At 46.0% G+C, this 144179-nt stretch overlaps 1 pseudogene; it reads right to left on the bottom strand.

The window, feature by feature from the left end:
• Positions 1-123106: 123106 nt before the first annotated feature.
• Positions 123107-123344, bottom strand: LOC139251873 (U2 spliceosomal RNA; annotated as a pseudogene).
• Between the last annotated feature and the right edge of the window lie 20835 nt (positions 123345-144179).

Below are 144179 nucleotides of genomic sequence, written 5' to 3'. Positions count from 1 at the left end.
GGGGACACTCTGTGGTAAATGTGTGCACCCCATATACCTCTGCCTCCTCGGTCTGAGGCTCTGGTTCGTCGTGATCCACCGTGGATCTGTCCTCCTCTGCAACATGGTGGTTTGCAGGATTAACAGGGTTTGCAGCTTGCCTGCACATATTTTGGAGGTGTCCCATTGTTTCACAGCCCTTGCAAACGTACCCTTTGAAGCGGCATGAATGGAAACGATGATCACCCCCGCAGCGCCAACAAGGTGCTAATGGCATTGCATTCATCACCCTTGATGGTGGACTCTTGTGACATCTGCAGACGTGCAGCTGCAGGCATGTGGGGCCTGCCCTGTACGTTGCAATTTAAAAACAACATCACTTTGTTCACAGTACTTGTAGCAGCACTTGTGTGCTGAGAGATTTGCTTAGTATTGTCACTGGTGGCAATAAACGCCTGGCTAAAACTATGGCTTTATTCAAGTTTGGGGTATCTACTGTCAAAAGTTTGTGAAGGATCACTTCCTGGCCAATGCCAAGTACGAAAAAGTCTCTGAGCATGTGCTCCAAATGTCCTTCAAATTTGCAATGTCCTGCAAGGCGTCTTAGCTCGGCGACATAACTCCCCGCTTCCTGGCCTTCAGACCTTTTGTAGACGTAGAATGGTACCTCGCCATCAGAACACTTTCCTTCGGGTTCAGATGCTTCCGGACCAGTGTGCACAAATCATCATATGATTTCTCTGTGGGTTTCGCTGGAGCAAGCAGATTTTTCATGAGGCCCCGCAGACGGTGAGGAGAATCACCCTTCGTTTGACAGCGTTCACTTCTCCTTCCAGCTGGTTGGCCACGAAGTATTGGTCGAGTCATTCATCAAAGGTTTCCCAATCATCTCCCTCTGAAAATTCCTCCAGGATGTCCACGGTTCTCTGCATCATTGGGTTCGTCATCTGTATCTCTTCGCCAGTTGTTATATATGAATAAAGAGTCTGACTGGATACTGTAAGCTCAAAGTAAAGTGTGACCTTAGTCTTTTATTGCAGGTCTCCAGAGTGCCTTTACAGCCTGTGAGGCCTCCTTAAGTATCTGTGCTCCCAAGGGATTGTGGGATCACTTGGGACTCCAGCAGATGAGCCCTCTGGTGGCTATACAAGGTATATACAGATTTACATATATAACAGGGACCACTGTTTTTCACAATTTATATCAACAACTTTGGAATCAAAAACACAACTTCTAAATTTGCCAACAGCTCCAAATTGGGGTGATAGTTAATACTGAGGAGGACTGAAACAAATTACAAGAGGACGTTAATGAACTTCCAGAATGAGCATGTAATTGACAAATCAATTTCAACATAGATAAGTGTGAGGTATTACATTTTGGTAAGAAAAATAAGGTGGTCACATATTACCTAGAAAATAAGAATTTAAGGGCTGGAAATTCGGTTCCGACCATTTTGCGGCATTATTCTTGGAGGGACTGTAAGTATAGCGCCCTCTTGACGTTTGCGCCTCCTACCAGGAAATTTGTTTGAAACGCAGCAAGAGGGACAGTGGGCGCTAAATTAGGCATTCCACATTTGTGCCCAGGCGCTCCAACCAAAAACCACAGCGGTAAAATGGAAAGCGAAATTTGCATGCTCCGAGGCCCTCGATAGATCCACAGCCCAGCTGATTCTTAAAGGTGCGCCACTATAAGTATGCACATGCGCAGTTCCAACTGGAAAATGGAGGAGCAGGAAGGTTGCCAGCGTGCACGCCGCTTCTCAGCCACAGCCGTTGAGGCGTTGGTAGAGGCTGTTGAAAAAGGTGGCATGTGTTGCAGCTTCCCAGAGGAAGGAGACCCATCCCACGAGTTTATCGTAGGTTCTAGAGGGAGGTGGCCAAGGACGTCTCAGCTTTAGACACGGTGCTGCAAACTGCGACACATTGTCGGAAGAAGTTCATCGACCTCACAAGGAATACAGGGTGAGTATCTTTTATATTAATGCAACAATGCCATGATGTGACCCTCACTGTTTCACACAATGTAAAGTGTTTGCAGTACTATCACTTCTCTATGTATTCCAGGCCATGGTCTTGGTTGGTTTAGCCACCTGAAAAGTTGAGGCTCAGTTGACCAGCCATGCCCTGCGCGTGCAAGCATCGTGCACCACCTTGTTCCCTATTCAGTTTCACCCCTCCTTGCACAACCCTTTCACTCTTGATATGCGTTTGCAAAATGTCAGCCTGATCCATAATCCCAGCTGGCTCTCACCTCATCCCACTGTTCCCACATGCACTGTACGCAGCTACGCAGAATCTAATGGATATCTGCACATTTCCAGACAGTAGGAGCTCCTCTGCTATGGAAGGCACATGTGCCACACGATGAGCTGCACACTCACTCACACCTTCTTTTTCTGATTGCAGGCAAAATTGGCTCATAATCGTCGGGAGCAGCAGCGCACCGGATGTGATGAGCCTGATCTGCAGGACCTCACTGAGGTCGAGGAGTGCATGTTTGCCCTCCTGGGCATCCCAGTTGGCACGGTGGTGGGCGGTGAAGCAGAGTCCCCTATGGACAGTGACGGTATGTGATTGGCGTTTGCGACTTATGCAAGTTCCGTGATCCTTGACATCAATTGGCCTACCCTCTTTAGATATAAATCTCCAATGCCACCCTCCTCTTATCTCCCTGCCCCCTCCCCTGCTGCTAACTACACGTCTGTTGCTTTGAGCTTACAGATGATAGAAATCTACAGCGCAGAAGGAGGCCATTTCGGCCCATCGTGTCCGCACTGGCCAACAAAGAACTGCATGGCCCTCGGTCAGCAGCCCACAATGGCAGGATGGTAAAGAGCATCTGGCCCAACCAGTCCGCCCCACACAACTGCGACACACCCTGCACCGCAACATTTTACACTCCACCCCAACCGGAACCTTGTGACCTCTTGAGAGAGGTAAAAAAACAGCTAAAAACCCAGGCCAGTTGGGAAAAACAATCTGGGAAAATTCCTCTCCGACCCATCCAGGAGATTGAAACTAGTTCAGGAGATCACCCTGGCCGTATTCAATTCCCTGCAGAACTTACTATCGTATCTGCACCAGCCAACAAGAGGTTATCCAGTCTAATCCCACTTACCAGCTCTAGGTCCATAACCTTGCAGGTTACGGCACTTCAAGTGCCCATCCAAGCACCTGTTAAATGTGGTGAGGGTTTCTGCATCCACCACCCTTCCAGGCAATGAGTTCCAGACCCCCACAACCCTCTGCGTGAAGAAGCCTCCCCTCAAATCCCCTCTAAACCTTCCACCAACCACTTTAAAACTATGCCCCCTCCGAATTGACCCCTCCACCAAGAGAAATAAGCCCTTGCTATTCACTGTATCCAGGCCCCTCAAAATTTTATACACCTCAATGAGGTCTCGTTTCATCCTCTTCTGTTCCAATGAGAACAAACCCAACCTATCCAGTCTGTCCTCATAGCTAAGATTCTCCATTCCAGGCAGTATCCTAGTATGATGATGATGATAATACAGTTACCAGACTGCACGTAGTACTCCAGTTGTGGCCTAACCAGAGTATTATACAATTTAAGCATAACCTCTCTGCTCTTGTATTCTATGCCTCGACCAATAAAGGCAAGCATTTCATATGCCTTCTTAACCACCTCATCCACCTGGCCTGTTACTTTCAGGGATCTATGGACAAGCACTCCAAGGTCCCTTTGTTCATCTACACTATTAAGTGGCCTACCGTTTAATGTGTAAACCCTTTCCTTATTAGCCCTCCCCAAGTACACTACCTCACACTTCTCCAAATTAAATTACATTTGCCACTGTTCTGCCCACCTGACCAATAGATCGATATCCTCCCACAGTCCATGACTTTCCTCTTCATTATCAACCATAGAGCCAATTTTAGTGTCATCTGCAAACTTCTTAATCATACTCCCTATATTCAAATCTAGATCATTGATGTATAATACAAAAAGCAAGGGACCCAGTACTGAGCCCTGCGGAACCCCACTGGAAACATCCTTCCAGTCACAAAAACATCCATCAACCATTACCCTTTGCTTCCTACCTCTAAGCCAATTTTGGATCCAACTTGCCACTTTGCCCTGGATCCCATGGGCTTTAACCTTTGTGACCAGTCTACCATGTGGGACCTTATCAAAAGCTTTGCTAAAGTCCATATACACTACATCGTACGCACTACCCTCATCGACTTTCCTGATTACCGCCTCAAAGAATTCAATCAGTTTAGTCAAAGACGATCTTCCCTTAACAAATCCATGCTGACTGACCCTAATTAATCCTTGCCTTTCTAAATGAAGATTTATTCTGTCTTTCAGGATTTTTTCCAATAATTTTCCCACCTCTGAGGTTAGGCTAACAGGCCTGTAATTACTCGGCCTATCCCTTTCTCCCTTCTTAAACAAGTCCTCCGGCATCATGCCCAAATCCAAAGAGGACTGAAAAATGATGGTCAAGGCCTCTGCTATTTCCTCTTTTACTTCGTTCAACAGCCTGGAAGGCATTTCATCCGGGCCTAGGAACTCATCTACTTTCAAAGCTGCTAAACCCTTTAATACCTCCTCTCTCATTATGTTTATTTCATCCATAATTTCACACTCTTCCTCGATAGCAGTATCTGCATTGCCCCTTTCCTTTGTGAAAACAGATACAAAGTTTTCATTAAGAACCATACCAACATCTTCCGCCTCCACACAAAGATTACCCTCATGGTCTCTAATAGACCCTACCTTTTCTTTAGTCATCCTCTTGCTCTTAATATATTTATAGAACATCTTTGGGTTTTCCTTCATTTTATTTGCCAAGATTTTTTCATGCTCTCTCTTAGCATTCCTAATATCCTTTTTAATTTTACCTCTGAACTTTCAATATTTCTCCAAAGGTTATTTAGCCATCGGTATATGACATAAGCGGCAAAATTTTTTCTTTATCCTCCCCTGTCGGTCCCTAGACATCCAGGGGGCTCGAAAATTGTTATTCCCACCCTTTTTCTTTAAGGGCACATGTTTGGCCTGAGCCCTCCGGATCTCCTCCTTGAATGCCTCCCACTGTTCTGACACTGATTTACCTTCAAGTAGCTGTTTCCAGTCCACTATGGCCAAATCACTCCTCAACTTAGCATTCCCCCAATTTGGGACTTTTATTCCTGGTCTATCCTTGTTCTTATCCATAACTAACTTGAATCTGACTGAATTATGGTCACTGGCACCCAAGTGCTCTCCCACTAATACCCCTTCCACCTGCCCAGCTTCATTCTCCAAATCTAAATCCAAAACCGCCCCCTCTCGTGTTGAGCTTGTTACATACTGACTAAAAAAGTTCTCTTGAATGCTTTTTAAGAATTCCGCACCCTCTATACCCTTCACACTATATTTGTCCCAATCAATATTAGCATAGTTAAAATCCCCTACTATTACTGCCCTATGGTTTTTGGACGTCACAGAAATTTGCCTACATATTTACTTTTCTATCTCCCTCCCACTGTTTGGGGGTCTATAATACACACCCAGCAGTGTGATTGGCCCTTTTTTATTTTTCAATTCGACCCATATGGCCTCATTTGATGATCCCTCTAACATATCATCTCTCCTCACCGCTGTAATAATTTCTTTAGTCAATACCGCTACCGCGACCCCACCCCTTTTTTACACCCTTGTCTTGTCTAAAAATCCTGTAAGTAGGAATATTGAGCTGCCAAACTGCCCCTCTTTCAGCCAAGTCTCTGTAATGGCTATAATATCACACCTGTGCTCTTAGCTCATCCGCCTTATTCGCTATACTCCTTGCACTAAAGTATATACCATTTAGCACAGGAAGACCTCCTTGATTACTACTTACTAACACTTGTTTCCTCTGTCTTACAGGTTCACTTTCTAAATTCTTGCTATCCAATTTCTGCTTTACTTCCTTCTCTATTGAATTTGTTCTCATGTTTCCATCCCACTGCCAAGCTAGTTTAAACTCTCCCCAACAGCACTAGCAAAACTCCCCACGAGGATATTGGTCCCGGCGCTGTTGAGGTGCAACCCGTCCGGTTTGTACAGGTTCCATCTCCCCCAGAAGCAGTCCCAGTGCCTCAGGAATTTAAAGCCCTCCCTCCTACACCAACTCTCCAGCCACGTGTTCATCCTCTCTATACTTCTGTTCTTGTACTCATTAGCACGTGGCACCAGTAGTAACCCGGAGGATTACTACCTTTGAGGTCCTACCCTTTAATTTTTCTCCTAGCTCCCTAAACTCTGCCTGCAGGACCTCATCCCTCTTTCTACCTATGTCATTGGTCCCAATATGGACCACGACCTCTAGCTGTTTACCATCTCCCCCCCAGAATGCCCTGCGTCCACTCTGTGACATCCTTGACCCTGGCACCAAGGAGGCACCAGACTATCCTGGAGTCACATCTATGGCCGCAGAAACGCCTCACTGTGATGATCCAGAAATGCAGCCTGCCCTTGATCCTTCTACATTGGCTGATGGGAGAGATGACGAGGGAGGGGATAACAGTTTGGTCACTGAGCGGGACACTCCATCAGTCCCACTGAGTGGGGACCCCACATCGGTCAAAGATCCTGAATTCCTGGGATTGAAGCATCTGAAGCTCCTTGCCCCAGTACCCTACAGAAACGCCCAGCACGAGGGGAAGCTGAGAGGCTTCCAGGAGGGTGAGTCGGCCCAGGAGTCCTGATGAGAGACAGGCAGACGTGGACCTGGACTTGGAGGCTATGTCCAGAGAGTCCATGCAAATGCACCGCGAGCTCATGGGTGCATTGGAGAAGGTCCTGCAGAGCATGGATGCACTTGCTCTGAGGTTGTTGGAGGCTGTCTCAAGCATTGCCGGTGCCTCTCAGTAGTCCACTGAGCCCATCCTTGCCCGCTTACAGAAGGTCTGCAGGACCTTCTCCAACGAGTGATAGTGGGGACCCAGGGGGGATGGTGCATGCCATGGTTGATGTGGCAGTAGCTATCGCATCACTGGCCCAAGTCATGCAAAGACTTTGTGATGTGATGCTGTCAGCGATTTCTGGCATGAACTCGCAGACTGCTGCATTTCAGGCTCAGTGTGCTTGAGTCAGTCGTAGAGTGATGCCATGCAAACACTGACTGCTGCCATCCTCTCTGTGTTCCCCACAGTCCAATGAGGAAGTGACGGTGCCGAAGGAGGCCAGCAATGTGTGCTCACACATATTGCTCCAGATGCTGAGGCTCCACCCCGGGTGAGTGGCAGTGGGCCGCTGGAAATGGAAGGTGCTGTCGTTCCTCAAGATGACAGCATTCCAGCTCCCACCACTGCCACTCTGCCTTTGCACCTGCCACGGTCTACACCCGAGCCATTTGAGACTGGTGCCGCCGATGCTGAGGTGGTGGAGTTCGCAGCCGAGCCTTTTAGGTGCAGAGCTGGTCCAGGGAGTCCTGCTAGGACGTCTGTACTGTCTGCCCCACACACACAGCAGCCTTGCTGTAGGCACTGAGGCAACATATAATCATAGAATCATAGAAATTAACAGCTCAGAAGGAAGCCATTTCAGCCCATCGTGTCCGCACCGGCCTACAAAGAGCTATCCAGCCTAATCCCACTTTCTAGCTCTTGATCCATAGCCTTGTAGGTTACGACACTTCAAGTGCACATTCAAGTATGTTTTAAATGCGGTGAGGGTTTCTGCCTCTACCATCCTTTCAGGCAGTGAGTTCTAGACCCCCACCACCCTCTGGATCAAGAAATTTCCCCTCAAATCCCCTCTAAACCTTCTACCAATTACTTTAAATCTTTGCCCCCTATTGTTGACCCCTCTGCTAAGGGAAAAGGTCCGTCCTATCCACTCTATCTACGCAACTGTAGGACTACAGAATTTTTTCACATTTTTCTGCTAATAGCTGTACTTGCAAACTGCTCCAAAATGGTTGAAAACATAGCTTGACCATTTTTTTAATAACGCAAAATGCTTTCCAATAGTCAAGTGACCTTTTATTTTTTTAATGAACTTTTGAGAGATCTCAAATCTGCAAAGAGACATTTTTCACAGGCAGTCAGAGACATCCTTGAATTGTCTACGAACTATGAAGAAAACTACAACTATGGCGATAAAGAAATGAGAAGATCTGCTCATGGGAAGGATTCCTTTGTTTTTGTTACGTATGGAGAAAGAGTCAGACTGAACACTGTGAGCTCAAAGTAAAGTGTGACCTTAGTCTTTTATTGCAGGTCTCCAGAGTGCCTCTCCAACCTGTGAGGCCTCCTTAAATACCTGTGCTCCCAAGGGACTCCAGGGGATTAGCCCTCTGGTGGCTATACAGAGTAATTACAAGTTTACATATATAACAGTTTTAAACTTAGGAATTGCGTACACACGTTGGGCAGACATCCAGAAAAACAGTACAAAATAGTTGTAACACATGAGATAGACTACGGCTGTCAAGGGAACTGGCAATCTGGTTAGTTGCCAAGAGAATCAGGAGTAAAGTCTTACAATCACTGACCATGGTCTGGTGTGAGTGTCTTTGTTTCTTTTAATCATTCAGGGGATAGGCGATTTTAACCTTTATAAGGGATTTAACGGGATAGGTTAGTGCAAGCTAATAATTAAGAAATGATTGTACATTTGATGCCATCGTAAATTATTTGTATTTTCTTTGATTATTTTAAGTAAAGATAACTCCTGGGTAAGGGTGACTAAAAGAAACGTCCTGTTCGAACTCTGAAAGTATAGAGTCAAGTCGTAAATAACTCTTGACTCTGTTTAGTGAAAAGAACAAGACAACATTTTACAGAATAAAAACCTGTTCTTATAAAAGATGTCTTACACCCCTCATAATTTTATACACCTCAATAAGGTCTCTCCTCAGCCTCTTCTGTTTCAAAGAAAACAAACCCAACCTATCCAATCTTTCCTCATAGCCAAAATTCTCCAGTCCAGGCAACATCCTCATAAATCTCTGTTGTATCCTCTCTAGTGCAGTCACATCTTTCCTGTAATGTGCTGATCAGAACTGCACACAGTACTGTAGCTGTGGCCTAACAAGTGTTTTATACAGTTCAAGCATAACCTCCCTGCACTTGTATTCTATGCCTCGGCTAATAAAGGCAAGTATTCCGCATGCCTTCTTAACCACCTGATCTACCTGGCCTGCTACCTTCAGGGATCTGTGGGCATGCACTCCAAGGTCTCTTTGTTCCTCTACACTTCTCTGTTTCCTACCATTTAATGTGTATTCCCTTTCCTTGTTAGTCCTTCCCAAATGCATTACCTCACACTTCTCCGGATGGAATTCCATTTGCCACTGTTCTGCCCACCTGACCAGTTCATTGATACCTTCCTGCAGTCTACAGCTTTTTTCTTCATTATCAACCACACAGCCAATTTTTGTATCATCTGCAAACTCCCTACATTCAAGTCTAAATCATTGATATAAACCATAAAAAGCAAGAGACTAGTACTGTGCCCTGCGAAAAACCACCGGAAACAGCTTTCCAGTCACAAAACACCCATCAACCATTACCCTCTGCTGCCTGCCTCTGAGACAATTTTGGACCCAACTTGCATTTTGCCCTGGATCCCATGGGCTATTACTTTCGTGACCAGTCTGCCATGTGGGACCATGTCAAAAGCCTTGCTGAAACTCATATATATTACATCAAATGCACTACCCTCATCGACCCTCCTTGTTACCTCCTCAAAAAAATTCAATCAAGTTAGTCAGACATGACCTTCCCTTAACAAATCCATGCTGACTGTCCTTGATTAATCTGTTTCTTTCGAAATGAAGATTTATCCTGTCCCTCAGAATTTTTTCTAATAATTTTCCCACCACCGAGGTTCAGCTGACTGGCCTGTAATTACTCGGTCTAACCCTTTCTCTCTTTTTAAACAAAGGAACCACATTATTAGAAACATAGGAGTAGGCTTCGAGCCTGCACCATGATTCAATAAGATCATGGCTGATCATTCACCTCAGTACCCCTTTCCTGCTTTCTCTCTATACCCCTTGATCCCTTTAGCCATCAGGGCCATAACTAACTCTCTCTTGAATATATCTAACGAACAGGCATCAACAACTCTCTGCGGTAGGGAATTCCACAGGTTAACAACTCTCTGAGTGAAGAAGTTTCTCCTCAACTCGGTCCTAAATGGCTTACCCCTTATCCTTAGACTGTGACCCCTGGTTCTGGACTTCCCTAACATCGGGAACATTCTTCCTGCATCTAACCTGTCCAATCCCGTCAGAATTTTATATGTTTCTATGAGATCCCCTCTCATTCTTCTAAACTCCAGTGAATACAGGCCCAGTCGATCCTGTCTCTCCTAATACGTCAGTCCCGCCATCCCGGGAATCAGTCCGGTGAACCTTCGCTGCACTCCCTCAATAGCAAGAACATCCTTCCTCAGATTAGGAGACCAAACTGAACACAATGTTCCAGGTGATGCCTCACCAAGGCCCTGTACAACTGCAGTAAGACCTCCCTGCTCCTGTACTCAAATCCCCTAGCTATGAAGGCCAACATGCCATTTGCCTTCTTCACCGCCTGCTGTACCTGCATGCCAACTTTCAATGACTGATGTACCATGACACCCAGGTCTCGTTGCACCTCCCCTTTTCCTAATCTGCCGCCATTCAGATAATATTCTGCCTTCACGTTTTTGCCACCAAAGTGGATAATCTCACATTTATCCACATTATACTGCATCTGCCATGCATTTGCCCACTTATCTAACCTGTCTAAGTCACCCTGCAGCCTCTTAGCATCCTCCTCACAGCTCACACTGCCACCCAGCTTAGTGTCGTCTGCAAACTTGGAGATATTACACTCAATTCCTTCATCTAAATCATTGATGTATATTGTAAATAGTTGAGGTGCAGTAGTCCTCCAGCACCACACCTGTAGCCAGAGAGGATTGGAAAATAATGGTCAGAGCCTCTGTTATTTCCTCTTTTGCTTCTCTTAACAGCCTGGAATATATTTCATCTGGGCCTGGAGATTTATCCACTTTCAAAGCTGCTAAACCCCTTAACACTTCGTCCCTCACTATGTTTATTTCATTCAATATTTTATACCCCTTCTCCCTGATTGCAATGTCCGCATTGCCCCTCTCTTTTGTGAAAACAGACGCAAAGTATTCATTAAGAACCATACCCATGTCTTCTGCCTTCTTCACAGATCACCTTTATGTTCTCTAATAGACCCTACTCTTTCTTTATCTATCCTTGAGGAGGAGCACTAGGTATGGGAGGGGGGTAAAGGTATAGGGTGGCAAATCACAGAGGAAGTCTGAGTGAAGACTTTGCCCACCATAGACAGATGTCCTGTGTAAATAATAGCTCTAAATATGTTGTTGCATTGTTTGACACAACTTATTGTTGTGTGTGTGTGTGCCTAATAAGCCACATGGATGTTGCTGAGGGATGTTTACGTTCATTGTGTTTGCTGGTCTTTCAACGTTGTATTTTGTTTTGTTACTTGCTGCGGAGGGCATTGGTTGTGGTGTTTGAAGCGATTACATTGATGTGGTTAATAAAATTTTACTTTGACCGTTTAGCGTTGGCGTCTTGTGTATGATTGTGGACTTTAATGGAGATGTGCCATTATCGTGGCACATAGTCACGATATTAGCTGCATCCCTCAGCTTCCTCCATTCAAGAGAACTGATACATTATGAGCTGCCAACTTGTGGCTTTTGCACCGGTAGCATTGCCACGGTGCCTCCACCGTGGATGATGCTCCTCCTGGTGTGGCTGGCCATTCGGGGCCTCGCCAGTTTCCTGTCCCTCGTCGTCCTCCTCCTGAGGTGGGGCTGCAATCCCCACTGGCATTGCCTGGCCCCTCATGATGGCCAAGTTGTGTAGCAAGCAGCACACCACAATGAATAGCGACACCTGTTATGGGGAGTATTGAAGGCTGCCGCCAGAGCGGTCCAGGCATCGGAAACATTGCTTGAGCACCTCTGTTGTCTGCTCGATGATGTTGCGGGTGGCCGCATGGCTGTTATTGTAGCGATGCTCCGCTTGTGTGGTGGGGTTGCGGAGGGGGTTCATTAGCCAATTGGCTAGGCCATATCCTTTGTTCCCCCAGTAGTAAGCCGCGCCCTTCCCGTGGTGGCCGAAACAATTGTGGCATAGTGCTCTCATGCAGGATGAACGCATCATGTGCGCTTCCTGGATAGTGGGCATTCACTGCAAAGATGCGCTGCGTGTGGTCGCACATCAGCTGCACGTTTAGGGAGCGGTATCCCTTCTGAATACCTCTGCATTGTCGAATGGTGCTCGCAGGGCCACGTGTATGCAGTCAATGGCTCCTTGAACTCTTGGGAAGCCCGCAATCCCGTCAAACTCACATGCCCACTCATTCTGGCTTTCCTTGCTCATTGGGAATGTTATGAAGTGCCATTCTGCAGTTGTAGAGAGTCTTTGTGATGTGGCGAATGCAGCGATGTGCAGTGTATTGAGAGATATTGCATATGTCCCCTGATGCAAACTAGAAGGAGCCGGAGACATAGAAGGTCAGCACCTCAGTGACCTTCACTGTGACAAACAGCGCACTCCTGGTGCCGATCTGAGGCTACAGGTCTGCCTGTAGGAGATGGCATATCTCTGTCAGCACTTCCTTTCAGAAGCGCAGCCTTCTCACACACTGGTCCTGAGAGAGGTGGAGGCATGAGCGTTGCTGCCTGTAAACTAATGGGAGGTATGACCTTCTGTCCAGACATCTGCGGCCTCTCCTCATGCATGGCCCTACATGGCCATTACCCCTTCTATCTTCATGCCGCCTAACCAGAGCATGGAGTAGGCGACACTGGCAAATTAGTAATGCACCCATTAAATTATTTCACTCAAGTTGTAAGTACCCTGTAATGGCAGATCAATCTTCTGATTCAAAGTCAGAGGTTCACGCAGCGTGCTCTGTGGAAATGTTGCGCTCGATGTGTTGTGTATGGAGAAAGAGTCAGACTGAACACTCTGAGCTCAAAGTAAAATGTGACCTTAGTCTTTTATTTGCGATGGAGTACAAAAGCAGGGAGGTCCTGCTGCAACTGTATAGGGTATTGGTGAGGCCGCACCTGGAGTACTGCATACAGTTTTGGTCACCTTACTTAAGGAAGGATATACTAGCTTTGGAGGGGGTACAGAGACGATTCACTAGGCTGATTCCAGAGATGAGGGGGTTACCTTATGATGATAGATTGAGTAGACTGGGTCTTTACTCGTTGGAGTTCAGAAGGATGAGGGGTGATCTTATAGAAACATTTAAAATAATGAAAGGGATAGACAAGATAGAGGCAGAGAGGTTGTTTCCACTGGTAGGGGAGACTAGAACTAGGGGGCACAGCCTCAAAATATGGGGGAGCCAATTTAAAACCGAGTTGAGAAGGAATTTCTTCTCCCAGAGGGTTGTGAATCTGTGGAAATCTCTGCCCAAGGAAGCAGTTGAGGCTAGCTCATTGAATGTATTCAAATTACAGATAGATAGATTTTTAACCAATAAGGGAATTAAGGGTTTCGGGGAACGGGCGGGTCAGTGGAGCTGAGTCCACGGCCAGATCAGCCATGATCTTGTTGAATGGCAGAGCAGGCTCGAGGGGCTAGATGGCCTACTCCTGTTCCTAATTCTTATGTTCTTATGTTCTTATGTATTGCAGGTCTCCACAGTGCCTCTCCAACTTGTGAAGCCTCCTTAAATACCTGTGCTCCCAAGGGATTATGGGATCCCTTGGGACGTGAGGGGATGAGCCCTCTGGTGGCTGTACAGAGTAAATGCAAGTATACATATATAACAACACTCCCCCGCAAAGTCAATAGTGTAACTATTTAAATGTGAGTCGATCTGGGGCCCTTCTTAACCTGGTTGATCGTCTCAGTATGAAAGGTGGTGTTGTTGAATCATTTGTTGGGCCCTCGCTGGGCTGCTGTGCAGCTGGCCTTGCTGGGCTGCCTGGTGTGTTGGGCCCTGCAGTGCTGCTGTGGATGATGGGTTCTGCTTCGTGGTCAACCATGGTGCCGGTTGCCACTGGTGTGTATGTTGGGGAATCAAAAAAGGTAGGGTCCAAAGTGGGTTGCTCAGGATAGTCCTTGAATCTGAGTTTGATTTGGTCCAAATGTTTCCGGTGAATGAGTCCATTTGAAAGTTTGACCCGAAACACCCTGTTCCCCTCTTTGGCCATGACAGTGCCAGGAAGCCACCTGGGACCTTGTCCATAATTTAATACAAATACGGGATCATTGATTTCGATCTCGCGTGACACATTTGCGCTATCATGGTATACACTTTGTTGAAGCCGCCTGCTCCCTACCTGTTCATGTAGATCAGGGTAAACTAATGAGAGCCTTGTCTTAAGTGCTCTTTTCATGAGCAGTTCAGCAGGTGAGATCCCAGTGAGTGGGTCTCGTGCGGTAGCTAAGCAGGACTCGGGATAGGCGAGTCTGCAGTGAGCCTTCAGTTACCCTCTTCAAGCCTTGCTTGATGGTTTGTACTGCTCTCTCTGCCTGACCATTGGACGCTGGCGTAAATGGTGCAGATGTGACATGTTTGATCCCGTTACGGGTCATGAATTCTTTGAACTCAGCGCTGGTAAAACATGGCCCGTTGTCGCTCACTAGGACATCGGGTAGGCCGTGTGTGGCAAACATGGCCCGCGGGCTTTCAGTAGTGGCAGCGGACGTGCTAGCCGACATTATCTCACATTCAATCCACTTGGAGTAGGCGTCTACAACCACAAGGAACATTTAACCCAAGAACGGGCCTGGACGGGTACTCTGGACCACGGTTTGGAGGGCCAAGACCATAAACTTAGCGGCGCCTCCCTGGGTACATTGATTAACTGTGAGCATGTATTACATCTGTGAACGCAGAACTCTAAGTCCGCATCGATACCAGGCCACCACACGTGGGATCTGGCTATCATCATTACGATGCCTGGGTGGGTATTGTGGAGGTCATTGATGAAGGTCTCTCTGCCCTTCTGTGAAACCACTACCCGATTACCCCATAGAAGGCAGTCTGCCTGTATAGACATTTCATCTTTGCGCCGCTGGAACGGCTTTATCTCTTCCTGCATTTCCAATGGGATACTGGACCAGCTCCCGTGAAGCATACAGCTTTTGACTAGAGATAAGGGGTCCTGGCTTGTCCAGGTTTTGATCTGCCGGGCAGTGACTGGTGACTGCTCACTCTAAAATGCTTCCATAACCATGGTTAGATGTGCGGGCTGCGCCATTTCTACGCCCGTGGTGGGCAATGGCAGCCTATTGAGAGCATCGGCGCAGTTTTCTGTGCCTGGCATGTGGAGGATGGCGTAGTTGTATGCGGACAACGTGAGCGCCCATCTCTGGATGCGGGCTGATACGTTGGTATTTGTTCCTTTACTCTTGGAGAACAGGGATATAAGTGGCTTATGTTCAGTTTCAATTCAAATTTTAGCCCAAACAGGTATTGATGCATTTTCTTTACTCCATAGACACATGCTAACGCTTCTTTCTCAATCATGCTGTAGGCTCTCTCAGCCTTAGACAGAATCCTGGATGCATCAGCAACCGGTTTCAGTTTCCTGAAATCATTAGGTTGTTGCAATACACACCCGACGCCATATGACGACACATCACATGCTAGTACCAAACGCTTACATGGATCATACAACACAAGCAATTTGTTTGAGCATAACAATTTTCTTGCTTTTACAAAGGCATTTTCTTGGCTTTTGCCCCAAACCCATTCATCTCCTTTTCGTAGTAACACATGCAGTGGTTCTAACAGTGTGCTGAGACCCAGTAAGAAGTTACCAAAGTAGTTCAGGAGTCCCAGAAACGACCGCAGCTCCAACACGTTTTGTGGCCTCGGTGCATTCTCGATTGCCTCCGTCTTCGCGTTAGTGGGCCTGATGCCATCCGTCGCAATCCTCCTTCCCAGGAACTCCACTTCAGGTGCCAGGAAAACGTACTTTGAGCGTTTTAACCTGAGCCCCACGCGATTGAGTCGACTAAGAACCCCCTCCAGGTTCTGCAGATGCTCGACTGTGTTCCAACCTGTGACCAAGATGTCGTCCTGGAAGACCACGGTGTGCGGGAACGACTTCAGTCAGCTTTCCATGGTTCTCTGGAATAATGCCGCCGCCGATCAGATTCCAAACGGGAATCTGTTATAAACAAAAGGACCTTTATGCGTGTTGATGCAGGTGAGGACGTTCGTTGATTCCTCCAGTTCCTGCGTCATGTAGGCTGAAGTCAGATCCAGCTTCGTGAACGTCTTTCCTCCCGCCAGCATTGCAAAGAAGTCGTCGGCCTTTGGTAGTGGGTATTGGTCCTGCAGGGAGAAACGATTGATAGTTACTTTGTAATCGCCACAGATTCTGACGGTGCCGTCTCCATTGAGGACTGGGACGATAGGACTGGTTGAACTCGATCGGGGAAATGATGCCCTTTCTTTGCAGCCGGTCTAGCTCGATCTCTACCATTTCTCTCATCATGTACGGTACAGCTCTCACCTTGTGGTGGATAGGTCGCACCCCCGGAATTAGGTGGATCTGCACTTTTGCTCCTTGGAATTTCCCGATGCCTGGTTCGAATAGCGAAGGAAATTTGTTTAAGAACTGGGCACACGAAGTGTCATCAGCGGACGATAACGCTCGGACGTCGTCCCAGTTCCAGTGTATCTTTCCCAGCCAGCTCCTGCCGAGCAGCGTGGGACCATCACCCAGAACCACCCAGAGTGGTAGTTTGTGCATCGCTCCATTGTAGGAGACCTTTCCGGTAGCACTGCCGATTACAGGAATCAGTTCTTTCATGTAAGTTCTTAGTTTCGTGCGAACTAGAGTTAAGACTGGCCTTGAGGCCTTGTTGCACCACAACCTTTCGAAAGTCTTTTTCTCATGATAGACTGGCTTGCACCCGTGTCCAGCTCTATTGACACCGGGAGTCCATTTAGTTCAACATTCAGCATTATCAGGGGACAATTTGTGGTGAATGTGTGCACTCCAGGTACCTCTGCCTCCTCGATCTGAGGCTCTGGTTCATCGTGATCCTCCGTGGATCTGTCCTCCTCTGCAATATGGTGGTTTGCAGGTTTAACAGGCTTAGCAGCTCACCTGCACACTCGTTGGAGGTGTCCCATTGTTCCATAGCCCTTGCAAATGTACTCTTTGAATCAGCATGAATGGAAACGATGATCACCCCCGCAGCGCCAACAAGATGTTAATGGCCTTGCATTCATCACCCTTGATGGTGGACCCTGAGTCATCTGCGGACATGTAGCTGCAGGTATATGTGACCTGCCCTGTATGTGACAATTCAAAAACAACATCACTTTGTTCACAGTACTTGTAGCAGCACTTGTGTGCTGAGAGATTTGCTTCGTATTGTCACTGGTGGCAATGAACACCTGGGCTATCGCTATGGCCTTAATCAAGGTTGGACTCTCTGCAGTCAAAAGTTTGCGAAGTATGGTTTCGTGGCCAATGCCAAGAATGAAAAAGTCTCTGAGCATGTGCTCCAAATGTCCTTCAAATTCGCAATGTCCTGCAAGGCGTCTTAGCTCGGTGACATAACTCACCACTTCCTGGCCTTCAGACTTTTTGTAGGTGGAGAACCGGTACCTCGCCATCAGAACGCTTTCCTTCGGGTTCAAATGCTCTCGGACCAGCATGCACAAATCGTCATACGATTTCTCCGTGAGTTTTGCTGGATTGAGCAGATTCTTCATGAGGCCATACGTTGGTGCCCCACAGACGGTGAGGAGGATCGCCCTTCGTTTGGCAGCGCTCTCTTCCCCATCTAGCTCATTAGCTGCGAAGTATTGGTCAAGTCACTCCATGAAGGTTTCCCAATCATCTCCCTCCGAGAATTTCTCCAGGATGTCCACTGTTCTCTGCATCTTTGGGTTCGCTATCTGTATCTCGCCGTCAGTTATTGTGTATGGAGAGAGAGTCAGACTGAACACTGTGAGCTCAAAGTAAAGTGTGACCTTAGTCTTTTATTGCAGGTTTCCAGAGTGCTTCTCCAACCTGTGAAGCCTCCTTAAATACCTGTGCTCCCAAGGGATTATGGGATTCCTTGGGACTCCAGGGGATGAGCCCTCTGGTGGCTGTACAGCGTAAATGCAAGTATACATATATAACACATTTATGCTCCTCTGCTCTCCCTGTAAATAGGCTGCAGATAGTACCAATGGATGGTGGGACCACTTGGTTTGTCGGGCATGATTCAGGACGGACGCTAAATAAGGCAGCCACATATAATTTTGCGACTGGGATGCCTGCGGATCATTGCATGACGACTGACATCATGATCTGACTGATAGTACATAGCGAGGCGGTAGCGTTTTGCGCCATTACAAAACCAGCAGCAAATTTCCCGGCCGGGCTATGCAGGCTGCGCGGCTGGGCAGTAAGCAATTCCAGTTGCATTACCATTCCTCAGGGCGCTAACTGAGGCTCTACACAACCGAATTCCCAGCCCTAAATGGGGCAGAGGAGCAAAGAGATCTGGGAGTACAAATACACAAATCACTAGAAGGAGCGACGCAGGTCAACAAGGCCATAACAAAAGCAAATCAAGCACCAGGGTTTATTTCTGGAGGAATAGAATTGAAAACAAGAGAAGTTATGCTGAACTTGTATTGAACTTTGGTTAGATGACACTTGGAGTAGAGTGTGCAGTTCTGATCGCCATATTGGCCCTGAAATCTCGGCCTCCCTGGGTCAGTACAGAGTGTGTACAGAGTGCGCACATAATTTTGCGACTGGGCCGCTAGCGGGTCATTGCACAATGACTGACATCATAATCTGACTGAAAGTACACAGCAAGGCAAGAGCGTTTTGATCCGCCGCAAAACCAGCACCAAATTTCCCGGCCGGGCTCTTGAAAAGAGAAGGCTGAGGAGTCTAATAGAGATCTTTACAATTATGAAAGATTTTGATAAAGTGGATACAGAGAAAGTGTCTCTACTAGTGGGGAAGAGCATAACTACAGGCCATCAATATAAGATAGTCACCAAGAAATCAAATAGGAAATTCAGAAGAAATGTCTTTGCCCAGAGAGTGGTGAGAATGTGGAACTCGCTACCACAGGGCATGGTTGAGGTGAATAGTATGAATTCATTTAAGGGCAAGATAGATAAGCATATGGGGGAGAAGGAAATAGAAGGATATGTTAATAGAATTCGATAGGAAAGATGGGAAGAGGCTCGGATGGAGCATAAATGCCGGCATAGACTGTTTGGACCGAATGGCCTGTTTTTATGCTGTATATTCTATGTAATTCTGTGTAAAATAAAAACTTACATCTGTGCACACTTCCTGTCTATAAAACCTTTCTTTCAATTGCTAAGTTTTTCCATTATAATTTCAATGTCCATATTTAAAATGGAAACTGCCTATGTAAATGTGTCACATTATAGTTACACACTTTCACCAGTGGTGGTGCTGTCAGGTTTAAGTATTCCAGCTCCTCAGATTGTATTGCAGAGAATCAACAACACTCCAATCAACTCTACGTTTCTGCTTCCCAAATTTCTATAGCTGTTGCTAATTATATATACTAATGTAAAACTAAAGTATTATAAGGACAGAATGTATGACTTTCGAGTGAGGCTCAATTATATCTGCCTGTCCTGTTCCAATTATTCCCTGCCCTCTCACCCTGCTTCACTTAAAAACTATACTTGGGGCTAGATTTTCCATTATTTTTGCATGCATAATACCCACTTAATGTCCATTTTAGCGCTGAAATGAGGTGTAACGCCCAGATATCGCCCATTTAGCCACAAAATGGAAAATGACGGCCATTTATCGGACACTTATCGGCGAGCATTATTTTCGCCCTGTACGTAACGCCGTGAAAAAATAGTACCGCCTGCCCACTTTTTTGGGGCGGAATCATCAGAATGGGCGAACCCAACGGCCATAATATCACCCAACGTTACTTTGGGCAAGTAATTAACGCCGAGATTCAATAATACTGACCGCCCACTTTCTTTTGTCGTAAAGTTCACATTTGCCGAAACTAATGCCCAGTATATCGCCCAGCGTCACTTTCAGCACCTCACACACATTTTGCCCACAATATTGCTTGCAGAAAAGACCGCTCTGAAAAAGTTCAACGGTTCTCAACTAATCACAGTGGTGTGGATGCCATTTTGTAAATTGCAGGTCGCTTCATTGAAAAGGCTGCTTCAACTTCGGGGGAGTTCTTCTCAGGTGATGTGACCATCTGAACAGATATCTGTATACAACTCCCATAGCATTTTCTGCCCTTTGGTATTCTGCAGCTCCACCCATACCGATTCCACATCATCCAAGCTAATGTCCTTTCTTACTATTGCAATACTTTCCTCTTTAACCAGCAATGTCAGCCCGCCTCCTTGGGAGACAGAAAGCGGGTAATTATAGACCAGTTAGCCTGACATCAGTGGTGGGGAAATGTTGGAATCAATTATTAAGGATGAAATAGCAGCGCATTTGGAAAGCAGTGACAGCATGGATTTATGAAGGGGAAATCATGCTTGACAAATCTTCTGGAATATTTTGAGGATGTAACTAGTAGAGTGGACAAGGGAGAACCAGTGGATGTGGTGTATTTGGACTTTCAATAAGGCTTTTGACAAGAGATTGGTGTGCAAAATCAAAGCACGTGGTATTGGGGGTAATGTACTGACGTGGATAGAGAACTGGTTGGCAGACAGGAAGCAGAGAGTCGGGATTAACGGGTCATTTTCAGAATGGCAGGCAATGACTAATGGAGTGCTGCAGGGCTCAGTGCTGGGACCTCAGCTCTTTAAAATATACATCAATGATTTAGATAAAGGAATTGAGTGTAATATCTCCAAGTTTGCAGATGACACTAAACTGGGTGGCGGTGTGAGCTGTGAGGGGGACGCTAAGAGGCTGCAGGGTGACTTAGACAGGTTAGGTGAGTGGGCAAATGCATGGCAGATGCAGTATAATGTGAATAAATAATGTGAGGTTATCCATTTTGGGGGCAAAAACGCGAAGACAGAATATTATCTAAATGGTGGCAGATTAGGAAAAGGGGAGATGCAATGAGACCTGAGTGTCATGGTTCATCAGGCATTGAAAGTTGGCATACAAGTGCAGCAAGTGGTAAAGAAGGCAAATGGTATGTTGGCCTTCATAGCTAGGGGATTTGAGTATACGAGCAGGGAGGTCTTACTGCAGTTGTACAGGGCCTTGGTGAGGCCTCACCTGGAATATGGTGTTCAATTTTGGTCTCCTAATCTGAGGAAGGACATTCTTGCGACTGAGGGAGTGCAGCGAAGGTTCACCAGACTGATTCCCGGGATGGCCGGACTGACATATGAGAAGAGACTGGATCAACTGGGCCTTTATACATTGGAGTTTAGAAGGATGAGAGGGGATCTCATAGAAACATACAAGATTCTGATGGGGCGGGACAGGTTAGATGCGGGAAGATTGTTCCCGATGTTGGGGAAGTCCAGAACCAGGGGACACAGTCTTAGGATAAGGGGTAGGCCATTTTGGACTGAGATGAGGAGAAACTTCTTCACTCAGAGAGTTGTTAATCTGTGGAATTCCCTGCCGCAGAGAGTTGTTGATGCTAGTTCATTGGATATATTCAAGAGGGAGTTAGATATGGCCCTTACGGTTAAGGGGATCAAGGGGTATGGAGAGAAAGCAGGAAAGGGGTACTGAGGTGAATGATCAGCCATGATCTTAACGAATGGTGGTGCAGGCTCGAAGGGCCGAATGTCCTACTACTGCACCTATTTTCTATTTTTCTATGTTTCATACAGATTCCACATCATCCAAGCTAATGTCCTTCCTTACTATTGCATTAATTTCCTCTTTAACCAGCAATGGCACCCCACCTCCTCTTCCTTTCTGTCTATCCTTCCTGAATGTTGAATACCCCTGGATGTTGAGTGGCGATTACAAAGTAACTATCAATCGTTTCTCCCTGCAGGACCAATACCCACTACGAAAGGCCAATGACCACTTTGCAATGCTGGCGGGAGGAAAGACGTTCACGAAGCTGGATTTGACTTCAGCCTACATGATGCAGGAGCTGGCAGAATCATCGAAGGGTCTCACCTGCATCAATACACACAAAGGTCTCTTCATTTATAACAGATGCCCGTTTGGAATTCGATCAGCAGCAGCGATATTCCAGAGAACCATGGAAAGCCTACTGAAGTCGGTCCCGTGCACCGTTGTCTTCCAGGACGACATCTTGGTTCCAGGTCGGGACACAGACACAGAACCTGGAGGAGGATTTTAGTCGACTCAACCGCGTGGGGCTCAGGTTAAAACACTAAAAGTGCGTTTTCCTGGCACCTGAAGTCGAGTTTCTGGGGAGGAGGATCATGGCGGTCAGCATCAGGCCCACCGATTCAAAACTGAGGCAATCGAGAACGCACCAAGACCACAGAACGTGGCTGAGCTGCGGTCATTTCTGGGACTCCTGAACTACTTTGATAACTTCTTACCGGGTCTCAGCACACTGTTAGAACCACTGCAGGTCTTACTACAAAGGGGATGAATGGGTTTGGGGCAAAAGCCAAGAAAATGCCTTTGTAAAAGCTAGAAAATTGTTATGCTCAAACAAATTGCTTGTGTTGTATAATCCATGTAAGTGTTTGGTACTAGCATGTGATGTGTCGTCATATGGCGTTGGGTGTGTATTGCAACAAGTTAATGATTTGGGAAATTGCAACCAGTTGCTTATGCATCCAGGAGTCTGTCTAAGGCTGAGAGAGCCTACAGCATGACTGAAAAGAAGCGTTAGCGTGTGTCTATGGGGTAAAGAAAATGCATCAATATCTGTTTGGGCTAAAATTCGAATTGGAAACTGACCATATCCCTGTTTTCCAAGAATAAGGAGATAAATACTAATGCATCGGCCCACATCCAGAGATGGGCGCTCACGTTGTCCGCATACAACTACGCCATCCACCACAGGCCAGGCACAGAAAATTGCGCTGATGCTCTCAGTAGGCTGCCATTGCCCACCACGGGCGTGGAAATGGCGCAGCCCGCACATCTAACCATGATTATGGAAGCATTTGAGGGTGAGCAATCACCCGTCATAGCCCGGCAGTTCAAAACCTGGACAAGCCAGGACCCCTTATTGTCCCGAGTCAAAAACTGTGTGCTTCACAGGAGCTGGTCCAGTGTCCCAGTGGAAATGCAGGAAGAGATAAAGCCGTTCCAGCGGCGCAAAGATGAAATGTTTATACAGGCAGACTGCCTTCTAAGGGATAATTGGGTAGAAGGGCAGAGAGATCTTCATCAGTGACCTCCACAGTACCCACCCAGGCATCGTAATGATGAAAGCGATAGCCAGATCCCACGTGTGGTGGCCTGGTATCGATGTGGACTTAGAGTCTTGCGTTCACAGATATAACACATGCTCGCAGCTAAGCAATGCAGCTAGGGAGGCGCCACTAAGTTTATGGACTTGGCCCACCAAACCGTGGTCCAGGGTCCATGTCGACAATGCAGGCCCATTCCTGGGGTAAAATGTTCCTTGTGGTTGTAGATGCGTACTCCAAATGGATTGAATGTGAGATAATGTCGGCAAGCACATCCGCTGCCACCACTGAAAGCCTGCGGGCCATGTTTGCCAAGCACGGACTGCCTGATGTCCTTGTGAGCGACAACAGGCCATGTTTCACCAGTGCCGAGTTCAAAGCGTTCATGATCCGTAACGGGATCAAGCATGTTACATCTGCCCTGTTCAAACCAGAGTCCAATGGTCAGGCAGAGAGAGCAGTGCAAACTATCAAGCAAGGCTTGAAAAGGGTAACTGAAGGCTCATTGCAGACTCGCCTATCCCGAGTCCTGCTTGGCTACCACACGAGACCCCACCTACCCACTGGGATCCCAGCTGCTGAACTGCTCATGAAAAGAGCACTTAAGACAAGGCTCTCGTTAGTTCACTCTGATCTACATTAACAGATAGAGAGCAGGCGGCTTCAACAAAGTGCATACCATGATAGAGCAAATGTGTCACACGAGATTGAAATCAATGATCCTGTATTTGTATTAAATTATGGACAAGGTCCCAAATGGCTTCCCGGCACTGTCGTGGCCAAAGAGGGGAGCAGGGTGTTTCGGGTCAAACTTTTAAATGGATTCATTCACCGGAAACACTTGGACCAAATCAAACTCAGATTCACGGACTATCCTGAGCAACCCACTTTGGACCCTACCTTCTTTGAACCCCCAACACACACACCAGAGGCAACCAACACAGCGGTTGACCACGAAGCAGAACCCATCATCCACAGCAGCCCAGCAGGACCCACCACACCAGGTAGCCCAGCAAGGCCAGCTGCACAGCAGCCCAGCGAGGGCCCAACAGACGATTCACTAATACCAGCATTTGCCCCGAGACGATCCACCAGGGCAAAAAGGGCCCAGATCGACTCACCTTGTAAATAGTTATACTGTTGACTTTGGGCGGGGTGGGAGTGTTGTTATATCAGTAAACTTGTATATACTCTGTACAGCCACCAGAGGGCTCATCCTCTGGAGTCCCAAGGGATCCCATAATCCCTTGGGAGCACAGGAATTTAAGGAGGCCTCACAGGTTGGAGAGGCACTCTGGAGACCTGCAATAAAAGACTACGGTCACACTTTACTTTGAGCTCACAGTATTCAGTCTGACTCTTTCTTCATACATAACAAAAGCCATATAGCTACACGCAATGTCATCGAAAAGACAATTGGAATGCTTAAGCAGCGCTTCAGATGCCTGGACCACTCAGGAGGCAACCAACAATACCACCCTGAGCAGGTCACTGAATTTATTGTGGTGTGCTGCATGTTGCATAACCTAGCTATGAGGAGAGGACAACAATTGCCAGATGGGACTGCCGTCTACCTCAGGAAAGAGGGGAGGCGGAAGAGGAGGACTGGGAGGAGGATGACGAGGACCTCGGGGAGGACAATCAGCCTAGCGATGATCCCATGCCCCCATGCCTCCCGGTAAGACTGGAAAAGCCCCGTGGTAATTATGCAGCTGCAAAACTCTTGCATCAGCAGCTCATAAATGAACACTTTTCGTGGACTTACATTGGTGACAGTTACAGTTGTGTTATGTTTCATCCTTGCCTGGCCTGGCCTGGTCATTGTTTCCAACCATATTGATGTTTTACTTTATGTTATTAGAAGACACTTCAGGACAATTGTAAAGTTAAATAAAATAATTGAAATAGTTAAACACGAATCTGAAAATTTTTAAATCAAACATCTATAACACCCGCCAACCCCGAACATTCAACAATATTTTTACCACAACAATAACATAACAGTGAACATTTAACAAATTATTATTTTTAACAAGAAGTAACAACTATATACAACACCACCGCCCCCCCCCCCTCCCTCCCTGCAGCCTGGCTTCCCTCCTGAGCCTTGACCCTCCCCCCTTCTAATAAGCCCCCGTTTCAATCCCCGAGAAATGGGATCAAAACGTCTTGCAGCAGGGGACCTGCCAGGGGATGTTGGCAGCATTCCCTCAGTGGCTGCAGGAGAAGTTTTGGAAGAAACGTCTTCTGAGCCAGAAGGAAGTTCTTCATCTTGACTCGCATCTGTCCGGGTGGCTGGTGGGATGGCACCTTGGGGTGCAGTGCCGTCTCACAGCACTATCGCATGCTGCAAGACATGGACAGCATCGGTCGTTTGCCCTATTGCCACAACTATCCGCTGCATACCCTCCTTTATTCATGCAGACATTGCGACAATGGTACCGGTCAACCCACCAATCGCCTGGAGGAGCTCTCGACCTATGTCGACGCTTGCCTTTGACAGTGTTACCATGTCCTTGTTATGATCTGTCCGTCGCAGCACTTGCCTACCTCGCCGACTCAACCTCTGTGGGGTCGGCGTGGGCACTGTACACCTTGGAGTCGCCTGCTGCAAGCCGCTTGGCCCCATTGCTTCATCCGTTAATGAAGACCTGGCCGCCGGTATAACCGATAAAAATTGTTCATCTGCCTCCTCCTCTTCAGTAGTCTCCTCTGCACCCGTGGTGATGACCACCGGCAATGGCACAGGCGTTCATAGAGCAGCCTCCCATTGCACCTCAGGAGTGTCGGGACCTGCAAACAGAAGGGTAGACATGAGAATGCTTGCGCTGCACTGGCATATGTACAAGGAGCAACACTACAGCACTACAGCAATAAATGTGAACAAGAAAGGTTACATATGATTACATCATATGGTTGTAAATCTATGGAATTCTCTGCCCCAGACAGCTGTGGAGGCTGGGTCATTGAATATATTTAAGGCTGAGATAGCCACATTTTTGAGCAATAAGGAAATAAAGGGTTATGCGGAACGGGCAGGGAAATGGAGTTGAGTCCATGATCAGATCAGCCATGATCAGATCAGCCATGATCTTATTGAATGACGGAGCAGGCTCAAGGGGCCAAATAGCCTACTCCTGCTCCTATTTCTTATGTTCTTATGTTCTTAACTTGAGAGTAATACAGAAGCTGCATGCATAACATGACATCATTCATATACTATAATGAAATGCCATTACATTACTTTAAATTACCACTCGTTTACACATTACTCACGTGGCACAACAACGGGATCTGCACCACCACGGGTGGCAGAATGACTGGCTGCCCACTAGTGCTGCAGCACGTTCCTCCAAGTCAGTGAGCGGCTGTATTTCTGCAGGGCCTCCTCCAGTGCGTCTCTGCTCTGCTTTATTTTTTGAAATCTTCCTCTACAAACGTGACAAGAGCATGGCATAAGCTAATTGACTAGGTACTATTACAGAAAGACAACAGATTCTAATGTTATATGCTAATACGGTTTGTATCCATAATGGATGCATGGTTATAACATCTACGTTTAGAGAAAATATTTAATAATACCGTGTTTAGTAACTAATGTTTGACACCAAACATCTCACATACAATCTCCAGGAAGGGCCCCCATCCACGGGCATTGCATTCGGTGCCTGAGGGGAGGTAGGCGATTTATTTGACTCGATGGCGGTCCCCCGGGGGGTGGAATTGGGACTGCTGGTGAGCTCGGCAATGACAGGAGTGTAATGGGAGAGGGTACCGTGTCCATGGGCTGTGCTGGAGCCCTCCATGTGGCCGGAGCTAATATCCTAAGTGTCCCAGGACAGACAGTGAGCCAGGGCAGCTGTCCCCCATTCCAGGCTGGGTCACGGTGTGAGTGACAGCAGCTGGAGAGACTCACACAGTCTGGGTAAAGATGACCGGACCCCTCATTGCTCAGTCGTGCCCCATCCACCGACATAACCCAAAAGGAGACAGTGCCCAAATTAGACTTAAAGGGCGTAGGTTCTGACCCCAGTCCAAATCTTAGTAGGGAAGCTACGCAAGATTACCCAGCTTCATTACAATCCGGCAGATTTACATATTCAGTGGATCATTACAATTTAAAATCTATTTAATACTTACTCTTGCGGAAACAACCAGGCTGTTTCACCTCTTGCAGCACTGGTCGGATTCACGCATATCCTGGGACACTGAGGACACTACAACGGCGATCTCACCCCATATTTTCTGATACATCCAGGGTGGAGGCTTCCCATGCCCACCCCAGGTTAATTGACCCCACCATGTCTCGACCTCATGGACTAATGCCTCAGTCGTCGGAGAAGGCCTTTGTCCTCCTTCTCCCTGCAACCTCCTGCACACTCTCCCCCGAGTCCTCATGCAACATCTCCATAATTTTTTATATATTTCTGACGATAACTAACTCCTTCACTTCACAAATCACTAATCCTTCACTCCTTCCTTCACAAAAGCTCTTATCTCTACCACAAACACTCTCTCTCCCTCTCTTTGTCTTCTGAGCATGTGCAGATGACCCCTGACCTCCCGAATCCCGGGGAAAGTTCTTTGCAAAAAAAAAAGCACATGTGCCGAACGACCATTCCTAAGGATGCCAGCCTTGCACGACTGAATACATCGCAAAGGCCCATTTCTCATCGCTAAGGCCCATTTTACATCGCTAAGGCTATTGCCAAAAATAAAAAGCCAAAATTAGCGTTGGGCAAAATTCCAGCAATCCTGAAAAATAAAAAATCACTAAGGCTGGAAATATCGCCAATTTTGGAGCGGTAGCAATTTTAGTGGAAAGTCTAGCCCTACAGAGTACAGTGTTATTCAGTGTACAACATGTCAATTGGTAAGCAAGAAACCACCATCAGTACATGGAAGTGCCTCACAAGGTGTGGCAAAGGTTGCATGTTGATGTTGCTGAGGTAGATGGATAACAATTGATAGCCATTCAAAGTGGGTAAAGGTGTTTCCGATGCAGAAAATTACAACATGTAAAACACTAGACAATTTGCGAAGATAATTTTCTTCATATGGCCTCCCAGAAGAAATTGTGTCTGATAATGGCCCACAATTTTGCTCAGAAGAATTTGCACAGCTTAAAAAAGGAGGCAGATAAATAGCAGGGAACCACAGACCAGTTAGCCTAACATCTGTCATTGGGAACATGCTGGAGTCCATTATTAAGGAAGCAGTAGCGTGACATTTGGAAAACCATAATTCAATTAAGCAGAGTCAGCATGGTTTTATGAAAGGGAAATCATGTTTGACAAATTTGCTGGAGTTCTTTGAGGATGTAATGAGCAGGGTGGATGAGGGGGAACCAGTGGATGTGGCGTATTTTAATTTCCAGAAGTCATCCGATAAGGTGCCACATAAAAGATTATTGCACAAGATAAAAGTTCATGATGTTGGGGGTAATATATTAGCATGGATAGAGGACTGGCTAACTAACAAAAAACAGAGAGTCGGGATAAATGGGTCATTTTCCAGTTGGCAAACAGTAACTAGTGGGGTGCCGCAGGGATCGGTGCTGGGGCCTCAACTATTTACAATCTATATTAATGACTTGCATGAAGGGACCGAGTGTAATGTTGCCAAGTATGCTGATGATACAAAGATGGGTGGGAAAGCAAATTGAGAGGAGGACACAAAAAATCTGCAAAGGGATATAAACAGGCTAAGTGAGTGGGCAACAAATTGGCAGATGGAGTCTAATGTGGGAAAATGTGAGGTTATCCACTTTGGCAGAAAAAATAGAAAAACAAATTATAATTTAAATGGAGAAAAATTGCAAAGTGCTGCAGTACAGAGGGACCTGGGGTTTCTTGTGCATGAAACACAAAAAGTTAGTATGCAGGTACAGCAAGTAATCAGGAAGGCAAATGGAATGCTGGCCTTTATTGCAAGGGGGATAGAGTATAAAAGCAGAGAAGTCCTGCTACAACTGTACAGGATATTGGTGAGGCCACACCTGGAATACTGCGTACAGTTTTGGCCTTCGTATTTAAGGAAAGATATACTTGCATTGGAGGCTGTTCAGAGAAGGTTCACTAGGTTGATTCCAGAGATGAGGGGGTTGACTTATGAAGATAGGTTGAGTAGGTTGGGCCTATACACATTGGAGTTCAGAAGAATGAGAGGTGATCTTATCGAAACATATAAGATAATGAGGGGGCTCGACAAGGTGGATGCGAAGAGCATATTTCCACTCATAGGAGAAATTAGAGCTAGGGGACATAGTCTCAGAACAAGGGGCCGCCTATTTAAAACTGAGATGAGCAAGAATTTCTTCTCTAAGAGGGTTGTAAATCTATGGAATTCTCTGCCTCACAGAGCTGTGGAGGCTGGGTCATTGAATATATTTAAGGCGGAAATGGACAGATTTTTGAGCAATAAGAGAATAAAGGGTTATGTGGAGTGGGCCGGGAAGTGGAGCTGATCAGATCAGCCATGATCTTATTAAATGGCAGAGCAGGCTCGAAGGGCCAGCTGGCCTACTCCTGCTCCTATTTCTTATGTTCTTATGAGCAGAAACGGTGTGAAACATACTAAGGTTCCACTGTACCAAACTGCTTCAAATGGTGCAGCAGAGCGCAGAGTACAAATTGTAAAACGTGTCCACGTCAACCAAATGCTGGATTCAAATCCAAAGAAACGGCAGTTGTCGTTGGACTACAAACTAGCAAATTTTCTAACTAATTATTGTCATACTTCTCATACAACTACTGGTAGTGAAGAGATCACAAAGTTTCTGTTTAAAGAATGGACTCAGTCAAATATGTTGTGGATTTTATGGGGTTACCCTGCGCAGATATGTGAAAAAAGCTGGTTTTGTTAAAATGGCAGAGACCACATGGCAGTTAGCTGTGACAAAAGAACTGTCAGTCATCCAGAACGGGTTTGCCCACCAGTCACAGCTAAAGGAAGTGGGGCCACGAATATTGACAAAAGAGCTGTCGGCCAGGAACAGGGTCCATTAACAAAGCCACAGTAATATGCAAAAGCACTTCTCACCTACATCTCAGAAGGAAAAACAGAACAATGAACCCACTAGCCTGGCCAGCCAAGGAGGAGCCGGGTGTTTCCCAACACAAAGACTCAGAGAAATGCCCAGATTAAGAGCCATCAGCCCAATGCATATGGATTGGATGGCCCATCACTGACTAAGTACCTGTGCTTAGAAACAAAGGGATTTTAAAGATTGGCGGGAAAGATAGGGGTAGCAAGACTCCCATAAAGACAGGGTCTTTCCACTTTATTTTTAGCTTGGAGCTTGGAGTGAAGCTTGGCGCTTGCAGCTTGCAGCTTGTATCTAGAGAGAGCCCTCTCTCCCTCTCGCTCTCGCACCACCAAGATGAATGCACCAGAGGAAGAGGCCGCAGTACCACAGAAGAAGCCACCGAGACTGAAGACCGGCAGTGGCAGTGACTTTCCACAGCTGAGCAGGGCAAGGAAACCAACTGTGTGTGTGGTGAGCATGATCGCGAATGTCCCAAGCCAGTAACCAGATATCTCAGGCAAGCTGGATAAGGGCTCAGTTTTTTCTCAGAAGTGGGGCTTTTCAGGGCTATTCTGGGGAGGGTAATTCGTTGGTAGGGGTAGAATTAGAATCCACCAGGGAATTACTGCGTGTTACTAGGTCTCATTTCTGTATGTTTGTTGTTTGTAACCTGGATTTTATTCTCCACAGAGACAGTGATTTCGTTTAGTTGCGCATGTTTTAGCCAGTGTATGTTAGACCAAATAAATATAAGTACGATTTTTCAATGAAGCATTCCTGTCCGTGACTCATTTCATTTACACTCTGAATAATAATTCCCATGTCTAGAGCTTTCGTAAGGCGGGGCGATTCGAACCGTCCGTCTAGCAATTGGGCTAGGATCAAAACCGCTTACATCTCTGGTGACCGCGGCAGGACGCGGGATAAAGGTGTGTAAATCAGTCATGGACAGTGCTTCTGGTGAAAGATCCCAAATGGAGGAAGGGATCTCTTCATATGTATTTAAGAAGGTTAATATCACTAAGAAGTGGGTGCTAGGTTTGTTGCGTGCTGAGCGTCCAGCAGATGCAGTGGCAGAATGGACGGAGGGCAAGGAGCATAGGCACAGCATTGAAAAGGCGATATGACTCATCTGTCTACAAAGACAAGTCCAACTGCTGGATGAGCAGGTTAGTAAGTTAGAGATAGAGCTCAGGGAGTCCGAGGCACAGTCAGACGCAAGGACTGTAGTAGGGAGCAGGTTATGCATGCAGCTAAGGGATGAGAAGAGGGAAAGAATAAGCCAGGAGTAAACCTTCCGTAACCATAAGGAGTTCCTGCAATGCCAGGTAACTGAGGCAACGGGGAACGAGAGGGCAGTTAGGGAGGAGAACGCTCGCTTGTCGCGTGAGGTAAAGGTGCTGGAAGAGCAGGTGAAGGATATTCAGGTGGCATACAGAGTCGCCAGCACTAGAGGGTTTGATATGGGTAATCATGGTCCTTGCCAGGAGCAGATCCGGAATTTAACCGATGCTCTATCTAAGGCCAAAGGGATGGTCTGCTTGGTAGCTCCGGGAATGGCCCAGGTAGATGAGGAAGAGTAGGGGAAAGATAAAGAGGACTGTGAGGCCGAGGAGTATGCTCGACCCCCGCCCGCAGTGCCGGGACCAGGACCCATGTGCCCTGTCCGGCAGCAGAAATACGGTGCGCCCATAGGCGGTCAAGAGCAAGGACCATTGCAGAGTGACTTCGTGGTTCCGTATACGACCTCCCAGCTGCAGGCAATGGTCTCTAACCTGACCAAACTGACCAGCAAAGGGGACCCATCTGTCCATTTTACTGATGTGGAGCAGGTGGGGGGGATCAATAATTGTAACGAAGCTGAGTCAGCCAAATTACTTTTGTTTTCCCTGGATAGTAGGTTGTACCAGGCGCTCTCAGCGGGTAGCAAGAGGTGGCAGGGTAGTTAGAGGGGATAAAGGATGACATCCTAGAGGCTATGGGCCTCAATGATGGAAGTCCCTTCTCCCGAGTGGAAAGGACACTGCAGTTAGCTGGGGAGGCACCGCAGACTTTCGCGGACAGGCTGTGGCCCGTTTACCGGAGTGCCTGTGAGGGGGCTGCCCGACCGGGCGCAGCTGCAGGAGGAGCCTAGGGCTCATTGGCTGAGGACCCTGGTGGCAAACTGCCTGCCCATGCTCAAGGCCAAAGCAGAAGGGTGGTTCGATTCCAGGGATCCCCAGATCACAGAAGAGAGTGTGATCCAGCAGTTAACTCTCTCTTTTAAGAATGGTAGGGGTGAGGATGACAAACTAAAAGGGAAGGAGCATGAAGTTAAAGGAGAAGTTAGGGAAAAGAAAGAATGGAGACAAGAGGAAGGTAATGCGGGCCAATCCCAAGAGTGTTATAACTGTGAGAATTTGGGACACTGGAGTAAGGATTATAGGCTCCTGAAAGGAGGGAAGCCAGGTTACGAGGGTGCTGAGGCAAAACAGAGCCACAGGAAGGCAGCCAACGACCCAGTACAAATTTTAGTGGCCGCATTACAGCAGGTTATGAGCATGGGTGGAGGAATGCTGGACTAAAAACCTCGGATGTTTCAGTATGAATGGTTTGTAACTTGTCTTTAAGTGTGTGTGTAGGTTTTTTTCAACTGGCACTGGTTAGTTTGAAATTGGTTTGAATTACTTTGGAATTATTGAGGTTAATTAACCTGGGAACCCCAACCTTTCATTATGACCATGGTGGAATTTTGGTTGGTTTAAATTGTGTGAAAAACCTTTAGTTCCGGACATGAGGCAATCACATATATTTGGTATTATAAAAATAAAAATTTTCTGACCAATTCAAGAATGTGACCAGTGGAGAAAAGGCTGTGTGCGGCTATTATGCATGAAGGAGAGAACCAGTGTAATGTGGTACCACGCAATAGTATGCGTGTTTGTCAAAAAAAAGGGGTAACACTCTGTACAAGCAGAAAGCAATATCTTGTCAAGAGTGAAATAATTATTCCGAGCATTTGTAAAATTTTGAAGTTATATTTTAAGTTATATTTGAGTGGATGTTTTCCCTCAGTAACAGTAAGGGAAAATCAGCTTGATAAATTAACCCATTGGGCAGACAGAAAAGCCACAATGGATGTTCTTTTCTTTTTCTTTCAAGCAGGCAATTACCGGAGAGGTGTAATTGATTTACATGGAAATTACCTCAAGGTGTAGCTGAACTTGAACCTGTATGGGACAGTGCCGTGTGAACTCCAGTAACTTAGATCACAAAGGCTGGACATTTGACTAGCTAAATTGATTTAAAAGTGATATGTGAATAACTGGAGAAGGATCTGTGAGGGGGCGGTCCCAACAGAGCAAAAGATATTTCTTTCATTTTTTGTCTTAATAGGGGCGACTCGAGCCAAAGATATGAGATTGTGTTGGGAAAAGTGGTGGAAGGAGAAACAAGGGATAAATGTCATATCTTGTATGCATGAGTTTGAGGCCCAGCGTCTGTGTGGGTTTGAGGCCCAATGTCTTGTCTGCATGGGTTTGAGGCCCAGCGCCTGTGTGGGTTCGAGACTCAGCGTCTGTGTGGGTTTGAGGCCCAATGTCTTATCTGCATGGGTTTGAGGCCCAGCGTCTGCGTGGGTTCGAGACCCAGCGTCTGTGTGGGTTTGAGGCCCAATGTCTTGTCTGCATGGGTTCGAGGCCCCAGTGTACATTGTTTGTCTGTGTGGGTTTGAGTCCCAATGTCTGTGTGATCCCAAATCCCCCGAACACCATCATCGCCACAGAGCTCATCTCATACGCCAGGAAGCCCCCGCCCAGAGCCCCGACGGTACAGACGACTGTAGATAGGGGTCCCACCACCACCAGGGATCCGGGGAATGGGTTGGTGTTAATCCCAACTGACAAAGTTTTGTTTCAGAACGTGCACTACTCCATGACATCCATGATCTTGAACCTGACCGCTGTCCACTTGCCTGTGTGGTGCCTGAAGAAGTCGGAGAAGCTTTATAAAGCTCTGTTAAAAGTGATGTTTCAGGAATTTTATGAACTGGACTATGGAAATGTAGTTAAAGAACAGCTTTTATGATCTGAATGTTGGGAATAGTGTGGGGTCCGGGAGGCAGAGAAGAGGGACCTGGAATAATGTTGCCACAGCCTTCAGTACAGGAACGGGTATTGTTAATAGTATGGATGAAGTACAACTCCAGACGCAGATTACTGGGTTAAAGAACCAACTGCCTAAGATTCTAGGGGAAGAGAATACAGTAGTGGGTTCAGAGCTTCATGAGGACCAGGCAATGACCGTTCATTTAAAGGAGGTCATTGCTGAGCTGGAGAGGCACGCTAAAACGGTTAATGATTTGATACAGGAGGATAGGAACGCCTCGGAGCAGGCTGCATGGAATGAGGTATGTGTGTTGTATGGAGCGAGGGCCGCAGTAACCTGGAGGACCTGAGGCAAGGTCGCGTCCTTTCATGGATAAGCAACAAGCATCTCGCCGCGCTGCACCCGTATAGCAATTCGCTGAGCCCGTGCCAGCTTCGTTTAGCCTCTGAAGCCTACCCTGTCCCTGTAGATTGCGGGTGGTCCAACCATACAGTGATGGGAATTGTAGTAAGGATGCTGGTAATAGGCGGGTCACTCCAGCCAGCACCAGTATACAGGGTTGAGAATATCGGGGTCATTCGTGGAAAAGTACATGTTCATTTTAAAGCAGTCCCTCCGTAAGTCATAAAGTGGGAGCATGCTATGACAGGCACTGACCTCTCCGGATGCCAGAGCCGGGGTACACACATAATACTATGTCCCCAGCATTTGACTACTTTTGCCCGATCAGAATGTGTGTTTGCTTCTACAGGCGCGGAACCTATCAATTGCACCATGGAAGTGATGGCACCAGATCACGTACCTCCACAGGTAACATACGTGGGGAGTGGGACATACTGTGTCACCACAAGTGCGCTCCGCTACCGGTACAGCCAGGACATGTGGTGTCCGGTGAGCGGCAGCAGCTTTTGTTTCAAACCCAAGGCTGAGTTTCAAGTGGCACAAGAGCGAATTGCTCCTATCAGTAGTATCCCCGAACCCTCGACCATTCACCTCACTATAAACGACACCTTCACGCATCTCCAGGACTATGTGGAGCATTTCAGGTACCCGATCCCTTTTCTGCTGGAACACCTCACTGAGTTAATAAAGGCCATCGAGCTCTCCCAGAAACATTTTTAGACTTTAGAGCAAAAGACAGTAGAACTAGGGGAGGAGATCAAGGGGATTGTCTCGCCACCATGCTGGGACATCGGTCTGGGTGTAGAGATTCCTCCCTGGATCCGCGTCTGTTCCCATGCATTAGTTATCATACAATTGTTGCTTGTAGGTTACTTGTTTTACACCAGCTGCAGGCGACGGAGCCAGCTGCTCCGAGCACAGTGGCAAGGGATGTTAGATTGACCCGGAGAGGTGTAATTGATTTACGTTGATGATGGTTTCTCCCTGCTAAAACTTGTAATGTACCTAAGTTCTGTCAGCGAGTGTATTGTATATTCTGGTTAGAGTTTCACCCTCTGTATTGCGCGATGTGCACTGTTGTGATTTTTGTAATGTGTTACCACCTGTCAATGTTGTACGGTGCGATGTGTGCGGTGGGTTTTTTTTGTAACGTCTTGTGGAGTGGAACCCGACCAAGTGTTAAGAAGCCGTTTTCACTGATGTCTTGACTCTGTAGAAGGGAACTGTGACACGAAGGGGTACAGCCCTGGGGTTTTTAAAATGTAAAATCAGGGGAACAGCTTCACTTGTGGGAGACTTTGCTGTCCCGTGATGCTTTATGGAAAGAAAAAGTATTAAACGGGGGACTGAAGAGATCGCAAAGTTTCTGTTTAAAGAATGGACTCAGTCGAATATTTCGTGGATTTTATGGGGTCACCCTGAGCAGATATGTGAAAAAGCTGGTTTTGTTAAAACTCCAGAGACCACATGGCAGTTAGCTGTGACAAAAGAACTGTCAGTCATCCAGAACGGGTTTGCCCACCAGTCACAGCTAAAGGAAGTGGGCCTCGAATATTGACAAAAGAGCTGTCGGCCAGGAAGGGGGGGCCATTGACAAAGCCACAGTAATATGCAAAAGCATTTCTCACCTCCATCTCAGAAGGAAAAACAGAACAATGAACCCACTAGCCTGGCCAGCCAAGGAGGAGCCGGGTGTTTCCCAACACAAAGACTCAGAGAAATGCCCAGATTAAGGGCCATCAGCCCAATGCAAATGGGTTGGATGGTCCATCACTGACTAAGTACCCGTGCTGAGAAACAAAGGGATTTTAAAGATTGGCGAGAAAGATAGGGGTAGCAAAACTCTGATAAAGACAGGGTCTTTCCACTTTATTTTTATTTTTAGCTTGGAGCTGGGAGTGAAGCTTGGAGCTTGCAGCTTGTATCTAGAGAGAGCCCTCTCTCCCTCTCGCTCTCGCTCCATCAAGATCGATGTACCAGAGGAAGAGGTCGCAGTACCGCAGAAGAAGCCACTGAGACTGAAGACTGGCAGTGGCAGTGACTTCCCACAGCTGTGTGAGCAAGGAAACCAACTGTGGGTGTGGTGGTGAGCATGATCGCGAGTGTCCCAAGCCAGTAACCAGATATCCCAGGCGAGCTGGGTAATGGCTCAGGGTTTTCTCAGAAGTGGAGCTTTTCAGGGCTATTCTGGGGAGAGTAATTCGTTGGTAGGGGTAGAGTTAGAATCCGCCAGGGAATTACTGCGTGTTACTAGGTCTCATTTCTGTATGTTTGTTGTTTGTAACCTGGATTTTATTCTCCACAGAGACAGTGATTTCGTTTAGTAGTGCATGCTTTAGCCAGTGTATGTTAGACCAAATAAATATAAGTACAATTTTTCACCGAAGCATTCTTGTCCGTGACTCATTTCATTTACACTCTGAATAATAATTCCCTGGTCTAGAACTTTCATAAGGCGGGGGCTATTCGAACCGTCCGTCTAGCAATTGGGCTAGGATCAAAGCTGCTTGCAGTAGAACACCAACAGAGTTGTTTCTCAAACAACAGCCAAGAACGAGGTTTTTGTTGTTAAAACCAAACTTGGCACAGTCAGTAGAAGAAAAACAATGAAGACAGAAAGAGAATCATGATAGAGGTAGAGTAAGAGAGAGAAGTGTGAAATTGAATCAGAAAGTTAGAGTGAAGAAACTTCGTCATAAATAAAGTGGTTTCCAGGAAGAATAGTGAAGATATGTGGTCCTCGCACATATTTGGTCAAGATATTTGATCATGGACAGGTTAGGTTTGTTCACATTGATCATATTTTACCTACAGATGTGGAAAGAGTTGAAAGTTGGAATAATTCGATTATTTCTGATGAGTCAGATAGTCTTGTTACAAGTAGAGTACCAGTAGAAAATCCTACATCAGATGTGCTAGAAACAAGTCCAAGAGAAAGTCAGAATTTAAGTCTGATCCGAGTCAAGCAGACAAACAGTCTGAAGTTCAGGAGTAGGCCACCGCAAGAGGATGTTTTCCAGGAATTTACAACAATGTATGGGAAACTCTATGGAGGTGAATTTCCACAGGGGTTCTTCTCTTGATGCACCATAACTTCAAAAGAAGAGCTTCGGAAACCCGGGAAAAAAATTGGGTAATCCTTTTCCTCCTCATCTTCTAGCCAAGGTGGAATTGCTATGTAAAATCAAGAATGTTTTCGAGCACATTAAAATTGAGTTTTTGTCAAAAACTATTATAACCTACCAGCAAAATGTATCCTAAACCTTTTCGCTGGTTTAGTTAGAGCAGGTTATGATATATTCTTTATGACATCACAAAACACACACACACACACACAAGATGGCTTTACAGGAACTTGTCATGTGACCTTGTCACATGATGCTTTTATTATATACATCAGTAGTTGCATTACCACACTGGTCTACTAGGTGGAGCAGTAGTCCACTGGGGGGAGCTCTATATTACACTTCTCCCTCCTTAATGAAGAAGTGGTAATAACAAAATAATCATTATACATAACTTGCATGGTTATACTCAACAAGGGATATGGACTTATATTGCCATATTTACAAATCAAACCTAACCACTTGTTTTCTGTTTTGAAAAGGATACCATCGCTCTTGAACAGAAGTTTCCAAACTTGGTGTCGAACTTAGAATCATTCTAGGCTGATCCTGAGGAGAGTTTTTCTCCAAGGTTAACTCTTGATATACATTGTTGTAAATTCCTGGAAAACATCCTCTTGCGGTGGCCTATTCCTGTATTTGAGGTTTGCATCTCAATGTGTAGTACTACCCTGGAACTTGAATTAAACCTTGCCTAACTGTGCTGCCTCAAGGCCAAAATTGCAGCCCAAACTTTCACCTGTCTTGAGGCCCTGAAATGTGGCTGTTTTCCAGTCTCCTTCTGTTGTAAATAGGCCAGAGCCCTTACCTGATTCTGCTGCCTGCAGGACAATTCCCTACACCAGAGGAAGGCACAAACAGGTGAAGAGATCGCAAAGTTTTTGTTTACAGAATGGACTCAGTCGAATATTTCGTGGATTTTATTTTTCTGAGATTATTTTCATTGTGCTGGTTTTTGTTAAAACTCCAGAGACCGCATGGCAGTTAGCTGTGACAAAAAAACTGTCAGTCAACCATTGACAAAAGAGCTGTCAGCCAGGAAGGGGGGCCATTGACAAAGCCACTCTAATATGCAAAAGCATTTCTCACCTCCATCTCAGAAGGAAAGCAGAACAATGAACTCACTAGCCTGGCCAGCCAAAGAAGAGCCGGGTTTTTCCCAATACAAAGACTGAGAGAGATGCCCAGATTAAGGGCCATCAGCCCAATACACATGGGTTGGATGGCCCATCACTGACTAAGTACCTGTGCTTAGAAACAAAGAGATTTTAAAGATTGGTGGGAAAGATAGGGGTAGCAAGACTCCCATAAAGACAGGGTCTTTTCCACTTTATTTTTAGCTTGGAGCTTGGAGCTTGCAGCTCGCAGCTTGTATCTAGAAAGAGCTCTCTCTCCCTCTCGCTCTCGCTCCACCAGGATCGATGCACCAGAGGAAGAGGCCGCAGTACCACAGAAGAAGCCACCGAGACTGAAGACCGGCAGTGGCAGTAACTTCCCACAGCTGAGCTGGGCAAGGAAACCGGCTGTGTGTGATGGTGAGCATGATCGCGAATGTTCCAAGCCAGTAACCAGATATCCCAGGCGAGCTGGGTAAGGGCTCAGGGTTTTCTCAGAAGTGGAGCTTTTCAGGACTATTCTGGGGAGAGTAATTCGTTGGTAGGGGTAGAGTTAGAATCCACCAGGGAATTACTGCGTGTTACTAGGTCTCATTTCTGTATGTTTGTTGTTTGTAACCTGGATTTTATTCTCCACAGAGACAGTGATTTCGTTTAGTAGCGCATGTTTTAGCCAGTGTATGTTAGACTAAATAAATAAAAGTACGATTTTTCATCGAAGCATTCCTGCCCGTGACTCATTTTATTTACACTCTGAATAATAATTCCCGGGTATAGAATTTTCGTAACGCAGGGGCGATTCGAACCGTCCGTCTAGCAATTGGGCTAGGATCAAAACCGCATACACAGGATGCACTAGAAGGTTCTTCATCAACCATTCTTTACCACTTCCATAACCTCCTGTAATTTTCATAATTATCTCCCCAAAGTATAGGCTTTATAAATAATTGTGTCATTCATTATTCAGTCAGACTCAAGACATAGTCAGCACATTAGAACTGAGTTAGACCACTTGGATCAAAATTCCCTTTGCATTTCTGAGGCCATAAATAATGGTAACTCATTTAAATGTTGAATCTATTTTAGATACTCTCTTGGGTACTGTTAGATCTCTTAATTTCCAATGAAATACGAACTCCGATTGTAGTTTTAACTGCTTTATTTTTGGCAGACAGCAGTAACAAGTTCTTGGCTTTAAGCCACATGGTCAAAATGGCTGTACTTATACCTGGATCAATTTACAGAAAAGAACTCGCCTTCTTTGACCTTATTGGCTCAATTAATAGTCTTTTAACCTTTTAATTGGCTCGCTACCCAAGGTCCTAAAATGTCAAGTTGATTGATGACTTAATGCAACATGCTGAACTGCACGTAGTCATTGGAGTCTGTGTTTTCTCAACTTGACTAAATGCAGCCTGTTTGAATTCTCTATCAATCCCCCCTTTGATTCTTTCACAAACTGAATCATAAAACATCAGGTATCACTGGTTAAACATTCTACAAAATAATTTCATACATGTTAATAGAGTTTCCTTCTAAAATTTGTTGATGTGTTTCGCCACATGTCCAGACTAGTAGCTTCCACACAAATTTACACCAACCCGAGTTCCATCGTGGCCACAATGGAAGTCTGGTTTTAGTAGGTTAATTAACCTTATTCCAATTTAATCCAAATCAATATCTTAGTTCAACCAGTAAACAACCTTCCCTTAAGCATAACATACCCCTGTGCCACGTACAGACGGTCTGCTGGGACCTGCAAGGTGTCTCACCTGCAGGACAGCAGCTACAGCTGCCTGGTCGCAACAACATTTAATCAACATAAACAAACAATATAAAAGTAAAACGATTACAACAAACAGAATTAAACCTTCCACCCATGAAGTTCCGATTGAACCTAGCCATTCAGTGGCTCCGCTCCACAAAGTGAATGATGGGGGTTGCTTAAGTTTTTCTACCTCCTTTTGGATATGCGCCACTAAGTGGGTAATTTCTTCCGAGCTATCTGGGATATATGTGCAACACTCAGTTCCGAGTAGGGTGCAAGTACCTTCCTTTTCAGCCAGGATGTAATCAAGGGCCAGCCTATTCTGTAGGGCTACTGTGCGGATTGCTACCATTTCTGCATTGATTTTAACTAGGGCCTCTGAGGTATCATTGGCTACTCGTTCCACAACGGATGCCATGTTAATGAATTCCCTTGTCAGTTTGGCGGTCCCATACCCAGGGATCAGAATGGCAAAGAACCTCTCTGTTTCTGTGATAGCTCTCTTAGGACGGTGTAAATGTTCCGACAGTGACTTTATGATACATATAAGGCACAATGTAGGCTAAATAGCAGGATCCCATCCAATTCTGGGACAGCCAAGGGTAGGCCTTGTGGCCACACACCCAATAGGTGCCATTATATGCAATGAATGTTAGCTGTTTCTTTGTCAGCAACACTCCGGGGCCTGTCCAGGCTTTTCCATCTGTTTTATTCAGAATCCCCGTTACGTTAAAAATTCCCACATCGGCCCAGTTTGGACGGTTCCGTGGCTTGATTATATTATAATTCCGGGAGCAGTTACTATACCCCATATTTTGGCCTCCTTTGATGTTTCTAATCAGACAGACCGATTCCCCCGGTCTTCCTATTCCCATTGTATTAGTGATAACAAAAAATGGGGGTCGTTTGGAATTATTGTAGTACGGTTGGTATCCCCCTTCAAAGGTAGTCAGATTGTAACCTGCTGACTTCCATTTACGTGCCCAGTTTTCCGTATCCTGAAACGCATTGCCTGTTTTGTTTTGATTAATTATCCACGCAGCCATTTCCGAGATATTCAAGGGAACTGGCCTCAAGGGAATCCCTCCCTTTGAGTGAATAGGAATATGCGCACACACCCAACAACTAGAAATGTTACCTTGTTTGGCATAAATGTATGACATATATAAAAAGGTATTTACATGTAATTCCCTTGCTGGTGCAGAAGGTCGGCTAGTAAGAAGTAGGCCTATGCCTAGAATACTTACAATCAATAATAAAGTAAATTTATACATTTTCGCAAAAAGTAATTGTCCTTATTAGATTTCAGCTTCAGTTACGGGTGCTCGTTTAACGTGTGAAGCGTGGATCCAGGCTTTCTTTCCTTGGACTTTAACAGCTGCCTGGGTGGTCAATAACACTTGATAAGGTTCCTCCCACTTGGCACCCAAAGATTCTTTATGCAACTTTTTCACATACACCCAGACTCCCGGGATGATGTCGAGTCCTCCTTCGGGTGGATTACCCCAAGCTGCCGATACATGTCGGGAAACAGAACTAATAGCATTGGTTAAGTTCTGACAGTATGATAACAAAGTGTCACTCATTAAGTGAACATCAGCTTTCCGTAAATCGATAGTTCCTGGCAGCGACATGGGTCTTCCTGTTATAATTTCAAATGGGCTTAGACCTGTAGTTCTGTTCGGGGTTGCCCTAATGCTACATAGCACTATTGGTAGTGCCTGGAGCCATGGTGTTCCTTCTTGGTGATATTTGGCAAGCCGTTGTTTCAAAGTTCGATTCATTCGTTCTACTTGTCCTGATGATTGTGGATGATAAGGACAGTGTAAATCCCACGTAATGTTCAGTAACCTACAGGCTTCTTGGCAGACAGCACCTGTGAAGTGTGTTCCCTGATCTGAGTCAATGCTACTCGGGACTCCCCATCGGGGAATGTAATCCTTACACAAGACCTTTGCAGTGTGATTGGCTGTGGCTCTTTTAGTTGGGACAGCTTCTACCCATCCGAGGGCTACCGCATCCAGTTTTGCCGAATAATAGCCAATAGGTCTTTGCCGATCCCCATGTTCTTGTGTCAGTATAGCTGTCATATATCCTTCTTTCTCATGGACAAACAGGGTAAATGGCTTACCACTGTCGGGGATTCCCAGAGCCGGTGCCGAACACAAAGCCTTTTTCAAACTCAGGAAGGCCTCTTGCTGTTCTTTTGTGAGGGTGATGGCTTCTTTAGAGGTACGTTTCCCCTTTAAAATATCATTCAATGGCTCAGCAAGCTGTGTGAAGGAGTCAATCCAATTTCTGTTAAAGTTATACAATCCCAAAAAAGACCTTAGTTCCTGAATAGTGGTGGGTTTTTTAGCAGCCCGAATGGCTGCAGTTCTATCCTGGGCAAGTTCTCTCTTTCCTTGTGAAATCTTTTGTCCCAGGTATACAACCTCTTCTTGGGATATTTGTGCTTTGTCGATGCTGGCTTTATGTCCTTTCAGCCGAAGGTGATCCAGCAAAGCTCGTAAATCTTGTTCATGCTGTTCTTCCATGTTTGAAGCTAACAGGATATCGTCTACATATTGGATGACTGTGGATGACAGGGGAGGTAATTCTTGCAAATGGCTTTGTAAAGCCATGTGGAATACTGTAGGGCTGTTGTGGAAACCCTGTGGTAACCGGGTCCAAGTATACTGTTGTCCTTGGACCGTGAAAGCAAACCACTGTCGAACCTCCGGTGCCAGAGGCACCGACCAAAATCCGTTGGCCATATCTATAACCGAGAAATATTTATGTTCCGGTTCGAGGGCATTAAAAATGGTGGAGGGATCTGCGACCAAAGGAGCTTTTTGATCAATACACTGGTTAGCTTTCCTATAATTGACAGTCAAACGCCAAGTCTCATTAGATTTATGTACCGGCCACATGGGGCTATTGGAGGAGCTATGCGTTTTAATAAGCACCCCTTGTTTCTCCAATTGCTGAATAACCGGTAAGATTCCCGCGATGGCAGTTGGACTGATGGGATATTGTTTAGTGCATGGAGGCTTGGTCCCTGTAAATGACGCAGGCTCCATCTGGAGTAGGCCACAATCGTTCTTATCTCTAGCCCATATCGGGTGTTCCTTCAATTCTTCTTTCTTCAAAGTTCTAATTGACCATGTCACCTGACCATCCTCGAAATGCAACGATGAATCTACTTGGATTAGAACGTCCATTCCCAAAAGGGGTTGATCTACTGGGCCTATCCAGACCGGCGTAGTTAGTTCATGTGGACCCAGCCCTATAAGTACCGGTGTTGTCCTTTTAATTTCCATTTTATGGCCCCCAACTCCATAGGCTGTACGTGCCCTACCATCCAACGACAAAAAGTCTCCATATTGTAGGGGTAAGCATGTTAATTCCGCCCCTGTGTCTAAAAGACAGCCCACATCCTTATCGCCCACCCTCACAGTTATATATAGCCCATCTCCCCTTTGTTGTATTAGTGTGAGGAGGGGGGCCAGGGTGGGCTCTAATCGTTTTTTGCTATCCCAAGTAACTCCTTCTGTTGTTGTATTGTCAGTCGCTTAAATGCTTCTATGAGGTCGTTATCTTGTGACAAGCCTGGCTTGTTGGCTGAATTGTATCCCTGGCTGCGTCCTCTTCCCCAGCCACGACCTTGCTGTTTTGCCCTGCACGTCTTGGCCCAGTGACCTTCTTTCCCACAATAATGACATTTTCCGGGTAATTTTCCTAATGACTGTTTATCGGAATCCTGGGATTTCCATCCCATAGCCTGTACAGCTCGGACTTTAGCTCCCATATCCCAATCTAATTGGTTACATCGATCCACCAATGCTGCAAAGGTAGTTCCTCTACCTTCCCAGTCCGGTAACACTACCTTAAGCATTTTGGACAGTTCTGGCTTTAGACCTGCCACAAAAGCTGCTTTCAGGGGTCCAAACACTTGTTCATCCATTTCCTCATCCGTATTATTCATACCTGAATGTTCTAGCCACGTGCATCTAAACCGCTGGTCATACTCCAGGACCTCCTCTGTTCCTTTCTGTTGGCAGGCTGCAATTTTTCCCCAGTCTGTTTTAGCTGGACTGAAGGCTTGCAGCCAGTATTTAATCGCCTCCCATCCTGCATCTAAATCTTGCTCATCCTGCCCCAAAGCTTCTTCTACCTTGTCGTGCAATTTTCTTCCCTGTGTTTTTGGCACCGATATGGTCAAAATTTGCACTCCGTCCCAGGGGTGAAGTTGATATATATTTCTTAAGCGGTCCAATTGGTCCCACGTTTTTACTCCCCCTTTCTTTGGATTGGGCAATTCCTTGGACCATTTATCAATTTTCTCTGGGTCTGCTGGATCATGAACTGAGTATTTTTCGTACACCCTTTTCCTCGTTTTTTTGGTTCCGCCCTCATCCGCAGTCTCTTCTGATTTGACTACAACTCGTCTTTTTTTAAACGGGGCAAAGCGCACCCCTAATTCTTCATCCTCCAACACTGTATCGTCGGAGGATTCAGAATTCGTATCTATTCCTCGGTTGTGTTTTCGGGTTTGCGCTTTTAATTTATCCAAACATGGGTACCCTGGGAATTGATCAATACATTTTCCTTTTCCTATTACTGTCTCTTGACCTAATGATTTTTTCCATTCTTTAATTTCACCTTTAAGATCTTTAACTTCCGCTTCCAGCTTTTCAAGTTCAAGCTTTTTCTGTCGCAGCTGCGCACAAACAGCTTGCAATTGATCCTTTGTACTGGTCAGTTCTCGATCATGTTGGGAACACATTATAATTTCATTCCGCTTTCGAATCTGGCCCATAACCACTAGGGACCATCTAGTTCGCTCTTTATTTTTCATACGGGTCGTTTTTCCCCAGACCCTTTTAATTTCGTCCAAGGACCATTGTCCTTTGGAGGTTCCGTACTTTTGTTCGATCTTAATACAGGTTTTAGATAAGTTGAATTGTTGCTCTATGTATTCTTTCAACTGTTCGAGAATTAAATCTAGCGAAACTTCAGGTGGTGCTTGCCCACCTTTAACAGTTGTAGGCAATTCTTTGCTCTTATCTCCTGCTGCCATAATACTGATTGCTTTACTGGGGTCTCGAGTTGTCGGCTTTCTAGCCGATCAATAGGTCGGTGATTAATTAACTAACACACCGCCGAAGTTTAGACGTCTATGGGACCTCGAGCCGACTACCAACCTGAGGGTTTGCAAACCGGAGGCTTTCGGAATCGCGTAGAAGGAGAGGCGAATTTAGACTTTTGACCGAGGACTTTTAAAAAGAGGTGTCCTTACTTCAGTATGTAGGTCCGATGTCCAAAATTCAGTTTTTTTCCTCAGCGATCGTGTTTGTGACGCCAAAATTGTTAGATCTCTTAATTTCCAATTGTAGTTTTAACTGCTTTATTTTTGGCAGACAGCAGTAACAAGTTCTTGGCTTTAAGCCAGGTCTTTGTCCTTCTGGGACCACATGGTCAAAATGGTTGTACTTATACCTGGATCAATTTACAGAAAAGAACTTGCCTTCTTTGACCTTATTGGTTCAATTAATAGTATTTTAACCTTTTAATTGGCTCGCTACCCAAGGTCCTAAAATGTCAAGTTGATTGATGACTTAATGCAACATGCTGAGCTGCACGTCGTCATTGGAGTCTGTGTTTTCTCAACTTGTCTAAATGCAGCCTGTTTGAATTCTCTATCAGGTACAGTGGTTCTAATACAGCAGTCTGTACATCTTGCATTCAGGTGTGTGTACTTCCCAGTATCTATTCATACATTAATGTAACCCAGGTGTGTAACAACAGGACCAACCCCTTTATGTTCTGAATTGGATATTGTGCCCTTTGCGGGTGATTTCACATGTGCCTATGCTAATCTTTTCAAAAGTGGACGGAGAAACATTTGGTGAGAAAAGGCCAGAAACGAATCATTTAGCTGCTTTATTTCACAGGCTGCAAGTGTTGTTGTTATGATCTGGAATTCACTCCCTGAAAGGGTGGTGGGAGCAGATTCAGTAGTATCTTACAAAAGGGGATTTGATATATAGAAACATAGGACTAGATTTTAATGCACAGACACATTCGGAATGGAGGGAGAGGGGTGCCGATAATGCGTGGGAAATGCGGAAATATGTGCAGTGACTTTCTAATGCAGCCACTTCATTAACTTCTGATTTCCAGGTTTCCCGTCCAATAAGCGTCAGTGGGCGTGATGACGACCTGCACTGAATCTCAACTGCAACACTCCAAACATGCAAGTTGAAGCAGATGGAGTTGTCATGGAGAAAGAAGTGTTGGAATGGTATCTAGATGGGCAAAGGCCGCATCCCGCTTCACCGGCGCCTCCCTGGATATGCTGCTGGGGGCTGTGAGGACCTGGCGTGAGATATTGTTCCCTTATAATGGGAGGAAGAAGCTTGGAGACAAAGGTTGGAGGTTGCAATTCATCCTGATGTGCATATCACCCCAAACCCCTCATTCTGCCTCCTCAAGTCTACTCCAGCACATCACTCCTTACACCATCTTATCCTGCAGGTGCACCCATCCCTCTCTGCCTATGCACTTTCTCACTTCCCTATCTATCCATCCACCATTGATACTCACTCTCATCTTTATGCAATGTCATGCCTATCGCTCATAGTCATCCTCAACAAACCCTCTCCATCCATCGGGTGAACACATGCCATTACTCTCATTCATAGGTCTCTTCTTTCCCTCCTTGCAGGTGAAGAGAGCACAGAACAGCAGGGGAGAGGCAGAGAACTGGAGCTGGCCCACCAGCCATCTTGTAATTAACAGCTACAGAGGAGGAGTTGCTGGAGATCAGCGGAGTCTTGGCATGTCTGACCATCAGAGATGGGGGCCTGCCAGCTAACTGGTGACAGGCTGCTGCTGCTCATCATGGTCCTCATCTGAGGCCCATTCTAAGCCAGAGTAAGTGGAACCCATGCTGATCTTGTAGATCATAGTTCCAAAATGTAGATGACAACTCCAAAGTGTTGAATAAACTCCAAAGTCTGTAAAGTAACCTTTCAGCACAAACACTGTGAACAGACCCTTTCCCACAAGCAGGTAAGAAAGCAGCTGTGAGTACTGACTATTTATTGGCGTTTTTCCCTAACGTGCTTTCAGCCCCCTCAATTGCCGAAGTCTTCTCGCCTTGCTTTCACTAGTGAGTTCCAGGAAGCCTGGGAAACCCGTGGACCCAAAGTTAAAGTTGAAAACCCATGTCAATATCACTCTCGTTAAGCGATTAACATCATCATCATCATCATCATCATAGGCAGTCCGTCAGAATCGAGGAAGACTTGCTTCCACTCCTGAAGTGAGTTCTTTGATGGCTGAATAGTCCAATACGAGAGCCACAGATTCTGTCACATGTGGGACAGACAGTCGCCGAGGGAAGGGGTGGGTGGAACTGGTTTGCCGCACACTCCTTCCGCTGCCTGCACTTGACCTCTTCACACTCTTGGCTTTGAGACTCGAAGTGCGCAACGCCCTCCCGGATGCACTTTCTCCACTTAGGGCGGTCTTTGGCCAGGGACTCCGAGGTGTCAGTGGGGATGTTGCACTTTATCAGGGAGGTTTTGAGGGTGTCCTTGTAACGTTTCCATTGCCCACCTTTGGCTCATTTGCAGTGAAGGAACTCCGCATAGAGCACTTGCTTTGGGAGTCTCGTGTCTGGCATGCGAACTATGTGGCCTGCCCAGCAAAGCTGATCGAGTATGGTCAATGCTTCAATGCTGGGGATGTTAGCCTGGACAAGGACACTGATGTTGGTGCACCTGTCCTCCCAGGGGATTTGCAGGATCTTGCGGAGACATCGTTGATGATATTTCTCCAGCGACTTGAGGTGTCTTCTGTACATTGTCCATGCCTCTGATCCATACAGGAGGGCAGGTATTACTACAGCCCTGTAGACCATAAGCTTGGTGGTAGATTTGAGGGCCTGGTCTTCGAACACTCTTTTCCTCAGGCAGCCAAAGGCTGCACTGGCGCACTGGAGGTGGTGTTGAATCTCCGCATCAATGTCTGCCTTTGTTGATAAGAGGCTCCCGAGATATGGGAAATGGTCCACTTTGTCGAGGACCACAGCGTGGACCTTGATGACTGGGGGGCAGTGCTGTGCGGTGAGGACAGGCTGGTGGAGGACCTTTAGTCTTATGGATGTTTAGCGTAAGGCCCATACATTCATATGCCTCAGTAAATACATCGACTATATCCTGGAGCTCAGCCTCAGAATGTGCGCAGACGCAGGCATCGTCCGTGTTCTGTAGCTCAACGACAAAAGTTGGGATGATCTTGGACCTGGCCTGGAGGCGGCGTAGGTTAAACAGCTTCCCACTGGTTCTGTAGTTTAGTTCCACTCCAGCGGGGAGCTTGTTGACTGCTAGGTGGAGCATGGCAATGAGGAAGATTGAGAAGAGGATTGGAGCAATGATGCAGCCCGGTCTGGACGTGGATTAGGTCTGTAATGGATCCGTTGGTAAGGATCATGGCCTGCATGTCGTCGTGGAGCAGGCGAAGGATGTTGACAAACTTTTGGGGGCATCTGACACGATGGAGGATGCTCCATAGACCCTTATAAGCTAAGTGGCAACCCGTTTTTCCCCGAGGGGTTGCTTGCACACAGCCTAACGCGTCAGTGAAACCCCGAAGTCAACGGGTTAGAGCCGGCTTCTCAACACACTGTCACTTTCGCCGGGTTAACCAAACCCAAATCCACACGCTCCTGCACATTAAAATCCGGTCCATAGAATCATACAACGCAGAAGGCCATTCGCCTATCGTGTCTGTGCTGGCTCTTTCAAAAAGCTGTCCAGTTAGTCCTACTCCCTTGCTCTTTCGCTCTAGCCCTGAAAATGATTCCTTTTCAAGTATATATCCAATTCCCTTTTGAAACTTACAATTGAATCTGTTTCCACCATCCTTTCAGGCAGTGCATTCCAGATCACAACTCGCTGTGTAAAAATATACTTGAAAAGTGAAAATTTGCTGTGCTATGGGGAAAGAGCAGGGGCGTGGAACTAATTGATTAGTTCCTTCAAAGAACCAGCGCAGGTATTATGGGCCGAATGGCCTCATTTTGTGCTGTATAATTCTATGAGCTCAATCACACATCAAACAAAATGGGGAAAAAAATCATAAAACATGCATCTTGTCCTTTTTATGGGCCAATTCACTTATTTTAGCATTATATTTATGCATAACTCAATCCCAATGTTATTTCTGTGAAAAAAAGATTGAAATTCCTGAGGTGGGAGAGTGATGAAATGCTGAATGTCATCATGTGACTGTAACACCTACTGAAGTGTTTTCTTGTTACATCAGGCTGTACGATATTGTTTGTTTGCAGTCAGTTGAACAACATACAAAAAACAAACTGGTCCAGCCATGGCTGATTACACACCGCAGTCTGAAGGTGTTCTGGATCAGTCGAAGGACTTTGTAATTGTGCTGGAGCTGCCTTTGAAGTTAGTTTGGATCGCGGAAGGCATTCTCTAATATCCTGTTCATATGCTGACAGTCGTGCTCTGATCAGGATATGAAATCTGAAAGCCATCTTTGATTTTGGCTGTTGGAAAAGCATTTCATGGGCCAAAGGTGCTGATATAATTTACATTGTAATAACTTAAACAACTCATTCAATATTTAATGCACTTTATTTATCATCACTTGCTCTGAATATTTGTTTTGTGTGAAGTGCTTCATTCCAGCAAAATCAGAGGTTGATATTCGCTCAATTTGTACAAGTATTTTTTGTGATTTTTAAAAAATTCTGATCACATTGAAAGTTTATCTGCTGCACATCAGCAGATTCAGGAAAGTGTTACCCCTGCCAATTAGTAATTGATCCCTCTCATAGATTATTCACAACCATTGTAGGGATGTTGGGAAGCATTATAGATCAGCAACATTTATTGTACAACTATTTCTGTTATAACCATCAAGGAATCATTCCAGCAACGACAGCAGAGAAACAATCTGCCCTGTAATCAGAGGGACACCTCTGTAGATCTCATTGATTGCTGGTTTTCAAAAAGAAGCAAGTTGTCCCAGTTAATTTGATGAATGGGGAAAATTGTGCGATGGAACAGAGAATGACTGACCTCTGACTGACCACAATCTTTATTTATGATATTACTGCTCTAACAGCACCAAAGCTTTCTCAGAGAACTATAGAACTGTATTTGACATAAGAAAGCAACAAAATTTAATAAATCAATATTAATGTGCACACATTGGAATATTTTCTAATTGTGCAAACTGCAATGTGTTCAGCATAGGGATAGATAATGTGGTTGGACAACTTCTGGCACAACAGCAGATCACTGGCTATTAACTGAATTTTATCAACTGTAATGAATAATTGGAGACTTCTAAAGTAGCTTGGTAATCCATTTGTTTTTTAAAAACTGGTTTAACTAGCTTTGCGTCTATGGTTGTGAGTAGGATATTTTCAGAAATAGCACAAGATATTTGGAGTCTACAGCCTAGAAATTGGTTGACACTTCGTTCATTTTACAGCCATTAAATCTGTCATGTATGTAACCTTCATGTAACTGTAACCTTCATGTAACAACACTGCATACTATATACACCTAAGAAATGCACACCTCGACCACAGGGGGTGAACTTGTGGGAGACACTCCTAGCCTGGTCTTTCAGGTATAAAAGGGGAAGCTCCACCCACCTTCATCAATACTTGGTCCTATGAATAAAGGTTTGTCTGCAGAATGTGCCTCGTGTGAATTTATAGTAATGTGTAAGGACACAACATTTAGCGATGAGAAGCAGAAATCAACGACTCACGAGAATGGCCACCGGTAGCACAGAGGAACGGTACTGTGTTGGTGAGGACTGGGACGATTTCGTTGAGAGGCTCCAGCAGAGCTTTGTCATGAAGGACTGGCTGGGAGAGGCAGCGGCTGACAAGCGAAGGGTGCATCTACTGACCAGCTGTGGACCTAAGACGTACACGTTGATAAAAGACCTGCTTGCACCCAAGAAGCCGGCGGACAGGACCTTTGATGAGCTCAGCAAACTGATCAGTGAGCACCTCAAACCGGCAAGCAGTATACACATGGCCCGACACCGATTCTATACACACCGACGTCGGGAAGGTCAGAGCATACCAGACTTTGTTGCGGACCTTCAGCGCTTGGCCAGCCTTTGTAAGTTCACAAACGCCTGCAGGGGGGAGATGTTATGGGATTTCTTCATTGAGGGCATTGGGCATGCCGGGATTTTCAGAAAGCTAATTGGGACCAAGGACTTGACCTTGGAAGTGGCGGCATTGATGGCTCAGACCTTCACGGCGGGGGAGGAGGAAACCAAGATAATATACGTGCGCAACTCTGCTCCCAACGTGGCGATGGAGCAGGGAGTTAACATGGTAAACGCGACTCAGAACCCCGCAGACAGGCAAGAGCAATTCGACACCACCCAGGCAGTAACAGACTCTAGACTGGGTCATCAACAGAGACAATGGCAGGTTGAACGGACAATTACACCATCACAGTGGACAATATGTCCTGGGACGGGGCCATTGACACCCACTAACAGTGTGCTCAAGAGTAATCAAAGAGACAATCAGAGAGGAATGCCTGGTAACAGCCCTTTTGTTCACAACAATCTCAGCTCATGCTGGAGGTGCGGGGGCAGACATGCTGCAAAAACCTGCAGGTTCCAACAATTCATCTGTAGAAATTGTAACTTCAGTGGACATTTAGCCAGAATGTGCAGGAAGCCCGCAGCGAGGCTAATTTATGAGGCAGATGAACCACAAGAGGGGTCTGCAAGGCAGGGTGATGCTTGGGACAAAGCAATGGATGTTGAAGTTCAGCGGATTCAGGTGGCAAACATTCACAGCTCATATACAAAAACGCCACCTATGATGATGAAAGTCTTATTAAACAATTCGAGAAACTATGGCCACTCAGAGCTAGCAGACCCAAACTAGAACGCATTGACACGCAATTACGGACGTACACCAAAGAGATCATCCCAGTGCTAGGCAGTGCAATGTTGGTGGTCACACATAATGGATCAGAGAACCGGCTGCCACTCTGGATTGTACCGGGAAATGGTCACGCACTTTTGGGGAGGAGCTGGCTAGCCGAGATGAACTGGAAATGGGAGGATGTGCACGCCATTTCATCTGTGGAGCGAAGTTCATGCTCACAGGTCCTACAGAAATTTGAGTCACTATTTCAACCTGGTATCGGGACTTTCAAAGGTTCCAAAGTTGCCAGACCAGTGCACCATAAAGCCAGAGCTGTGCCGTATGTGATGCGGGAGAAAATTGAGAGTGAGTTGGACAGGTTGCTAAGAGAGGGCATAATTTCGCCCGTTGACTTCAGCGACTGGGCAAGCCCCATTGCCCCTGTCCTAAAAACGGATGGCTCGGTCAGGATCTGTGGCGACTACAAGGCCACTATCAACCGAGTGTCACTACAAGACCAATACCCGCTTCCGAGAGCGGAGGATCTTTTTGCCACGCTGGCAGGCGGCAAGCTGTTCACCAAGTTGGACCTCACTTCGGCCTACATGACCCAGGAACTGGCCGAAGAATCCAAGCTACTGACCACCATCACCACGCACAAGGGGCTGTTTGTCGCCAACAGGTGTCCGTTTGGCAATCGTTCAGCAGCCGCTATCTTTCAAAGGAACATGGGAAGTCTGCTCAAATCCATCCCTGGAACAATCGTATTTCAGGACGACATCCTTATCACGGGTCGAGACACCGAGGAACACCTCCACAATCTGGAGGAGATGCTACGCCGACTGGACTGGGTAGGCCTGCAACTAAAGAAGTCCAGGTGTGTGTTTGTTTTTGTCCCCAGAGGTCGAGTTTTTGGGCAGGAGGGTTGCCGCAAATGGGATCCGGCCTACCGAATCCAAAACGGAGGCGATCCGTCGTGCACCCAGGCCCGGCAACACTTCGAATTGCGTTAATTTCTGGGACTCTTGAACTATTTCGGGAACTTTCTGCCGAACTTAAGCACATTGTTGGAGCCGCTACACGTGCTACTGCGTAAGGGTTGCGATTGGTTTTGGAGGGACTGCCAGGAACGGGCGTTCAATCGGGCGCGTATCCTACTTTGTTCTAATAAGCTATTGACTCTGTACAACCCCTGTAAGAAATTGGTTTTGACATGTGATGCATCATCCTATGGGGTTGGGTGCGTGTTGCAGCAGAGTAATGATGAGGGCCAACTCCAACCTGTGGCTTATGCCTCCAGGTCGCTCTCCCAAGCAGAAAGGGGATATGGGATGGTTGAAAAGGAAGCACTCGCATGTGTCTACGGGGTGAAAAAGATGCACCAGTACCTTTGTAAGGTTCTGCAAAACCAACCACGGAGACATGTGGCAGGGAGTATGGGAAGATGCCATGTTTAAAATGACCAACTGCAGCCAACAGCCTGTAAACCGCAGAGGATGATGGGACTCTGGCCACCCTGTACAGTAACAGACAGTGTTGCAGGGGCACGGAACCGGACAGGGGATGAGCCAGCTACCGTAAGCGGGAAGAGTGTACATTCGGTTCTTACAGGAAAATGGATACAAGGCAACTTTATATTTTAAAAGGACATTTCTCCAGCTTTTCATGTAAAACCCTCACAGAAGAGGCAACATGTTCAGGCAAAATCTCTCCAGTAATACACAAGGCAACACAGTGGGTATCAGTTTGAATAATTAAACAAAGGCCCACAGGTCTGATGCAATCATTTTGGCCAATCCAGACAGAGTGGCTGCAAAAACACACAAGGAGGTTTTTGAGGTTGGAGGTTGGAGGTTGGAGGTTGGAGTCAGCTTTTGCATTGAGTTGTAGAATTGAGTTAAGAAGGTGGGAGTCAGTTTTCGTTGTGGTTGAGTTGAGTTAAAGGAGAGTTGAGTCAGCTCTTCACAGGGCCCTCACTCTATGGAAGGTGTGCTTAACTCCAGCAGCTTTTTGCTTAGGAGCCAACCGAGAGGCAAATAGAAGAAGCCGACGCAACATCGAGGAGGAAAACCAACCCGACCAACAACGTAAAACCCACCCCAGAGGGACCCCGAGCTGAAATAAGTGCCCCCAGAACCCCGGAGTTGATAGTATTGTAAGTATAGTCCAAACCCCCTCACAGACTCAATTTAGGATAGGGATTGGTAAGAAGGGTGGAAGTGGGAGGTGGGGTTGTGTGTGAGTGGAATGTTTCAACCTCTTATCTTCCCCTGTTGCGAGATTTTTTCGTGTTGTTGAGTGAGATTGTGCCATTACTGCTATTTACGACCTCTTCCTATGCCCTCTATCTTTGTGTTTACTATTCTAAATAAGCAACATTCGCCATTTTGCACTCTTACCCACTGTGTCTGATGCCTCGTTACTCACCCATCCTCATAAATCGCACGTACAGAACCTCAGGGGAGTGTGGATTCGAACCTACACCCCAAGCTCCCCTTACACCTTTTTGGCAGACGGTTCGAGTTAGAAACGGACCACAAGCCATTAACATCCCTGTTGTCAGACAGCAAAGCTGTCAATGCCAATGCGTCAGCTCGCATACAGCGATGGGCTCTCACGCTGGTTGCGTATGACTACACCATACGGCACCGGCCAGGCACCGAAAATTGCGCTGACGCACTCAGCAGGCTTCCACTGGCCACCACTGAGGGGGCAGTGGAGCAAAGCGCTGAGATGGTCATGGCTGTCGATGCTTTTGACAGCGCAGGCTCCCCCATCAGAGCCCGCCAGATCAAAATCTGGACCAACAGAGATCCCCTCCTATCCCTGATTAAGAAATGTGTCCTGACTGGGGATTGGGTGCCCGCACACGGAGCATGCCCTGAGGAGGTCAGACCGTTTCACAGACGGATGGATGAGCTCTCTATCCAAGCTGACTGCCTACTATGGGGCAGCCGGGTAGTCATGCCCCAGAAGGGAAGGGAAGCATTCATCAGGAAACTCCACAACGAGCACCCAGGCATCGTGCTAATGAAGGCCATTGCCCGGTCACATGTATGGTGGCCGGGAATTGACTCAGACCTGGAACACTTTGTTCACAGGTGCACGACGTGTGCCCAGCTGGGCAATGCCCCCAGGGAGGCCCCACTCAGCCCGTGGCCCTGGCCCACCAGGCCATGGTCATGTATTCATGTAGACTACGAGGGCCCGTTCAAGGGAAAAATGTTCCTCATTGTTGTTGATGCGTACTCGAAATGGATCGAGTGCATCATATTGAATTCGTGCACAACATCCACCACTGTGGAGAGTCTGCATGCGGTCTTTGCGACCCATGTCTTGCCGGACATCCTGGTTAGCGACAACGGCCCATGTTTCACTAGCTATGAATTCCAGGAGTTCATGTCGGGTAATGGCATCAAACATGTCAGGACAGCACCGTTCAAGCCGGCCTCCAATGGCCAGGCGGAACGTGTGGTCGAAATCATAAAACAAGGCATGCTCCAGATTCAAGGACCCTCCCTTCAATGCCGCCTATCGCGCCTCCTGCAGGCATATAGGTCCCGACCGCATTCGCTCACGGGAGTCCCGCCCGCGGAACTACTCATGAAACGTACACTAAAAACTCGGCTGTCCCTTATTCATCCAGTCTTGTCTGACATTGTTGAGGGCAAGCGCCAGTTCCAAAATGAGTGCCATGACCGTAACTCAAAGGGGAGATGGATAGAAATCAATGACCCTGTATTTGTTCTTAATCTCGCTTTGGGGCCCAAGTGGCTTGAGGGTACTGTAATTGGCAAAGAAGGGAATAGGGTCATAGTGGTCAGACTTAACAATGGACAGATATGCCGCAAGCATCTGGACTGTAAAAAAAAGGTTCAGCATGGACACTGAGGAACCTGAGGAACATCATGAGATGCTGCCCACACCACCGCCAGTGAATGAGCAACAAGAACTGTCAGCAGTATGCACAGTCCCTGCGACCAGCCCGGACGAGCCGGAATCACCACAGAGGACAGAAACACATGCCAAAGCTCAACAACCAGAGCCCCAACTGCGGCGCTCCACGAGAGAGCGTCGACCGCCCGAAAGACTTAATCTTTGACCTCACAAGATATGGTGGGGTGGGGGGGGGGTGGTGGAGGTGATGCCATGTATGTAACCTTCATGTAACTGTAACCTTCATGTAACAACACTGCATACTATATACACCTAAGAAATGCACACCTTGACCACAGGGGGTGAACTTGTGGGAGACACTCCTAGCCTGGTCTTTCAGGTATAAAAGGGGAAGCGCCACCCTTGGCGCCATCACTTCTTGGTCCTGTGAATAAAGGTTAGGTCACAGAGTGACTTTGTCTGCAGAATGTGCCTCATGTGAATTTATAGTAATGTGTAAGGACACAACAAAATCAGCAACAAAGTGTCCAATATGGCGGGTGACATGCACACATACATTTCTCGATGGAAATGCGCCACACGCCATATTGCCAAAGGCAAAAAAATAGATGTCATGGGCCTGTGTCTGTAACAGCCGGTAAGCCCTTTGCATATGTAAATAAGTGACCTAACTTCTGTTTGAGACCTCTTTTGCAAAATTAGTCTATCCTGAACGCATTTCCTTAAAGGGGCTACACATCAAAAAAAAATGAAAAGAAACATTGGTTAGAAGTCATGCTACAGAGCCCTGGTTAGACCTCACCTGGAGCACTGTGTTCAGTTCTGGGCACCACACCTTAGGAACGATACATTGGCCTTGGAGGGAGTGCGGCATAGATTTACTGGAATAATACCTGGGGCCTGAACTTGGTGAAAGCTAAGGCCTGCCTAAGTACCACCCAAAGGACCACCGAGAGACCTGGTGGTACTTTGCCAGGAAGATTCCTCTAAACGATATGCCAGTACAGCCCAGTGGCAAAAAAATGACTTACACCATCAATCTGGGCGGCAGCAGGCGGGAGCTCCCCAGCTTGGCAGAAAATGTGATCCTCGCCAAAGTGCCGCCGAGGATTGAGTTGGGCCCAGGAAGGGTGGAACAGCTAAAAATAAAAATTTACACACAAAAAAAACCCCCACTGGAACACCTTCAGGGGACCCCATCCACATAAATCGCTGAAAAAAGATAAATAAAAGTTCACTAACCTTTTTTTGCAGGTCTTCTTACTTACCATTGGGGTTAGACCTGCTTTCACGCTGTGGTCCTTCCCCCTGCTGCTGCCGACTCCCGCCCACACCAAAATGCCAGCTCAGTGGGCGGGAGGTCACTTACGTGCCTTGCGCGCTAACGGCCGTCAGCGGATGGTTCCCAGCGGTCCTCCCCTCCCGCTGGCGGGAGGCCTAGAGGAAACTGTCACCAAGGGGAGACCGCCCAAAAAATACGGCGGTAGCCGGCAGCCGGCAGCAGTGGGCGGTAAGGCCACCAAGTTCGGGCCCCTGGACTCCAAGCGCTTAATTATGAGGAGAGATTACACAAACTAGGGTTGTATTCCCTGGAGTTTAGAAGATTAAGGAGTGATTTGATCAAAATTTTCAAGATATTAAGGGGAACTGATAGGGTAGATAGAGAAACTATTTCCACTGATTGGGAAATATAGGATTAGAAGACATTTCTACACACAAAGGGTGGTAGAAGTTTAGAACTCTCTTCCGCAAACGGCAATTGATGCTAGATCTGTTGTTAATTTTAAATCTGAGATTGATAGATTTCTGTTAACCAAAAGGTATTAAAGGATATGCGGCAAAGCACCTTTACCTGTGTAACGGTCAGAGTTAGGTCACAGATCAGCCATAATCTCATTCAATGGCAGAACCATAGCTCGAGGGGCCTACTCATGTTCCTGTGTATGCGCTCCTTCAACTTACCACACGTCACGGCTACTTGTCTGCTTATATGACCAAATAGCACATACTACCTGGAAACAGACCAGAACTGGAGGAGGATTCCAGCCCTTGAATCCCTTGAAAGAGACAGTGTGGATAGCCTTGCAGCGAAGGCCAAAGGAGCAATCGGAGAATGTGAAGCCACGGGCTTCCTCCAAACATCCAGTTCTTACGTCTTGTTCCCCCTTCTCACTCACTCCAACATAAGCAGACACACAACTATCACACACAATGGGGTAGAAATTGGACCTTATTGCGACCCTTTTACAGGTGTAAATTGGAAGAGCCAATTTTGGACACCAACATCCTGCATGCCCGAAGACACCTGACCTAACTGAGTTGGGCCATTTTTCAGACGTCCTGGATGGCCACCTATTACAGACCCCTTGCCAGATAGCACGGCTCTCCAACTATTTCCCTGCTGACATAGAAGTCTGCAGAGACAGTGTCCACAGGCAAGTCGGTCGGTGTATCAAGGCCTGAAAGTACAGTTGGTATATTCATGGTTATAGGCAATCTGGCTCTAATGCTTTCTGACGTCCCTTCAATTCCTTCTAAAAACAACCTGTACTTCAGGCATTTTTAAACCAACCTATCTTCAATTTAATTTGACTTAGCGACTGCTGCAGGACTCTCCAATTTCCATTCAGATGCCATCTCAATCTTACAGGTCCAGTAAAGGTTTGCATTGTAAGCACTTTGATCTGTTGAAAACCTGCAAATATTTCAGTTATAGTCAATTTTACAGTGATTTTGGACATATTCTACTCTCTCTGTGTTAACATAAATTCCATTCATGTTCTGAATAAAATCCAAAAATAAACTAAAAATAATATCTATAAAATAGAATTTTTAAAATATTCTGAGGAGAAAAAGCAAAAAAAAGTAAAAAGCAACACTGAAAAAGTAATACTAGAAAAAATAAAATTAGAAACTTTACATAAAGGTATCTGTTAATGAAACAGCTCCGTTGCATATGGAGCTGTCTTTGTCATCCACCCAAGATGAACAAGCAGATTGCACACACATTGCAATCCCATCTTAAATCTTTTGACTTGTGTCTTATGTATATTATTTAAATACACTGCAAACGATTTAGGGAGTGAAATTGCCCCTTTCAAAAAGGCCCATCAGTGCCTCCAGCAGGCGCTAATGGGGCGCAAACCCCTTTTTGCTCGGGGATGGGTGGCAGAAGCGGCTCCCCTGGAATTGCCCTCATTGTTGTGGGGGAAAAAATGACTTTGCTCTGCACCTCTGGATTAGTGCCTCGGGTCGGGGCGCACACGGCGATTACGTCATCGCCATGCGCGCCGATCCCTTACCGATGCCAATGACTGCTTTGCGTGGCGCGAAGTTGCTGTACAGGAGATGTTGGGGTGCCCTTAAAGGGGAGGTCCTTTGTGCCGCGGCTGCCATGTTTTCCTGTCAGCCGACTTCTCAGTCGGCCAGACTATGGCGGCCGAAAAAGTCCCTGGTGGCCACCAAGGCCAGTGCAGAGCTTGCAGCAGTCCTCCCCTTTAAAAGAAGTGGAGGGGCACTGTGGCGCTCCATATTATGCGTAGCGGCCGTGTAGTGCTGACATCATTAGTGCCACACCGATATCTTTAGCACGGCACTGAGAAGCGCATCCTGCTACTGCCCCAAATGCCTCAGAAACAAGCTGGAACGCCTCAGAGGCGGTACTTCCAACCCGGGTGCAAAAAGGCCCAGGTTCGGAGTTTATTGCCCCGCAACAACTAGCACGGGGCAATTCCGCCCCTTTAAATCTTTAACTGAGGCTCGCCCACCTTTCTGCCCACTGGCTGGCACCCATTTGTCAGTTACAAACAAGTGTCTCTGGCCAGACAGATGAAAAATTTGCACCACTGCATAAAGTGGAAATGAGTCACGAATATTTATAATAATTTTCACCAAACGCGTAGTCAGCAAGAACGGTGCCACACTCCCGATCTTGCTGCGCCTTGTTGCTGAATTGGCACTAGTGTAATGCTGTATTGGCTGTTAGCTGTATTGGCTGTTAGCTCAAAAAAATATTATTTTCAAAGTGGAACATTGGAGGATAATTCCACACCTTCCTGGGAAGCCATACATTGCGTGCACAGATCCAGGCAATGCCTCAAACTGCTGTTAAATCACATGCAGCTGGGAAAATTCCCCCACCATGGCATTGGTCTCAGCAGTTACCTTAGAACTAATTTTAGTGTGGAAGCAAGTCATGCTCAACTCCGGGGGCTGCCTAAGAAGAAGAATGTTATGTTACTGGACTAGTGATCCAGAGACATGAGTTCAAATCCCACCACGGCAGCTGGGGGAAGTTAAATTCAGTTAATTAAGTAAATCTGGAATAAAATGTTAGTATCAGTAATGGTGACCATGAAACTACCGGATTGTTGTAAAATCCAACTGGTTCATTAATGTCCTTTAGGGAAGGAAATCTGCCATCCTTGCCTGGTCTAGACTATATGTGACTTCAGATCCATCATCATATGCAGTCCCTCAGAAACGAGGAAGGCTTGCTTCCACTCCAAAAGTAAGTTCTCAGGTGACTGAACAGTCCAATATGGGAATTACAGTCTCTGTCACAGGTGGGACAGACAGTCATTGGAGGAAAGGGTGGGTGGGGAGTCTGGTTCGCTGCACGCTCCTTCCGCTGCCTGCGCTTGCTTTTTGCATGCTCTCGCCGACGAGACTCAAGATGCTCAGCGCTCTTCCTCCACTTAGGGCCAGGGACTCCCAGGTATCAGTGGGGATGTTGCATTTTATCAAGGAGGCTTTGAGGGTGTTCTTGAAATATTTCCTCTGCCCACCTGGGGCTTGCTTGCCGTGTAGGAGTTCCAAGTAGAGCACTTGCGTGGATGACTCTTAATTGCCCTCTGAAATGGCCTGGAAAGCCATTCAGTTGTACCAAATCGCTACAACAAAGTCAGCACTGTGGGAGTACCTTCACCACACGAACTGCAGCGGTTCAAGAAGGCGGCTCACCACCATCTTCTCAAGGGCAATTAGTGATGGGCAATAAATGTCAGCATTACCAGCAATGCTCACATCCCGTGAACGAATAAACAAACATGCAATGTATGCGAGGTAGCTCATGAAGAAAAATGTAGGGAGCAGCATCAACTTCTGTACATGACTTTCTTTGACCTCACAAAGGCCTTTGACTCTGTCAACTGTGAGGGATTACGGAATGTCCTTCTCAAATTCAGGTGTTCTCAAAGATTTGTCACCATCCTCCACCTGCTTCACAATGACATACAAGCCGTGATCCTGACCAGCAGACCCAATAGAAGTGCAGACTGGAATCAAGCAAGGCTGTGTCATCGTACCAATGCTCATGTCAATCTTCCTCGCTGCAATGCTTCACCTCACCTTAAACAAGCTCCGCGCTGAAGTGGAGTTAATTTACAGGACAAGCAGGAAATTGGTCAACCACCGTCGCCTCCAGTCCAGATCCAAGGTTGTTGCAACCTCTGTCATTGAATTACAGTATGAAGGTGACGCTTGTGTTTGTGCACACTCGCAGGCCAAACTCCAAACCATTGTTGACACCTTCACTGAAGCGTACGAGAGTCTGGCCCTTACATTAAACATCAGTAAGTCAAAGGTTCTCTACCAACCTGCCCCTGCCACACAGGACTGCTCCCCGATCATCGAGACCAATGACGAGACCGAGGACAATGTGGACCATACCTCGGGAGCCTACTATCAGCAAGGACAGACATCGATGACGAAGTCCAATACCGCCTTCAGTGCATCATTGCAGGTAATTGAGGAAAAGAGTGTTCGAAATTAGGATCTCAAACCCGGCACCAAGCTCATGGTCTACAGAGCAGTAGTGATAGCCGCCCTCCTATATGCTACAGAGACATTGTTGTGTCCTTAGATGCTCTAATAATGAGTCCACGAGGCAATGTATTGTACTTGAACTGTAGTGACCTTAGTCCTTTATTTGCTAACTCCAGAGTGAGGATTACATCTGGTGGCCTGCCTTTTATACTAGGCCATGCACATCTGTACAGGTAACCTACAAGTCTCCCACTGCTGTGCCCTCTAGTGGCACACCTTGTGATAGTAACCATGTAGGTTACATGACATCACTCTCCCCTAAGCCTTTAGTGCAAATCACCTCTGCATTGATTGTGCTCTGGGCTTAGCTCTATCTGGGCTCTATCTGATTGACCCTTGGCAGGTCGTTTCAATCTTGAGTGAGTGGTTGGTGCAGTAGAGTGCTGGTGGTTGCTGTTTGTGTGCATCCCTGACCACTCCATTCCTCCCCCACCCCCCACATATAGATTATGCTGGAGGCTCATTGCATTCATATACATTCAAGTTCAGAAAAACAAGGTTGCATTACATTTGTGGTTCCGTTGTGAGGCAAGTACGTTAGACTGGTGAGATGCTTTATCGATGCGGTGACCAGCACGTAAGGACAAACTAGTTCCAGAACTGCTGGATTGTGTCCCTGCAGTCTGGTGGCAGCGCAGTGCCCAGTGCTGGCAGTGGGAACCTGGTTGGCTCAAGTTACCTGCTCTTGGGGCTGTTGCTGTGGTTCCTAGCGTCGGGCAGGTTCACAGATGCCTGTGACCTCCCTGTTCTTCCTTTGCTCCCTGGGTCGCTGCTGCTCTCTGAGGAGCTGTCGTCTAGCAGTGCACAGGGAATAGCTGACTCGCTGGCCTGGGCGTTGTTTGGTTCGGGATCCTGGCTGTTCCCGGTCCCCTTTGGGGTGACTGTAACGGGTGACCCTTCACTTACGGGTATGGCCTTGGTGGCGATGGCTCTAGGACTGCGCCTTAGCATAATCTGCTCTTTCAGGCTCGTGGCAGTTGGTGCCATTGGGTGCCTGAGAGATGGAGCCGATCAGGGCAGGGTATCGATACCGGTGCCGTTACCCTGCTGAGGCCACTTGCTCTGCAGCTCATGTGTGTTGGCTGCTTGTGGCCACTCTCCATGGTGCATAATTTTGGTCCCCGGGACACAGGCTACAGCATTGGGTAGCTCACTGGACCTGTGTGCTCCCGATGGGTGTTTGACCGCTGCATTGGCTGCATGCAGTTGAAATCCTACATCGCACAACTTTTCATTACTTATGATGGATACTCTGTAGTTCTGATCGCGATTGCACGACTTTTCCTCGCTTATTGCATGTACACAACTCTGATCATCACTTACACATTTAGTCTCTAACTCACAGTTGCTATTACATTGCTTGAGTGTGTGGAACTGTCCCTTTAATTGTAGTGGGTTGCAGGCCTCCTTTAAGAGAGTCTTGCTTGCTTTACCCCAATCCTCTTCTCTGTTTGGTGGCACATGTTGCTCCATCAGCGCTGTACCTCGTGGTCTAGCTGCGGCCATCTTTTTCTTCAGCGCCTCACCTCGTGGTTTGGGCGCCATCTTTCCTCCCTCCACGATGTTGACTGCGGTGATCCTCTTCTCCCCGGGTTCTGCCTCCAAAACTGGGAAGTCACCTCTGGATCCGATTTTCTTCCTCCGGAGTCCTGCCACTGGAGCCTGGAAGGTGCGTTCAGGTCGTCTCAGCTGGATCATCTCCATGAAGTCATGCTGAGCAGTCTGTGCCTCGGGTGCTGTGCTGGCCTGCTCTCTGGTGCCGGATCCAACCTCAGGTGAGGGCTTGCTGTGCCTCTGAGCGCGGAGGACATCGATCACTGGAGGGTTGAAGTCTTCCCACTTCCAATGGATCTTCTCCATTCACCTTCTGTCGAGCAGCGTTGGTCCATCACCTGCAACAATCCACAGAGGTAACTTGTGCACCGCGCCATCATGGAGTACCTTTACATTGACTGGGATAATTTCATCGGTGTAGGTGTGCAGCTTTGCCTGATTTGGGTCGTTCAGCTTGATTGTCCCATAGCCTCCCAAAGGCTTTTTGATTCGTTACTGACTGGCTCACCTCCATGTCCACTTCCATGAAGACTGAAACGGCATCTATCTCGACTTCTATCTTCAGCGGAGAACACTCGGTGGTACAGGTAAACATGCTATATACCTCATCGTGGGGCTGAGCTGCCTCTCTGCCTATCGTTTCATAATCCGCGCTGGATTCATGGCCATCTGCAGACTCTTCATCAACACAGTGAGTCATATTTCTCTTACATATTCGCTTAAGGTGGCCCTTTGTGTTGCAGCCTTTGCATACATAGTCTTTAAAGCGGCACTGGTGACCCCTGTGATTCCCTCCACAACGCTAGCATGGAGCTACTCGATGAGCCCCCCTCGGCGAACTCTGAGTTAAGGGACTCGGGGGCCTGTTCTCTCTTCCCTGAGAGAGTCCAGCCTCTAAACGGCGCCACTCGGTGCACAGTACCTGCCAGATTTGAGTCCTGAGGGTGAGTCAGCTGCCTAGAGCCACAGGTCGAGGTCATGAATGCCTGGCTCACAGAGATGGTCTTCTGCAGTGTGACTGTGGTATCCGCCAACAGTAGTTTATGAAGAAGGCCCTCATGGCCGATTCCAATGACAAAAATGTCCCGCAGTGCTTCGTTGAGGTGGGTGCCGAACTCACACGGTGCCACCAGCCTCCTGAGGTCTGCGGCATATTTCGCGATTTCCTGGCCTTTGGGCTGTTGGTGGGTGTAGAACCAGTGTCTGGCTGTGAGGATGCTCTCCTTGGGCTTGAGTTGCTCATGGATCAGGGTTATGAGCTCCTTGACCGTCTTGGTCGTTGTCTTTGCTGGTGCCAGCAAGTCCCTGACGAGGCCATAGACGGTAGGCCCACAACTGGTTAGCAACATAGCTCGGCGCTTGTCAGCCAGTGTGGCCGGGTCGTCTCCTGCCAGCTCTTTTGCTGTGAAGAAATGTTCGAGCCTCTCCACAAAGGTGACCCAATCATCACCATCAGCGAACTGCTGCATCGTACCAAGGGTAGCCACTTTCGCGTGAAAGTTCGTAATCTTGTCGCCAATTGTTGTGTCCTTAGATGCTCTAATAATGACTCCACAAAGCAATGTGTTGTACTTGAACTGTAGTGACCTTAGTCCTTTATTTGTAGTGGGTTGCAGGCCTGCTTTAAGAGAGCCTTGCTTGGAAGACCAAGATCTCAAACCCGGCACCAAGCTCAAGGTCTACAGAGCAGTAGTGATACCCGCCCTCCTATATGCTACAGAGACATGGGGCCTGAAATTCAGTACCACTGGAAAGCTGGTGTTTCCCCCACCTTTTTGTGGCCATTAGTGCCAAAATTTTTACGTGGCTGGGCCACCCCATATTCAGCTCCAAAAGTGAACAAATGGGTTCCAACACTAATGAAACCTTCCAAAGTGGATTTTTCAGCGGTGTGACTGTCTTAATTTGAGCGTTATCACAACTGAGAAATTCAGCATGCCGGTAAGGGTTTCTTATGAACCAGCTGCTCCCTGGCTTTTTTAAAGGCCAGAGTTTGCAGCAAGGCCCTCAGGGCAGAAGGAGTTTGGAAGGATGGCTGGTGTAAGAGGTGCAAGGAGAGCCAACAGGTTCACTGATATGGAGTTGGAGACACGGATGGATGGTGTGGAGGACAGAAGAAGAATTCTGTTTCCTGACGTGGGGAGACCTGACAGACAGGCACCTCCATATGTGTGAGAGTGCTGGCCAGTCTGCACCCGGCCCTTCCAGGGTGGCTATGGGTCGACACCTCCTAGCTCTGGGGCGACCGGGATCCTCCTCCTCCTCCTCCTCCTCCTGTGCCTCCTCCTCTTCCTCTTCCTCCTCAGGTGGTACTGCTGGCTCGACCTCCAGTGGCTGTCCCCTCATGATGGCCAGCATGCAGCAGACCTCGACAATTATGGAGACCCGTTGAGGAGAGTACTGCAAGGTGCAGTTAATTAGTGTAGAAAGATTTAGAATGGATGGAATTTGGGGAGGTTAAGGTAAACACAATCTCAGAATGGAGCAGTTTGCTAGGTCATAAAGGAGATAAGGACCGGTTGAATTGAGACAGCTCGGGTTTGGACCTCATGGTTGAGAGAGTACAGAGCCAGGCCTTGTACTAATTGTCCTGAGAGGATAGGAACCAGGGAGATAAGACACAAATTTCAAAGGAAGAACCTCTCAGCAATTATGAACTGGAAAAACATGTGACCAAGGTGGGAAGGCTTTGTTTCAATCATTGAGACAAAGAACGCGAAGCTCCATTGGGTACTGAGTGTTTAGGGGGACCTCTACAGGCCAAAGTCTTGTCAATCTCCCATTTGAGACCCACCCCTAAACAGAGAATAAAAGTAACCTCCTGAGGGCATGTCACCCACAGACAGTGGAGGGGAGAGCTATAGCCTCATGAGGAAAGGAAGTGGTCCAGGCACAGGAATCTCTGCTTAAGGATGCCTATGCACTGCTCGATGATGCACCTGGTGGCACAATGAGCGTCATTGTATGCATGCTCTGGCGCTGTCCTGGGGTTCCGCAGTGGAGTGAGCAGCCAGGTGGACAGGGGATATCCCTTGTCCCCAAACAGCCAACCACAATCCTGATTCGGGCCAGTGAAGACAGCGGGCACACTGGTCTGGCACAGAATGAACGTATCATGGCTGCTGTCTCCCTTGCCCGCTGGCTGTCTGCATGGTGCTGACAGCGACGCCTTTTCCTGTGTGCCACCCTGCTTCTGACCAGGTGTTGCCCTCCCAACACTCCTCACATCCTCAGGGTGAACCCTGCCCAGCAGGTCTCTGCAGCCCACAAAGTTGTACAGAAGTACAGGGGTATGTGCAATACTCAGCAGGTTTAATGGAGCCAAAACAATTAATAAAACTATGTGAAAAGAGGAATACTGTGCATGCTGGAAAATGAAATAAAAACAATAATAATTAATAAAACCATATCAAAAGATAAATACCGCGATGCATGCTGGAAAATGAAATAAAAACAATAATAAGTAATAAACTGTTTTACCTACCAAAGGGCCCCAGCAGTGTCATGTTCGAGCACTGCATCGAAAACCTCTCGGGGGCACTGTTGGGAAAAGTCCTACTTTTTCCTCAGTGAATTTCGCTGTGGTAGCCCCTTTCCAGTGGCTTGCATGCTGCAGAGCCCACCGCTGGAAACCTTCACTTACTGCGGCTTCACCGCGCCGTTTCTGGCAGAAGTGAATACGGCTGAATATGACTCGGGGAAGGAAAAGTACCCGACCGCGGCGACCGATCGATTTTTTCGGGGCGGTGAATTTCGGGCCCATGGACTATGTACAGCAGGCACCTCAAAGCACTGGAGAATTACCACCAACGCTGCCTCCGCAAAATTCTGCAAATTCATTGGCAGGATAGGCGCACCAACATCAGCATTGTCTCTCAGGCCAACATCCTCAGCATCGAGGCATTGACCATACTCGATCAGCTCCGATGGACGGGCCACATTGTCCGCATGCCCGATACTAGACTCCCAAAACAAGAATTCTACTCCGAGCTATGTCACGGCAAGCGAGCCCCAGGAGGGCAGAGAAAACACTTCAAGGACACCCTCAAAGCCTCCTTGAAAAAATGTAACATCCCCATTGACTCTTGGGAATCCCTGGCCCAAGACTGCTCAAAGTGGAGGAGGAGCATCCAATAAGGCACCGAACACCTCGAGTCTTTTCGTCGGGAGCACACAGAAGCCAAGTACAAACAGCGGAAAGACAAAGCAAGGACTCCACCCACCCGTCCCTCCAACCACCATCTGCCCCACCTGTGACAGAGACTGTAGGTCCCGCATTGGTCTCATCTGTCACCCTAGAACTCATATTAGTGTGGAAGCAAGTCATCCTCGACTCCGGAGGACTGCCCAATAACAAGGAACAGCATTTGATTTGCATAGCTCCATAATAATTATGCACATTAACAAACATTAAAGGTCCATGTATAAATTATTAAATTTAAATAATTGTGAAACATTAAAGGTCCATGTATAAATTATTAAATTTAAATAATTGTGAAACATTAAAGGTCCATGTATAAATTTATGCTCCTGAATAGCTGCCAATCTCTGTGAAAGAGAAAATCACATTCCAAATTTGACAACTCTTGACCAAATATATATAGAGAAATCACACGGTCCGACTTGTGACTGCGGGTTACAACGCAAGTGTTCATTTTTTTGACAGGGGAAATCCAAACTTATCTCACCTGTTCATTATTGTTTGAATGCACCAAGTACTAAATAAAGTTTTAATTTGGAGCTGAATGTTTATGAAAAAGAATGAAAAACTCCCAACTGCATTTCTCATGCAATCACTTACAAGAACACTCAAAACTTATTTAATTATCCAGAACAAAATTGTTGGGAAAATTACAAAGAATCTGAGAAAATCTCATTTGTATTATTTGTGCTAAAGCTACCACAAATTGCAATTTATAGCAGCAAATGGAAGCATAAGCTCTTATCACAAAATTAATATTTATAGTGTAATTTAAATATGTTATGTGATGTGCCTTGGACTTACTGAGGTATAATGATATTTTAGCAAATGTAGAGGTGGTTTAAAGATACCATTTCTTCCACCAATTAATTCTTGCGCTACTGAACAAAATCTTGAGCAATAAATCTCTAAAACCAATGGGAGCTCCAATTAATTGGGATTAGGGATTTGTAACCATTAAAAAAAATGATATATAGTATCTGAGTGTATTGGGCTGAGATTGGTGTACTATAGACAAATAATTAATATTAAAATTATGTTGTGATTCCAGCAACAGCAGCTTAATATGACAGGTGATAGCCATGGCTGAATGGTAGCACTCTTGTGCAACAGGGTGTGGATTCAAGTACCACACCTGCAAATAATCCAAGCCATCACTCAAAGTGCCAGTACTGAGAGTGGTGCACTGTCGGAGGTGCCGTCTTTCGACTGAGACCTTAAACCGAGGCCCCGTCTGCCCTTTCAGGTGCACGAAAAAGATCCTTTGGCACTATTTGAAGAATAGGAAAAGTCTCCTGGTGTCCTGCCTGAAAGTTAGACCTCAACCAAACATCAAGAAACCAGACTATCTGATCATTTATCTGATTGCTGTTTGTGGGAGCTTGTTGTGTGCAAATTGGCTGTTGTGTTTCCGTACACATCATCATAGGCAGTTCCTCGGAATCGAGCAAGACTTGCTTCCAATTTTAGCATGAGTTCTTAGGTGGCTGTACAGTCCAATATGAGAACCACAGTCTCTGCTACAGGTGGGACAGACAGTGGTTGAAGGAAAGGGTGGGCGGGGAGTCTGGTTTGCCGCACGCTCCTTCCGCTGCCGGCACTTGATTTCTGCATGCTCTCAGCGACGGGACTCGAGGAGCTCAGTGCCCTTCCGGATGAATTTCCTCCACTTAGGGCGGTTTTTGACCAGGGCCTCCCAGGAGTCAGTGGGGATGTTGCACATTATAAGGGAGGCTTTGAGGGTGTCCTTATAATGTCTCTGCTGCCCACCTTTGGCTCATTTGCCGTGGACGAGTTCCGAGTAGAGCGCTTGCTTTGGGAGTCTCGTGCCTGGCATGCGAACTATGTGACCTGCCCAGCAGAGCTGATCAAGTGTGGTCAGTGCTTTAATGCTGGGGATGTTGGCCTGGACGAGGACACTAACGTTGGTGTGCCTGTCCTCCCAGGGGATTTGTAGGATCTTGCGGAGTCATCGTTGGTGGTATTTCTCCAGTGACTTGACATGTCCACTGTACATGGTCCATGTCTCTGAGCCATACAGGAACAGGAGGGCGGGTATTACTATGGTCCTGTAGACCATGAGCTTGGTGACAGTTTTGAGGGCCTGGTCATCAAATACTCTTTTCCTCAGGCGGCCGAAAGCTGCACTGGAGCACTGGAGGCGGTGTTGGATCTCGTTGTCAATGCCTGCTCTTGTTGATAGGAGGCTCCCGAGATAAGCGAAGTGGTTCACGTTGTCCTGGACAACATGTTTCTCTACACATTACATCAGTGATTACACTTCAAAATACCTCATTGGCTGTGAAGCGCTTTGGGAACATTCTGAAAGGCAATATATAAATGCAAGTTCTTTCTTACCAACTGAAAAAGGTACTGCATGACAGCTGATGGACGGATCAAAAACAGCACCTTCTTTGTAAGCCACTAAAGTGAATTAAAAATGTAGAATATACTGTTCAGCGAATTTTGCAATGCCACAGCATTAATAAAGTGCCACCACGGTGCATTCCTTCAACTCTGTTCCTACGAGCTGTAAGTGTCTCTGAAGGAGAAGCTTCTTCAGCTTAAAAAAAGTGACAGTAGATTAAAATCACAATGACCAGCTATGTTAGACCCACTTGTGGATAATGCAAATTGGTCATAAATCAAGAAACCCCAAATCTCCTTTCAACAGACGTTTTACATTAATTCATGAATTTTTCTGGTACATTATACTATTCTATTTAATAAATTCTGTCAGGTCCAATTCTCTCTAATCTTCTAACCCAAAACACTTCTGTCACTGGACCCCAACCCAATAATATTCTGATGGCTCTGAAAGCCAGATGGTGGATACAGCTTCAATAGTAGCCGTCAAAATGGAACTGGAGAAAAAACTGCAGGGATATGGGATAAGAGCGGAGGGAGTGGGACTAACTGAATTATACTTCGAAAGAGTCGGCACAGACTTGATTGGACCAAATGGCCTCCTTGTGTACTGTACTATTCATGTGCAAGTACTGTAATCAACCAATCAAAACACAGAAATTTCAGCACAAAAGACGGACATTTAGCCTATTGTACTGTGCCAGCTCCACATGGAGCAATTTACTCTTTCCCATTCCCACTTTTCCTGTATCCTTTAGTCATTTTTCTTCAAGTGCTTAATTAATTCTGTCTTATATCCTATGATTGATTCAGCTTCAATGGTGTCTTGTAGTAATGCGTTTCATATTCTATTAACTGTTTGCATGTGGAAAAATTCTAACTTCTCCATTTGTGCTTTTAGTACCAATCCTAATTGTATGCACCCAAGTTACCAATTACCAATCAAAAAATTCCTTCACAGTAAGAATTGAAATCTATTCCTGGAGGTACAGCATCACTGATAGAATTATTATTAAAATCATTATTAATAGAGCTGTCAAGTGATTAAAAATATTAATCACATTTAATCTCAAGATTATTTTTTTAATTTCAGTTAATCTTGGTTTTAATTGTAGTCATCATCATAGGCAGTCCCTTGAAATTGAGGAAGACTTGCTTCCATGGAGGCCAAGGTTAGTGGGAAAATAGAAGATTGGGAAAATTTTAAACGACAGCAAAGAATGACTAAGAAAGCAATAAAGAAAGGAAAGATAGATTACGAAGGTAAACTTGCGCAAAACATAAAAACGGATAGTAAAAGCTTTTACAGATATATAAAACGGAAAAGAGTGACTAAAGTAAATGTTGGTCCCTTAGAAGATGAGAAGGGGGATTTAATAATGGGAAATGTGGAAATGGCTGAGACCTTAAACAATTATTTTGCTTCGGTCTTCACAGTGGAAGACACAGAAACCATGCCAGAAATTGCTGGTCACAGGAATGTGGGAAGGGAGGACCTGGAGACAATCACTATCACTAGGAGGGTAGTGCTGGACAGGCTAATGGGACTCAAGGTAAACAAGTCCCCTGGTCCTGATGAAATGCATCCCAGAGTATTAAAAGAGATGGCGGAAGTTATAGCAGATGCATTCGTTATAATCTACCAAAATTCTCTGGACTCTGGGGAGGTACCAGCGGATTGGAAAGCAGCTAATGTAATGCCTCTGTTTAAAAAAGGGGGCAGACAAAAGGCAGGTAACTATAGGCTGGTTAGTTTAACATCTGTAGTGGGGAAAATGCTTGAAACTATCATTAAGGAAGAAATAGTGGGACATCTAGATAGGAATAGTGCAATCAAGCAGACGCAGCATGGATTCATGAAGGAGAAATCATGTTTAACTAATTTACTGGAATTCTTTGAGGATATAATGAGCATGGTGGATAGAGGTGTACCGATGGATGTGGTGTATTTAGATTTTCAAAAGGTATTCGATAAGGTGCCACACAAAAGGTTACTGCAAAAGATAGAGGTACGCGGAGTCAGAGGAAATGTATTAGCATGGATAGAGAATTGGCTGGCGAACAGAAAGCAGAGAGTCGGGATAAATGGGTCCTTTTCGGGTTGGAAATCGGTGGTTAGTGGTGTGCCACAGGGATCGGTGCTGGGACCACAACTGTTTACAATATACATAGATGACCTGGAAGAGGGGACAGAGTGTAGTGTAACAAAATTTGCAGATGACACAAAGAATAGTGGGAAAGCGGGTTGTGTAGAGGACACAGAGAGGCTGCAAAGAGATTTAGATAGGTTAAGCGAATGGGCTAAGGTTTGGCAGATGGAACACAATGTCGGAAAATGTGAGGTCATCCACCTTGGAAAAAAAAACAGTAAAGGGGAATATTATTTGAATGGGGAGAAATTACAACATGCTGCAGTGCAGAGGGACCTGGGGGTCCTTGTGCATGAATCCCAAAAAGTTAGTTTGCAAGTGCAGCAAGTAATCAGGAAGGAGAATGGAATGTTGGCCTTCATTGCAAGAGGGATGGAGTACAAAAGCAGGGAGGCCTTCTGCAACTGTATAGGGTATTGGTGAGGCCGCACCTGGAGTACTGCGTGCAGTTTTGGTCATCTTACTTAAGGAAGGATATACTAGCTTTGGAGGGGGTACAGAGACGATTCACTAGGCTGATTCCGGAGATGAGGGGGTTACCTTATGATGATAGATTGAGTAGACTGGGTCTTTACTCGTTGGAGTTCAGAAGGATGAGGGGTGATCTTATAGAAACATTTAAAATAATGAAAGGGATAGACAAGATAGAGGCAAAGAGGTTGTTTCCACTGGTCGGGGAGACTAGAACTAGGGGGCACAGCCTCAAAATACGGGGAAGCCAATTTAATACTGAGTTGAGAAGGAATTTCTTCTCCCAGAGGGTTGTGAATCTGTGGAATTCTCTGCCCAAGGAAGCAGTTGAGGCTAGCTCATTGAATGTATTCAAGTCACAGATAGATAGATTTTTAACCAATAGGGGAATTAAGGGTTATGGGGAGCGGGCCGGTAAGTGGAGCTGAGTCCACGGCCAGATCAGCCATGATCTTGTTGAATGGTGGAGCAGGCTCGAGGGGCTAGATGGCCTACTCCTGTTCCTAATTCTTATGTTCTTATGTTCATTCTAAAAGTGAGTTCTCAGGTGGCTGTACAGTCCAATACGGGAATTACAGTCTCTGTCACAGGTGGGGCAGACAGTGGTTGAAGGAAAGGGTGGGTGGGGAATCTGGTTTATCGCACGCTCCTTCCATCCTCCCAGATGCTCTTCCTCCACTTTGAGTGGTCTTGGGCCAGGTATTCCCAGGTGTCGGTGGGATTGTTGCACTTTAACAAAGAGGCTTTGAGGGTGTCCTTGAAGTGTTCCCTCTGCCCACCTGGGTTCACTTGCCATGTAGGAGTTCCGAGTAGATCACTTACTTAGGGTGTCTTGTATCAGACATGCGGATGATGTGGCCCGCCCAACAGAGCTGGTCGAGTGTGGTCAGTGCTTCGATGCTGGGGATGTTGACCTGCGCGAGAACACTGACGTTTGTGCGTCTATCCTCCCAGTGGATTTGCAGGATCTTGCGGAGGCAGTGCTGGTGGTACTTCTCTGCTTTGAAGTATCTGCTATATATGTCTCTGAGCCAAATAGGAGGGCGGGTATCACTTCTGCCCTGTAGACCATAAGCTTGGTGCCAGATTTGAGGTCCTGGTCTTCAAACACCCTCTTCCTCAGGTGACCAAAGGCTGAGCTGGCACACTGGAGGTGGTGTTGGACCTCGTCATTGATATCTGCCTTCCTGATTTTTTTAATCGTAGTAAAACTTTACTCAGACCATGAATGGGGATCCATGGTGCAGCTGGCCTCAGGTTCCATGAAGGACACTACTGACAGACACTCCTGCCCTCACAATGTGCTGTGAGTCTGACAACGGTGCACGTGTGTAGAAAGACGCAATGCTGCAAATGCGCAGATACAGGATAAGAGCATAAGAACACAAGAATAGGAGCAGGAGTAGGCCATTTGGCCTTTCGAGCCAGCTTCGCCATTCAGTCTGATCTTAGGGTCAGCTCCACTTCCCTGCATGCTGCCCATAACCCTCCACTCCCTTATCACACAACTGCAGGATCATAGAATCATAGAAAAATTATGACAAAGAAGGAGGCCATTCGGCCCATTGTGTCCATGCCGGTTGAAAAAGAGTTACCCAGCCTAATCTCACCTTCCAGCAGTAGGTTACTGCTCTTCAAGTGCACATCCAAGTACTTTTTAAATGCGATGAGGGTTTTTGCCTCTACTACCCTTTCAGGCAGTGAGCTCCAGACTCCCACCACCCTCTGGGTGAAATTTGTTTTCCTCATCTTCCCTCTAATCCTCCTACCAACTACTTTAAATCTATGCCTCCCGGTTTTTGACCCCTCTGTGAAGGGAAATTTATCCTTCCTATCCACTCTGTAGGCCCCTCATAATTTTATATACCTCAAGTAAATCTCCTCTCACCCTCCTCTGTCCAAAGAAAACAACTCCAGCCTATCGAATCTTTCCTCATAGCAAAACACTTCCAGTCCTGGCAACATTCTTGTAAATCTCTGTACCCTCTCTAATGCAATCACATCATTCCTGTAATGTGATGACTAGAACTGTATGCAGTACTCTAGCTGTGGCCTAACTAGTGATTTATACAGTTCTAGCACAACTTCCCTGCTCTTATATTCCAGGCCTCGGCTAATATGCCTTTTAAACTCCCTTATCAACCTGTCCAGCTACCTTTAAGGATTTGTGGATACACACACTCCCTCTGTTTCTCCACACCTCTCAGTGCCCTCCCACTTATTGGGAATTCCCTTGCCTTGTTCCACCTCCCCAAATACATTACCTCACACTTCTCCAGATTGAATTCCATTTTCCACTTTTCTGCCCAACTGACCAGTCCATTGATATTTTCCTGCAGTCTAAAGCTTTCCTCCTCACTGTCAACCACATGGCCAATTTTTGTATCAACTGCAAGCTTCTTTATCATGCCCCCTACATTTATGTCTAAATCATTAAGGTATACTACATAAAGCAAGGGACCGAGCACTGAGCTCTGTGGAACCCCACTGGAAACAGCTTTCCAGTCACAGAAACACCTGTCGACCATTAACCTTTGTTTCCTACAACTGGGCCAATTTTGGATCCAATTTGCCACTCTCCCTTGGATCCCATGGGCTTTTACTTTTTTTGATCAGCCTGCCATTTGGGACCTTGTCAAAAGCCTCACTAAAATCCATGTAGACTACATCAAATTGACCCTCCTTGCTACCTCCTCAAAAAATTCAATCAAGTTAGTCAGACGTGACCTTCCCTTAACAAATCCATGCTGACTGTCCTTGATTAATCCGTGTATTTCAATGTCGGCATCATCCCTCGCTTTTCTGAAGACAGCCGCAAAGTATTCATTAAGTACCTTACCCACATCCTCCGCCTCCACACATAGGTCACTATTTGGTCCCGAATAAGGCCCTACTCTTTCCTTAGTTATCCTTTTGCTCTTTATGTAATTATAAAACATCTTTGGGTTTTCTTTGATTCTACTTACCAGTATTTTTTCATGCCCTCTCTTTGCTTTCCTAATTTCCTTTTTGATTTCATCCCTACACTTTCTATAATCTTCTAGGCTTTCTGCAGTATTGAGCTCTCGATGTCTGATATAAGCTTCCTTTTTTTCCCTTACCTTATCCTGTATGCACAGTGTCATCCAGGAGGCTCTAAATTTGGCAGTTCTATCCTTTTTCTTTGTGGGAACATGTTTACCCTGAACCCCTTGTATTTCCCTCTTGAATGCCTCTCAGTGCTCTGACACTGATTTACCTTCAAATAGCTGTTTCCCGTTCACTTTGGCTAAATCACTTCCCAACCAAGTAAAATTGGCCTCCCCACAATTTAGAACCTTACTCCTGTTTTATCTTTGTCCTTATCCATAACTATGCTAAAACTAACTGAATTATGATCACTACCACAAAAATGCTCTCCCATTGATACTCCTTCCACATGCCCAGCTTCATGCCAGGACATAAGCAAAATACTGTGGATGCTATTCTGATGAAAGATTATTGACCTGAAATGTTAACTGTTTCTTGCTCCACAGATGCTACCTTCCAGCATTTTCTGTTTTTATTTCATGCACAGAACATGACGCCTGCACGTGTGCAGAAACAGGATAATGTTCACACATCAGCAGGACATAATGACCCTGAAATTGCGGCCTCTCCGGGTGCATACGATGTGCGCACACGCCAGAAGAGGCCCCGCAAGTTCCAGGTTTAGCGCATATGCCGAAATCCGGCACTTACGAACTGTTAAAATTTCTTTCGGCCGTTCCAACGCATCCCCAGGAGAAGGGTCTTCGCGGACAGAGATTTGGGCTATTTGCCCAGCGAATGTCCTTAAAACTCTTATGCCTGTGTTAGAGTTTTAAAAGATAGAAAAATAAAATGTTATCAATAATTTTTATATTATAAAACCTGTCCATTAAGGTAAGTTTATTTTACCCCTATTAAAACATATTAAAAAAAATTCACAAAATAAATTCTTGTCTAAAACATTTAATTAAATTCAATTTCAATTAATTTTAAATATGTGAAGTGTTTTTTTAGTTATTTTAAATGTTTGAGGTTTTGGGGGTATCCCCATTCATAGAAATGATGATCGCCGTACAAATGGAACTCACCATTACTGTGAATGGGGATACGCCATTTTCATTGGTTGGTCCGGCCCATGTGATCCCAGGATGCACATACGCTGTTGGAATACGTGGCCCTCTGCACTGGGCTGCGCATGGAGGCCCCGTAGCGCAAGTGTTAGTTCCTCCAGGACAATCAGGTACATTCATAAATATTTCTGTGGTCGGTGGCATCTGCCCATGGGAAGCCTCCGACCGCAATTTCAGGGCCAATGTGCGCCAAAGAATAGCATGGTATACAGGAGGTTTGGGCGGCTCTGAGGTACTATCCCCACCATTTCTGCAAATAACACGTGCAAAAAGATTAATCACCAAAAAGGTGAACATGTTAATTGCAAAAGGTTAACTGCAATTAAATGGCATCAGTAATTATCAATAATATACAATACATTTCCTGTGGCATTGCAGACCAGGACTGTCGCTGGAGGCTGGGAAACAAACTGATCATTTAATAATATGAGCAAAAAACAGTGTGTTGTATGTCTGGCACTTTGCTGGGTATGAAGATTGCATATATGTAGAGGTCTGAAATACTGAATGTGTTATAGAGAGAAGGCATTTTATCAACCTATAAAACTTTAAAAAGCCACAAAACAAATCTTCAAACTCACCTATAAAAATGTCCATGTCCTCTTGGAAATCCATTCATTATATCTTGGAAATCCATTCATTATATAGAAGCACTTTGAGATATTTCTGACAGCCACAATAAGGTTCATTACAGTTATCAATAATATAGCAAATGTAATTATATTTTTTAATGAAATACTGATATATTCATGTCACTGCTGAGGCCTCAACTATTTACAATCTATATTAATGACTTGGATGAAGGGACCGAGTGTAATGTAGTCAAGTTTGCTGATGATACAAAGATGGGTGGGAAAGCAAATTGTGAGGAGGACACAAACAATCTGCAAAGGGAAAGAGACAGGCTAAATGAGTGGGCAAAAATTTGGCAGATGGAGTATAATGTGGGAAAATGTAAAGTTATCCACTTTGGCAGAAATAATAGAAAAACAAATTATAATTTAAATGGAGAAAAATTACAAAGTGCTGCAGTACCGAGGGACCTGGGGGTCCTTGTGCTTGAAACACAAAAAGTTAGTATGCAGGTAATGGAATGTTGGCCTTTATTGCAAGGGGGATAGAGTATAAAAACAGAGAAGTCCTGCTACAACTGTACAGGGTATTGGTGAGGCCACACATAGAGTACTGCGTACAGTTTTGGTCTCTGTATTTAAGGAAGGATATACTTGCATTGGAGGCTGTTCAGAGAAGGTTCACTGGGTTGATTCCTGAGCTAAGGGGGTTGACTTATGAAGATAAGTTGAGTAGGTTGGGCCTATACTCATTGGAGTTCAGAAGAATGAGGTGATCTTATCGAAACATATAAGATAATGAGAGGGCTCGACATGTTGGATGCAGAGAGGATATTTCCACTCATAGGGGAAACTAAAACTAGGGAACATAGTCTCAGAATAAAACTGAGATGAGGAAGAATTTCTTCTCTCAGAGGGTTGTAAATCTGTGGAATTCTCTGCCTCAGGCGGAGATAGATAGATTTTTGAGGAATAAGGGAATAAAGGGTTATGGGGAGCGGGTAGGGAAGTGGAGCTGCGTCCATGATCAGATCAGCCATGATCTTATTAAATGGCGGAGCAAGCTCGAGGGGTCAAATGCCTGCTCCTGCTCCTATTTATTGTGTTCTTGTGTAACTTATTTCCTAAGTGTGCGACCAGAGGCAAAAACGTTAAATGAGACTAAGAATAAGGAATAAGGGCCTAGAAATTAGATTCTGCCGACCGATTTAATGTGGAGCTATCTGGGATAAGCACTTCTGCTCCTGCTGGTTCCACAATTTGCCTTTCGGGTAGCAGCCTCCAGCAGGCCTTTTATAGACCAGTGGTTTGGCTGCAAAGCATCTGAAGACGCTGACCGCAGAATGCACAGTCATTGTTGTGTATGGAGAAAGAGTCAGACTGAACACTGTGAGCTCAAAGTAAAGTGTGACCGTAGTCTTTTATTGCAGGTCTCCAGAGTGCCACTCCAACCTGTGAAGCCTCCTTAAATACCTGTGCTCCCAAGGGATTAAGGGATGCCAGGGGATGAGCTCTCTGGTGGCTGTACAGAATAAATACAAGTTTACATATATAACATCACCCCCCCCCCAAAGTTATAGTGTAACTATTTACAATGTGAGTCGATCTGGGGCCCTTCTTGCCCTGGTTGATCATCTCGGAGTGAAAGCTGGTGTTGTTGAATCATTTGTTGGGCCCTCGCTGGGCTGCTGTGCAGCTGGCCTTGCTGGGCTGCCTGATGTGTTGAGCTCTGCTGGGCAGCTGTGGATGATGGGTTCTGCTTCGTGGTCAACCGTGGTGCCGGTTGCCACTGGTGTGTATGTTGGGGGATCAAAAAAGGTAGGGTCCATTATGACAGGACTGGACAGGTTAGATGCAGGAAGAATGTTCCCGATGTTGGGGAGGTCCAGAACCAGGGGTCACAATCTAAGGATAAGGGGTAAGCCATATAGGACTGAGATGAGGGGAAACTTTTTCACCCAGAGAGTGGTGAACCTATGGAATTCTCTGCCACAGAAGGTTGTTGAGTCCAGTTCGTTGGATATATTCAAGAGGGAGTTACGGCTAAGGGGATCAGGGGAGAAGGCGGGAGTGGGGTACTGAAGTTGCATGATTCGCCATGATCATATTGAATGGCGGTGCAGCTAGAAGGGCTGAATGGCCTACTCCTGTATCTATTTTCTATGTTTCTATAAGCAGCAGTAGTCTGGGCTGGCTGGCCGACAGGCAACAGCAAGGGCACTGACAGAGTGGAAGGAGCATGAATGATATCATCCTGAGGGAGGACAGCAGGCTCGTGCTCAACCAGTAAGCTGTTGGAGGACAGATTGCTGGATTGCTGTGACACCCTGCAAGCCCCTTGGCACACTATAATCCACAGCCATGATGGCACCTTGCATGACAGAAGTTTGAGCTTCCTCTGCAGCACCCAGTCATTGGGTGGAAGCTGCTTGTGCTGCAATGGAAGCTGCAACATTGGCCATCAGATGCAGTGTCATGGTTGGGTCCACAAATGTGCTAATGAAGTTGGACACCACTTCCATGCTGGAAAGGATGGGCTTCAAGCTCTGGGCAAAACCCTGTTCCAAGTTGGTGCTGGACTCCACCATGCTCCTGCATGCAAGATTTCTGACAGGCTTCCCAATGCACCAAGCATTCATTGTGGATACCCATCAGCCTTCTTCTGCAGCCTGCCCCATTGAAGTTCTCTGCAGCAGAACTCCTGTGCATCCTTACCCTCCAGTAAGATGGCACCGAGGCTATCCTTGTCCGGTGCCCGGTGTCCCATCACGCACAGATCCTGCCTCCATGCTATCCTCTAAATTACACGCATTGTGAGATTGAGTGATGGTATTTCTTCATCATCACTATCTTGCTGCTTTTCCATATGTTGCTCTTCCACCACTGCCTGGGGAGGTTGCATTTCTTGGGTATCTGAAAAGATAAAGGCAAAAGAGTAAGGTCATGATTAGGGGGTGGGGGGGGGTGGGGGAAGCAAGAGGTGCATGCTTACACCATCCGCAGTTTGTAAACCAGAAGAAATTGGGGGATGAGGGGAAGTGCGAAATGAGAATGAGGATTACATATGAGGATATCGTCGTCATCTATGGTTTCAGCCCCGCCATTGGCCACAGGCTCAGCAGTGGCCGTTCCAAAGATGACGAGAATTGTTTCCTCCATGGGGGTAAGGACATGCAGGCATGCCTCTCCTCCACCACTTAGTTCCTGCTGCCTCTGATTGTACACCACCTTGTCCTGCAAGAGAGAGGGAAGTGTGTCAGTGAGTGTGGTGCAATCTGTTTGAGTGATGTGGCTGTCATGGTCGGATAGCTGGCAGTGTGTGCAAGCTGTGAGATGTGGGTATGAGGCTTGCAGCACTGCTAAGTGTGTGAGGTGAAACTATGAATGTTAGATAGAGATTGTTGGTAGGTGGAGTGTGGTCCATTGAACTGTTGCTGAGGCTGATGGTGAGTTATGGTATTTGAAAATGAATTCACTGACCTTGACCACTCATGTGAGGGCATTGAACATTTTGCCGCACTGCATTCAGGTCCTTGGAGCTTGACTTCTGGCATTGACCACCACGGCTATCTGCTCCTACATCCTTCTGTGCGTTTGTCTGGAGGGCCTCCTGGCTCGCTGTGGATACAACATATCTCTCCTCCTTTTTTCACCTCCTCCACCAAGGGATCCAGTGAAGCGTCAGAGAATCTTGGAGCACTCTCTCTTCCATGCATTATTGAGTGTTTCCCTTGTTAAAATCAGTTGTAGAATGAGTTCCACCACCTGGCTCCAGCCACAACGCACCTCCCTTTTAAAAGGTGCTGGCTGGCTTTAAGTAGTACAGGCTAGCCTATAAGTGGTGCTAGCCTCTCAGGATTTTGAGCACGCTCCAGATGCATGCAGTCAGTGTGGTTAGAGCTAGCTGCATGCTACAATCATTTAAATGAGCAGGTAGCACAAAGTTGCCGTGCTGCCTGTATTGGACTGTACGGGCTCGTGTTAATCATGCATCGCGATCCCTTCACTTGTTTATCGGGGGTTATCGAATTTTGTGGCCCATGATTTTTTGATGTTGCTTGCAGAAACATCAGCAAGTGCTGCAGCTCGCTGAGCTACAGTGTAGTGAGTTGTAATATAGAGTCTGCCTTAACAATATTGGTAAACCTCTAGGCTTCAGAAAAGCATTTCATCGTGTATCATTTTGATATTTCTATAAGCCATATTAACAATCTTATGGCACCTCTATGTGAGATAACCAAATGAATGCAAAGTATGCAATTTTGAGGGGAATTTTGAGCACTTACCTTGTTTACAATCACCAGCCACATTTCACATTGGACCGTAATAGCATCAGAAAGACAATCTTTTCACACAATCTAATTTTATCACAGGTTCCAGAGGTTACGAGTCAGTTCTAATCTCCCACAGTTCAGCATCTAATCTCCCCACTCAGGTACTGTTAAAGGGACTGATTTTAAACAGGATATTTCTATTCATACATAATCAAGTAATAACACCAACCTCATGTTATGCCTCATACTGGCCTATGCTTTGTAGGAACTAATATTTGCCAACTACTGCTGATAAAGCATCGCTGCCACATTCTGGAATAAGTTTGCTTTCTTGGTTGTTTGAACTACCAAGATCCAGATCTCTTCAGAGCAGAATATTTCATTGGGCTAGAACCTCCACTTTTTTTGCATGCTTAATGCCCACTTAATTCCCATTTTACTGCTGAAATGATGTATAATGCCCATATATCGCCCATATATGTGCACAAAATGGAAACTGGCGGGCATTTTTAGGAAACTTATCGCCGAGCATTACTTTCCCCATGTGGTTAACGCCGGGGAAAAATATTACCGCCCGCCCACTTTTTTGTGGCTGAATCATCAGAATGGGCGAAATCAACGCCCATAATATCGCCATTGTTAATTTCATCACTGATTTAATGCCGAGATTGAATAATATCGCCCGCCCACTTTTTTTTGTCGTAAAGAGCATATTTACCGAAACTAGCGGCCATGAGATCGCCCAGCGTCAATTTCACCACCTCGCACACATATCGTCCACAACATCGCTCGCCCACAAAACCGCCCAGAAAAAGTGGAACTAACCGGAACTAATCACAGCGTTATGGACGTCATGTTCTAGATCACATCGAATCCTTTAAAAGGCTGCTGTGCTTCAACCTTGGCGGAGTTCGGATGTACTCTGCAGGTCGTTGGAGTTGATGTGACTATCTCTACAAACATCTTGACCATACTGTGACCGATTGGAATTGAATAGGTGACTTCATCAGGACATTCCTTGTTTGTGACCAATCGGTGGAAAACAGAGAGCTACTGCAATAGGACCTGTCCTTTCTCACCCTCTCTTGGTGACCAATTACATGCAGCAGACTCGAGATCACCGAAGGTACGCTCCACTGCATTATGTGCCCAACGTAAGATGTGCCAGATTATTGAGAAGGACCAGATGTTACATCCCTACAAGTACAGGGAGAAGCAGTCTTACCTCGACTTGCCCAATACCACCTGCCTTCGGAGACTGCGCTTCCACAAAAAGGTTATCACTGAGATATGCCAGTTGATAAGGGCAGATCTGCAGCCTGCCAGCACCATCAGTACTGCACTGTCCGTCAAGGTCAAAGTCACCGCGGCACTCTCGTTCTACGCCTCGGGTTCTTTTCAGGCCACAGCTGGAGACAATTGCGGACTTTCTCAGCATGCCACACATCACTGCATTAGACAGGTCACTGTGTGGAAATGTATTTTTAAAGTTGCATTACACTGTTTTTTTGTACCCTTTTTTGCAATAAAACAAAATGGAGTCCCGGTCCTGCCAGAAGCTTCTGCAGCAAACAGTCTGTTTGCATAAACATGCTAACCTTGACTGAAACTGCTGATAGCTGATTAATAGCCACCAGACAACATTAAGACTGTCCTGCTAAGATAAGTACCACCCATGGTGCTCCCCTGTATTATCAATAGTCTATCGCTATGCCAGACCTTAGAAGGGCTAGATAAAGGTTGTAAAGATGCAGCACCAATTCACCCCCTAAGAGACAATCAAATTACAAGCCATTATCTCTTGTACAGAACTCATCCATAATATGCAAGAAGCCAATTACCCAATCAACCACTATGGAAATCATGGGCCCAAATAGATGGCCAGGAAACTGGACAATCCTAAAACAATGCAAAACCAGTGATAGCACATTATCACACACTAATCGAGTTATTGCTGACTAGCCCACCAAAAACACTGACAAAGGAGACATTTGAAAAAAATGTAAAGACAAAGATGTGGTAATCATTAACTGATTGGAGAACTCTTTATCTGTTTTCTCTGACTGCAAAGGCAGAACCAATACACAGGATGGAACCATAACTTGTTTGTTCTACTGTATAAATACATTGTGAAACTGTACCATATTGGGGGTCTCTGCTTAGCCTTTGACTGAGTGAGACTCTTTCTTGCTGCAAGTAAAACTTATTAAAGGAACATCTACCGCAGCTGATTGTGTCAGAGTCTTATATTGAGAGTCGAGATTTCGACAACTGAAGCTCTATATGCACGCAGGAGGGACTTGATCAACTTCCCTATGACCAGGGAGGCACATAGTGAGAAGGCTCTAGGATTCTTCAGAATTGCAAACTTCCCCAAGGTGCAGGGAGCAATAGACTGTACACACATCGCGATGCAGGCACCTTTTCAGGATGCAGAGGTTTTCAGGAACTGCAAGGGATTCCACTCCCTGAATGTCCAACTGGTTGTCGACCACCAGCAAATTATACTGGCAGTGAATGCTTAATTTCCGAGCAGCATCCATGATGCTCACGTCCTGCGTGAGAGTACTGTATCTACTTGTTTAACAATCAGCCACAAGGCCAATGCTGGATGCTTGGTGACAAAGGATAAGGCCTCGCCACCTCGCTGATGACCGCACCTTGTGACACCCACACCGAAGCCGAGAGGCGATACAACGAGAGCCACAGAGCAACTCGCAATATCGTGGAGAAAACCATTGGAGTGCTGAAGCAGCGCTTTAGATGTCTGGACCACTCAGGAGGCGAGCTCCAATATCACCCTGAGCAGGTAGCACAATTCGTGGTGGTGTGCTCCATGCTGCACAACTTGGCTATCAGGAGGAGACAAGAATTGCCTGATGAGTCTGACAGTTCACCTCACCAGAAAGAGGAAGAGGAGGACGAGGAGATGGATGCTGACATCGGCCCAGATAATCAGACTGACGCTGAAGCCATGCCCCCACCCTTCTGACCGCATGAAAGGGCCCGTGGTGGCATGATAGCTGCAAGAGCCTTACGTCAGGAGCTCATCAATGATCGCTTTGACTGAAAGAACGTTGATGTTATTTACAAGGCTGACATACTGCTGGGTGTACAGGTCATACATCAATGGTGGGCATCACCTTGATGACAGTTAAAGTTTAAGTTGATTGAAGTTAAGTGTAATTATACCCTTTGATGTTAAGGAATCACCAGCGTGTAACGGTGCAGCTATCTGAGCCAATGCGCTACCAGGTTTTGTTAAATAAAAAACATTTAAACCGAACATTAGTCTGAGATCATCATTATTTCTGTACAAACCAACCCTTCCCCCTCCTCCCCCCCACCGCTTCTTCTCCCCACCTCTACCCCTTCCCCTTCCCCTCCTGACGCCAAGCCGCCTGGCCGAGGAGCTCCTCAGGCAATGCTTCATTGGTGGGGGGGGGTGGCGTGACGGCTGAAACTCTGCTTGGACGGATACAGGAGAGGACAGTCCCAAAGTGGGAATGTGCTCCAAGCCATAAGCAAGATGTTGCTGCTGGCTCTCATGTGTGGTTGGCAATGGGGGTGCGTCACCTTGGGGTGCAGTGCCACGCTCCGGGACCACTGGGAGCCCTCTGCCACCAGTGTTCCTGGCTACCAGCTCCAGGGCCTCCTCCATCCCTTCCATGTTATATCTTATTTGTTGGACAAAAACTCGGTGCCAACTATGTTCTTGGAGCTTAGTAGGCTTTTTGCTGCTGGTGAATCTCCCTCGTATCTCCCTCGTGCCTCCCACAACAGCCAGACAAGCACACACCACAGCCACACACGCTTTCAGTGCCTCTGAGCTCGCTCTCTCTCTGTCTCCTCTTCTGCGCATGTCATGATGACCCTTGACCTCCTGAATCACAGGAATCGAGCGTTGCCATGCCGTTGCTAAGGATGGCAGAAGGTCAAAAAAAATTTACGCTAACGCCCATTTCATATCGCTTGCGGTAACGCCCATTTTCAAAAATGGAGACTAGGTGCTTTGAGAATGGGCGAGAAGCCGACGATCTGAAAACCCTTTTTTACCGTCCACGCTGGAAATATCGCCCAAAAGCCCAAAAGTGGATGTTCTAGCCCATGGTATCCACATGGTTTCATGATGACCTAGGCTCCAATTTCTATTGTTACATCTTGCTTCCGACATCATGCTGCTGAAATATTTTTGTGGCTATTATCAGAAGAAATACGTCTGTAACCAATCATGAAACATTCATATTGCCAGAGAAAGTTTAATATTTTCTTCAAATGTAGATTTTGCTTATCTGCCACAGTTGAAATTTTCAAAATGTGGATAAATGATAATTAAATTAATGAAAGTTACAAAGTATTTACAGCACCAAAACAGTCTATTCGGCCCAACAGGTCCATGAAAGTGTTTAAGCTCCACTCAAGCCTCCTCCCACTTCTCTTCGTCTAACTCCATCAACATTAGAAACATAGAAACATAGAAAATAGGTGCAGGAGTAGGCAATTTGGCCCTTCGAGCCTACACCACCATTCATGGATTATCATTCCCTCAGTACCCCTTTCCTGCTTTCTCTCCATACCCCTTGATCCCCTTAGCCGTAAGGGCCAAAACATAACTCCCTCTTGAATATATCCAATGAACTGGCATCAACAACTCTCTGCGGCAGGGAATTCCACAGGCTAACAACTCTCTGAGTGAAGAAGTTTCTCCTCATCTCAGTCCTAAATGGCCTACCCCTTATCCAAAGACTATGTCCCCTGGTTCTGGACTTTCCCAACATCTAACCTGTCCAGTCCCATCAGAATCTTATATGTTTCTATGAGATCCACTCTCATCCTTCTAAATTCCAGTGAATAAAGGCCCAGTTGATCCAGTCTCTCCTCATATGGCAGTCCAGTCGTCCCTGGAATCAGTCTGGTCAACCTACGCTGCACTCCCTCAATAGCAAGAACATCCTTCCTCAGATTAGGAGACCAAAACTGAACACAATATTCCAGGTGAGGCCTCACTAAGGCCCTGTACAACTGCAGTAAGACCTCCCTGCTCCTATACTCAAATCCCCTAGCTATGAAGGCCAACATACCATTTGCCGCCTTCACCGCCTGCTGCACCTGCATGCCCACTTTCAATGACTGCTGAACCATGACACCCAGGTCTCGTTGCACTTCGCCGTTTCCTAATCTGCTGCCATTCAGATAATATTCTGCCTTCGTGTTTTTGTCCCCAAAATGGATAACCTCACATTTATCCACATTATACTGCATCTGCCATGCATTTGCCCACTCACCTAACCTGTCCAAGTCACCCTGCAGCCTCTTAGCGTTCTCCTCACAGCTCACACCACCACCCCAGTTTAGTGTCATCTGCAAACTTAGAGATATTACACTCCATTCCTTCATCTCAATCGTTAATGTATATTGTAAAGAGCTAGGATTCCAGCACTGAGCCCTGCGGCACTCCACTAGTCACTGCCTGCCATTCTGAAAAGGACCCGTTTATCCCGACTCTCTGCTTCCTGTCTGCCAATCAGTTCTCTATTCACGTCAGTACATTATCCCCAATACCATGCGCTTTGATTTTGCACACAAATCTCTTGTGCGAGACCTTGTCAAAAGCCTTTTGAAAGTCCAAATACATCACATCCACTGGTTCTCCCTTGTCCACTCTGCTAGTTACATCCTCAAAAAATTCCAGAAGATTCGTAAACCATGATGTCCCTTTCATAAATCCATGCTGACTTGGACCGATCCTGTCACTGCTTTCCAAATGCGTTGCTATTTCATCCTTAATGATTGATTCCAACATTTTCCCCACTACTGATGTCAGGCTAACTGGTCTATAATTACTCGTTTCCTCTCTCCCTCCTTTTTTAAAAAGTGGTGTTACATTAGCTACCCTCCAGTCCATAGGAACTGATCCAGAGTCGATAGACTGTTGGAAAATGATCACCAATGCATCCACTATTTCTAGGGCCATTTCCTTAAGTACTCTGGGATGCAGACTATCAGGCCCCGGGGATTTATCGGCCTTCAATCCCATCAATTTCCCTAACAGAATTTCCTGCCTAATAAGGATATCCTTTAGTTCCTCCTTCTCACTAGACCCACTGTCCCCGAGTACATTCGGAAGGTTATTTGTGTCTTCCTTCATGAAGACAGAACCGAAGTATTTGTTCAAATGGTCTGCCATTTCTTTGTTTCCCATTATAAATTCACCTGAATCCGACTGCAAGGGACCTACGTTTGTCTTCACTAATCTTTTTCTCTTCACATATTTATAGAAGCTTTTGCAGTAAGTTTTTATGTTTCCTGCAAGCTTGCTCTCATACTCTATTTTCCCCCTCTTAATTAAACCCTTAGTCCTCATCTGTTGAATTCTAAATTTCTCCTAGTCCTCAGGTTTGTTGCTTTTTCTAGCCAATTTATATGCCTTTTCCCTGGTTTTAACACTATCTTAATTTCCCTTGTCAGCCATGGTTGAGCCACCTTCCCGTTTTATTTTCACTCCAGACAGGGATGTACAATTGCTAAAGTTCATCCATGAGATCTTTAAATGCTTGCCATTGCTTATTCACCGTCAACCCTTTAAGTATCCTTTGCCAGTCTATTCTAGCCAATTCGCGCCTCATACCGTTGAAGTTACCTTTCCTTAAATTCAGGACCCTAGTTTCCGTATTAAATGTGTCACTCTCCATCCTAATAAAGAATTCTACTTAATTATGGTCACTCTTCCCCAAGGGGCCTCGCACAAGATTGCTAATTAGTCCCTTCTCATTACACGTCACCCAGTCTAGGATGGCCAGCTCTCTAGTTGGTTCCTCGACATATTGGTCAAGAAAACCATCCCTAATACACTCCAGGGAATCCTCCTCCATCGTATTGCTATGAGTTTGGTTAGCCCAATCAATATGTAAATTAAAGTCGCCCATGATAACTGCTGTACCTTTATTGCACACATCCCTTATTTCTTGTTTACTGCTGTCCCCAACCTCACTACTACTGTTTGGTGGTCTGTACACAACTCCCACTAGCGTTTTCTGCCCTTTGGAATTCCGCAGCTCCACCCATACCGATTCCACATCATCCAGGCTAATGTCCCTTCTTACTATTGCATTAATTTCCTTTTTAACCAGCAACGCCACCCCGCCTCCTTTTCCTCTCTGCCTATCCTTCCTAAATGTTAAATACCCCTGGATGTTGAGTTCCCAGCCTTGGTCACCCTGCAGCCATGTCTCCGTGATGCCAATTGCATCATATCCGTTAACTGCTGTCTGTGCAGTTAATTCGTCCACCTTATTCCGAATAAGGTGGCACATTGCTTTCTATTGCTTTTTCCCTCATATTTATCTAGCTTCCCCTTGAAAGCATCTATGCTTTTAACCTCAACTTCTCCCTGTGGTAGCGAGTTCCACATTCTAACCATTCTCTAGGTAAAAAAGCTTCTCCCAAATTCCCTATTGGATTTATTAGTGACTATCTTATATTTAAGGCCCCTAGTTCTGGTCTCGCCCACAAATGGAAACATCTTCTCTATGTCTACCCTATCAAACCCTTTCATAATCTTGAAGACCTCTAACAGGTCACCCCTGAGTCTTCTCTTTTCTGAAGAGCTCCAGCTTGTTCAATCTTTCCTGATAGGTATAACATCTCAGTTCTAGTATCATTCTAGTAAATCTTTTTTGCACCTGCTCCTGTGCCTCTATATCATTTTCATAATATGGAGACCAGAACTGTTCACAGTAGTCCAAGGATTAAAAATTTGGGGACTTTACACCAAAAAAAAGCGATTAAAAGGCGGACAGCTGATGGCAGATCCCGTGGTGCCCACTATTTTCTGAGGCCCGCTAGTGCTGCTGATAAAATCGATGGCCCTGCAAATTTAAATGAGGGAGAGGTGTCATCGGTCGATGTGTAACGGCGACTTAACATCGCCTCAGCGAACTTGGCCCTTCATGCTGAATTCAGCCCTGGGTCCGAAGCTCGCCATTAAAACGCACCTAGCAACAGACTCACAGAAGCACTGTCAGCACTTCTTAAAGGGACAAACACATCTTTCAGGGAAGTTTGCATTTAAGCTTTGTGGTGCACTCATAATAAAGGATGAAACTGAATACTGTGTACAATGAGCAAGTGTGACCTTAGCTCCTTTAATAAGACTCCAGAGTGCAGATACCTCGTGGGTGGCCAGCTTATATACTATGCTCCCAAGGGATGCTGGGATCCCTTGGAACCCCAACAGGTGGGCCCTCTGGTGGTCAGGTGTCCTGCAGGTTACAAAGGGTTAAATACATTAGATCACTCCCCCATGAAGTTAACAGTATACTTATTTACAAGGTGAGACGATCTGGGGCTTTACGCTCCCTTGCCGATTGTCTCGGTACAAATGCTGGTGTGGGTGGGTTGGTCAGTTCTTCACTGGGCTGTTGGGCAGCTGGCCTTGCCGGGCTGCTGGGGATGGTGAGTTTGTGGTCAACCATGATGTCAGTTGCCACTTGTGTGTGTGTTGGAAGGTCAAAGTTGGTGGTGTCCTCTTCGGATTCTTCGTAGCTGTTGGTGAACCGCAATTTGATTTGGTCAAAATGTTTTCTGTGCGTTTGTCCATTGGCCAATTTGACCTGAAACACCCGACACCCCTCTTTGGCTGTGACCATGCCAGCGAGCCATTTGGGACCATGTCTATAGTTGAGCACAAACACGTGATCATTGATCTCAATATCGCGTGACAAATTTGCGCGGTCATGGTACACACTTTGTTGATGCCGCTTTCTCTCTACGTGATCATGGAGATCAGGGTGGACAAGAGAGAGCCTTGTTTTAAGCGCCCTTTTCATCTGCAGCTCGGCTGGGGGAAACCCGGTGAATGAGTGGGGTCTGGTACGGTAGCTGAGCAGCACTCGGAACAGGCAGGTCTGCAGGGAGCCTTCCGATACTCATTTCAAGCTTTGCTTGATGGTCTAAACTGCCCATTCTGCCTGGCCGTTGGATGCGGGCTTGAATGGGCAGATGTGACATGTTTGATCCCGTTGCGGGCCATGAATTCCTTGAACTTAGCACTGGTGAAACACAGCCCATTGTCACTGACTAGGACATCAGGCAAGCTGTGCGTGGCAAACATGGCTCATAGGCTTTCAATAGTGGCCGTGGACGTGCTTACAGACATTATTGCACATTCAATCCATTTTGAGTAAGCGTCCACGACAACCAAAAACATTTTGTCTAGAAATGGGCCTGCATGGTCTACGTGGATCCTCGGCCACAGTTTGGAGGGCCACGACCACAAACTTAGCGGTGCCTCTCTGGATGCATTGCTCAGCTGAGAGCATCTGCGCAGTTCTGTGCCCGGTCTGTGGCGGATTACATAGTTGTATGCCGACAGCGTGAGCGCCCATCTTTGGATGCGGGCAGAGGCATTGGTATTAATCCCTTTGCTCTCAGAGAACAGCGATATGAGCGCTTGTAGTCAGTTTCAAGCTCAAACTTGAGGCCAAATAAGTACTGGTGCATTTTTTTCACCCCATAGATGCACGCCAAAGCCTCTTTTTCAATCATGCTGTAGGCCCTTTCGGCCTTGGACAAACACCTGGATGCATAAGTGACCGGTTGCAAAATCCTTGATTCATTAGCCTGTTGTAACACACACCCGACCCCGTATGACGACGCATCGTAAGCTAGCACTAATCGTTTACAAGGGTTATACAGGACAAGCAGTTTGTTTGAACACAACAGGTTGTTAAAGGCAGCCTCTTGTGAATTCCCCCATACCCAGTCATCTCCCTTGTGCAGTAGCACATGTAGGGGTTCTAGCAGGGTGCTTAACCCAGGTAGGAAATTACAGAAATAGTTAAGGAATCCCAGAAACGACCGCAGTTCCATCACATTCTGTGGTCGCAGCGCGCACTTGATGGCCTCCATCTTGGTGTCGGTGTCTGATGCCTTCTGCACTGCCAATTACATGGATTAGTTCCTTGGCGTAAGTCTTTAGTTTGGTGTGAATGGGGCTGAGCTTGGGCCTGTGTGCTTTTTTGCCCCACAGCCTGCCGAAGGCCCTTTTACTCATTATGGACTGTCTTTCCCCCGTGTCCAGTTCCATAGATACTGGAATACTGTTCAGTTCAACTTTCAACATTATTGGTGGACATTTCGTAGTGAATGTGTGCATCCCGTATACTTCTGGCTCCTCAGTACGAATCTCCAATTCAGCCTGATCCACAGTGAATCGATCTTCCTCTGCAACGTGGTGGTTTGCAGGGTTTGCAGGGTTTGCAGCTCGCCTGCACATTCGTTGGAGGTGTCCCATTGTTCTGCAACCATTGCACGCATAGTGCTTAAAGTGGCATTGATGGGGCCGATGATCACCTCCGCAGCGCCAACAAGGTATTAACTGCCTCGCATTAACAATTGATGGCGGACTCTGGGTTATCTGAGGTCGGGCTGCAGCAGCCGGTGTGTACGTTCTACCATGTACATTTCTGCTTGAGGCCGACGTTACTTTATGCACAGTACTGGCCGAAACTTCTTTACTCTGCGAAATCTGTTTGGTGTTGTCGCTGGTGGACATAAATGCCTGGGCTATTGTTATGGCTTTAATTAGATTCAGAGTTTCTACAGTCAACAGTTTGTGAAGGATTGTCTCATGTCCAATGCCTAGTACAAAAAAGTCTCTGCGCATTTATTCTAGGAATCCCTCAAACTTACAATGTCCTGTGAGGCGCCTTAGTTCAGGGACATAGCTCGCCACTTCCTGACCCTCCGATCATTGACACGTTAGAACCGATATCTCGCCATCAAAACACTTTCCTTAAGATTTAGGTGCTCCTGGCCCAGCGTACAGAATTCTTCGTAGGATTTCTCTGTTGGTTTTGCCGGGGCCAGGAGATTCTTCATGAGGTCATAGGTTGTTGCCCCACAGACAGTTAGGAGGATCGCCCTTCGTTTGGTAGCGTACTCGTCCCCTTCCAGCTCGTTGGCTACAAAGTATTGGTCGAGTCTCTCCACGAAGGCCTCCCAATCGTCCCCTTCGGAGAACTTCTCCAGGATACCAACAGTTCTTTGCATTTTCGCGCGGTTGTTCATTACCTCATCGCCAATTGGTACACTCATAATAAAGGATGAAACTGAGTACTGTGTACAATGAGCAAGTGTGACCTTAGCTCCTTTAATAAGACCCCAGAGTGCAGATACCTCGTGGGTGACCTGCTTATATACAGTGCTCCCAAGGGATGCTGGGATCCCTTGGGACTCCAACAGGTAGGCCCTCTGGTGGTCAGGTGTCATGCAGGTTACAAAGGGTTAAATACATTACACTTTGGACTACATTTTTTGGATTATATTGAAGTAGCGGCTTGCTGCAATACATATTAAAAGTTTTTTAAGTGTGATGGAAGTGCTGCTGGATGGTAATGGAAGGCCTCTGAGAATACAGAAAATGCTGCAAATGCTCAGCAGATGTGTGAAGAGAGAAACAGAGTTCACATCTCAGGTCGAGATACTGCCTGACCTGCTGAGTACTTCCAGCATTTTATGCTGTCATTCCAAATTTACAGCATCCACTCGCAGAGGGAAGAGGAAGACTCAGAAGAGGAGGACGCTGAAGGATGCAACCCAGACAGCCCCTTTCTGGCCGGGATATCCAGGATGGAATCATACGCCGACGGTGACCACAACACTAATTTCCCTTTAACATTTGTCCCACACCTTACCTTCCCTCCATTACTGACCATCAAAGCATCCTCTTGGCCACACAATGCTGAAATAAAGGCCAACACAAAGCAAACTTTCCAATCTAACTTTATATATCTATCCATCCAAAATGACGTCAAGAAATCAACTCATCAAGAAATCCACGACGTGGCCATGGACAACGTGGACCATTTTGCATACCTCGGGAGCCTACTGTCAACAAGGGCAGGCATCGAAAATTAGGTCCAACACCACCTTCAGTGTGCCAGTGCAGCCTTAGGTCGCTTGAGGAAGAGAGTGTTTGAACTCCAGGACCTCAAACCCGGCACCAAGCTCATGGTCTGCAGAGCAGTAGTGATACCCGCCCTCCTATATGGCTCAGAGACATGGGGGCTCAATTTTCCCCAGTGCCATTTTTTGGCGTAGTTGAAGAGTTACGTCCATTTATTGGGGGCCCGACGATGCCGTTGTAATTTTTGAAATTGGTGCCGCACAGCCTGTCATTTAGCTTTGGGGGTGGAGCCTAACGTCTGTGCCGAAAAAAGGAGGACCCCCCTTCTGCACATGCGGGGAAAAAAAATAACATTTTCTATGTGACTGGTATGGGCGTGTATGCCCAGAACACCTCCCGGTCTGCATTCAGCGATTTTTAAGGAGCCAGTTGTGTATGAGAACTTTTCTTTTGCGTGGAAAAAATTGGAACTGCAATACAATATGCAACATGGCTCAAGGACCAAGAATTTTTCACAGGACGAAGTGGAGGCCCTGGTTACTGTAATTGAGGCCAGGTGGCATGAGCCGGACACCAGCAGAGGTCACATAAAAGTTTCACCAAAAGAAATGAAGAAACGCTGCCACCAACTTTCACAAGATTACTGTGCAATGGTGATCACCCCAAGGTCTGGAGGTCGGTGCAAAAGGAAGTGGCAGGACCTTGATCAAGCAGTTGGCATAAGTAATATTTTCATTTATTCACTGGAATTGTAATTGTAAATGTGACCATCTGTATGTCCCACCCAGCCGAAAGACACTCTCTCTAAAAAGTTATATTTTCATCTTTGCAGAGGAAAGTGGCCCACAACAAAAGAGAGAGAACTCTAACAGGAGGAGGCCCGGCAAATCTGCACCCACTGACACCCGTGGAAGAGAGGGTCGCTGCTTTGATGGGTCCTGCCTAGAGAAAAGCAACCACTACTGCACAAGCTGGGCCCACACTCAAGGGAGAGGGTAAGTCTTGCAAATTCCACAGTCGAGCTTTGATAAATGTTAAGTACTGCGTGGGCTAGCCATGCTTCGGTTCATGGGGATGTGTCCATCAGCTACACTTCGGTGGATGCAACGTACTACCATTCATCGTGGTCCTTCAAATGAGCCTGCTGCCTGCTCTGTGTGAGCCTACTCATGCCACCCACCCTGCCCCACTCCTCTGCTGCTAACCATTTGTCTGTTCTGTTATATTTTGCAGAACTTGAGGCCAACCCTGATGAGGCTGAAGCCGATGCAGAAGAAGATTCAGATGCGGACGAGCCTGAGGGGGAGAACATCTTCCAATCCCACCTTCCAGACCAAGAACATGGGGGTGAGGGGGAGGGAGAGAGGGAGATGCTGGTGCCGCCCATTGAGGTGCCAGCCCCTTTCCTGATTGGTACGAGTGGTGGGACATTTTCTGGCTTCCCACAGTCCGAGGCTGTGGTCCCAGTGGGGTGCAGCAAGCCACACTCGGGACCCCACCATCCGAGGCTGTGGTCCCAGTGGGATTCAGCAAGCCACACCCAGGGTGAGGAGGGGAAGGAGAGCTTGACAGCGCTCTCTGGAGATGCAGGATGTAACAGATGGGGTTCAGATGATGGCAATGAGTGGGGAGAGCATTGACCTTACGCAATCACTCCTGGACACCATCGGTGGGGTGGGTGATGAGGTAATGGGACTGTCGGGAGAAGTAACAACACACTCGCGAGAAATGGGAACACTGTCCGGGCACATTAGGGATGGAATGTCACAGGTAGCTGACACACTGTCGGTAATCATGACGGAGGGAATGTCGCAGGTAGTTGAGATGCTGTCGGCGAACATGAGGGAGGGAATGTTGGAGGTAGTTGCTGCAATAAGGGAACATGCCCAGACCCCGCGGCGATTGACAGAATCAACTGCCACTCCCATTCCAATCCCCAGGCCAACCTCTGAAGAGGCCCAAGCTAGGCCTTCCACATTACCAGCAGCCCACCCGCGCACCCTCCCCCCCCCCCACCGCCACAACAAAAAGTGCGCATTACCCGAGATGCTCGAAAGAATAAGCTTGGTACTAACCCGAGAAAGGCTGTGCCACTGTCAGCGGGCAGGGCCAAGAATAAAAAGGAGGAGAGATGGGTGCAGCCTTTCTTTGCTGCTTTTGTTGTTATTGTTATTGTTATTATTGTTGGTACTGTTGTTCTTATGTTATTATTATTTAACAGTTCTCAAATTAAAAGTTTTTTGTAAGTGATGTAAATTTACAAGTTTAAAAGTTTGTAACTGATCTTAAAGTTTGTAAGTGATCTCAACTGAATAGTTTAAAGTTTGATACAAGAATATGTTTATTAAAGTTAAGTTAAGTACAAACAAGAATTAAAATTTTGAATAAAATATATATTTTAGTTATAACTGAATCATTTACATTATTTGTTCCATTATTATTACAACTTTTTGAACTAAAGAAAAATCATTTACATTATTTGTTCCATTATTACCACAACACATTATGGAACAGGTCCAAACAGTAAACATGGTCTATTTTGAATAGTTGTCGCTGAGCCTTCAGACAGCAAAGCGTTCACGGATGAGCTGCTGGCGCAAGGCTCGAGCAATCGTTAAAGGGGCACGCTGGCCCGCCCTCCTCCGCCATCGTGCTCAGGGTTCAGGTAGTTGCATGGCTTTCTCGTCCTCCTCGTCACCTGTATCTTCCTCCTCATCATCAGCCACTATCACCTCAGGTGGGTCTTGTAAGGTCCTTACACAATACCACAAATCCACACGAGGCACATTCTATGGACAAGGTCACTCCATGACCTGAACCTTTATTCACAGGACCAAGAAGTGATGACCCTGCATGGGACCTCCCTTTATATACCTGGATGACCAGGTGAGGAGTGTCTCGCACAAGTTCACCCCCTGTGGTTAAGGTGTGCATTTCTTACGTATATACAGTATTGTTACATAAAGGTTACATACATGACAGGTCTTCTACTACCAGCTGCTGTTGCCTCATGAGGGCTAAGTTGTGCGGCATGCAGCAGACAACAGTGAACTGACCAACAATCTCAGGGGAGTATGGCAAGTAGCCTCCCGAATGGTCCAGGCATCGGAAACGCAGTTTCAAGATGCCAATGGTCATCTCTATTATGCTATGTGTCGCATTCGACACACTGTATTCCCACTCAGCTTCCGTCCAGGTTTATGCGTAGGAGCGTTATGAGCCAGGTGGCGAGGCAGTACCCTTTGTCCCCCAGCAGCCAGCTCTGCCTTTCTGGCTGCTGCTGAAACATGGCAGATAAAGTGCTCTCGCGTGGGATAAAGCTTCATGGATGCTCCCAAGGTATCTTGCATCAACTGCCATGATACGATGCATATTGTCACAGATGAGCTGCACGTTCATCGAGTGGAAGCCTTTTCTGTTCCTGTACATGTCGGAATCGTCCAAAGGTGCTCACAAGGCGATATGGGTACAATCAATGAAGCCCTGCTTTGGGAAGCCAGCAATCCTGGAGAAGCCCACAGCTCTCTCACGCATTGCTTGGGCAGTCATGTGGAACTTTATCTAGCCATTCCTCCGGGCATATAGTGCAGCAGTTACCTGCCAAATGCAGATATGTGTCACATGTTGAGAAATGGTATACACATCCCCAGTTGTGGCCTGGAATGATCCAGATGCATAAAATGAAAGTGCAGCTGTAGCCTTTACTACCACTGACAAAGCAGTCCTCCTGACACTTCTAGGGTGCAGATCAGCTTTTATTGACTCACAGATCTCGGTACAGTTTCTTTGCAGAAACGTAGCCTTCTCACACAGTCTGCCTCACGCAGGTGCAGTTATGAATGCCTGTCTCGATATACCCGATGTGGGTTAGGTCTCCTGCCCATCATCCTACATGCTCTGAGGTTCCTCAGTTGATGATGTCTAACCAATCTTCTCCTCCGCAGTACCATCATGCAGAAGGCTTGCACGAGATATGGCATTGTCAATATTGCCCCCATAATTAAATTGTAGCTTTGCAACAACCTCAAAACACTTGGACAAAGCACATACACCTCTTCTTCACTCTATCTCTCCAAGGTGGATCCCCTAGCATGGACCACACCCTAGTCTGCGCATGTGCAATAGGTTTGATTATAAAGGGAAGCTAGGCATTCATTGAAGATATTTGGGGCAACGAAGTATAATACAATTCTTGAATTTTTTATTTTTTTCAAAGTACCACCCTATAACTGGGCTCGAGGGTCAGACCATCGGCCGGCAGAATTGCTCCCTCGCCTACCACCCCAACCTCCCCCCTGCCCCAGCCACCCCCCCCACCCCCTCTCTCCCCCCGCAGTGCTTCTTTTGAAGCCGAGCCCCTGTGTCCGGACAAGGAACCGATTCTGCCGTCGCGATCCGACCCTCGAGCCCGGTGAAGAGAGGTTCGGTGGTGCAGTGGTACTTTGAAAAAAATCAAAAATTCAAGAATTGCATTACACTTCCAATATCTCCCTTTTGACTTTCAAAAAATGAAGATTTATGATGCATATTCTCTGCCTTCTTCACTCCCTCCAAAACTTCAGCTGAAAACAATGGCGGCTTTCTGCGCCGATTTTGTAATGTGCGCTGATTTTTGTTAAGTGCCCAGAAGGTTTTATGGGCATGGTCACATACGCAGTGGTAGAAAAAATCTAAATTGGCCAAACTTGCTTAAATGTCTAAAACTGCCGCAGACATCAGGTTACACGCCCATGATGCAAACAAATCATAGCCTAACAAAATCGTACCTAAAAGAATTAGCTGCGCAGAAACTTTGGGGACACTTGGAGATTTTTATTGGCCCTGAAATTCCGGTCAGAGGCTTCTTTCAGACGAATGCCTCCGACCAGAGAATTTTTCCAAAAGTACCTGGTGGTCCCGGAGGAGCGAGGAATTCCTGAGGAACTTTAGCTGGAGCTGGAGTCTGAGGTGCAGACATTGTGGGCATCAGGAAGAGGGGAGAGTTACCTGGACATTTTGATCCAGGAGGCAGTCACACCCCTTAGGTAAGGTAGTAGTACAGGTCTGGTTTGTGGTCAGAGACAGAAGGGCGTGACTGCAACTCAGGCAGGTAAGGGGACCCCAGGTTCAGTGTTTGAGGAGCCTTGGCATTTGTCCTTATCCGACAGATGAGGTTCTTGCTGCCTGTGTGGATGAGAGAAAAGCCTGCAGGATGGATGAGCAAGCAGACCAGGAGGTCAGTCAAGTGAGAGGGGTCGTGAAGGGGAATGTAGTTGTGGTAGGGAACAGTATAGTCAGAGGGATAGATACTGTTCTCTGCAGCTGCGACCGGGAGTTCCAATGGTTACGTTGCCTGCCCGGAGCCAGGGTTAAAGATATCTCCTCGTGGCTGGAGAAGAACTTAGAGTGGGAAGACGAGGATCAAGTTGTCGTGGTCCATGTAGGACCCAATGACATAGGTAGAGGTTCTGCTGAAAGAGTTTGAGGAGTTGGGGTCCAAATTAAAAAGCAGAACTTCAAATGTAATAATCTCTGGATTGTTACCTGAGCCACGCACCAATTAGTATAGAGATAAGCAGATTAGAAGGTTAGATGCGTGGCTCAAAGAATGGTGTGGGAGGCAGGGGTTTTGCTTTGTGGGTCACTGGTACCAGTACTGGGGAAAGAGGGGGCTATTACGTTGAGACAGACTCCACTTGAACCGGACTGGAATCAGTGTCCTGGTGAATTGAATAACTAGGGCAGTAAACAGGGTATTAAACTAATGAATGGCAGGGGCGGGGATTCAGGAAAGAGTAAATTTTAAAGCAGCAAGAGAAATGTCAAGGCTCCAGAGCAGAGCAGAGTTTTGGGTACAAATAAGCAGAGTGGATCAGGAAGGGACAGAGAGAGTAACAAAGGTAATAGGGCATCAGTGACTAAGGTGACATCAGGGAGAAATAGAAAAAAGTCAAAGCTAAAGGCACTATATCTGAATGCACGAAGCATTCGCAACAAAATAGATGAATTACTAGCGCAGATAGAAATTAATAGGTTTGATCTAATAGCCATTACGGAGACGTGGTTGCAAAGTGACCAAGGATGTGAACTAAATATTCCAGGATTTAGGAAGAAAAGAGAAGAATTGGGAAAGGAGGAGGGACAGCCCTGATAATAAAGCATGGGATAAAGACAGTAAAGAGAAAGGATCTTAGCTCAGAAAATCAGGAAGTAGAATTAGTTTGGGTGGAGCTAAGAAACTGCAAGGGACAGAAAATCTTGGTGCAAGTTGTTTATAGGCTCCCCCCCCAAACAGTAGTGGTAATGTCGGGCACAGAATAAATCAGGAAATTAGAGGTGCATGTAAAAAGGGTAATACAGTAATCATGGGGAACTTTAATCTACATATAGACTAGACAAGCAAAATTTGCAATAATAGGCCGGAATATTCCCAGCCCTGCGAGTGTGGGTTTGGACCCGGGCCCGCTGTAAAAATGGCCCTGACTGACAGAGGGTCGGGATCCCAATCTGAACCCACCTCCGTGTGAGTTTCTGATCTGTCAGATCTGTGTTTGGATAGCAGGCCCAACAGCAAGTGGCAGGACAGGTAATTAAACATTAAAAGGTACTTAAATGCTAGTTAAAAGGCTTAAAAGCAGGCACTTGTAATTTTACCAACCTTTTGACGTGTTTGCCATCCCTCGGGTTTCACGCCAGGTAAGTGGAGTCGGGTTCTCAGTGACTCTCTATTGCTTTGGCTAGTTGACAGCTGCAGAAGTGGTATAAAAACTACCATTTCACAGCGGTTCACTTTCCAATGTCAGAAGCTGAAGCAGTCAGGATTTGGAAGAGACCTTTGAGCTGCATGCACATTGCAAGTGTTTGCAGTGAACTTTCTATTCATTGTCACCTCCTTATTTAATTGGACAGAAGCTGATATCCCCTGGATTTACTCAGAGTTGTTAACCTGTGGAATTCCCTGCCGCAGAGAGTTGTTGATGCCAGTTCATTGAATATATTCAAGAGGGAGTTAGATATGGCCCTTACGGCTAAAGGGATCAAAGGATAGGGAGAGAAAGCAGGAAAGGGGTACTGAAGGAATGATTAGCCATGATCCTATTGAACAGTGTGCAGGCTCGAAGGGCCGAATGGCCTACTCCTGCACCTATTTTCTATGTTTCTATGGACCTGATGGCCTACATCCTAGGGATTTAAAAGAGGTGGCTACAGAGATAGTGGATGCATTGGTTGTCATCTTCCAAAATTCCATAGATTCTAGAACTGTTCCTGCAGATTGGAAGGTAGCTATATCAATGATTTGGATGAGGGGACCAAGTTTGCTGATGATACAAAGCTTAGTGGGAATGTAAGTTATGAGGAGGATGCAAAGAGGCTTCAAGGGGAGATAGAGAGGCTGAGTGAGTGGGCAAGAACATGGCAAATGGAATATAATGTGGAGAAATGTGAAGTTATTCATTTTGGTAGAAAAAATAGAAACACACTGTATTTTTTAAGTGGCGAGAGATTGGGAAATGTTGGTATTCAGAGAGACCTGGGTGTCCTTGTACAGGAATCATTGAAAGTTAACATGCATTTTCAGCCAAAAATTAAGAAAGCAAATGGTATGATGGCCTTTATTACAAGAGGATTTGAGTATAAGAGTAAAGACATCTTACTGCAATTATATAGGGCCCTGGTGAGACCACACCTGGAGTATTGTGTATAGTTTTGGTTTCCTTACCTAAGGAAGGATATACGTGCCACAGAGGGAGTGCAACAAAGGTTCACCAGACTGATTCCTGGGATGGGGGGGGGGGGTGGGGGGGATTGTCATTGAAACATACACAATTCTTACAGGGCTTGACAGGGTAGATGCAGGGAGGATGTTTCCTCTGGCTGGGGAGTCTAGAACCAGGGATCACAGTCTCAGAATAAGGGGTTGGCCATTTAGGACTGAGATAAGGAGAAACTTCTTCACTCAGAAGGTGGTGAATCTTTGGAATTCTCTACCCCAGAGGGCTATGGAGGCTCTGAGTATAATCAAGACAGAGATGTATAGATTTTTGGATATTAAGGGAATCAAGGGATATGGGGACAGTGCAGGAAAGTGAAGTTGAGGTAGAAGACCAGCCATGATCTTATTGAATGGCGGAGCAGGCTTGAGAGGCTGATTGGCCTACTCCTGCTCCAATCCTTATGTTCTTAATTTATGAGGTTACCAGCAATTGCATCCTTTCAGACCACTGCTGGCCAATGCCTTTGCCAAGAATGGCCAGCACCGTCTTCTCCAAAGGGATGAGATGAGGCTAGGAATGGGAAGTATGCCTCGTGATTGGTACAGATTGTTGATAGTTGAGTGACTGGGGCGGGGGGGGGGGGCGGCGGGGGGGGGGGGTGAGAGTCATGCATTGAGTGAAGCTAGTGGTGCAGTTGGTAGGAGACGGCTTTTGAAGATGCCTTCACTGACCTCGACCACTGGTCTGAGGTCATGAAGCTTCTTTGGGCACTGGAGCCCACATGGGGCGACACTACCGGCAGTGACGGCCTTGGTGATGTGGTCCCACATCATTCTTTCTGGAGGTCTTCCTTGCCCCTGTGGGCAGAGGACTTTTCTTGTAGTGTTAACCCCCTGCACTAAGTTGGAATGCTGCGTATGAGACCCCGGGTGCCGCTTCCCTGGCTTGTTGATCCATTTGTCCAAGTGCTGACTTTTCCCATTTTTTTTAAAGGCAGTGATGGCTGGAAACTGCATTTTTTACATCATTTTTATTTTTATTAGTTCAGAAGGCATTGGCATTTTAACGCATTGCCCTTTTAATGTCCCACAAACCCTCGTGAGCTCATTGCTTCGCTTCCAGAGGCTGTTGGAAGATGAAACGTTGCTTCTGGATGCAACTTCGCCTCTAATGCCTGCACTAATGCCACCAGGAGGACGTTACATGGTGAGTTAGTGCTGGGCTAAAAATCTTTAATCCCCAGCGTGAATTTTTCTCTCTTACCACCGTGACCATTTTCAGCAGCCGACAACTTGAGACCGCAGCGACACTAGCAATTCCCGTGGCGGCCATGTATTTCTAGGCCTAAGTGTGATCTAACTAACGTTCTATACAAGTTTAATGTAACTTCTCTGCTTTTCAATTCTATCCCTCTAGAAATGAACCCCAGTGTTTGCTTTTTTATGTCCTTATCAATCTGCATCACTGCTTTTGGTGATCTGCGTATCTGTACCCCCAGGGCCCTCTGTTCATCTACCCGATTTAGACACCTAGTCATTGGGTATAGGCACAAAACGGCCAGTGTTCAGGCCTAAAGAAGTCAAGTTGCGTCACCTAAAATTAGTCCAAGGTAGCACGCAGAATTTGCGCTCAGTAGCTCATTAACATGATTATAGTCTTGATTGCAGTGCTAAAACTGCTGCTCATTGGCTTAATGCTCAACAGTTAGACCAATATCGGGGCCAGTCTAATTCCCAATCATGTGTGCACAGGCTTTATTCAGTGCTTAAAGGGGTGGTCCATTGATGCTACAGCATCTCATTGTCATGCCAGTTGGAACTGCAGCTACCTGAAGAAGAAGAAAAGAAGAAGGAACTGCAAAGCCATGGCAGGGAAAAGAGAGAGAGCCCCAAGATTTTCTGACATGACTCTGGAGTCACTGGTTGTGGCCATGGGGAGGAGGCGGGTGTCCTCTTCCCACAGACTGGAACAAAGCCCTCACCACACACCTCCCAAAGGAAGTGGCAAGAGATAGCCGCCCGTGTCACGGCCAGAACTGTGGTGCTGAGATCGGCCATCCAGTGCCAAAAGAAGTGTAACGACCTCACACGAGTGGTCAAGGTTCAGTGAAGGCTTCAACAAATGCCATATCCCACCATCTGCTCCACAAGCCTCACACATTGTTCAATGCACCATAGCCCCAGCACTCACCTACCAACAATCTCTATCTATCACCACTCACACCTCATAATCAGAGCTTCACTTCACCCTCACAACCTTGCCACTACTGCAATACTCACACCCACATCTCACGGCTTGCACACACTGACAGCTATTCAACTATGGCAGGCATATTATCCAAACACATTGCACCACACTCACTCACACACTTCTCTTTCTCTTGCAGGCCAAGGTCACACATAACCAGAGGGAGAAGCAGCAGATAGGTGGGGGCAGGCTGACATCCATGACCTCAGCCAGTTTGAGGAGAGAGTGCTGGACATCATTGAGCAGCAGATAATAGAGGCCGTGGCAACTGGCGAGTTTGACCTCTTTCCTAATTCTTCTTCTCAAATCTCACTTGCCCCTCATCCCACAATGTTTTCTCACTTTCAAGCTACTGACGCTGTACGCATGATTATATTGCTTCCCCACTCCTCCTCCCCTCACCATAACCCGACTCTTGTGCTTTCAACGACAAGTACTGGAGCAGCCAGTCCCCGAGGCGAAGCAGAAGAGCGAGGGGGCAGAAGAAGAAGAGGAAGAAGACACAGCATCACTGCATCTGTCACTCGCAGACACCAGCTCAGAAACTGGCACTGTGCGTACTTTAAAGGCTAGTGTAGTTGAGGGATCTGCACAGGGTGAGGCACCAGGCACGAGGGGGCTGCAGCAAGGCTACAGGAAAGGGTAGCTCAGGGGCCAGCTCCCCAGAGGGTGAGTTCGTACGAGAGTTCTGCTGAACAGAACTCAGATGAGGACCTCGATGGGGCGGCCTTCAGAAGAAGGGTGATGAGCATGCACACCGAATTACTAGGTGCAATGGCAAGCCTGCCAGAGAGCCTCCTGGCAACGTCAAGGAGCATGGAGGAGTTCACCTCCAACATTGCACGGGGCTCTGCACAGAGCCATGAGCCCAGGATTTCCAGGATGGAAATGATGGAAGACTCACGAAGAGACCGTTTTGACCCAGATGTGATGGTGTGTGTGATGGGCGATGTCACGGCTGCCATTGCAGCACAGGCGGCGCGACCCAACGTCTTAGTGCTGCAGTGCAAGCTTAAACTGTTCTCATGCAGTCTTGCTTGATGCCACCCAAGCTCAGACTGCTGCCATCGTGGCTGAGTTTACCATTGTTGACAGGGCTTGCAGGCTGTCACAGCAGACCAGCAATCTGTGCTCCAACAGATTGCTAGGAATTCTGAGGTGCTGCCCTGGGGGAGTGGCAGTGGGTCAGTGGAGCAGGACCCTGCTGTCCTCTCTCAAGGTGACAGTATTCCTGTTCCCACCACTACCACTCGATTATTGCCCTTGTCGCTGCCTGTCAGCCAGCCAGCCCAGATTGCTGCTGCCCAAGCCGAGGTGGTGCAGTCTGCAGCCGGGCCTTCTAGGTCCAGAGCTGCTCGAGGTCATCCTGCAAAGCCATCTGAAGTCTTTCCCATGGAAACTCAGCAGCCTTCCACCAGCCATGCTGCAGCCACTGGGGAGAGCACTTCGTAGGAGCACCAGGAAAGGGATTAACAAGTGCGATTAGTTCATATTGTTACTGTAAATATGTATGTAATGGTTTTGATAAATTTATTTTGTTTGGAATCTTTTGTGGCGATTCCCATTTCAGCTTTGTGCCCAGGAGGATGGTGTGATATTACTTGACAGAGGGATAGTATGATGGGGATGTTGTAAGCAATGGGGATCTGGGGTTTCATTCATTGGAATCGAACTCTGATGAGGCATTCACGGACAGCCCGTCCAGAGGGGGATTGGCTGCCTGCCTCCTCTTGCTTGTCCTCTTCTTCCTCCTCGTCCTCCTCGTGAGGTGGTCCCACAATCCCTGGTAGTAAGGGGTGTGCCTCATGGTGGCCAATTTGTGAAGCATGCAGCAGACCACCAGGAAATGGGACACCCATTCCGGCGAGTACTGGAGGGCTGCTCCGAGCGGTCAAGGCAGTGAAACCACTGCTTCAGTCGCCCAATGGTCTGCTCGATGATGTTCCTGGTGAAAAATCAGGGATGCCTAAAAATGCATAAAACTGTTATGAATGTATAAAACTGATACGTAAGCTGTGTTTAAATCATTGTTTTGAAGTGCAGACGGAATGTCTATTCAAATCAGAGAAATGCTTAGAAATGGATGATACAGTTCTTTGTACTGCATACAATCTCCCTGTTGCTAAGCGATTATCTGTTGCTTTTAAGTTAAGACTTGAACCTTGTTTATCTATTTTATGTATAATGCGAAGGGTAGGGTTTGAAGTTACCTAAACAAAACTGCTGGTGAAGATAATAAATGGAAGTTGTAGGTGTTAACATAAACATGTTGCTACGTCGTAAAAGAGATAACGGCTCTGGGGCAAGCAGTTTTCTGGTTTGGTTTCATGGGATTAAAGGAGACGAGAGAGATATGAAATGTTTTCCACAGGAAGGAACTCGGGGTTAGTATAAACAGAGATATCAAAGGAATTCTTCAGAAAAGTGACTTCAATAAGGTATAAATAATGACATATGGCCAGAATCGTAAGACATGTTTAAGGCGGACTTTGTTTCTAGCTTCGAGACAAAGAACTAGAGGTCTTATTGGATATTACGGTTTTAGGGAAACCTCTATAGGTCAAAAGATCTTGTCAATATTCAGGTTCAGGCCACCCCTAAAAATAGGTTAAAAGTGACCTCCTGGAAACTTGTAGTCACAGACGGTGGAGAGCAGAGCAGATCAGAAGTCAAACTGGTCAAACTCTTTGAGTGATTCCATGTTTTACCGAAGGAAGCTCTAGACAGAGAGAGACTGCAAGCTAAAAAGAACTGCTTACGTGTGCCAGCCGTTTGTCCGATCGGGATGGGTATCAACTATCTGTTATGGTTGTATGTTCTTGCTATATTGATAATGTGTTATATTCCATCTTAAACTCTTGATTAAACACAATATACCCACCAGATTGGTTTTACAGTCAATCCTGATTATTAAAGTGACCAGAGATAGCCTTAAACTTGGCTATTTCTAACAGATTGGCAACCGTGGCAGGACTGTAAAAAGTGTTATTGTGGAGAAACAAGTTGAAGATGGACTTAGTCTATAACGTCATTATAAGGCACCAGGTGGGAGGACTGGGTAGGAAACCTTGTAAGGGGGTGTGTTTCGTCACTGAAACCAAAAACAGAATGGCGGGTGCTAATTGTAGAGCAGTCTCTGAGATTATCAGAGTCATAGAAACATAGAAAATAGGTGCAGGAGTAGGCCATTCGGCCCTTCTAGCCTGCACCGCCATTCAATGAGTTCATGGCTGAACATTCAACTTCAGTACCCCATTCCTGCTTTCTCGCCATACCCCTTGATCCCCCTAGTAGTAAGGACCTCATCTAACTCCTTTTTGAATATATTTAGTGAATTGGCCTCAACAACTTTCTGTGGTAGAGAATTCCACAGGTTCACCACTCTCTGGGTGAAGAAGTTCCTCCGCATCTCGGTCCTAAATGGCTTATCCCTTATCCTTAGACTGTGACCTCTGGTTCTGGACTTCCCCAACATTGGGAACATTCTTCCTGCATCTAACCTGTCTAACCCCGTCAGAATTTTAAATGTTTCTATGAGGTCCCCTCTCATTCTTCTGAACTCCAAGATGTAGTTACTCCAAGCGCTTGGATGTAATAGTATCCCAAGTGAATGCGAAATGGACTAAATTTAAAGAAGCCGGATAACAACTGGCTTACACATCCACGTCTGTGTGAAGTGTGCAGGCTTAAGAAGTATAAAGAGCAGGAGAGAGATTGCGAGATAAACAGAAACAAAGATCTAAGCTGAATACAAACCCTTCTGAGAACTCAACAAAGGAAGGGGAAAAAACAGAGAATTAGACAATAAGTTACTGAGATGAGAATTTAAAAAAAGAAAAATGAAACCGACACAACACTTTAGCTTTTGTGCCGAGAAAGATAAATCGTAAGATTGTCTGAGTGTCTGTTAGCCTTAAAAGAGATGCTAGATTTTTAGTTTGTGAAAGTCTGCCTTTTTTAAAAAAAGATGTCTATTACATTTGTTTCAGCTCCACCCACTTTTGTGTGCTGAGAGGGAAGAGCTGATTAACCATTTGTGTGCTGTTAAGTTTGTTAATTAACATGTGTGGTTTCATTTTAAATCAATTCGAATTGTAACAAATCACTGCTTTCTTAATTTGGTTACTGAAAGTTCTCTTGAAATTATAAATTGTAATTTTGAGACACTTGAGGTGAGTTTTTCTTGTTAAATATTTTGGTTGTACTGGAAAATCATGGGTTTGAAAACCTTTTTAAAAGAAACCATACTAAAAAGTTTAGACACAATCTAAAATGCTGTTTTCTTTGATGAGACACAGACATGCTCAAGGTGGGAAACATAGAAACATAGAAACATAGAAAATAGGTGCAGGAGTAGGCCATTCAGCCCTTCTAGCCTGCACCGCCATTCAATGAGTTCATGGCTGAACATGAAACTTCAGTACCCCCTTTCCTGCTTTCTCGCCATACCCCTTGATTCCTATGGAGTGGAGGGTAGCCAATGTAACCCCACTTTTTAAAAAAGGAGGGAGAGAGAAAACAGGGAATTATAGACCGGTCAGCCTGACCTCAGTAGTGGGTAAAATGATGGAATCAATTATTAAGGATGTCATAGCAGTGCATCTGGAAAATGGTGACATGATAGGTCCAAGTCAGCATGGATTTGTGAAAGGGAAATCATGCTTGACAAATCTTCTGGAATTTTTTGAGGATGTTTCCAGTAAAGTGGACAAAGGAGAACCAGTTGATGTGGTATATTTGGACTTTCAGAAGGCTTTCGACAAGGTCCCACACAAGAGATTAATGTGCAAAGTTAAAGCACATGGGATTGGGGGTAGTGTGCTGACGTGGATTGAGAACTGGTTGTCAGACAGGAAGCAAAGAGTAGGAGTAAACGGGTACTTTTCAGAATGGCAGGCAGTGACTAGTGGAGTGCCGCAAGGTTCTGTGCTGGGGCCCCAGCTGTTTACATTGTACATTAATGATTTAGACGAGGGGATTAAATGCAGTATCTCCAAATTTGCGGATGATACTAAGTTGGGTGGCAGTGTGAGCTGCGAGGAGGATGCTATTAGGCTGCAGAGTGACTTGGATAGGTTAGGTGAGTGGGCAAATGCATGGCAGATGAAGTATAATGTGGATAAATGTGAGGTTATCCACTTTGGTGGTAAAAACAGAGAGACAGACTATTATCTGAATGGTGACAGATTAGGAAAAGGGAAGGTGCAACGAGACCTGGGTGTCATGGTACATCAGTCATTGAAGGTTGGCATGCAGGTACAGCAGGCGGTTAAGAAAGCAAATGGCATGTTGGCCTTCATAGCGAGGGGATTTGAATACAGGGGCAGGGAGGTGTTGCTACAGTTGTACAGGGCCTTGGTGAGGCCACACCTGGAGTATTGTGTACAGTTTTGGTCTCCTAACTTGAGGAAGGACATTCTTGCTATTGAGGGAGTGCAGCGAAGGTTCACCAGACTGATTCCCGGGATGGCGGGACTGACCTATCAAGAAAGATTGGATCAATTGGGCTTGTATTCACTGGAGTTCAGAAGAATGAGAGGGGACCTCATAGAAACGTTTAAAATTCTGACGGGTTTAGACAGGTTAGATGCAGAAAGAATGTTCCCAATGTTGGGGAAGTCCAGAACCAGGGGTCACAGTCTGAGGATAAGGGGTAAGCCATTTAGGACCGAGATGAGGAGAAACTTCTTCACCCAGAGAGTGGTGAACCTGTGGAATTCTCTACCACAGAAAGTAGTTGAGGCCAATTCACTAAATATATTCAAAAGGGAGTTAGATGAAGTCCTTACTACTCGGGGGATCAAGGGTTATGGCGAGAAAGCAGGAAGGGGGTACTGAAGTTTCATGTTCAGCCATGAACTCATTGAATGGCGGTGCAGGCTAGAAGGGCTGAATGGCCTGCTCCTGCACCTATTTTCTATGTTTCTATGTTTCTATTCCCCTAGTAGTAAGGACATCATCTAACTCCCTTTTGAATATATTTAGTGAATTGGCCTCAACTACTTTCTGTGGTAGAGAATTCCACAGGTTCACCACTCTCTGGGTGAAGAAGTTTCTCCTCATCTCGGTCCTAAATGGCTTACCCCTTATCCTTAGACTGTGACCCCTGGTTCTGGACTTCCCCAACATTGGGAACATTCTTCCTGCATCTAACCTGTCTAAACCCCGTCAGAATTTTAAACGTTTCTATGAGGTCCCCTCTCATTCTTCTGAACTCCAGTGAATACAAGCCCAGTTGATCCAGTCTTTCTTGATAGGTCAGTCCCGCCATCCCGGGAATCAGTCTGGTGAATCTTCGCTGCACCCCCTCAATAGCAAGAATGTCCTTCCTCAAGTTAGGAGACCAAAACTGTACACAATACTCCAGGTGTGGCCTCACCAAGGCCCTGTACAACTGTAGCAACACCTCCCTGCCCCTGTACTCAAATCCCCTCGCTATGAAGGCCAACATGCCATTTGCTTTCTTAACCGCCTGCTGTACCTGCATGCCAACCTTCAATGACTGATGTACCATGACACCCAGGTCTCGTTGCACCTCCTCTTTTCCTAATCTGTCACCATTCAGATAATAGTCTGTCTCTCTGTTTTTACCACCAAAGTGGATAACCTCACATTTATCCACATTATACTTCATCTGCCATGCATTTGCCCACTCACCTAACCTATCCAAGTCATTCTGCAGCCTCATAGCATCCTCCTCGCAGCTCACACTGCCACCCAACTTAGTGTCATCCGCAAATTTGGAGATACTACATTTAATCCCCTCGTCTAAATCATTAATGTACAATGTAAACAGCTGGGGCCCCAGCACAGAACCTTGCGGTACCCCACTAGTCACTGCCTGCCATTCTGAAAAGTACCCATTTACGCCTACTCTTTGCTTCCTGTCTGACAACCAGTTCTCAATCCACGTCAGCACACTACCCCCAATCCCATGTGCTTTAACTTTGCACATTAATCTCTTGTGTGGGACCTTGTCGAAAGCCTTCTGAAAGTCCAAATATACCACATCAACTGGTTCTCCCTTGTCCACTTTACTGGAAACATCCTCAAAAAATTCCAGAAGGTTTGTCAAGCATGATTTCCCTTTCACAAATCCATGCTGACTTGGACCTATCATGTCACCTCTTTCCAAATGCGCTGCTATGACATCCTTAATAATTGATTCCATCATTTTATCCACTACTGATGTCAGGCTGACCAGTCTATAATTCCCTGTTTTCTCTCTCCCTCCTTTTTTAAAAAGTGGGGTTACATTGGCTACCCTGCACTCCATAGGAACTGATCCAGAGTCAATGGAATGTTGGAAAATGACTGTCAATGCATCCACTATTTCCAAGGCCACCTCCTTAAGTACTCTGGGATGCAGTCCATCAGGCCCTGGGGATTTATCGGCCTTCAATCCCATCAATTTCCCCAACACAATTTCCCGACTAATAAAGATTTCCCTCAGTTCCTCCTCCTTACTAGACCCTCTGACCCCTTTTATATCCAGAAGGTTGTTGGTGTCCTCCTTAGTGAATACCGAACCAAAGTACTTGTTCAATTGGTCTGCCATTTCTTTGTTCCCCGTTATGACTTCCACTGATTCTGACTGCAGGGGACCTACGTTTGTCTTTACTAACCTTTTTCTCTTTACATACCTATAGAAACTTTTGCAATCCGCCTTAATGTTCCCTGCAAGCTTCTTCTCGTACTCCATTTTCCCTGCCCTAATCAAACCCTCTGTCCTCCTCTGTTGAGTTCTAAATTTCTCCCAGTCCCCGGGTTCACTGCTAAATCTGGCCAATTTGTATGCCACTTCCTTGGCTTTAATACTATCCCTGATTTCCCTTGATAGCCACGGTTGAGCCACCTTCCCTTTTTTATTTTTACACCAGACAGGAATGTACAATTGTTGTAGTTCATCCATGCGGTCTCTAAATGTCTGCCATTGTCCATCCACAGTCAACCCCTTAAGTATCATTCGCCAATCTATCCGAACTAATTCACGCCTCATACCTTCAAAGTTACCCTTCTTTAAGTTCTGGACCATGGTCTCTGAATTAACTGTTTCATTCTCCATCCTAATGCAGAATTCCACCATATTATGGTCACTCTTCCCCAAGGGAAGTCGATGAGATATGGAAGTTACCTTGTAAATGGATTGCGATCACTTTTGTCTCTAATGCTTAAGATACTTTATGAACTACCAAACTTGGCAAAAACTTCTTTCTGAAATTGGAATTAATAAAAGGGAAAGATAAATTGATACGAGTTGCTGTTTCGAGCACTCGAGAAGGGCTGAAGTTTAAAGGGATAATTCTTTACTAAAAGAAATTGGTTGACAACAATCTGAGTGGCCCTACTAAATGCTGTGTAAGAAGAGAAAAAGTTTGTGGGGAAAAATAATTGGAACAGTGAAAAAAAACAGTGAACAGTGCAACAACATGGCTGTTTGGATTTGTGATAACTTTGAAAATGATAAAATGGACTTGGGCACAAAGATGCTGGTTAGAAATAATTTTTTTTCAATGTTAATCTTTAATATTGTATTGGATAGTAAGGTTATTCCAGAGCTCATGAATATGAATAATAATTAATGGGATGTCTACTGAAGATGCAAGATAGAAACAGGAAAATTACATAACTAAATGGGAATTTTTCTAATGTTCTAGTGAAAGTCAGGAAAGTGTAGATTAAGAATAATAAATTGATGATTTTCTTTTGGCGACATTTGTGTCTTTGCTTATGAACTTTTTAAGAAAGTTGCATTGATAAACTGGCCGCTATCTGAGACATGCAGTGGAAGATGAGCAAAGATCTCGCGACAATCGTTTCATAAGATTATCTGAAATGCCGAGATGGCTTGTATTGTATCAGATGAGATAGAGATACGGTGTAAGAGTGCAGACAAGATTTGTGCATGAGGCAACTAGTATGTGGAAATGCATGGTGACTTTGCACTGAAGAACGGGTCTCAAGACATGCTGAGTTACTTGACAACAGAAGACATGAAATGGTTAATGTGGCTCAGAGAAGTGAGACATTTGATACATACTCCGTTCGAGAAACTATCTAATTAATGAAACAATCAGAAGAGAGTTAAATACACACTGGTACCTGCCAGAGGTATTAAAATGTAAGTAAAAAATGATTTAGTAAGAATTATCCACAATGGATGGATACAAGTAAAAGAGATCTGGAGAATCTTTTAAGTCCATAACTTGTTGATTAGATGTTAAACTTCAGCTTTCTTTACAATGTCTGTTTTCGTTGTTTGCATTAATTTTTGCTTGAAATGTATATACTTAGTTGACGTGTTAGTGATTATAAAACTGAATTATAACTTTAACTGTGATTGTGTTTTGTAGGTATCAGAGCGTGGGAAAAGCCAGTATGAATCCAATATGAGAGTTTTGGTAGTGCCTCCTGTACCATGTTTTACAGGTCTAACAGAACTTGTTTCAAAGCTCAATTGAAACCAACATTAAATGAGATGCTTAAGTATAAGCTGCACAATTATGTGACACAATTGGTACAACATTCATAATGGTGGGATTTTGGGCTTAATACATCAACACATCCTTAGGTTCGAATTACTTCACACGCTCTGGTAGTTTTCAAACTTGTAATGATAGTGTATTTGATATTTAATTAACTGAACATATCAAAAGAGAAGATCTGAAGAAACTTAGAGGAAACCCCAGGTGGGGTAAGATCAGGAGAGATACAAGAAACGGAGGATACTCCAGGCGGAGCAGAATTGGAATTGGACAATGAATTGAATTTGAGTAAGGGATCAGAGGTTGCTCCTTCCCCTTCAAAGGAATCAAATGCATCAAGGAGAAAATCTTCATTTCTGAGTCTCCCTTATTGAAATCTAGAGTTGGCACGGTGGATGCGAAAGCGAAAATGAGAGATCAAAAGATTTTTTCTCTCTCAAGGAGGGGAATATGTTAGAAATCAGGGATGCCTAAAAATGTATAAAACCGATACGTAAGCTGTGTTTAAATCGTTGTTTTGAACTGCAGACGGAATGTCTATTTGAATCAGAGAAATGCTTAGAAATGGATGGTACAGTTCTTTGTACTGTATACAATCTCCCTGTTGCTAAGCGATTATCTGTTGTTTTTAAGATAAGTCTTGAACCTTGTTTATCTAGTTTATGTATAATGCAAAGGATAGGGTTTGAAGTTACCTTAACAAAACTGCTGGCGAAGATAATGAATGGAAGTTGTAGGTGTTAATGTAAACATATTGCTACGTCGTAAAAGAGATAATGGCTCCGGGGCAAGCAGTTTTCTGGTTTGGCTTCATGGGATCAAAGGAGACGAGAGAGATATGAAACGTTTTCCACAGGAAGAAACCCTGGGTTAGTATGAACAGAAAGATATGAAAGGAATTCTACCGAAAAGTGACTTTGATAAGGTATAAACAATGACATATGGCCAGAATCGTAAGACATATTTAAGACAGGCTTTGTTTTAAGCTTTGCGACAAAGAACTAGAGGTCTTATTGGATATTACGGTTTTAGGGAAACCTCTATAGGTCAAAAGGTCTGTCAATATTCAGGTTCAGGCCCACTCCTAAAAATAAGTTAAAAGTGATCTCCTGGAAGTTTATAGTTACAGACGGTGGAGGGCAGAGCGGATCAGAAGCCAAACTGGTCGAACATTCTTCGAGAGTGATTCCATGCTTTACCGAAGCAAGATCTAGACAGAGAGAGAGACTGCAAGCTAAAGAGAACTGCTTACGTGCGCCAGCCACTTGTCCGATCGGGATGGGTACAACTATCTGTTATGGTTGTATGTTTTTGCTATATACCTAATGTGGTATATTCCGTCTTAAGCTCTGATTAAACACAATATATCCACCAGATTGGTTTTACAGTCGATCCTGATTATTAAAGTGAATAGAGATATCCTTAACTTGGCATATTTCTAACAGGCAGCATGGCTCTCATCATACGAGTGCTGGACAGGAGTGTTGGGGTAGTGGAGGGGAGTAATGAGCAAGGTGCAGAGCGGCTAGCCCTTCTCTGAGCAGCCACCCTCGAGTTTACTGTGGTGGCTGGAAGTTTATTGGCACAACGGAGTGAGGCAGGATGAAGGCATCATGGCTGCTGCCAGCATAGCGGGCCTTGACCATCAGGAATTGCTGGGCATGGTCGCACGTTAAGTGAGTGATAGGTTTTGTGATGACAAAATATCTCAGGATTGTTATATGGTGCTGGCAATCAATGGTGCCCTACACCGTGGGGAAGCCCGTTATCCTGGCAAAGCCACATGCACACTTCTCCTGTTTTTCCTTGCTCAAAATGAAGACAATGTAATCCCTTTTCCTGTTGTAGAGAGCTTCAGTGACCTCCCGGATGCAACGATGGACAGCGAACTGGGAGATGTTAATTATATCTCCTGCTGCAGACAGAAAGGATACGCTGGTGAAGAAATTGAGAGCCACAGTGACATTGACTGACACTGGGAGAGCTGTGTTCGCTGTGCTCTCACACTGCAGGTCTAGTTACAGGAGGTGGCAGAGTTCTGTGACCATCTCCTTGCTCAAGCGTAGCCTCCTAATACACTGTCCCTCGGTTAAGTGGAGGTAAGAGAAGTATTCTCGAAAGAGCCCAGATGGGTAAGACCTGCTGTTCAGAGCCCTCCTGGCACTCTTCCCCCTCATTCTGCACGCCTCTTCTCATCTTCTTCGCTGCCTCAGCTCCCTCTCCTGAAGATACTCGAGCGCGAGATGGATTGCCGGTAGACCTCGCATGACTGTGAGCAAGTGTTGTGAGCAGATGTCGTTCAATAATAATGAAGGTGTTTTCCAGTTGCAACAACACACCCTGTTACCTTAGAACCTTGCACTAAGTTAATAAAACATAGAAACATAGAAAATAAGTGCAGGAATAGGCCAATCAGCCTTTCAAGCCTGCACCACCATTCAATAAGAGCATGGCTGATCATCACCTCAGTACCTCTTTCCTGCTTTCTCTCCATACCGCTTGATCCCTTTAGCCGTAAGGGCCATATGTAACTCCCTCTTGAATATATGCAACGAACTGGCATCAACAACTCTCTGCAGTAGAGAATTCCACAGGTTAACAACTCTCTGAGTGAAGAAGTTTCTCCTCATCTCGGTCCTAAATGGCTTACCCCTTATCCTTAGACTGTGTTCCCTAGTTCTAGACTTCCCCAACATTGGGAACATTCTTCCCGCATCTAACCTGTCCAGTCCCATCAGAATTTTATACGTTTCTATGAGATCCTCTCTCATCCTTCTAAACTTCAATGAATACAGGCTCAGTTGATCCAGTCTCTCCTCATATATCAGTCCTGCCATCCTGGGAATCAGTCTGGTGAACCTGCGCTGCACTCCCTCAATAGCAAGAACGTCCTTCCTCAGATTACGAGACCAAAACTGAACACAATATTCCAGGTGAGGCCTCACCAAGGCCCTGTATAACTGCAGTAAGACCTCGTTGCTCCTATACTCAAATCCCCTAGCTATGAAGGCCAGCATGCCATTTGCCTTCTTCACTGCCTGCTGTACCTGCATGCCAATTTTCAATGACTGATGTACCATGATACCCAAGTCTCGCTGCACCTCCCCTTTTCCTAATCTGCCGCCATTCAGATAATAATCTGCCTTCGTGTTTTTGCCACCAAAGTGGATAACCTCATATTTATCCACATTATACTGTATTTGCCATGTACCTAACCTGTCCAAGTCACCCTGCAGCCTCTTAGCATCCTCCTCACAGCTCACACCACCACTCAGCTTAGTGTTATCTGCAAACTTGGAGATATTACACTCAATTCCTTCATCTAAATCATTGATGTATATTGTAAATAGCTGGGGTCCAAGCACTGAGCCCTGCGGCACCCCACTAGTCACTGAGTGCCATTCTGAAAAAGACCCATTTATCCCGACTCTCTGCTTCCTGTCTGCCAACCAGTTCTCTATCCACATCAATACATTACCCCCAATACCATGTGCTTTAATTTTGCACACCAATCTCGTGTGTGGGACCTTGTCAAAAGCCTTTTGAAAGTCCAAATACACCACATCCACTGGTTCTCCCCTGTCCACTCTACTAGTTACAGCCTCAAAAAATTCTCGAAGATTTGTCAAGCATGATTTCCCTTTCATAAATCCATGCTGACTTGGACCGATCCTGTCACTGCTTTCCAAATGCGCTGCTATTTCATCTTTAATAATTGATTCCAACATTTTCCCCACTACTGATGTCAGGCTAACCGTTCTATAATTACCCATTTTCTCTCTCCCTCCTTTCTTAAAAAGTGGTATTACAGTAGCTACCCTCCAGTCCATAGGAACTGATCCAGAGTTGATAGACTGCTGGAAAATGATCACCAATGCTTCCACTATTTCTAGGGCCACTTCCTTAATACTCTGGGATGCAGACTATCAGGCCCTGGGGATTTATCGGCCTTCAATCCCATCAATTTCCCTCACAGAATTTCCTGATTAATAAGGATTTCCTTCAGTTCCTCCTTCTCACTAGACCCACAGGCCCCTAGTATTTCCGGAAGGTTATTTGTGTCTTCCTTCGTGAAGACAGAACCAAAGTATTTGTTGAATTGGTCTGCCATTTCCTTGCTCCCCATTATAAATTCACCTGATTCTAACTGCAAGGGACCTACGTTTGTCTTCACTAATCTTTCTCTCTTCACATATCTATAGAAGCTTTTGCAGTCAGTTTTTATATTCCCAGCAAGCTTCCTCTCATACTCTATTTTCCCCCTCCTAATTAAACCCTTTGTGCTCCTCTGCTGAATTCAAAATTTCTCCCAGTCCTCAGGTTTGCTGCTTTTTCTGGCCAATTTATATGCCTCTTCCTTGGATTTAACATTATCCTTAATTTCCCTTGTTAGCCACGGTTGAGCCACCTTCCCCGTTTTATTTTTACTCCAGACAGGGATGTACAATTGTTGAAGTTCATCCATGTGATCTTTAAATGTTTGCCATTGCCTATCCACCGTCAACCCTTTAAGTATCATTCGCCAGTCTATCCTAGCCAATTCATGTCTCATACCATCGAAGTTACCTTTCCTTAAGTTCAGGACGCTAGTCTCTGAATTAACTGTGTCACTCTCCATCTTAATGAGCTGCTGGAGTTGCAAAAAATTGCAGGGAGACAGGCAAACTGCAGAAATATGTCAGCTGCAAGTAATTGCTGATGATCCCTTTGAATACCATTGCTGGAGCCTCCTTTCTGCTTATTAATGCTTGCTCAGCTCATCGTACTTGAGGTAAGTAGAGCGGTGAAGTCCACACTCGCAGATTGGACATCACGTGGCTGTTGCACACTCACTGACATCTTGATCTGTTTTATTTCAGTGATTTTCGCGATCACTGATATCGGCAGCGCTGCCGGCCATACAAAAACGATGTCCGCCGCGGAACCTGCTGTCAGCTGGCGGAAGAGCAGCGACCACCATTATTTCGCAGGATTGTGGCAGTAACAGGCAATAAACCATCCAATTTCTAGGCCTTATTTTCCAAAGGAATATGTGGCCTCCTTATTCTTTCTACTAAATTGTATTACCTCACACTAATCTATATTGAAGTTCATTTGCCAATTGCACGTCCATTCTGTAAGTTTATTCATGCTTTCCTGTATTTTGTCACAGTCCTCCTCTGTGTTAACTGCATCACCCAATTTTGTATCATTCGCAAATTTTGAAATTGTACTGCCAATTCCTGAGTCCAAATCGTCCAAAAAGTTATAGCTGAAGATGAAGTAAGCAAACTAGTTAAATTGGATAATGAACATAGGACTAGAGGACACAAGTAAAATGTACACAAAAGCTGTAAGGAAACGGTTAATTCTTTATACAGTATTAACTTTTAGGCCACGATTTTACGAACCTCAGTGGGTCTGGTGTGGGCAATGTCGGTGAAGGCACCCGCCCCTACTACTGGCTCCATCCCGGCCTCTGAAATGAATTTCCTTGATGGAGCTTGTTAAGCCCACCCAGCATGTTTCTTGACCAATTAGAGGAAGCGGGTCTGGTGATGTCATTTTATGATGTGTCATCAGTCGGTTTCCTTAAATGGTTATGCCCAAATTTAGTTTGACAGTTGTGCTGTCATTGTTCTACAGCATTGAGGTGCTGAAAACACTGACCAGCACAGAGATGCAGGGCTGCACCCAGGCTCTCCTATGACTCCCTCTATATGCTTATGGAGGGAGTCACAGCACGCAGGGATGTCCTCTTCCCTTCCCATGGATGGGAGAGACGTCCCCAGGAGACCAACGCAGCCTGGTTGCACATTGCGCAGGAGGGCAAAAGCAGGACCTGGCTGCGGTGCTGCAAACATTTCAATGATCTCAATAGATCACTCACGTTATTACAAAGCCACACTCAACCTGCTGCGCCTCTCAACACATCCCCATTACTCTGCCTTCCATTATCTACTCCCGCACATCCTTATTCACACCAACTTACCTTGCACCTCCACCCATCTCTCTATTTACATTATCACTTCACTATCTCACTCGCCACCCCTCACACTTGCCCTCATCTTAGTGCAATCATACCTACTTACAACACACAAGGGAGGCACTTGGGTGTTTTATGCAATGTCCATGTAAAGTTTCTGTTTATGAGGTGTCAAACATTGAAACTTTTATTTTCAACACTTTGCGTTCTTGGACATTTTTGTGTGCACCTTTGGAAGTGGTTTAATAAGTTGCAGTGGATGGTGAGACATAACGGTACTCTGCACTATGGTGATGAGTGTGAAAGGAATGGCTGGGCATTGTAGGGATGCTTTATGGTGTCGGTGTGTGGTGGTGCCAAACTAGCGCATCATGTGGCAGCCAGGGTATACAGTGCCAAGTGAAGTAAATCTGGCCATGCTGAGGCCATCCCTGGCTTCCAGGGCAGCAATGTGGTTGGGTGCTGATGCCCTGTGTCCTGTGCAGCATCAGTTGATTGCAAAGAAGATTGGTGTTGTTGTTGATGCTTCTGGTGTTGGGGCTGATCATGGTCGGATTCTGAGGCCCAAGGTGAGAGAGTATAAATGGCACCCATGCTGATGGAATAGATGGCAGGTGAAGTAGAGATGACAGAAGCAACCTGTCAATGGTGAGAGAGGTAATGAGGTCAGACTGGATGGAGATTTGTGTAAAGACTTGCAGCATGGTGAATCTGTTGTGGAAATGCAATGAGGAAGAGCTTGTGGCTGAGGGAAGATATCTCTGTAAGGTGGGAGTTTTTACTTGATATTTGAAGCTGTCAACTCATCAGCTGATTTAATGGCCATTGACCTCCCGCCTCAGTTTGACAGACATGGTCCACAACCAGCATGGACCCCATGGGCGAGCTGTCAAATTCAAAAGATCAGTTTAAAGCTATTTTGAAGTGGCTGCAAACAAGCCGCTAATCCTTTAAATTGTCTCCCCCACCATTGCGTGTCGAGTCTGCTCAACGCTCACAGACCCGACATTTGGTAAAGGCGTAAGGTTTACACCATGGTCCCAACTAGCTAGGAAAAGAAGTACTTTCCCATCCGACCCACCACCGATCACACACACTAACCCCCCTGGAAAAACTCGGCTTTGTATTTTCCGATTAACTTAGTTTCTGTTAGAAGAATATTTTAAATTAAAATGAATTTCATCAGAGAGCTTTAACTGATAACAAGTCAGAGGCAATACACTTTTTTAACTCTAGCATTGAAAATAACCTGCGATAGATCTGGAAAATTAGGGAGTTATGGAAATTATTCTTGCTAACATTGAAGTCCAGATAATTGGATGAGGTAATACTTTGAAACATGCAGATTCTCGGGTAGCCAGAGTGAAAGAAGGGCATAAAAAGAGGGGTGTTAGAATAGATACTTCAGCATTCGACAAGACCTGGCCAGTCATTCCCGTCGAGCTTGAAACCTGTGACGCGATGAATTCTCTGGTAGCTTGTTTTATCATAAATGTCTCAAGTATATGTGTAATCATTATTAATAATAGTTATCATTGTATATATGTAATTGTTGGTAATAAAGATTATCATTGTATGCTTAATTCCTATGAAAGTCAACAAATGTCTTTGAACCCTACAACAGCATTGGGACCGTTGCTCTTTACTGTTTTTATTAATAATTTGGATATAGTTGTTGGGGGCACAAACAGCAATTGCAGATATACGAAGATCTGTGCGAGTGTTAGGACTGTGAACAATGCTTGACTGCTTCAGGTGGATCTTAATATGTTGGGAGATTGGGCTCGTGACTGGCAAATGACGTTTAATTTGGATAAGTGCATTGTTATACATGTGGGCAAGGTGAATACTCAAAATTCATACATCCTTCAGGAAAAGCATTAAAGAAAGTGGAGAAAGAAAGAGATCTGGGCGTTCTAGTGCATATATCTCTAAAGATGCATGGGCAATGCCATGAAGCGATAGTTAGAGCAACTAGAGTGTTGGGCTGCATTCATAGGACAATTGATTATAAGACCAGACATGCTGTTCTGACCTTGTACATGACTTTGGTCAGGCCTCACTAGGAATACTGTGCCCAGTTTTGGTTTCCTCACATGGTGGGTGATATTGAGGCTTTGGAAAGGGTGCGGCGGAGGGCCACTAGACTAATTCATCTTAGTTATCAAGTTAGGGCTTTACACTTTAGAGAAGCATAGATCTCGGGATGATCTGATTGAGGTTTATAAGATGATGAAGGTAATAGATTGTGTTCCAGCTGACAGTTTGTTCCAATGAAACAGGTTATGCAGGACCAGAGGTCACAAATTTAAGTTGTATAAGGCTAGATCTAGGTTAGATGTCAGGAGGTGGTTCTTTTCCCAGAGAATAGTGGACCTCTGGTACAGGCTGCCGTCTTGTGCGGTGGACGCCAATTCACTGAATTCCTTCAAGCGAGTGCTGAACCTGTTTCTGGTTGAGACGGTCATCACCTCTTACAGAAGGTAGGTACAACATGCAATTCAAGGCCAGAGTGATCTCCTGGACTAGTTTCAATTGCTTAGATGGGTCAGAGAGGAACTTCCCAGATTCCCACCCCTCCCTCCGCCCCACCACCCAAATTGGCCTGGGTCTTTCAGCTGTCTTTTTTCCTCTCCCAGGAGATCACATGGTTTTGGGAGGGATGGAGAGTAATAGCATTGCTTGATTTTTATTTTTCCTCATGAGAAGTAGGAGAATTAACTCAGTGTTCTTTAAAATGGGAGAATAATTATATGGCCTGTTGATGGGTCGGATGGCTTTTTCTTACACTGAACCTCATGTTGTATGCTATTTTCTGTGATTTTGCTTTGAAGGTACAAAACCACAGGAGAATTAAAAGAGGAATTATAAAATAATTTGCAATACTGATTATGTATCAATTCCCCCTCCAGAAAAAATACTACAGCTTCAGTCAGATTTCTACATAATAGTTAAAAACTAACCACTTTCTCAAAAGCAGTGATTTTCACTGGTTTTGGCTGTATCCCCTGTGGTACAAAGGGAAAAGTAGTATGAGCTGGGGGAAAGGAAAGGCTGCTCAAGTGTATTACCTAGCAGATCAACTGAGAAGTTGTACTGTCTGCTTCCATGGATGTGCCTCGGTTTCCTGACTGAAGAGGGTAGTACAGACAGAGCTGACCATCCGTGACTAACTACATAAGAACATAAAAATTAGGAGCAGGAGTAGGCCATGCGGCCCCTCAAACCTGCTCCTTAAAGAAGTTAACGATAGTATTAGATTAAAAGAAGAGGTTTATAATGTTATGAAGAATAGTAGTACACCTGGGATAGGGAGAGCTTTAGAAACCAGCAAAGGATGACCAAAAAATTGATAAGGGAGAAAATAGAATATGAGAGTAAACTAGCAAGATATATAAAAATAGATTGTAAGATCTTCTACAAGTATGTAAAGAGGAAGAGAGTAGCAAAAGTAAACATTGGTCCCTTAGAGGCTGGGACAAGAGCAATTTTTTTAATTTTTTTTTTTTAATTTAATTTTATTTTTTTTTAATTTTTCGTTGCCAATCTTTCCAATTCTTTGTCAAATCACAAACGCCAGAGGTCACCTTGCACACATCAAGGATCACTCTGCGCCAATGCTCTTAGCCAAAAGGCCGAGAGCCACTGCACCGTTCCTGGAAGTACTGCAATACCAGGTTCGTGCCATGGAGGTGGATGGGTCAGGCCCCCCACACACCTCCGTGGAGGTGGATGGGTCAATCCACCCCACCCACCTCCTATTTCCAAAAAGCATAGGAGAACCACCTTCCTGATCCAGGGAGAACCACTTTGGGGTCATGGTTACTCCCCTGTCAGGTCAGTTACGCATGATCTTAGCCAAAAGGCCGAGAAGCGATAGCAATTATAATGGGAAAAAGGAAATGGCAGAGAATTTAAACAAATATTTTGGCAGCAATTTTGCTGACCTCTCCAGTGCCTCTATATCCTTTTTATAATATGGCGACCAGAACTGTACACAGGATTCTAAGTGTGGTCTAACCAAGGTTCGATACAAGTTTAGCATAACTTCCTTACTTTTCAATTCTATACCTCTAGAAATAAACCCGAGTGCTTGGTTTTCTCTTTTTAAGGCCTTGTTAACCTGTGTCGCAACTTTTAGTGATTTGCGTATTTATACTCCAAGATCCCTTTGATCCTCTACCCCACCTAGACTCGCACCCTCGAAGTAATGTGACCTCCCTATTCTTCCTATCAAAATGTAATACATTACATTTATCTGTGTTGAACTTAATTTGCCAATATATATGTCCACTCTGCAAGTTTATTAATGTCCTCCTGTATTTTGTTTCAGTCCTCCACAGTATTGACTATTCTTCCGTCACCGCCCCCCCACCCCGCCCCCCCCCCCCTCCCCCGCCTCCACCCTGCCAATTTGGTGTCAGACGCAAATTAAGAAATTGTGTTTTTGATCCAGAAGTCGAAATCGGTAATATAAATTGTGAATAACAGAATTGATCCTGTGGAACACCATTGCCCACCTTCTGCCACTGTGAATAGCTACCCTTTACCCCTACTCTCTGCTTTCTGTCTTAAAGCCAGCTACCTATCCATTCTGCTACTTGTCCCCTGACTCCGCATTCTCTGACCTTGTTCATCAGTCTATTATGGGGTACCTTATCGAAGGCCTTTTGAAAATCTAGATAACTTACATCTACTGCATTACCATTGTCCACTCTCTCTGTTACCTCTTCAAAAATTCAATGAGATTGGTCAAGCAAGACTTTCCCTTTTGAAATCTATGCTGACTATTCATTATTATATTTTTAGTTTCATGGGGCTAGAACCTCCACTTTTGTGCTTATCGCCCAAAAATGGGCGTTATTTCCGGCGTGGGCAGTAAAAAGGGGGGTTTTCAGATTGCCGGCTTCGTGCCCATTCTCAAAGCACCTAGTCTCCATTTTTTAAAATGGGCGTTACCGCGAGCGATATGAAATGGGCGGTAGCGTTAAATTTTTTTGACCTTCTGCCATAAATTCTCATCGTCCATAGCAACGGCATGGCAACACTCGATTCCCACAATTCAGGAGGTCAAGGGTCATCATGACATGTGCAGAAGAGGAGACAGAGAGAGTGAGGGAGCTCAGAGGGACTGAAGGCATGTCTGGGTGTGGTGTGGCTGCTTTGGAAGGAAGGAGGGAGACTTTAGAGCTTCACAGCAAGTAGGCAAACAAAAATTAGATGTTATCACCCACATATTTACCCGAATTTGGCCTATAATTGAGAGAGAGGAGGAGGCATCACAGCACGCTGTGGAGACTGATGCTGGAGAGAGCAGTGAGGTAGGAGAGGAGCACATTGGAGGGCGCAAAAGAACCAGGAGGTTCTCAGATGAGGCAAATGCCTCCCTCCTGCAGAAGGTCGAGTCACGCTGGGGTGATTTGACACAGGGAGGACGTGGGAAGCCCACCCCAAAGGCCTACCAGAGGATATGGACCGAGATAGCAGAGGTGGTCTCGTCGGCGACCAACGAGGTTCGTGAGGGCAACCAATGCCGCAAACGATGGAACAACCTTGTGGGATCTGCAAGAGTAAGTATTACATTGATCTACATGTACTTATTGTTATGTTCAGAATAACTCCACAAGACTGTATGCTGTAAGCTCAAACTGGTGTGACCTTAGTCTCTTTAATCAAACTCCAGAGTGCAGAAACAGCATGGCAACCTTTTATACTTGCTTGCATGAGGTGTGCTGGTGACCCTTGGGTCTCCAACAGGTGCGCCCCCTGGTGGCAAGTCTTACGCTATTATAAAGTTTACATACATAACATCACTCCCCCCCCCCCCCCCAAATTCTTAGATACAAGTTGAGGCGATCCGGGGCTCGATGTTCCCGAGTTGATCGCCTGAGTTGAAGTCCTGGCATCAGTGAGTTGGTCGGATCATTGCTGCACTGCAGCGAGGCTGGTCTGATCCGACTGTCGGGCATGATGGGTTCATCCTCGTGATTGACAGCGAGGTCGATTGCTGGTTGGGTGTGTGTTGGTGGATCAATGATGGTAATGTCCTCTTCAAACTGTTCTTGGTTGTCAGTGAATCGCAGTTTGGTCTGATCCAAATGCTTTCTGCACGTTTGTCCATTCAGAAGTTTGACAACAAGCACTCTATTCCCCCTCCTTGGCTAAAATAGTGCCAGCAACCCATTTGGGACAATGACCGTAATTAAGAACAAATACGGGATCATTAACTTCAATGTCACGCGATACATTATGCCGGTGATGCCAGGTTTCTACATGATCATTGAGATCCTGGTGGACTAAGGAGAACCTGATTTTGAGTACTCTCTTCATTAACAATTCTGCAGGGGGAATCCCGGTAAGCGTGTGTGGTTGCGTCTGGTAACTGAGCACAACCCGGGATAACCGGGTCTGCAGGGAAGCACCCGTCACGCGTTTCAAGCTCTGCTTGATAGTTTGGACTGCCTGTTCCGTTTGACCATTGGATGCAGGCTTAAACATGGCAGACCTCACATGTTTGATGTCATTGTGGGTCATGAACTCGTTGAATTCTGAGCTGGTGAAACATGGTCCATTGTCACTAACAAGGACGTCGGGCAAACCATGGGTGGCGAACATGACCCGGAGGCTTTCAATGGTGGCAGTGGACGTACATGATGACATTATTACACATTCAATCCATTTAGAGTAAGCGGCTACTACTACTAGGAACATCTTTCCTAGAAAGGGGCCAGCGAAATCTACATGGACCCTGGACCACGGTTTGGAGGGCCATGACCACAGACTCAGTGGGGCCTCTCTAGGTGCATTGCTCGACTGTGATCAAGTGTTACATTTGTGTACACATGACTCCAATTCTGAGTCAATGCCGGGCCATCAAATATGTGACCTGGCGCTAGCCTTCATCATGACTATGCCTGGGTGGGTACTGTGTAGGTCGTGTATAAACGTTTCCCTGCCTTTTTTTGGCAAAACCACATGATTCCTCCACAGGAGATAATCCGAATGGATGGATATTTCATCCTTGCGTCGGTAAAATGACTTAATTTCGTCTTGCCCAGGAACAGCCGACCAGTTCCCATTAAGGACGCAGTTTTTTACTAGTGATAGCACAGGGTCCTGGCTAGTCCAGGTCCTGATCTGGCCAGCCGTGACAGGTGACCCCTCGCTCTCAAAAACATCCATTACAAGAAGCAAGTCTGCGGCTTGCGCCATTTCCACCCCGGTGGTGGGCAATGGTAGCTGACTGAGGGCATCAGCACAGTTCTCAGTGCCTGCAGAAGAAAAAGGTACACGGAGTCAGAGGAAATGTATTAGCATGGATCGAGAATTGGCTGGCCAACAGAAAGCAGAGAGTCGGGATAAATGGGTCTTTTTCGGGTTGGAAATCGGTGGTTAGTGGTGTGCCCACAACTGTTTACAATATACATAGATGACCTGGAAGAGGGGACAGAGTGTAGTGTAACAAAATTTGCAGATGACACAAAGAATAGTGGAAAAGCGGGTTGTGTAGAGGACACAGAGAGGCCGCAAAGAGATTGAGATAGGTTAAGCGAATGGGCTAAGGTTTGGCAGATGGAATACAATGTCGGAAAATGTGAGGTCATCCACCTTGGAAAAAAAAACAGTAAAAGGCAATATTTTTTGAATGGGGAGAAATTACAACATGCTGCAGTGCAGAGAGACCTGGGGGTCCTTGTGCATGAATCCCAAAAAGTTAGTTTGCAGGTGCAGCAGGTAATCAGGAAGGCGAATGGAATGTTGGCCTTCATTGCGAGAGGGATGGAGTACAAAAGCAGGGAGGTCCTGCTGCAACTGTACAGGGTATTGGTGAGGCCGCATCTGGAGTACTGCGTGCAGTTTTGGTCACCTTACTTAAGGAAGGATATACTAGCTTTGGAGGGGGTACAGAGATGATTCACTAGGCTGATTCCGGAGATGAGGGGGTTACCTTATGATGATAGATTGAGTAGACTGGGTCTTTACTCGTTGGAGTTCAGAAGGATGAGGGGTGATCTTATAGAAACATTTAAAATAATGAAAGGGATAGACAAGATCGAGACAGAGAGGTTGTTTCCACTGGTCAGGGAGACTAGAACTAGGGGGCACAGCCTCAAAATACGGGGGAGCCAATTTAAAACCGAGTTGAGAAGGAATTTCTTCTCCCAGAGGGTTGTGAATCTGTGGAATTCTCTGCCCAAGGAAGCAGTTGAGGCTAGCTCATTGAATGTATTCAAATCATAGATAGATAGATTTTTAACCAATAAAGGAATTAAGGGTTATGGAGAGCGGGCAGGTAAGTGGAACTGAGTCCACGGCCAGATCAGCCATGATCTTGTTGAATGGCGGAGCAGGCTCGAGGGGCTAGATGGCCTACTCCTGTTCCTAATTCTTATGTTCTTATGTTCTGGTCTGTGGTAGATTAAATAGGCATACGCAGATAATGTTAGTGCCCATCTTTGGATGCGAAATGAAGCGTTGGTGTTAATATCTTTGCTTTGTGAAAACAGCAGAATGAGCGGTTTGTGGTCGGCTTCGAGCTCGAACCAGAGTCCAAATAGCTATTGGTGCATTTTCTTAACCCCATATATGCATGATAATGCTTCTTTTTCAACCATACTGTAGGCTCTTTCAACCTTAGATAAACTTCTGGACACATATGCAACCGGTTGCAGTTTGCCTGACACATTGGCTTGCTGTAACACACAACTGACCCTGTACGCAGATGCATCACAAGCTAGTACTAAAAGTTTACACGGGTCATACAATACAAGTAACTTGTTAGAACATAGCAGGTTTCTGGCCTTATCGAAGGCTGTCTCTTGAGATTTACCCCAAACCCAGTCGTCACCCTTATGTAGCAATAAATGCAAAGGTTCCAACAAAGTGCTCAACCCGGGTAGAAAGTTACCAAAATAGTTGAGGAGTCCCAGGAATGAATGCCGCTCCATCACATTCTGTGGTCTGGGTGCATTCTTGATGGCCTCCATCTTAAAGTCCGTGGGTCTGATGCCATCTGCCGCAAACTTTCTCCCCAAAAATTCGACCTCTGGCGCCAGGAAAACGGACTTGGAGCATTTCAGTCTGAGTCCCACTCTGTCCAGTCGCTTAAGAACCTCTTCCAGGTTGTGCAAGTGTTCAGTGGTGTCACGATCAGTGATCAGGATGTTGTTTTGAAACACAACGGTGCATGGAACTGATTTCAGCAGACTCTCCATGTTCCCCTGAAAGATAGCAGCAGCTGAGCAGATCCCGAAAGGGCATCTGTGGTATATGAACAGTCCTTTGTGCGTGTTGATGCACGTCAACCTTTTCGAAGATTCAGCCAGCTCCTCTGTCATGTAAGCAGAGGTTAGATCCAGCTTGGTGAACGACTTCCCCCCTGCTAACATTGTGAACAGATCCTCCGCTTAGGGTAGTGGGTACTGGTCCTGTAACGAGACTTGGTTGACCAACTAGGGGGGAGGCCATCTTAGACTGGGTGTTGTGTAATGAGAGAGGATTAATTAGCAATCTCATTGTATGAGGCCCCTTGGGGAAGAGTGACCATAATATGGTGGAATTTTACATTAGGATGGACGATGAAACAGTTAATTCAGAGACCATGGTCCAGAACTTAAAGAAGGGTAACTTTGAAGGTATGAGGCGTGAATTGGCTAGGATAGATTGGCGAATGATACTTAAGGGGTTGACAATGGATGGGCAATGGCAGACATTTAGAGACCGCATGGATGAACTACAACAATTGTACATCCCTGTCTGGCGTAAAAATAAAAAAGGGAAAGTGGCTCAACCGTGGCTATCAAGGGAAATCAGGGATAGTATGAAAGCCAAGGAAGTGGCATACAAATTGGCCAGAAATAGCAGCGAACCCGGGGACTGGGAGAAATTTAGAAATCAGCAGAGGAGGACAAAGGGTTTGATTATGGCAGGGAAAGCTTGCAGGGAACATTAAGACGGACTGCAAAAGCTTCTATAGATATGTAAAGAGAAAAAGGTTAGTAAAGACCAACATAGGTCTCCTGCAATCAGAATCAGGGGAAGTCATAACGGGAAACAAAGAAATGGCAGACCAATTGATCAAGTACTTTGGTTCGGTGTTCACTAAAGAGGACACAAACAACCTTCCGGATATAAAAGGGGTCAGAGGGTCTAGTAAGGAGGAGGAACTGAGGGAAATCATTATTAGTTGGAAAATTGTGTTGGGGAAATTGATGGGATTGAAGGCCGATAAATCCCCAGGACTGCATCCCAGAGTACTTAAGGAGGTGGCCTTGGAAATAGCGGATGCATTGACAGTCATTTTCCAACATTCCATAGACTCTGGATCAGTTCCTATGGAGTGGAGGGTAGCCAATGTAACCCCACTTTTTAAAAAAGGAGGGAGAGAGAAAACAGGGAATTATAGACCGGTCAGCCTGACATCAGTAGTGGGTAAAATGATGGAATCAATTATTAAGGATGTCATAGCAGTGCATTTGGAAAGAGGTGACATGATAGGTCCAAGTCAGCATGGATTTGTGAAAGGGAAATCATGCTTGACAAATGATCTGGAACTTTTTGAGGATGTTTCCAGTAGAGTGGACAAGGGAGAACCAGTTGATGTGGTGTATTTGGGCTTTCAGAAGGCTTTCGACAAGGTCCCACAAAAGAGATTAATGTGCAAAGTTAAAGCACATGGGATTGGGGCTATTGTGCTGACGTGGATTGAGCACTAGTTGGCAGACAGGAAGCAAAGAGTAGGAGTAAATGGGTACTTTTCAGAATGGCAGGCAGTGACTAGTGGGGTACCGCAAGGTTCTGTGCTGGGGCCCCAGCTGTTTACATTGCACATTAATGATTTAGACCAGGGGATTAAATGTAGTATCTCCAAATTTGCAGATGACACTAAGTTGGGTGGCAGTGTGATTTGCGAGGAGGATGCTATGAGGCTGCAGAGCGACTTGGATAGGTTAGGTGAGTGGGCAAATGCATGGCAGATGAAGTATAATGTGGATAAATGTGAGGTTATCCACTTTGGTGGTAAAAACAGAGAGACAGACTATTATCTGAATGGTGACAGATTAGGAAAAGGGGAGGTGCAACGAGATCTGGGTGTCATGGTACATCAGTCATTGAAGGTTGGCATGCAGGTACAGCAGGCGGTTAAGAAAGCAAATGATATGTTGGCCTTCATAGAGAAGGGATTTGAGTACAGGGGCAGGAAGGTGTTACTACAGTTGTACAGGGCCTTGGTGAGGCCACACCTGGAATATTGTGTACAGTTTTGGTCTCCTAACTTGAGGAAGGACATTCTTGCTATTGAGGGAGTGCAGCGAAGGTTCACCAGACTGATTCCCGGGATGGCGGGACTGACATATGAAGAAAGACTGGATCAACTGGGCTTGTATTAACTGGAGTTCAGAAGAATGAGAGGGGATCTCATAAAAACGTTTAAAATTCTGACGGGTTTAGACAGGTTAGACGCAGGAAGAATGTTCCCAATGTTGGGGAAGTCCAGAATCAGGGGTCACAGTCTAAGGATAAGGGGTAAGCCATTTTGGACCGAGATGAGGAAAAACTTCTTCACCCAGAGTGGTGAACCTGTGGAATTCTCTACCACAGAAAGTTGTTGAGGCCAATTCACTAAATATATTCAAAAAGGAGTTAGATGTAGTCCTTACAACTAGGGGGAATCAAGGGGTATGGCGAGAAAGCAGGAATGGGGTACTGAAGTTGCATGTTCAGCCATGAACTCATTGAATGGCGGCGCAGGCTCGAAGGGCCGAATGGCCTACTCCTGCACCTATTTTCTATGTTTCTGTGTTTCTGTCATTACTTTGTAGTCTCCGCAGATTTTAACCGTGCCATCGCTTTTCAACACCGGAACAATTGGACTGGCCCACTCGTTGAACTCGACTGGCGATATAATTCCCTCTCGTTGAAGTCTGTCCGGTTCGATCTCGACTTTCTCCCGCATCATATATGGAACCGCTCGGGCCTTGTGATGAATGGGCCGTGCATCAGAGACGAGATGGATCTGCACTTTGGTGCCTGTGAAGTTGCCGATGCCTGGCTCAAATAGCAACGGAAATTTGCTTAGAACTTGAGCGCACGAGGCGTCATCTAGCAAAGACAGTGCTTTGATGTTATCCCAGTTCCATCGGATCTTTCCTAGCCAGCTTCTGCCGAACAGCGTTGGGCCATCGCCTGGTACAATCCATAGTGGTAAATCATGCACAGCTCCATCGTACGATACCTTCACTGCCAATGACTGGTATGAGTTCTTTGGTGTAAGTGCGCAGCTTTGTATGAATCGGGTTTAGTTTTGGCCTTTGTGCCTTGTTGCCCCACAGTTTCTCAAAAGCCTTCTGGCTCATAATTGACTGACTCGCCCCCGTGTCCAATTCCATAGGAACTGGAATGCCGTTTAGTTTGACTTTCAACAATATTGGAGGGCTTTTGGTGGTGAAGGTGTGTACCCCATACACTTCCTCTTCAGCCTCGGGTTGAGTTGCCTCTTACTCGCTCAGCGTGATCCGTGCCAGATCGGCCATCTTCTGCTGACTCTGCCACGTGGTGAGTCGCAGCACGTTTGCACATTCGCTGGAGGTGCCCCATTGTTCCGCAGCCTTTGCACACATAGTGCTTGAATCGACATTGATGGGGTCTATTATTACCCCCACAGCGCCAACATTGTGTTAATGGATTCGCATTCACGCCCCACGGCGGACTCTGAGTCATCCTAGGTCTGGCCTCTGCAGGCGTGTAGGCTCTGCCATGTACAATTCTGCCTGCTGAAGGCGTTATTTTATGTACAGTACTTGCCAGTGAACTTTGATGCTGAGAAGATATCTGCTTCGTGTTATCGTTCGTGGACATGAAAGCCTGGGCTATCGTGATGACCTTTCTCAGATCTAGGGATTCGGCAGACAGCAGTTTGCGAAGAATGACCTCGTGGCCAATTCCAAGCACAAAAAAGTCCCGTAACATTTCCCCCAAAAATCCAGCAAATTCGCACGGTCCCGCAATTTGTCTTAGGTCGGCGACCTTAGGTCGGAGCAATGGTGCGTATAAAAGCGATACCTGGCCATTAAGATGCTCTCCTTCGGCTTGAGGTGTTCCCGAACCAGCATGCACAACTCTGCATATGTCTTGTCCGTTGGTTTCGTCGGTGCTAGCATATTTTTGATGAGGCCATATTCGTAGACCCACAAACGGTGAAGAGAATCGTCCTGCGCTTGACCGCATTACTGTCCGTATCCAGCTCGTTGGCCACGAATTACTGGTCAAGACGCTAAGCAAAGGCTTCCCAATCATCACTCTCAACAAATCTCTCAAGAATACCAACGGCAGCCATAACCGTGTGAAAGTTCGTGATCTGTTACTCGTCGCTAATTGTTATGTTCAGAATAACTCCCCAAGGCTGTATGCTGTAAGCTCAAACTGGTGTGACCTTACTCTCTTTAATCAAACTCCAGAGTGCAGAAACAGCATGGCAGACAACCTTTTATACTTGCTTGCACGAGGTGTGCAGGTGACCCTTGTGTCTCCAATAGGTGCGCCCCCTAGTGGCAAGTCTTACACTATTATAAAGTTTACATACATAACACTTATGTATTTGTATAATTTGATTTGTAATAGTCATGAGTGACTATCATCAGATGTGAAGTCTTTCACTTTTACTCAAAACCTGCAGTCACGGTGTACGTCTTTAGGTAAAGAATGATAATTTTCATAATAATCATGATTACATCTGTCGGTTATGTGTTGTATTAGTCTCTGTGACAGTACCTAGCAATGATATCACTCAATGATCTCATGCCATGTCGTCCTGTCACCTTTTACAGAAGAAGCTAACGGCGATGAGGTCAGTGCAGTAATAGTCCAGAATCTGAAAATATGTCTGTTCAGATGTTCACTTCACCTGAGAAGAACACCAGAATCAATGCAAACTCCCCCAAAGTTGAAGCAGCCTTTTGATTGAAGCGACCTGTGATTTTAAAAATGCCAGCCACACCGTTGCCGTTCGTTCAGAACAGTTCCACTTTTTCTGGCCGTTTTTTTGGGCGAGCGATATTGTGAGCGATATGTGTGCAAGGTGATGAAATTGACAGTGGGCAATCTCCTGGGCGTTAGTTTCGCCAAATGTGCTCTTTATGACAAAAAAAGTGGACGGTCGGTATTATTGAATCTCGGCGTTAATTCCGTGTGGAAAGTAAAGCTGGCCAATATTATGGGCGTTGATTTCGTCCATTCTGATGATTCCGCCCCCAAAAAATGGGCAGGCGGTAAGATTTTTTCCCGGCGTTAAGCACATGGGGAAAGTAACGTCGGCGATAAGTTTCCTAAAAATGCCCATCAGTTTCCATTTTGTGCCAAAATGGGCGATATATGGGCGTTATACGTCATTTCAGTGGTAAAATGGGGATTAAGTGGGTATTAAGGATGCAAAAAAAGTGGAGGTTCTAGCCCATTATGTTCTTCTATTTTCTCCTTTAGTAGGGATTCCATTATTTTTCCTACCACCGATGTGAAGCTGACTGGTCTATAATTCCCTAGACATGTTCTATCCCCCTTCTTAAATATAGTTTATACTTCGGCTGGTTATGTTTCTTGTGGCTTCCTCCTCCCCCCCTCCCCCCACCCCAGCACCCTCATCTTACTAGTTTAAAGGCTTTGCTACCTCCCTATTTATCCTTTCCGCTAGAACACGGGTCCCAACCCGGTTCAGGTGAAGCCCGTCCTGTCCCAGAACTGGTACCAGTGTCCCATGAAAAGAAAACACTCTTTCCCACATCAGCCCTTTAGCCAATTCTGCTGATCTGTCTGCTTTTATCTCAATTTGCACGTGACTCGCTTTTTAATTTAGAGCCTAACTCCTGCTTTGCTTTCAGCAGGACCTTCTCCCTGTTCTTACCTATGGCGTTTGTTCCAACATGGACCACGACAACTGGATTTACCCTCTCCTTTGCCAAGTTCCTCTCCAACCGCCGTGAGATATCCCTTACCCTGGCACTGGGTAGGCAACACACCCTTCAGGATTCTCATTCTTGTCTGCAGAGGACACTATCTATTCCCTAATTAAAGAGTCCCCTACCACTACCACATTTCCATTCTGCTCTTCTCACCCCCCCCCCCCCCCCCCCACCCCCGTGAGCCACAGTGCCTTGGTCTGCATTATGACTATCCTCCTTACGTACCTGTTGGATAAGACCAGTGTCTGCAAGACCTCCTTCTCAACCTCTCCTAAATAACCACTACCCGGCTCCCGAACAGTCATACCCTTCCTTTCCTGAACCTGTGCTTTCCTATGGGCTGTGACTATTCTGGAAAAAACTGTCAAGAAATTCCTCCCTCTCCCTTATGTGTCAGAGTGTCCCCAACTTGCACTCCAGTTCAATGACTCTGAGCCGGAGAGATTTGAAGCGGAGATATTTCCTGCAGACGTGTTTGCTCAGGACAGTCTCGCTGTCCACAAACTCCCACATACTGCAGTCCAGACACACAACCTGCTCTGTAATATTTTAGTCTAGTCTTATTTTATTTATTTAATTAGTTAAAGTCTTTATTCAATGATTATTTAGATTATATTAATTAGTTTAACTAGGTAAGCTATAAATTTAATACAGTACTTTATAGTTTCCCGCACCTAGTTTAAACCACTGTCCTAGGTTAGAGAGAAAAGAGAGAAAAAAAAGAACCTTAATACTCACCACCAATCACCTACCTGCTGACCTGTTTCTTCTTGAAATCATCGAATCACCAATCGCTGCTGCTGATACAACCAGCAATTAGGTTCTTCCTCCTCTTCTCTGAATTCCCACTCTTTCCAAATTCCCAAATAAAACAGTCTGTTCAAATGCACTCCGTTTAATCTCATTCTGTGCTCTGCAGGCCTGTTTACTTTTATACTATAGCAGCCTAGTTACAAGTGACCCCTGAGCAACGAGGTGAGCACATAAAATTAAAAAGTGAGCTCAAATGTATTCTTAATGATCTCTAAACAAGGTCATAAATACCTGAGTTGGATTCTCCGCCGCTGTGTGTCGGGTCTGCTCAGGGCTGACAGACCCAACATCGGGGAAAGGCAGGATCACAGCAGAGTCTCGACCCGGTGGGGAAAAAAACACCTTCTCACCTGACCCACGACGGATCATGCCCGCTGACCGACCCCGCCGGAAAATCTTGGCCTTTGTATCTGTCTTCACAGTTGACGACCCAAAAAGCATACCAAAGAATAGTAGGGAACCAAGGGGCTAAAGAGTGAGGAACTTAAAGTAATTAATATCAGAATATTGAGTAGATTGGGCCTATATTCTCCAGAGTTTAGAAGAATGAGAAGTGATCTCATTGAAACATATAAGTTTCTGAGGGGGATTGACAGGGTAGATGCTGAGAGGTTGTTTCCCCTGGCTGCAGAGTTTAAAACTAGGTGGCATAGTCTCAGGATAAGGGAACGGCCATTTAAGACTGTGAGGAGGAATTTCTTCACTCAGAGGATTGTGAATCTTTGGAATTTTCTACCCTAAAGGGCTGTGGCTGCTGAATCATTGAGTGTATTCAAGGCCGAGATAGATAGATTTTTGGACTCTAGGGGATCAAGGGATATGATGATCGGGTGGGAAAGTGGAGTTGAGGTCGAAGATCAGCCATGATTTTATTGAATGGTCGTGTAGGCTCAAGGGGCCATATGGCCCAGTCCTGCTTCTAATTCTTATGTTCTTATGTTCTCATAGCTTGGAGCAGCACAGGGTGAAGCATTTAAAGGTGTCCATGTGCTTGTTACACACACCAGATATTCTCAAGAGTTCAGTGGTAGGAGTGTTCACTTTTTGCTTTATTTCCTTTCAGGTTAGGTTCAGGCTGCGAAAACTGACTTACTATATCTTAATTCCCAGCTCAGGCCAAGATCTCCTTCTTTCAGATGTGTGAGACCTGACTGACATTGAACATGGCTTTTTCTCTCACGTCTGTTTATTCTGACCCCGGGCAGAAGAATCTCACTGGAAGAACATGAGCAACAACCCGTGTTGTTATGGGGAGCGGGCGGGGAAGTGGAGCTGAGTCCTTAATCAGATCAGCCATGATCTTATTGAATGGCGGAGCAGGCGCAAGGGGCCAAATGGCCCCCTCCTGCACCTCTATCTTATGTTCTTATGTTGAACTGAAACAAATCGAGTCACTTCGACCAGAATCGATCTAAACAACCACTGGAATGTCTAAACTGGCTTTTAGTGTCTGACTGATGCTAGTTCTGGATCCGAAGTTAAATCTCCCAGGCCTGCCGTCCTGTCAATAAAATCACTTGAGAGCGAAGGTTAGCTCAGCAGTCACTTTCTTAAACATTTATTCTACCACACACCCGCTGTGATGGAATGGTCAGAAATCCTCATATGTGACAGCGCTACATCAATGAGTGGTAGTAGAACAAGACTATATTGCTGTATCGCATTTGATGAATTCCCAATCTTACCCTATTAGCCAGGCTTTCATCATGGCGAGTTGAAAATTGGAGAGCGGGAGAGGGGAGAGAAAGAAAGAGAGAGAATGAGGGAGAAAAGAGAAAGAGAGAGACCATGAAAAAGATAGAAAAAGGAGTAACCTTGATCTGAAGTCGGGGCAGTGCAGGAAGAACACTCAACCCAACCTTTATTGAGTTCTGCATTTCGGGGTTAGCCTCATTGTAATAATGGGAGCAAGCTCTTGGCATCGATTGGAACTGGTGGCAGGAAATTTGGAGTTGTTACATGATATCAAGACCCATAGCAGCTCAATGATTGCACATTCTGAAAAACAGAAAGGTAATTTGGGCAAAAATGTCAATAAGAAGTGTACGAAGGCACAGAATAGTGAGTTTCCATGATGGACCTAAAGTCATTCTTTGACAGATTGTGAAGCAGAGGAGTAACACTGCACCCCACCCCCATCGCCACCCATGGTGTCTGGGAAAATATGACCTCCAAAAGTGCTTTGACATTTAAAGTGTACATTACTTTCAGATGTTAATACAGCCCATTGCAGTGTTCCATTCCCTACATATTATAGGGCTGAAATTCTGTGGCTGTTTCACTGGTTTCCCACCAATTGCAGGCAGAAAGTCTCTGCTCCCCAAGTGAACCCGACCACGTCCTCCTTGGCTCCGACCTCCAGTGTTAGGAGGCCAATCTCCTTTTTGTAAAAAAGATTTTTGAGGGTTTTCTTTGGCAGTCTGATTCCTTGGCCTGGACCCCACTGACAGGGCCCACATTCACAGAACATGGAGGCCGGTACTCCTCACCTCACCCTGTGTACCATCCCCCACTGATACACCCAGTTCTAGTTGAGTCAAAGGAGCAGGACCTACTGGTGCGATTCTTCCCCCTTTCCAGGTTTTGCCTGGTAAAGGGCTGCTGGATATTTCTCTTAATATAGTTTAGATGTTGACTAGTTGTGGCTAGTTTTGCGTCTCTGATTCCTCCAGAGCTGCTGGATGGTCACAATAAAATCTCACATCTGAAATACAGGCATACATAAATGTTGAGCTCATGAGCAACACATGACTAAAGATTCTGGATAGCTACTTTTTCCTGTCAGATCAACGTCAGATCATGAGCTTTATTGCCTATTCAGTTGGGATTTTGGGGGATTCAATTCCACGATTCTAAATCTTGCCACAAAAACTATCAGGAGCCTTGATGATTCTGATATTGCCTTTACCTCCATTTTAATTTTTTGATGCCTTGTTAGGTCTGGTGGCAACCTGCAGTATAACCCAGCCAAAGATTCCCAAAACATTACAGTATGCTACACTCTGCATAACATCGCCATTCAAACAAACACCCACATGGAATTTGAGCAAGCGTCCTGAGCTGGAGTATGAGAAGACAGTAGTACAAACATCTGTGGTTGCACAAGAGCTATTCAGCCGACTGTTTCCCATGAGAACTGTCATGTTTGTAACCTTCACATAACTGTAACCTTTATGTAACAACACTGTACACCGTATACACCTGAGTAATGCACACCTTGACCACAGGGGGTGAACTTGTGGGAGACACTCCTCACCTGGTCATCCAGGTATATAAAGGAAGGTCTCACGCAGGGTCAGCACTTCTTGGTCCTGGGAATAAAGGTTCACGTCACGTAGTGACCTTGTCTGCAGTACATGCCTGTGTGGTTCTAGAGTAAGGTGTAAGGACACTACAAGAACCATTTCAAGCTAACAAAAAATTTAGAAAGACTCAAAAGTCATTTCAACCCATTAACAGCCTTTGTCAAAACTTAACGAGCAGGGGACCGAGAACTATCAGGAAAAAAAGTGAAAGGAAATCAGAATCTGCAGGCAGTTGACCAACATCTGAGCCCCTGTTTGATGACTGCTGAAGTTAAGGTGATGCTGCATGAGGTGGCTGCAAGGCCAATAACAGTCATCATTTGTGCCAGTTTTGCAGTAGGCCTGGAAGGAGCTGGAGCAAAGATTCATAGAATCACTGAATCAAGAATAGTACAGCACAGAAGGAGGCCATTCAGCCCATCCATTAGACTTCTCTGCTCCAAGGATAACAACCCCAGCATCTCTAGTCTATCCATGTAACTGTATTCCCTCATCCCTGGAACCATTCTAGTAAATCTCTTCTGTACCCTCTGAATCCTTCACTTCCTTCCTAAAAGTGTGGTGCCCAGAATTGGACACAATACTCCAGCTGAGGCTGAACTAGTGTTTTATATAGGTTTAGAACATAAGAACATAAAAATTAGGAGCAGGAGTAGGTCATGCGGCCCCTCGAGCCTGCTCCACTATTCAATAATGGCCGATCTTCGACCTCAACTCCACTTTCCCACCCGATCTCCATATCCTTTGATTCCCCTCGAGTTCCCCAAAAATCTATCTAGCTCAGCCTTGAATATACTCAACGATTCAGCAGCCGCAGCTCTTCGGGGTAGAGAATTCTAAAGATTCACAACACTCTGAGTGAAGAAATAACTCCTTATCTCAGTCTTAAATGGCAGACCCCTTATCCTGAGACTGTGCCCCCTAGTTCTAAACTTTCTAGTCAGGGGAACCAACCACTCAGCATCTACCCTGTCAATTCCCATCAAAATCTTATATGTTTCAATGAGATAACCTCTCATTCTTCTAAACCCCAGAGAGTATAGGCCTAATCTACTCAATCTCTCCTTATACACTGCTCCTTTTATCCCATGGGCTTCAATTTTGTTAACAAGCCTAATATGTGGTACTTTATCAAATGCGCTTTGAAAGTCCATATACATAACATCAATTGCACTTCCCTCATCTACTTCTCTGTAACTTCATCAAAAAAGTTAGTCAAACGTGATTTTTCCTGTGCTGGCCCTCCTTTATTAGTCCATGTTTGTCCAAGTGTCTGGTAATTTTCTCCCGGATTATTGTTTCTAAAAGCACCGACACCACTGAGGTTAAACTGACTGGCCTATAGTTGCCAGATTTATCCTTCTCCCCCTTTTTGAATAAGGGTGTGAAATTTCAGTCCTCCGGCACCAGCCCTGTATCTAAGGAGGATTGGGAGATTTTGGCCAGCACCTCCACTATAATGTATGTACATAAGGTCTGCCCACCACCTGGGGGCACTACCGTCGGAGGTCCTAGGGTCATAGGTACACTCGGTATATAATCTGAACTTCACCTTTGTATCCTCACTTCTGGAAGCCATTAACACTGACCAGGTTGCACCTAGTTACTGGTTCACAGTACGGAGTTCATTGTATCATTTCATACACCACAACTGGTGACAAGGCAAATACGAACGCACGCAAAAGTATGGCGAGCACAGCACAATCGAGTACTGTTGGAATTCTCGAGAGATTCAATGAGGGAGAGGATTGGGAAGATTTCACGGATCGTCTTGACCAGTATTTCGTGGCAAAGGACTTAAACAAAGACGAAGATGCAGAGAAGCGCAGGGCAGTTCTTCTCACCGTCTACGGCCCCATGATCTATGCACTCATCAAGAATCTGCTCTCACCCACTCTTTCTACAGAAAAGGATTACAAAGAACTGTGTGCTCTAGTTTGGGAACACCATAAACCCACAGAAGGAATCCTCATATCCAGATATCGCTTCTTTACGCACGTTCATCCAGAAGGCCAGGACGTAGCAGCATTTGTTGCCGACCTGAGACGTCTTGCAGGGCCTTGCAAATTAGAGCCTGCGCTGGAAGACATACTGTGTGACTTTTTCATGATCAGGGTCAACCACAAGGCGATCTTAAGTAAGCTGCTGGCTGCAGGGACGCCGGACCTCAGCAAGGTCATCACCATCGCCCAGGCTTGCATGTCCACGCAGAAAAGCATGAAGCAGATATCGCGACAAAACAGGAACTCCACGGCAAGTACTGTGTACAAAATTGCATCGGCGGCCGGCAGAGCTGCACATAGCAGGGCCTACTCGACTGTATCTGCAAGACCAGGAGCCGCTCAAAATTCGCCATTGAGGGCCTACTCGACTGCGTATGCGAGAACGGGAGCTGCTCAAAGTTTGCCATCGAGGGCCTACTCGACTGCGTATGTGAGAACTGGAGCCGGTCAAAGCCCACCATCGGGCACAAATCCGAGCTCAACATGTTGGCGTTGCGGGGGCAATCACTGACCCCATCAGTGCCACTTCAGGCAGTATATATGCAGAAGGTGTGCGAAGCAAGGACATTTTCAGAGCAAGCGAGCTGCGACACACCACGTGGTTGATGATCAATTCAGCGTGGATCTGGCGATGCAGCCCGAGACATTTGAGAGCTCTGAGGAGGAAGTGTATAGCGTACGTGCATTCCTAACAAAGAGCCAACCGATAATGATGGAGGTAAAATTAAACGGCGTGCCAGTATCCATGGAATTAGACACGGATGCGAGTCAATCGATAATGAGCTAGAGGACTGATTCACCTAGGCCCAGACAGAAGGCCCATCCATCACAAAGCCAGGGCGGTCCCGCACATGATGAGAGAAAAGGGCGAGCTCGAATTGGACAGGCTACAACGCAAGGGGGTCATCTCACCGGTCGAATTTAATGAATGGGCCAGTCCCATTGTCCCGGTGTTAAAGAGCGACGGCACGGGCAGGATTTGTGGAGAATACAAGGTCACGATCAACCAAGTTTCGAAACAAGATCAGTACCCGCTACCGAAAGCTGATAACCTGTTTGCAACTCTGGCCGGGGGAAAATCGTTCACCAAATTGGATCTAACATTGGCCTACATGACACAGGAACTGGTTGAATCATCAAAGAAACTTACGTGCATCAATACGCACAAAGGATGTTTATTTACAACAGGTGCCCTTTTGGCATTCGTTTGGCGGCAGCCATATTTCAGAGAAACATGGAGAGCCTATTGAAATCTGTCCCCAGGACCGTGGTATTCCAAGACGATATCCTAGTCACAGGTCGTGACACCGCTGAGCATCTGCACAATCTGGAAGAGGTTCTGCGTCGTCTGGACAAAGTAGGACTCGGGCTGAAACGTTCGAAGTGCGTTTTCATGGCACCAGAGGTTGAATTCCTTGGACGAAAGATTGCTGCAGACGGAATCAGGCCTACAGACATGAAAACAGAGGCCATCAAAAATGCGCCCAGGCCCCAGAATGTGACGGAGCTGCGTTCGTTCCTGGGTCTTCTCAACTACTTCGGTAACTTCTTACTCAAATTGAGCACAATATTAGATCCTTTGCACAAGCTGCTCAGGAAAGGAGACGACTGGGTGTGGGGTGAACTTCAAGACAGAACCTTTGAGAAGGCTAGAAATCTGTTGTATTCTCACAAGCTACTGGTACTGTATGACCCATGCAAGCGTCTAGTTTTGACCTGTGATGCGTCATCCTATGGGGTTGGCTGCGTACTCCAGCAAGCCAATGAGTCAGGCAAAATACAACCAGTTGCATACGCGTCTCGAAGCCTGTCCAAGGCAGAAAGAGCCTACGGCATGGTAGAGAAAGAGGCTTTAGCATGTGTTTATGGGGTAAAAAAAATGCACCAGTACCTGTTTAGGCTTCGCTTTGAACATAAAGCTATCAATACCAACGTGTCGTCCCACATTCAGAGATGGGTGCTGACATTATCTGCCTATGATATGTCATTCGCCATAGACCAGGCACCGACAACTGCGCTGATTTATTGAGCCGGTTACCGTTGTCCACACCGGAGGTGGAAACGCCAATGCCCACAGAGCTACTCATGGTCATGGATGCCTTTGAGAGTGAAGGGTCGTCTGTCACTGCTCAACAAGTTAAGACCTGGACCAGCCGGATCCGACCCTATTGGTTGTAAAACGTTGTGTTCTTAACGGGGACTGGTCGACCATCCCCAAGGAAATGGGTGATGAAACCAAACCGTACAGCCGTCGCAAAGATGAGCTTTCCATCCAGTCTGACTGTTTACTGTGGGGTAATTGTAATGCCCAAGAAAGGCAGGGTGAGATGTGTACGGGAGTTACATAGTATGCATCCCGGTATTGTCATGATGAAGGCCATCACCAGGTCCCATGTTTGGTGGCCTGGCATTGACTCGGACTTAGAGTCATGCGTGCATCAGTGCAGCACTTGCATGCAGTTAAGCAATGCCCCAAAGGAAGCTCCGCTCAGTCTTTGGTCATGGCCATCCAAACCGTGGTCTAGAATCCACATCGACTTTGCGGGCCCCTTCCTCGGTGAAATGTTTTTTGTAGTGGTGGATGCATACTCCAAATGGACAGAATGTGTGATCATGACATCTAGCACTTCCACTGCCACCATTGAGAACCTGAGAGCCATGTTTGCCACACATGGTCTGCCAGACATCGTTGTCAGCAACAACAAACCATGGTTCACGAGCCTGGAGTTTCAAGAGTTCATGAAACGCAACAGCATAAAACACTTGAGGTCAGTCCCGTTCAAATCCGCGTCCAATGGTCAAGCGGAACGGGCAGTTCAAGCAGAGCCTGAAACGCGTAACTCACGGTTCCTTGCAGACACGCCTGTCACGCATACTGCTCAGTTACAGAATAAGGCCACACACACTCACTGGGGTCCCGCTTGCGGAACTATTGATGGAGAGGCCTCAAAACCAGGCTCTCTCTAGTCCATCCTGACCTTAACGATCATGTCGAAACCCAACATCAACGCCAGCAGTGGTATCACGACCGCGCCATGGTGTCACGCGACATATCTGTAAATGATCCAGTGTATGTACTTAACCATGGTCAAGGGCCCAAGTGGCTCCCAGGCAATGTTACAGATAAGGAGGGTAACCGGGTGTATATGGTTAAGCTCAAGAATGGGCAGATGTGCAGGAAACACATTGATCAACTCAAGCTAAGACACACTGACGAACCGGAACAGTTGGAAGAAGACACCACGAGCTTAGACGACCAACCAACTCACGTCCAGCCATCAGAAGAACCCACTGTGGTCAACACCCAGCCCCAAGTCGTGAGAGACTCGGAAAGCACTTGGATTATACTGAGATGGTCAACCAGGGAGCAAAGGGCTCCGGACCGTCTGAACTTGTAATATGGACTTGTGCCAAGAACTGGGGGGGTGGAAATGATGTAATGTATGTACATAAGGTCTGCCCACCACCAGGGGGCACTACCATCGGAGGTCCTAGGGTCATAGGTACACTCGTGCTGGGCCCGGTATATAACCTGAACTTCAGCTTTGTATCCTCATTTCTGGAAGCCATTAAAGACTGACCAGGTTATATCATCATCATAGACGGTCCCTCGAACAAGGATGACTTGCTTCCACGAG

The sequence above is a fragment of the Pristiophorus japonicus genome, chromosome 2 (assembly GCF_044704955.1).
Source record: "Pristiophorus japonicus isolate sPriJap1 chromosome 2, sPriJap1.hap1, whole genome shotgun sequence".
NCBI lineage: Eukaryota > Metazoa > Chordata > Chondrichthyes > Pristiophoridae > Pristiophorus > Pristiophorus japonicus.
This window is presented reverse-complemented; position numbering and strand designations above follow the sequence as displayed.